This window comes from Vigna unguiculata, chromosome 6 (genome assembly GCF_037176805.1).
Source record: "Vigna unguiculata cultivar grain cowpea cultivar isolate G323 ecotype 2 chromosome 6, ASM3717680v1, whole genome shotgun sequence".
Taxonomy (NCBI): Eukaryota; Viridiplantae; Streptophyta; class Magnoliopsida; order Fabales; family Fabaceae; genus Vigna; species Vigna unguiculata.
This window is the reverse complement of record NC_140797.1, coordinates 5,295,921-5,440,099: the sequence shown is the minus strand read 5'-3', so window position 1 is coordinate 5,440,099 and position 144,179 is coordinate 5,295,921. Positions and strand designations below refer to the sequence as shown.

General features: G+C 42.1%; 1 protein-coding gene, 1 non-coding gene and 1 pseudogene across 2 annotated transcripts; 1 reads left to right on the top strand and 2 right to left on the bottom strand.

The window, feature by feature from the left end:
* Positions 1-5,571: 5,571 nt before the first annotated feature.
* Positions 5,572-9,765, bottom strand: LOC146885429 (uncharacterized; annotated as a pseudogene).
* On the top strand, positions 9,065-9,171 carry LOC114171340 (small nucleolar RNA R71). The gene has a single exon (XR_003601440.1). It is a non-coding gene; the product is annotated as a small nucleolar RNA R71 (small nucleolar RNA).
* Positions 9,766-65,834: 56,069 nt separating the features above from the next.
* Positions 65,835-134,131, bottom strand: LOC114188771 (ATP synthase subunit a-like). The gene is made up of 2 exons (XM_085674349.1): positions 133,865-134,131; positions 65,835-67,014 (listed from the first exon to the last, which is right to left on the bottom strand). Exons 1-2 carry the CDS (start codon positions 133,962-133,964, stop codon positions 65,867-65,869), a joined length of 1,248 nt encoding a protein of 415 aa, XP_085530475.1. The 5' UTR covers positions 133,965-134,131; the 3' UTR covers positions 65,835-65,866.
* Positions 134,132-144,179: the final 10,048 nt, after the last annotated feature.

Here is a 144,179-nt window from a genome sequence, read left to right as displayed (position 1 = left end):
AATTCTCAAATCAACTCAATTAGCAAATAATAGAAACAATCCACCCATATTAACATGATTTTTATTTTTCTAGAATTATGATCATCCCAATTACTGAATCAAATCCAAAATCCAATGTCAATATGTTTTATTAAAAGCAGGAAAATATTTTTGGTGGATTTCTTATGAGACATATTGTTTAAAAGTTTCACTTAGTAAAAATTTAATACTTTCACAATTTTCTCAAAAAGAAATCACAATTTTTTTTCTTTTTAAATGAAAACAAAAACAAAAAATTGAAAAACAGAAAAAAAATTCTACCTACAGTTTGTTTCCCCCACACTTATTTCAAAAAAAATGTCGTTGATTGACTTATTTTGGGGAGGAAACAAAAAAATTTGTGACTTTTGGCTCAATCTGGCCATATGTCAAAATTTATTTTCTTTAATTTTACAAAGTACAAATCAGCTTGTACCATTTTTTTAATTTTTACATTTTTATTTTTAAAAACAAAAACACATATTTTTGAAATTTTTTTAATATTTTTAAAATTAAAAACAGAAATAAAAAACAAACATGCATGCAAATTAACTTTTTTATCAACAATGTTTTCAAAAGAATATGAGTCTAACCTCTTTTCCTTTTGTAGCAACCTTCTTCTTTTTCTGCAGCCATGTCAACAAAGATAACCACTGAAAACTTATTTGCATCATTCACATCAACAAACTTGATGTGTGGAGTGTGTGGCTTCAACTCAACTTGAGCATCATCAGGTGCATTCGGATGGTTAACCAGTTCATCAATAATCCTTGTAATCTCATCTTCTGAGCAAAAATTTTCACCTGGTGTTGTTGACTCTACTGCTTCATCATTAACCAAGTCAGTTGCAATAGTAGATGCTTTAGATGCATCTTCGAATACTGTTGGCTCTTCAACTGCACTTGGTTCCTCTATTGTATTATCCTCACAACTTTGCTCTTGAAAATGATCATTTGTACTCATATCCTCATCAATGGGTACAACTTTATACTCACATTGAGCAGCATCAACATATCCATCAGTAGATGTGTTTGTGTGAGAATCTTTAATTTCTTCATCAGCAACATCTTTAGCAAAATTGATATGTCCATCAGTAGACATATTACTATGAGCATCATTATATCTATCAGTAGATATATCAGTGTGATGTGATTCCGCTATCAATTTTTCAGATTGATTCTGCAAGCTTTGTGTGGCGGCATTCATCATCTCTTTCTGATCTGTCTGATTCATCTTCATCATTTCAGTCATCATATTCATCATATCTTCCAAAGTGACCTTTCTCACTGCATCATTCATTAGCTGACTCAAATCTTCAAACATTTGTTCAGCTCTGATGGCCAACTTCAGAAGCACATCTTTGATTTCATGACGAAGTGCATTAAAATCTGGATTTTCAGGAAATCTTTGATGGGGTTGAGGGGTGGTATTAACAATTACAAGTAATTCTATGAAGTTGTTCTTACTTGCATCCCTCAACATATCAGACAATATTTGCTTATTTTCATACCACTCTTGCTCAATATCTCTGCATCGTTGATCAACTCGCAACCTTTCATCCATGGACTCTAATTTCTCTATAACTTCACCCATTAGTATCATAACTTCTTTGTAGGATGGTCCATTCGTTGCTTCAAATTGCTGTGGTGGTACATATTGTTGCTGAAAACTATTTGGAACATATAATTGCTGAGGTGGACACTCAGAATATGGTTGTTGCTCATGTCCCAAAAAAGATGATCTAGGATATAGATCATTAAATTGTCGTAAAGTTAACCCACTTGTATCAGGTGCAGAAATAGGTGTGACAATTTGTTGCTGATAATCATATGAATCACGTGGTTGCTGTGGATAGTAATCATAATTCACTTGAAAATCACACTGTTGATTATTTTCATATGAAAAACTATTTTGCATTTTTGAAAGAGGTTTTCTGAAAAGAAATACGTTGAAAGCTTGTTGAGTAGACTTCCAGGAAAGAGAGATGCGTCTCAATGGACAACTTAAGTACCTTGTCTTTCCTTAGCCAAAGTTTTTCCCAACTAGTTTCACAAATTTCCCAACAAAATTCCTCAAACAAAAGCTATGCTTAAAAAAAATAACTAAATAAAATAAAATAAAATAACTAAAGAAAATAAAAAAAAAAATGTTAGAACAAAAATTGAGAAAAGAAAATGTTAGTGATAAACAAAAAATAAAAATAAAAATAAAAATAAATAAAATCAAAAGAATAAAAATAAAAATAAAAAAAAATAAAATCAAAAGAATAAAATAAAAATAAGAACTAAAATGATAAAAATTCTAATCGTGTTCCTCGGCAACGGCGCCAAATTTGATAACGCCGTCGTTGACGCGATCAAACTAATACTACTTATCTATAACAACTTCAGTATTGTTAAGAAAGTAGTCAACAAAATAGTAAGGGTAAAGTAACCCAAAGTCGTCTCCCAACGAACACGGAATTGATTTTTAACAAGTTAGTTCTTATAAAACTATACAAGAGTTAGTCAAATAAAATTAAAAAATATAAGGGATTAAGATAAAAAAAGATAGAAATAAAATTTAAAAGATAAAAAGAAATAAAAACAATAGTAAAGAAAATAGATTGATTCCATTGCTTTTTCAAAATAGATTCATCCTCGGTTATCTAAAGATTATTGCTCAATTAATTATTGTTATAGATTTACAAATTAATCAATGTAAAGTCTTAATTAATTTGTTGGTGTTCTCACTTTTAACCAAAGTACAGTCTCAATTAAAAGTGAGAACTTTTAGATTATCCACTGTAAATTCAACCAAAGTACAGTCTCAATCAAATTTACTATGCCTAATCATGTCTATTCTTTTATCTACTCACCAAATAAAAAGCTTCATTAATCAAAGTAAAGTCTCAATTAATTGTAGTTAGAGTAAATACCTTTAACCAAAGTAAAGTCTCAATTATTGGTAAAAACTCATTTAATCATATGAAAGTTTCTAAATAAAATCAAAGTAAAGTCTCAATTAAATTTAAAAACCCTTGAACTCATATGATCAACATGCATATAGATTTAAAATCATTACTTGTTACGTGATTCAAAGATAAAAGACATAGATGAATTAAAACCTCAACAATAATAAAAAGAACAAAGAAATTATTTCATTCTAACCTCAAAATCCATAATGAAATTACAATGGAATCAACCCAAGAAGTTTAGCAATCCATGGAATACAAAAGAAGAATAGAGAGAAGAAAAGAGAGAGAAAGGAAACGAAATTAGGCACCCCTAAGGGTTCCAAAACTCCGAAGTCCCGAGCTTATTTTTTTTCTGCTTTTCCCTTGGTCTCTTTATATAGGAATTGGACTGGGCTTTTCTGTTGCTAAAATCTCTCAAATATCTTTTAAAATAAAGATAAAGATAAATATTTAAAAATATTTGGAGAGATATAGACTGTTTGACAAATATAATTGGTTGATAATATCAATATCTAATATAATTAAATTAATTAATTAATTAAAGATATATGATAAATTATCACCAATTAGTATTTGTATTAATTTTCCAAATCAACCCTTTGCAATCTCCTTAAATTATCTTCTAAATAATCCAATATCTTCAAGATATATTTGTTTGTTGTGTAACTAAAAAGATTCAAGAAGATCTTGTCATATTTAAACAGATTTGGTAGTTATTATCTTTTAATATTCTATGATATAATTAAATAAGATAATTATTTAAATATATCAAATAAAATATCTAAAGATATATTTTCCCAAATTATCTTCTATCATAAAGATAAAGAAAACCGCAAGGTCCAATTTTTTTGTTCCTTTCTTCTTGGTTTAGCCAAACTTCTTCACTTTTCCAAGTTTTTCTTGTCGTCTTCATGCAATGCTTGGCCTGAATTTTTGTGCTTTTGATAATTTCTTATTCTTTGATTTATCTTTAAGGTGTCATGAAGCTTTAATCAATTTATTTCCACACCTCTAAATGAGCTTAAAACTTAACTTCAACTGCATCAACAAACGTTAAAATATCCAAAAATAACTTATGCAGCTAAAAATCACTTTTTAAGACATTTTTATCACACAAGCTCAAACAACCTAATTATCAGAATTATCAATTAAATCAATCTTTAAGCACACAAATTCAATTAAATACCCAGAATTAAACATTAAATGAGGGCAAAAATATGCACTCATCACCCATTCACTTTGAAGCTCTTATCTGTGGACTGGCTTTTGATTTCAACTGCACCATAAGGATAAACATTAGTGACAACAAAAGGACCAATCCACTTTGATCTCAACTTACCCCCATGAGTCCAAGTCTGGAGTTATACAGTAAAACTTGCTGACCAACAACAAACTCCTTTCTAGCAATGGAGCTATCATGGAATCTCTTAGTCTTCTCCTTGTAGAACATAGAGTTCTGATATGCCTCCAAACGGATCTCATCCAACTCGTTCAACTGCAGCTTCCTTTCCTCCCCAGCTTGATCAAGAGAGAAGTTGCATGACTTGACAGCCCAGTAGGCTCGATGCTCTATCTCCACTGGAAGGTGGCATGGCTTACCAAAGACAACCCGATAAGGAGACATCCCTATAGGTGCCTTGTAAGCAGTCCTGTGAGCCCATAGAGTGTCCTCAAGTCTATTGCTCCAATCCTTCCTGTTGGGCTGCACAATCTTCTCCAAGATCCTCTTGATTTCTCTGTTTGAGATCTCAGCTTGCCCATTAGTTTGGGGGTGATATGGTGTAGAAAGTTTGTGCACAACCCCATACTTTTGAAGCAAAACCCCCAAGGATCTGTTGCAAAAAATGGGTGCCTTGGTCACTAACAATAGCTCGAGGAACTCCAAACCTGCAAAATATGTGAGACCTAACAAAATCCACAACAACTCGAGCATCATTAGTTCTAGTGGCTTTGGCTTCCACCCATTTTGAAACATAATCAACAGCAAGCAAGATGTAAGTGAAACCAAAAGAGACAGGGAAAGGGCCCATGAAATCTATACCCCAGACGTCAAACACCTCACAAAATAGCATGGGTTGTTGAGGCATCTGTTGTCTCCAAGAAATGGCTCCTCCTGCTCGTTAGCATTCCTCACATGTGCTACAAATCCTCCACGCATCTTTGAAGATGGTGGGCCAATAAAATCCGCAATCTAGCACCTTACGAGCTGTCCTTTGTGTGCCAAGGTGACCACCAGGTGCAGATGAATGACAAAATTTGAGGACCGAGTCAATCTCATGGTCCGGAATGCATCTCCTGGTAACCTGATCACTGCACATTTTCCACAGATAGGGGTCATCCCAAATGTAATACCTAGCATCGCTCTTGAGTTTATCACATTGAGCTCTGGATGCTAGGGGAGGAAAAACAGAAGCAGCAAGATAATTAAAAATGTTAGCAAACCAAGGTGAGGAAGAAGTAGAGAGTGTCAACAAACTTTCATCGGGAAAGTCATCCCGGATCGGTGAAGCATCATCGGTAGACCTCTCAATCCTGCTTAGGTGGTCTGCAACCAGGTTTTGTGCTCTGCTCCTATCACGGATCTCCAAATCAAATTCTTAGAGCCAGAGCATCCATCTTATCAGCCGAGGTTTTGATTCTGCCTTCTTCAACAGGTACTTAAGAGCTGCATGGTCAGTAAACACAACAACAGGAGAACGAAGCAGATAAGAGCGAAACTTTTTAAGTGCAAAAACTACTGCAAGGAGCTCTTTTTCTGTTGTGGTGTAATTTGATTGGGCAACATCTAATCTCCTGGAGGCGTAGTAGATTACCCTCGGCTGCTTATCAATCCTTTGAGCTAGAACAACCCCTAATGCATAGTTGGATGCATCACACATAAGCTCAAATGGGGCTGTCCAGTCGGGCGCCTGAATGATTGGAGTTGTGGTCAGGGCCTTCTTGAGGCAATCAAAAGCCTCTTTGCATCCTTCATCAAAGATGAAGTCAACATCCTTTTGCAATAGGTTGGACAGTGGGAGGGCCTTCTTATTGAAGTCTTGAATGAAGCGCCTGTAAAACCCTGCATGGCCAAGAAAAGAACGAACCTCTCGCACAGAAGAGGGGTAAGGCAATTGTGAAATAATTGAGATCTTGGCAGGGTCAACTTCAATGCCCTTTTTTGAAATTATGTGCCCCAATACTATGCCTTGTTCTACCATGAAATGACATTTCTCAAAATTGAGAACAAGGTTAGATTGGATGCACCTGTTTAAAACTCTGTCCAAACTATCCAAACATGCATCAAATGAGGACCCATATACAGTAAAGTCGTCCATAAACACCTCTATGCATTTTTCAAGAAAATCACTAAAAATGCTTAGCATGCACCGCTGGAATGTGCCAGGGGCATTGCATAGGCCAAACGGCATCCTCCTATAGGCAAAAGTGCCAAAGGGGCAGGTGAATGTGGTTTTCTCTTGGTCCTCAGGTGCAATGTGAATTTGAAAATAACCAGAAAACCCATCAAGAAAGCCATAGTGGGACTTACCTGCCAAGCGCTCAAGCATCTGATCAATAAAAGGCAGGGGGAAATGGTCTTTTCTGGTTTCTTGGTTTAGCCTTCTGTAGTCAATGCAAACCCTCCAACTGTTTTGCACTCTTGTTGGAATTAGCTCCTCTTTTTCATTCTTGACTACAGTGAGGCCAGTCTTCTTTGGAACAACATGGATGGGGCTAACCCATTGACTGTCAGAAATGGGGTAGATGATCCCAGCTTGTAGAAGCTTGGTCACCTCCTTCTTTACAACATCCGAGATGACAGGGTTGAGTCGCCTCTGTGGCTGTCTCACTGGCTTTGCTCCATCTTCCAACAATATCCTATGCATGCATGTTGATGGGCTAATACCAGGGATGTCAGCCAATGTCCATCCAATTGCCTTCTTATGCTTCTTAAGAACTTGCAACAACCTCTGCTCTTGTTCAGCAGTGAGAGAGGTGGAAATGATGACAGGCAGTTTGTTCTCCTCCTCTAAGTAGACATACTTGAGGTTGTTTGGCAGTGGTTTCAACTCTAGAGTACTGGATGCTGGCTGAATATCAGGAACCAGAGGGGAGGGAGAAATGGGTTCCATAGCCTATACCTGAGCATAACAATCAAATGCATATGTACTTCCTGCAACATGGTTAGTGCAACCTGATTGTATAACATCAAAGTGAATAGGTACAACATCCAGAGAGTCAAACTCTGTACATTCAACATTATCCACATCATATTGAGCATCATCAGAATCAGAATCAGAATTAGAATCAAGAACATCAATGCATGCAAATTCAGATAACTCAGACACGGATGAATGTTTTAATGTATGCAAAGAGTGGAAATCAGAAATCAATCTATCAACAGCATCATCAATAATATCCACGTGAAAAACAGAATGATCCTCAGAAGGATGTTTCATGGCATCCAGAATGTTGAATCGCACAACAATATCATCAAACTCCATGGACAAAGTACCTGCATGGACATCAATTTTGGTTCGTGCAGTTTTCAAAAATGGTCTGCCTAAAATGATTGGTGCAGAACCATGTGAAAATCCCTCTTCCATGTCAAGAATGTAAAAATCAGCTGGGAAAATCAATTCACCAACACGAACCAAAACATCATCAACCAAACCTGCGGGGTGGGCAACACTTCTATTTGCCAACTGAATCACCACACCCGTAGGTTGCAGGGGTCCAAGAGAAAGAGATTTAAAAATAGACAAAGGCATTACATTTATTGAAGCACCAAGATCAAGCATTGCATTTTCAAATTTATTGTTACCTATGATGCAAGGTACACAAAATGTACCTGGGTCCTTGCACTTCTCAGGAATCTGAGGAACAGATTTACCTATCAATGCTGACACGTTTCTGCCCATGCTGATCTTTTCGTTTCCTTTTAGCCTCCTTTTGTGCGTGCATAGCTCCTTCAAGAACTTTGCATATCTGGGAATCTATTTTATGGCATCCAACAGAGGTATGTTCACCTCCACCTTCCTGAAAGTTTCTAAGATCTCCCTGTCAACCTCTTCCATCTTTTTGCTTGGAATGGCTCTTGGAGGGAAAGGAAGAGGTATGGAAGGTGTAGAAGTCGCACCAGATGTGGAAGGATCAGCTGCATGAGCATCACGCTTTCTCTGAAGTGTGGCAGGGTCGGCTTCCTTTGGAGGTGTAGGCTCGGAAGTGGGAACTTCAATGTTCTTCCCAGATCTCAAAGTAATGGCACTCACATTCCTAGGATTTTCCACTGTCTGTGATGGAAGCTTGTCAGAATTCTGAGCCTGTGCCTGGTTTAGCTGAGTGGCCATCTGCCCCATTTGATTTGTCAAACTCTCGATTGAGGCCCTAGTCTCCTGCTGAAATTGCATATTTTGAAGGGTCATCATCCTGACTAACTCCTCCAATGAAGTAGAAGAAGAAGGTGCAGGTGCTGCAGCAGGAGCTGGTGTGGGTACAGGTGGAACAGGAGCAGCTTGTGGTGCAGGTGCAACTCTTTGTTGTGAAGGTGGTTGCACATTTTGAAATTGTTGGGGCTGCTGGTTACCCTGGTTTCCCTATCTCAAGTTAGGGTGATTCCTCCATCCTGGATTATATCTGTTGGTTGACAAATCATGGTGGTTTTGTTGTTGCTGTTGGGGCCTATTGTTGTTGAAAATATTTGCTGCATAGGCCTGAGGGGTATCCACTGGTGTAGAAGAAGAAGCCTGTTGTTGTTGCAATGCTGGGCAAGAGTCTGTAAAATGATCAACAGATGTACAAAGGCCACAAACTCTTGCAGCTGGAGCTCTCTGATTGGAAGCAAGTTGATTGACCAGTGTGGTAAGAGCATCAATCTTACTTTCCAACTTCTTTTTGTACTCGGCTGCTCCTACATCATGAACACCTCTAACAACTATGGCATCACTCCTTGTGCCAAATTGTTGAGAATTTGAAGCCATGTTCTCTATTAATTGTCTGGCTGCAGCTAGGGTTATGTTACCAAGGGCACCACCACTTGCGGCATCAATCATATTTCGATCCATGTGGTGTAAGACTTCATAAAAATACTACAGGAGGAGATGTTCAGAAATCTGATGGTGTGGACAGCTTGAACAGAGATTCTTGAACCTCTCCCAGTACTCATAAAGGGTCTCCCCAGATTGCTGCTTGATGCCAGAAATCTCCTTCCTTATGGCTGTTGTCCTTGAAGCAGGAAAGAACTTGGCAAGGAACAATCTCTTGAGGTCATCCCAGCTTGTGATGGACCTGGGTGCTAGGTAGTACAGCCAGTCTTTCGCATTACCCTCCAAAGAATGAGGGAAAGCCTTCAAGTATACATGGTCCTCTTGTACATCTGCAGGCTTCATGGTGGAACAGACGACATGAAACTGCTTCAAGTGTTTGCATGGGTCCTCACCTGCAAGACCATGAAACTTTGGCAACAAGTGTATTAAACCAGTTTTCAGCACATATGGAACCTCCTCCTCAGGGTATTGTATGCATAAACTATCATAAGTGAACTCTGGTGCAGTGAGCTCACTCATGGTTCTCTCATGAGGTGGAGGAGGTTGAGCCATGTTATCAGTATGAAAATGCTCAGAATATACAGTATGCTCAGAATGCAAAGAATGAGGAGTGTCAGGAATGTGATGAGAATCAGAAGAATCAGGAAATGTCACTGAATATTCAGCATGCAAAGATGGATTCCTAGGATGCCTACTTCCTATGTGGAATGTCCTATCAATCTCAGGGTCAAATGGTTGTAATTCACTTGGGTTTCCCCTAGTCATGCACCAAAAAGCACTAATTGTAGTGATATTGGCATAACAAAGGGCATAACTACAAGTATACTCAAACGACCTTCAAATGACTTTAAAATTGGTAGGATATTCCTTTCAGTGGTCAAACAGAAGCACAAAAAAAATCAGATAAAAACTCAAAGCACAAGTATTTTTTTCAATTTTTCAAAAGTAAAAAAAATGAAGAAAAATCACAAAAAACATTGCTGAAATGTAGAAAATGGCATTTTCTGGAGAATTTGAGTTTGCAAACCGGCGAAGCGGGTTGCAATAAGGTGGGAAATCAAATTCTACCCCAAATCCATATAAAATAATAGTGATTCTGATAACCAGAGCAAAAGTTATGGTCCTCTGAAGTTTCACTAAAAATCAGTCCAAAATTTTTTTGAATCTCTTAACTCAGACCATACCAACTGCTCTAGCTATTTTTCCTATCAAGTTCAACGTCTTAGAAGTGGGGGAAAAAAATTTCAAGTCAAAACAAGCTCCGTAGCTACCAAAACAAAAATCCAGAAGTTAAATGCCAGATTCGGACACTATTCAAACACTATTCACTACTACAAATTACACTATTCATGCGCGCCGCGACACTGTTCACTACACTACACAGAAACACACAGGAATGGAAACAGGCACTGAACTTAACACAACATTAACATCACAATGAACATATACCAACTCAACCACACTTGAACTACACACACACACCAAAACACAAAACACAAACACACTGGAAATTTTACTTTGAACGAAACGATTGGTCCCCGGCAACGACGCCAAATTTGATAGAGGTCGTACCCCACCAAATTAAAACATATTAAATGCAGTACATGAAAGTGAACCAAGTCGTCTCCCAACGACCAATATTTTCATTCAAAGCGAATTTTCCAGATGAACACAACAATAAAACACAGGGGGGGGGGGGTTTGGCAGATTCACACAAGTTTGCTAAATTCTAATCAAAACTGAATTAAACACACAATTCAAAACATACTGGTCCCTTGATTCCACTGAAAATCAACCAATCACAGGTTACTAAATCAAGTCTCTTATCCAATTTACTCTCATGAAATCCGAATTAATCAACTATGCGAAAATTAACACAGCTTCATTATGCCATTAAGCATAGCACACATCCTTCTTTCAATTTCACACACTCACACACAGATTAAGCAACTGTGGCCAAAACCCGAACTCACTAAGCATGACAAGGATTCTGAAATTGTGGAAAACATAAACTCATGATTAAGCATCACAAATTCCATTTCATTCAAAGCTACGAAATTGAATAGGATGAAGAGAAATTAGGAATTGGAGTGCACTGCAAAACATCAACCTCATGGTTTCAAATCAGTTTCTTCAAGGAACCAATACGAAAAACTTAGCTAGACATGGAAAATGAACAATCACCCACTTCGAATCTGAAACAGAAATTGCAATTCAACCGTTCAAATGACTTCAAGTTGATATTGAAAGCTTAAAATGGTGCAGCAAACGAAATGGGCAAGGGATAAGAGAAGAACAACAAAAACAGCCACCAAAAACGAAAATGCTTCAATATAAAGTTACCCAAACGGTAGAAAACGTTAATACAACTTCAATGTGCTGTCCAAGACTCATAAAACGTGAAAAACCAATGGAAAACGTGAAAAATTCGTGTGTGCCACCATGGGTCACCTTCCAAAGCTTTAAAACAACAAAAATGGAGGTTTTAGAGAGTGGAGAAGAAGATGGAGCAGCTGCCTCCTTCTCATGCAGACCTAATTCGTGGTCATATCACCCATGCCACTCAGAATTACAAAACTGCCATTATGAGTCGCAGAATTACAAAAATGCCACTCTGGGCCTCAAATGTTGACCCATTGACTTTGCTGACGTGGAAATGACATGGAAATGATGTGGCAATGATGTGGAAAGTTTCTTCAACTAAATATTAATGTCCAAGCTCCAAAATTGCTTCACCCAAATACCTAAAAATAATTAAAAACAAAAATTAGGCTAAATAATGTGAAATTAGTCCAAATTCGGAACAGTGGCCCAATAAAGCCCAACAGATGAAAAACACTCTAATGATGAACAATTAAGCACTAATCAACTGTCTAATAGGTGCACAAAGGCTAGTGGAATAGAAGAAAATAATGACTCATCAGTGGTCAACTTAGAGGGCGCCCGCCTCCTCCCTCTTCAGACGTGTCTTCGACAACCTGGCGGTTGTTTGGTCTCCGCTTTTTGAGACGGGAGTGCTTGGTCGCTGGGGTTTCCTTTTCCTCAACCAATTCGGTTGAGTCAGCCCTGAGATTGGTTGGTCTAATATTTATGAGCTGGCTGGACCAAGATGGATGGAAGGTAAGATAGATTGGAGTTCAAGTGGCACAGGACCTTCGACCATGGGGCGTATTCTACCCTTACCGACCGAATTCATTCTATTGAAGTGTAACGTAAAACTTCTCATGTTGCATTTCTTTGGTTTGGAAGTTCCAGAATGTTGTCTGTGGATTTCTAACAAAGGAAAGCCCCCCCTTTTATGCCATTTAATTAAAGTTCCGTGCTGCTCACCACTCCCCGAGGCCAAGGACGGGGTCAAACCGTCATTCCAGGATTTACAGTCCGATACATTTCCATTATGTTACCCAACCAAACCCGCCACCTCATCTGCCAAAGTCAAACGGTTGTTCTTCCTTCCCCGCTCCCTCTTTTTCTACATATGCGGGCGGAACACCCTATATGACCGGCGGCGGGTTACTAGAGAAGAGGGGACAACTTCTTTCTCCCTTGCCGCCTTGCTCCATTTTACTTTTCTGATTGAAAGTCGCAAGCCACTCCATTACTGGTACAGAGGCTAGAAGGTTGCTTCCTCCATATGTTCAGGCAAAGAACATCTAGAAGCTAGCTTTTGTCTTGTAAGCAACCATGCTTAAGTCAGAATAATAGAATAGAATTTAGCTTACCAAAGCAAAGTGGTCTTACTAAAAAAAGTAAATAAGCAACCAGTTCCGTTCCAAGTGACATGGCTTTTAACTATTCCTTATTCCTTTCCAGAGAAGGTAGCTCATCCAGCCAAGCGGATCCATTGTTTATGTGGCAGTGCGATGCAGCTGAAAGGAAGCCCTTAGCTATAGGTTGGGGAAAACTCCAAAAAAAAAGGGCCTTCTTCTTCCTTATATTAAATCTTAGTTTTAGAAAGGGGCACCCCTACCCCCTAAATGACAAGCAAGCGCGCAACGGCTGAAAAGCCGTTGTTGCTTGCTGCTTTTTTTGCAGGCTCGAAAATATCTCTTTCGCCTCCCCTCCCTATCTCCATTATGGTTGATTCGCTTCTTTCTTCTTCGCGCAAGCACTTGGTTCGCCCCTTTTGTATTGCATTTTTTTGTGATCCTCCGCTTCAGTTTGCGTTTTTCGGATAGCCGGGATCCGACGTTGATTTCCTATTTATTTAAATGTCAGCTCCATGTTTTGGGCAGCCCATCTGGTTAGTTCAGCTATCACTGCTGGAAGCCCCTGCGGTTGTTCGGCTGCGTACTCCTCGTTCGCGTATCTCACACTCCCCATCTTTTTTTTTCATATTTCATTTTTCTTTCTACCCATAGCATAGGTCGGCTTCGTGCAGATAGATGTTTGCCGGGGGGATTGGTGCTCCTGAGGTATGCCCTTCCGGTGGGTTATTATATTGATTATTATTTGTCTATTCCATCCAGTGCCCGCACTGCGTCATAAAATCTTCGTCTTCGATCTCTCTTCGCAACGCAAGAAGTCGAACAGTTTCTCTCGGCATCTGTCTTTTAAGTCATTGATCTCATATCTATAAGCAGGGGGGTCTGCGTTCACTATTAAGCCTACGCCCGTCCATTCCTTTCAAGCTTGATCCCGCCCTTAGACTCGTTACGCTGTTCGCCCACTTAAAGACTCGTTGGCTCTGCGCTCTATTCGGTCAGAACCCGGTTTGAGAACCTTCTCTCATAGATTCCTTTCACCAAGTCATCGCCAGCAATCAGCTCTTATCCCTTGGTGTGGTGTGGTGTCAAAGGGCGAGTTCCTTTCTTGTCTTGCCCAAAAAGTGGCTTTATTCTCATTGGAGAAAGACTCTCCCGTGGCAAGGTTTTACACATAGGGCCAACTGCTTTATCTCGCTTGCCGTTAATCCGTCTAGCGCCTTTCTTTCGGTTGGGGTCCGTCCCGGGGCTTAGACCGCTTGGGTTCTATTTTTCTCGAAGGCAGTCAACGTGTCAGCCATTCCTCTCCCATAATCCTTTGCTCTTTTTCCTTCTCTCTTCCAATTATCTCACTCTCATTTTTTTGACAGGGGCGGATAAAACCACTCTATCAATAACAAGAATACAGTAGCAATTCAGTTTCAAATGGTTTGAGCTTGGAAGCTACCTACTACCTATCGATAGGCTAAAACAGACTGCTATTGGTTGCTTTGCCTATCTATTCTATTATGGCCGACTTGGAGACATAGGAGGAAGACCGTCATTTCTATCCGGGTACGATCATAGCTTCATTCATTCGTTGAACCTTGGGGATAACCATTAGAATTGAGGTCAATCACCACACCACCTCTATCATATGACATTACATGACACGAGAGTGCATGGTCAACACACACCTACCTAAAGCGCCTACGTTCTGCTTGCAGCCCATACAAGCACAACCTAACTTGCACGAGATATTCAACAACCGAAACTACTGGTAGTCCCGAGGGGACGACATCCTCAAAAAAGAGTTAGCAGTACTGAACAAGCGAGTCATCGGTCGGGGGAAAGAAAAGGACCGCCTTTCTTTAAAAAAAAAGGACATTGCTCTAATCCTTGATGATTTAGAAATTGAGAGACGGTTGCGACAAGTAAGATAGTGGGCCACCTGGGAACTAGAATATAAAAATAGTTCCTTTTGGCTAATATAATAATAGTGGATGAAATAACAAAACTCTAACTGGGCAGACCCTTAATCACTTCTACTGGACTATGCATAGGACTACCCACGGAGCGGTGAAAAGAAAGAATGTATTCCTATTGATTCTAAGGGAGAACGAAGGACGGAGTGGAGGATGGAGGCGGATCGGTTGGAACGCGGGCTAGCCGGCCAGGAGGTTTGATTCCTCCCCGATTCCTATTTACTCGATCCATTGTTCCCTTGTTCGTGCTTAAGGTTCATAGTCCTTTAGCTCTTATTACAATTGGTTGACAGTGGCTTATGAAAGTGGTACCCCTTTCTTTACTTTAAACAGTTGTTTACACAGGTCGAATGATACAAGCAGGAAGCAAACAACAGGAAGAACCAGAGCGGGTGTAGCTGCTCGGGAAGGAACGGGAGCTGAAGCAACAGGAATTGGTCAACGACTAGGAAGACTTGGAAAAAGGTGGCTAACACTAATATGCCTATCAACTACTATGGTGGTCATCATCGCTATGGCATGCACTGTGGCATGTTCTATGGTGCCTAGCCTATGTTGCTGGCCAACTACAGATCGATAGTGAGATTATGATGCTATGCAGTTACAGATGCTCGTAATAGAGATTCTGATCTTCGTTATCGGGAGTAAGATCCAGAATTTACTTCAAGTAGGGATCCTAGTGCTAGTGGTGATCAGGGTTCTGTCTTTCGTGATCGTTAGGAAGAGCCAGATGCTAGTGATCTATATTTTTATGTTTGGGATTGAAAGATTCTGATGTTCGTAAGCGAGACCCAGATCCTCTAGTAGCACCAGCAACAACAAATAAGCTACCACCTGATGCAGTCTTTCAATCTTTTTGGGTTGCATGCCCAAGGCAATGTTTTTTGTAATTGAGATGGATTGATCTTCGCTATCGTGCCTCTTCCATCCCTTCGGTCCTCGCTCTAACTTAGAACTTATAGCATATAGGCTACCTACGGTTTCCCAGTAAGAACATTAAGAATAGTCCAGGATGCGGGATAAGCGCTGTTAAAGACTGAATTGTGTAAGTAAGAGAATCTTTATTAACAGCACAACTCATCTTCCGCACCAGTAGTCAGTCTTCTCTATAAGCAATTCTCAATGCCTATAGTATCCATCTTTGAATCAGTCTACCGTGCGTGGCTAGCTTATTGTTAATCAATAATCCCAGTGTAGGTTTTTTCGTTCCATAAACTACACTCGTTATATGTTTCAGCAATCCCTCTTTCTGAAGCATTGAGTAAGGCAAAAAAAAAGTAAGCCATTGAACTTTAGAGTTCCCTGTGTTAAGAGAAGAACTTGCTTTATTAACTGCAACTATCAAACCCCGGGATTTCAGATGAAAGAATGAGTTAAGAAGAGAGATCCCATTGTTTCTAGATACCCGTGAAAGTGACTCCTTTACTTTACTTGGGGCATGCCCTTAATAAATAAACTTCTTATGGCAAATGCCAAAGCCAAGCTTACTTAATTGAATCTTTTAGTTTGAAAGCACAGTGGAATCTGGATCTGCGAGATATGGATATGAAAGAGGATATGCTCGAACCGGACCGCATCTCTAGTTGCACATAGATAATCTACTGGTGGACCCCCTTTCCTTTCTTTGATTCAAAACTCGGTCGAATACGTCGTTCACCTTTGTGGTGGATCGACGAGAGTGCGCCTAGCCAGGAGTGTGATTGGTGTCACCTTCCGTGCGCTAGCTATGCCTTTGCCGGATGTTTATTCGCCCACTCCTTCACAGAGCGATGACTAAGAGTCGGGAATTCTCATTTAGTAGAGCCTGAAAGCCACGCTTGGCTTGATTCCTACCACGGACGGGGATACGTTTCATCCATATCGCCGACCTCACATGGACGGAGATGGTTATGCTTATCATATCACGGCTTCCTAAGATGCTAACACAGGGGCAACTATTGCTACGGGAGCTTATTAGTGGAGCAAGAAGAGTGGAGTAATGTCCACGTGGAAATTTATTTTTTTTCATTTGAATTAAACATCAAGAGCTTCCTCGTTTCGTACTCAACTCAATCAGTAGATCAATGATTCGAATGTGCATCCCTATCCAGTCAATAAAGAAAGATTAGGTTCGCGCTTCAGCCTTTATTTGATTTGATTCGAAAGAAAAACGAAGAAATCTCGTTGTCGCGGGCAGGCTTATATACCATCTATATACTCGAGAGACGAGTTGACAGGAAGAGAGTAATAAAACATGGTTAGGTCATCTGGATCGTTTCATCGAGCAACAAATGGGTGGGCGACCCTTCTTGCTTGGCCGTCAAAGAGAGGATAGGAATTGGCTTAACTATCGGAGTTGCTAGCAGATCGAAATCGGAGGGAATCAGTGCCAATCAGTCACTTATACAGTCAGCCTTGGAATCAGATCAGTCATTCCAGCAAACGTAGGCTTTAAAGCCGGAGTGCGTCAGGTTGCTTCTTCGAGTCGATCCATATCAAATAGCTTGATTGGTCGAATGACCACGAGGGGCTAAAGCCATTCACCGCCTTTTCCAAAGGATTCTCGCGTCCCCTTTCCTTCCTAAAATCTGCCTCCAGCAAGATATCGATATATGATGAAGACTCCAGTCGTCAGTGAAATCGAACCTAGGTTTCTGGGAGTTGGGCATAAGGAAAAAGATGTCGTCTAGCTACGGATCATAGTGACCGCTATTAAAGAGCATCACGTGCGAGCTAAAAAGATCGTTTGCCCAAATGCCAAAAGCAAATGAACCAATTCACTTGAGTGAAAAGGAGGGCTTTTCCTTCTTTCATCTCAAGCTCCCGCATCACATGATTTAGTCTTATCATCGGCAACAGCCAAGCCATTTTGTTTAAGGGCTGGGCAAAGCTCTGAAATACTCGAGATTGTCTCCTTCTAATCGAGGCAAGGATTTCTTAAATGAAAGGAAGCTTTTTTCAGGCTCTTGGCAGTTAACGAAATGTCATCTAAGAGCAGATGCCCTCCTCCTCACCGACTCTTCCACTCTAAGCTTATTACTAGGCCAAATTTCATAGTTATCCGAGATAAAAGAAGTAGGTCTCGCTTTCTGTGCGGCATGAACCCACTTATTGGAAGACAATACCTATAGGGGGCTGGTAATTGAAATCCGAATAAGCTGGTCAAGTAGAAGGAACTCCCAGAGTGTGAAGCCCCTTGGAGTAGGGGTAGGGGGATGAGACTTGGTCTGGGGCAATTGCACTGTTCTCTCCCTCCGCACATGACTAATCGAGAACGAACTTCGCAATTAGAATGACTCAACCTTCTCAGGCACTGCGGAATGGTCCCAGAAAGGAGTCGAAGATTCCAGTCCTATCGAAGGCTAAGTCACGGGAATCTTCGACAGTAGGGTCAGAATCAACCTAGTTCTCATAGTAGGGAGTAGCGACTGCTTAGTCTGGTAAGCTTGTGCTGCAATTCCTTAATTGACTTGCTCTTAGACTTTGTTCCAGACTGGTAGGCAGCTTGTGTGCGGGGTGAAAGGATGAGAACCTGCTGGCATCGATACCGCCTTTCTTTAGGGACTGACTTCTTCGTTAGATGTCATCACTCTATGGGCTAGCCCGCTTGAGCGAGTTCCTCACGATTGCTCCTTGTGATGCAGGGGACTCCCTATCAAGCCCTCTTGATCAATTTGAGATAATCCCATTGATAAAGGAGAATCTTTCTCTTTTTGCATTCGTTTTCTTAGTAATTTTAACCTTGCTGTTCTACATATACAAGAGGGGGTTCATCAAGCAACATTTCAAATACGTGGAATTGGTAATTGAGTTCAATAGTGATAAGGGTCATAATATATATTGTTCCAAGTTTTGCGTGTCCCATAAAGGAAGAGTTATGGAATTTTACCAAAAGGAAAAAGAAGGAAGTCCTAAAGGGGAATCTTATATTGAGAAGGAAGGATATAAAAAGGATAAGGGAATCCTTAATGGGTTTGTTGAAATGGAGAAAAGGCAAGAACGATAAAGGCGATGGCGCACGTTTACCTACAAGGCGTATTGGTTATAACATTTGAATTTCTCTTACATTCCATGTTTCCGAAACGGATCCTATCAAATATTTTACATTTTCTATGATCATCTCTATTTTAGGTATTCGGGGAATCCTCCTTAATAGACGAAATATTCCTATTATGTCAATGCCAATTGAATCAATGTTATTAGCTGTGAATTTGAACTTTTTGGTATTTTCCATTTCTTCGGATGATATGATGGGTCAATCATTTGCTTCATTGGTTTCAACGGTGGCAGCTGCGGAATCCGCTATTGGGTTAGCCATTTTCGTTATAACTTTCCGAGTCCGAGGGACTATTGCTGTAGAATTTATTAATAACATTCAAGGTTAAACATGACTCCTAGAGAATTACCAAAATACGAAGTTCTCTTTTCTCCTTTCGTTCTCTTCTTTCTTTTTGATTTTTACTTGGTTGGCAGGGTCAGGGCCTTTCTCGCTGGGCGAGCGCATCCGATTGATTATAAAGTCCTTTCCTAAACCACTTCCCGTTCAGTTACTAAAAGATAGATAGAACCTTTCTAACTAAATGAGATTGAGTTCCACGAATATGCCTAGAAAGATGCTATTTGCTACTATTCCATCTATTTGTGCATTAAGTTCGAAGAAGATCTCAATCTATAATGAAGAAATGATAGTAGCTCGTTGTTTTATAGGCTTTATCATATATTCAGTTGGAAGAGTTTAGGTAATACTTTCAAAGTTACTCTCGACGGGAGAATCCAGGTTATTCAGGAAGAATCGCAGCAATTCCCCAATCCTAACGAAGTAGTTCCTCCAGAATCTAATGAACAACAACGATTACTTAGGATCAGTTTGCGAATTTGTGGCACCGTAGTAGAATCATTACCAATGGCACGCTGTGTGCCTAAGTGTGAAAAGACAGTGCAAGCTTTGTTATGTCGAAACCTAAATGTTAAGTCAGCAACACTTCCAAATGCCACTTCTTCCCGTCGCATCCGTCTTCAGGACGATCTAGGCACAAAGTTTCACTTATTAGTTAGGAGGAGATTTTGCCCCCAGTGTATCTCGAAAGCAGAAAAAATAGAACTCATTTGAGAGAGCTTGGTGGTCTTAAGAATGGTTCGGGTGGGGGGTTCTATTAAGAATAAATAAGACGAATAGAATCTAATTCATGTTCATGCTAACAGAAGAGCGGATCCAATACACAAACAACTTCTTTCTCAAAAAGTACTTGCTGTACTTCTTTCTCATGAAGCTGCTTTGCAAGAAAGGAGTTAGTTCCCTCCAGGGGTGGGGTTCTGAGAGCCCATGCTTCCTACGCTCCAGCCCTTATCCCTTAACTCCTTAGCACAAGCACTAAGTAAGCCCGTGAAGGCCTTCAATATCGCACCTACTAGGACTGAAATTTCGTTTTCGAAGAGGACTACTTCTTTCTTTTCTGTACGCTAAGGTCGTTCGGGCGGAAAACCGAATTGCGTACTGGGTTAAGCTTAGTCCTTTGGACCTTTCAATCAATCTCGCAACTTTTTTAGATTAGCTAGGGCCGCCTGCACGCTTTAAGGGTTGTTGAAGGTAATGCACTAAGAAATACTCCTGTCGTTGCTACGCTAAAGGTAATATTTTCTTTGAAAGCCGCTCAAGCAATTTATTTAAAAAAAGAAGAGCAAGACAAGAAAGATAAGGCTTGAAAGCTGCGAATAAAGTCGAGCTGCTCTAATCAAGCTGTGAAATCGGTGTGGTGAGGTATTGGAAGTGTTCAGCGAATTTAGATAAAGACACTAAAAAAGAGCACCGTGCTATACTGGCGGAGCTTCAGCAAAACTAGGTAGGTAGCTTTCGCTAATGAGAGATGGATTTAGGGATTCGATTAGGTTTCCTAATTCATGGAATTCGTTTTCTCTTTATTAGTTTATTTTAAAGCATCATTCTCCCTTGACTCGATCTTTCATTGAATTATCGATAGAACGTTGATCAATATTCAGGAAGAGATCGAGGATCACAGCAGGATCCTATATGATCTTTGTCAACACAGGACTCGAAGCCCCCTGCTCAAACTAAAGGGTAATCCTTCGGAATTGAAAATTCCTATCTTTCGGATTTCTTATATGAATTTTAGTGGAGGGGAGAAGACTCATTTTGAATTCTATTATCTATATAGGGGGGAGCCATTGTGAAGCCTAGAGAGGCGGAAGCGGCAAATCGCTTCTACCGAGTTCCACAACAGTAGCTTAGCTTAGTAGCTTAACTCTTTCTACTGGCGTGGCGCTGCTGGATGCTTCTGATCAATAGAACAGGAAGAGGGGTAAGCTAAAAAGAAAGACCACCAAAAGTAATGACCACCAAGATACGCATAGTGATTCGATCTTTTGATCACCCATTTTTGGAAAACCATTTTGGGGGGCTTCAGCCTTACACACAGAAGATTGGATTGCCTGAATCACGAGTCTTATATACTGTGTTACGATCACCTCATATTGATAAAAAGTCCAGAGAACAATTTGAAATGGAAATAAAGAAAAAATTTCTGATCATAAAAACAGAAAAGCATGAATTGCGCAAGAAGTTCTTTTGGTTAAAACGTCGTGCGACTCGGAGGACATAAGACTTCTTGGTCAAGCCAAAATGCCAGCAGAATGCTCCTACCCCACCATGTCTGGCCCTTTACCTTACCTTAAGAAAGAAGAAATGGGGGTATGAAGCGTGGGAAAGAATGAAGTGTCTGATACAACAGGTAACCTTAAGGAGTGGCCATGGGGTCGACCTGTAAACAAGGTAAACCTAATGGGAACCAAAAACGGGAGGGTACCACATTGATTGACATTGGGCAGAAGATGATCCAAAAAGCGAAGGCTCACCCAGCTGAGATCGGCAGTGAGGGATGCTTACCTTCTTCTTAGAGAAAGGGGCAACCTATCTTACTAATAATAAAGGGGGTGGCATCGACTGCGGTTTTACACCCAGTTGGTGTAAGGGATGAATCACCCTTTGCGGTCGGATTGCCAGAAATGGTGTCGACTGTCCATGTGGCGATCAATCAGTAGCGAGATAGAGATCCGGAGAGATCTGGGTCTTCTATCTCAACATTTGGTTGTTTAACCTCACTCCACGACACATGGAGTCCTATTTGTTTGGTTTGGTTAACTAGGTGCCCCCCCACGACTGATGCGACATTTAGTCGTTTAGGCGAGTTTTGGTGTTTATTAAGATAAACCAGTTTGTCAAATGAATCCGGTTGGATTCGCAAATGTCTTATACTTGAGTATTGACATTGGAGGGCGGTGATCTGGAAGCCATCCCAGTGGAGGTTAGTCCAATGACTGACTTCTACATCAGGTACCCCGGATAAGGAAAGACATGAAAATGAATTTTTCCAGGTATTTGTTTGACAAACTGTTATCTCTTAAGACCATCAAATGGCACAATATTTTGGAAAAATCTTATTAGTATTCTAGATACTAATAATAGCTACCTACGATCTGACCAAGGAACTCTGTATAGGAGCATACCTCGTAGCCAGGTAATTCAGTTAAACCGACGATCTGGCCCTCTGTTTACTGCTTTCTATCTAAAACAAGCAGCTACTTGCTGTAAGCAAGCGTATGCAGGGGTCAGTCAGTTGCACAGTTTATTACCTGTGGCCAGTGTCTCTGACGACCCTAAGATTATACCTTCCTTCCATCGCAAAATGATTATGAAGAAGGATCAGAAGGCCGACTTATGGGTTCATATATATCTGTCTTTAGTCTTTGTCGGGCTATTCGCCTGGCGAAACGGATTGACAGATCGATATTGAAATCGATAGTCACCCCTTCCACCGGTCTGCAAAGATAGTCTCAATTAACAAATGAGATTGTCGCTTTATCTAAAGACCTGATCCTGAGGTACTGTCCTAGTTTTCTCTCAACTCCCTTGTGTCAAGGGGTTCGTTGGGAGCCAACTTGGAAAGCGAGACCTTAGTGGAGGCCGTAAAGGTGAAAAGACGCGTGGAGGAATATTCTACCCTACCATCTGCGTCATGAAATCGTTTGGTTTGTACATCAATAGCCATTGTGACTATGATGTAGGGTTTCCTCTATGGTCCCCCTTTATCCGATACCCTTATGACCAAAAGAATTAAGAGATATCTCCATGGTCTACAGAGACCGCTGAGAGTACCATCCACTCTCTTTCGGGTCTAGATACTTCGGTGAGTCTATTGACTCAGGCTCCCCTGGTAGACTATCGCAATCTACCGAGGTTGGCGCTGGTAAGAGACAAATATTCGCCATAGGTCACTTTGTGAATAAAAGGGTATTGAAGCCTCTTCATGATTTCCTCATGGACACGCTTCGGTCTATCCCAATGGATGGAACTTTTCATCAGCTCCGACCGTTCGTTGGATAGATGAAAAGGTTTCAGTAAGGTTTATTCTTTTGACATGAAGTTTGCCACCGATAGGTGGCCCCTCAGTCGGAAGACTAACCACCTTATTAGAACTTTCTTTGGTGGTAAGTCTTTTGGAGATTGTTTAGATGCAATCTTCAGCAGATCTATGAAGTACCCTTTCTTCGCTCAGTTCGAAGTGTCGTATTCTTTAGAGTAGGACAACCTCTTGGCTTTCTGTCTTCTTGGCCTCTCTTCACTTTAACACATCACTTAGTGATGTTTTATTGTGCAGATAAGGTGTACCCAGGACAGCGCTTTACTAGGTATGCCATTCTTGGAGATGATGTTTGTATCGCCGACGAGAATGTGACCTCTCTTTATCGCCAGATAGTAAATGATCTAGGTCTCGCAATAAGAAAGGGGGTGAGATAGGCGACAGGTAGCTTGCTTCCAAGCCGGTCCAGCCGCGAGGAAGAGATCTTTGCCGGTGCTGACTTGGATCTCGGGTGACGGAAGAAGGCGCCCAGAAGTGATGAGCAGTCGCGGTCGAAGCTTGGCTCTAGGCGATAGGCTAGCAGTAAGCTTGGCTACAACAAAGTGCTTACCAAGCGCGAAGGATTCGTTCCTCTCCCAACAAGAGGATGCGCGCCTTCACTTAAAAGAGCTAACGCGCTTGACTTTACCAAGGCTTTCTCAAGGGCTCGTTAGCGGGTCGAGCTCAAACCTTAGCCACTTGAGTCGTATGCAGGGGAACCCGCACGTGCGGTTCTTAGGGGGAAGAGCTAGTAGGAACCATCCTATCCCAATAGCGAATATTTGGAGCTCAATATGAAATCCTATTTTCTTGCAAGACCCGTTCTTTATAATGTTTTAATAACGACTCACGCTTTTTTAATGATCTTTTTTATGGTTATGCCGGCAATGATATGTGGATCTGGTAATTGGTCTGTTCCGATTCTGATAGGTGCACCTGACATGGCATTTCCACGATTAAATAATATTTCATTCTGGTTGTTGCCGCCAAGTCTCTTGCTCCTATTAAGCTCAGCCTTAGTAGAAGTGGGTAGCAACACTGGTGGACAGTCTATCCGCCCTTAGGTGGTATTACCAGCCATTCTGGAGGAGCAGTTGACTCAGCAATTTCTAGTCTTCATCTATCTGGTGTTTCATCCATTTTAGGTTCCATCAATTTTATAACAACTATCTCCAACATGCGTGGACCTGAAATGACTATGCATAGATCACCCCTATTTGTGTGGTCCGTTCTAGTAACAACATTCCCACTTTTATTATCACTTCCGGTACTGGCAGGGGCAATAACAACGTTATTAACCGATCGAAACTTTAATACAACCTTTTCTGATCCCGCAGGAGGGGGAGACCCCATCTTATACCAACATCTCTTTCGGTTCTTCGGTCATCCAGAGGTGTATATTCCCATTCTGCCTGGATCCGGTATCATAAGTCATATCGTTTCGACTTTTTCGGGAAAACCGGTCTTTGGGTATCTAGGCATGGTTTATGCCATGATCAGTATAGGTGTTCTTGGATTTCTTGTTTGGGCTCATCATATGTTTATTGTGGGCTTAGACGTTGATACCCGTGCCTACTTCACCGCAGCTACCATGATCATAACTATCCCCACTGGAATTAAAATCTTTAGTTGGATCGCTACCATGTGGGGGAGTTCGATACAATACAAAACACCCATGTTATTTGGTCTAAGGTTCATCTTTTTGTTCACCATAGGAGGACTCACTGGAATAGTCCTGGCAAATTCTGGGCTAGACATTGCTCTACATGATACTTATTATGTGGTTGCACATTTCCATTATGTACTTTCTATGGGAGCCGTTTTTGCTTTATTTGTAGGATTTCACTATTGGGTGGGTAAAATCTTTGGCTGGACATACCCTGAAACTTTAGGTCAAATCCATTTTTGGATCACTTTTTTCGGAGTTAATCTGACCCTCTTTCCCATGCATTTCTTAGGGCTTTCGGGTATGCCACGTCGCATTCCAGATTATCCAGATGCTTACGCTGGATGGAATGCCCTTAGCAGTTTTGGCTCTTATATATCCGTAGTTGGGATTTGTCGTTTCTTCGTGGTCGTAACAATCACTTCAACCAGTGGAAATAACATAACAAGGGCGAACATTCCTTGGCATGTGGAACAAAATTCAACCACACTGGAATGGCTGGTACAAAGTCCTCCAACTCTTCATACTTTTGGAGAACTTCCAGCTATCAAGGAGACGAAAAGCTATGTGAAGTAAAAGAAGAAAAGGTTGCCAACTGCTACTAAGAACCTAACAGAACTTTTCAAAATGTGGGTTCCAACAGAGTTGAGGACCAACTTCGACTTTCAGAGTTAGGAAAGCAAGCTCAGCTCAGAATGGCTACTTACCAACAGAGGATAGCGAGGTACTACAAGGCCAAAGTTCAATTTGGAAATTGGCCGGAGCTGCTCCTACTGACTATGACTGGACAGCAGTGGACTCTTTCTCAAAGTCTGACCCTGCCACCTATATTTGATTGGATGAAGCAACCATCACTGAAGCAATGGATTTAGTAGCCAGCTCAACTCCATTTAACAGGTTAGTAGCGAAAGGTAAGGCGAGTGGACGAGAAGAAGGAGCAAGCCCTCTTAAGTGAAGGGAAGAGAATCAAGGCTATTTTACTTTACTAGACTAGCTACCGAGCTGACTCAACTCAAGGAAGCCGGAAAGAAAGGGCTTCAAGACAGCTTCGGCAACATAAACTCGAGTTGAGGAATACGGAAGAGAAGCAGATTCAACTCAGTCTTAGCCTAAGAGCAGTTCAGAGAAGAGAATCAAAGGTCAACGGCCAATGGAGGATTTATCCCCCCCCCCGGATTCATCTTAAACCGACCGAGATGACATCCAGCACGAAAGCAAGAAAAGGAAGTGGTCTCCGTGCAGCTTCAAGTCACGCCACTTTCACATAGAATCATGGTCACATCTGTAGTATATATAGTTTCTAGAAGCGGAATGCCAATCGACACTGGTAGTCATCGGGATTGAGTTCAGCTGCTTTTTACGATACTGACGAATGAGTAAACGGAAGAATTAATCAAATGAGCTGTAGTCTGGACTCTCATTGGTCAAACAGGCGCAACGGGCCAAGAGAGAATAAAAGGACACCAAAAGAGAAGCGCAACAAAAAGAGCTGTATGATAAGAGTCCTTATCCTACCCACCCCATTTTTTTAGTTTATGGGAGTAGCAAGAACAGCTCAATTTAAAAGGTGAGCCGCATACCAAAGAGCTCGATAAGCTATTCTTTTTTTCAGTCCGGTTGACTCGATAGGAAGAAAAGAGCATCAAGGTTTTTCGAAGGCTTCAAGCCCTGTTTCAGCGGAGAGCATGGATTCCCCTGGCACCTCTCTTCCACAGGCACGTTTCAAGAAGGTGCCTACACTCTAGTGTACAAAGTGGCATAAAATGATTCTTTTCGGGTTCGGTCAGGAGGGACAAAAGAGAGATGCTTTCTATCAGTCAAAAGCAGATACCGCCCCCCTCATGCTCCCACGGTCCGCTTATCGAGGAATAGAAAGGGAGGACCGGGGGCCAGAGCAAGTTGGGTTGGGGTATAGAGCCGTAAGCGCGGTGGGGGTGACAGAGGACGTGCTCGTACGGTTCAAAGAAGGGTATGATCAACGAGTTGATTGTTGGGAACTTTCACTCCTCTATATTCGAAATATGCCTTTCTAGGAGCATTACGATCTGCAGCGCAAATGGTCTCTTATGAAGTCTCTATTGGTCTTATTCTTATTGTGCGTCTTGTGGTGGGCGCGTTTGGATCCGCGAAGGCAATCGCTCGGATGTTCCCCTAATCCAACCCGGGAACGAACCGGAGGGAATCGCGGCATGGGGAATGTCCGTGTCTCGTCGTAGGGCTCATTTCTCGTTTTTGGTCATAGGGCGGGCGAATTTATCTGATCAAGGGCCCGGGCACAAGGGTCCTAGTACTATCCAGGTGCAAAGAACCCCGGAGGTGACTGCAATGAGCAGAAATCTCACTCACCGGCCTAAACGACGAGCAAACACTCGAACGTGAGAGCAAGGGATCACCTAACGAATGGACGAGCTCCAAGGAGGGAGGAGGAAGGCAAGAACCATGCTTTCAGAGAAGTGGCGATCCGAATCTTATCTGAACTGCGATAATAACTGACTAAGCCATGCGATAAGGGTCATTCTCCAAACGTGACGGGGTCAAGCCTTTCGATTTTGGAGTAGGTTGGGTGATAGATCGGCCATAGGAGTACTCCGGGATATAAACCAGGGCAACCAATGTCGAGCATACGACGATGCCGCCCGTTTTCATTTGTGGAAGTCCCCAGCAGAGGAAAGGGTTGTAGGTGATGGCGCGTTCTGCTTCTTATCTACAGAGGGGCGCTGAAATCGTTCCTATTGGGTCGTGCGTGGCAGCTGGTATAGATGAAGAAAGGCGGGCCGCTTGAACGGGCGGGACCTATTCTCTTAATAGGTGGCAAAGCTGAATAGGAAAGGGGCCGAGCTTACTGATGAGTGCCTTTTTAGCCTTTCTAAAACTAAAAAAAAGGGCTTTCTCATGTGAAGTTAACATGGCTAGCTACATACAAGTATAGCCAAATCAAGATGAGACGTGACGGACGATAAGAGGCCGCAGCAGGACTATCATAGGAAAGCTCGCCCACGCTAGCTAACATATAAAGAGATTCCCGGATCGGATAGCAAAAGTCTCTATGAGAGTCTCCTGACCAGGCCAGGCCGAATCGGGCCACCACTTGGGATAGGAATGGCTCAGCCCATATGCATCATTTGATGAAAGCACTCCAGTCGCTTCCTCGAAGTGGCTTGTCAACCACGCTTTCCCTCCCTCAAAACAATGCTCCTTACCAACCTTAATGGCCGCCTTCCTTGGGTTGGGGCAAGACAGCAATGAGTAGTTCGATCTAGGACCCCACCCCCTCGAGAGCAGGATGCCGGCCGAGATGGAGCTGGGAGCTAACCTAGACTTTCCTGGGGCTTGCCTTGCCCCAACATATAAATCAAATGCGGGCGTCGAAAAGGAACCAGCCCAGCCTCTTCCAGAAAGCTTTGCTTGGTAGGCGCTGCCTATTCACTTCACTCGGACAATGCTCTAAACACGAAAGTGTGACGCCCCCTTCTCCCATGCTGAGTCACAAGTAGTGCCTCGGAAAGCGCGGACGAGCCACATGCAGGGAAACTTGCACGTGTGGTTCTGGCCGGGGACCCCGGTATACTGTACTAATATGTGTAGGTCCCCGTAATTCGAGTGAGATTGTCATGGCCCAAAAGCAGATATGGTCCGGTATTCCCTTGTTCCATGTATTGGTTATGTTCTTCATTTCTCGTCTAGCAGAAACTAATCGAGCTCCGTTTGATCTCCCAGAAGCGGAAGCTGAATTAGTTGCAAGCAATAATGTAGAATATGCACGGGATGCGATCCTTAATAGTCCACTGTTGGCAGAAGCCAATGTCCCGGGGTCCCGGGGACTCATTCTGACTGAAACAAGGGGTGGGTCTTTACCAACTTAAAAATTGAAGATTTTAGTAAGCCAAAAAACGTGAGCGCCCCTACGCGAGCCTTATTGATTGAAAACTCAAGTAAACTTTTTTTCTATCTATATGTATTCTATTAATGCGCTCAAGCATGCGAAGAAAGCAACAAGCGATAAAAGCCCTTTCTATGTTATTAGTAAAGAGCTTTTCTTGCTTGTTTAGTAAAGTCACACATTTCATTTTGATAGGAGTAGGCGCTTGCTGGGGCAGGGCACTCTTCATTCTTCATTCGAAAATAATGAATGTCAAGTCGGGGGTTTCTGCCTTGCTATCAAAAAGGGAGTTGGGTAAAGCAAACTCCTTCCTTGGACGAGCACGGGGCTTAGTCAAGTAGAACCGGGTTCCGCTACTTGATGCTCCGATCGAAAACAAATCAGTGGGGCCATGCCGGTATGACTGAATATGCGTTAAAAAGGTCAATCCCTCCCCTACGACACCAACAAAAAAAAACCGGGCCGACCTTATAACAGCCCGTCCGCTTCATAGAACAATATCGTGGCAACGTAGACCTCAGTGGTCATATTGGATCTTTGGGAACCATCACAAGTGCGGTCGGCTTATATTTAAACGAGAATGCCATGTCGTCCAGCGGAGCCTAGAAGAAGGTGACTCACGCAGACAGCTGACTCATAGAAAGGAATAGCCAAACCAACCCACCCAGCTGGCTGGTCAATCTCAGAGATCTTATCGGCCGGCAAACCGTAGACGGACGACCAAGGTCCCGACCTTATCAGCACCGGAGGTGTACTAATCAATGAACCCCCGAAACCTACTTTCTTTTCTTACAAAAGAAACCAAGCCTAACCGGTCATGACATGTTGTTGATATTGATTGAGTTTGAGGGACTTTCGCTGACTAAATCCATCCATAAACCTAGACCCCGACGACTCTCGTAACCAAAGAGTCAAGACAACAGCCAAAGGTGACCTTTGGATTCTTAAGTAGGTAGGGGGCAAAGAGGAGCACGTAGGAATGCCGACCACTACATAAGCCACTGGTGGCTGAGAGAAAGCGAGCAGCACCTTGTATAGGTTGGGCGGAGCTTGAAGAAGCGAGCCCCTATAAGAGAAAGCCATTGCGCGCTAGCCTAGCTAGCTAGCATTTTTCAGCTGGCTGTTATGTTAGTTATAGCGCGCCTTCCCTCCTTCTCTCACTTCGGAAAGATTTCACAGTCTTTTCTTTGGATGACCTGGTCAAGAGAGTACGATACATCGGTGTAAAAGATGGAGTGGGATCTGTGAGGTTAGTTATAGTAAGGCCTGGCCGGAAAGTGTTCTTGCCTCTATCATTGAAGGAAAGGTTGGTCAACAATTTGGAGAGTTTGCTTCTACACAGGAAACGAAGACTTTCGAAAACAAAGATTAAACCGGGAAGAAAAAAGGGGAAAAAGTAAATAAAGTGCACATATGGCACGATAAGGAAATCCGATTTCGGTAAGACTCGATCTGAATCGTAGTTCAGATTCAAGTCGGTTCAGTGAGGGCGACCGCGAAAGTCATCGAAAGGGTCAGTCTTTTCCTTCAGTTTGTCCTATATATGTTGAATAAAAAAGCTTGGGAGGATGTTGCAGATGTCCGGGATGGACACGACTTCTTCTAACGCTAGAAGACCACTAGAAGACACTCGGGACCAGAGCATGTCGTGAAAGAAGCACACTGGGCATGCTGTGCTTCGACCGTGTCTCCGGGGCACAGTTGAATGTAGATATCATGAACGCGAGGTGCAGGATACCAGGCCGAGAAACCCGGGCAACCATCCCCTATGTGTCGATCGCTAGCGCATCCAGGGCCCCAGCGCCCAGCGGAGCTGGAGAGGCCTAGCCTGATCTGAGAAGTGCTAATTCGGTTCGGATAGACTTCATTCAAGAACGCCGCCGCCCCTGAAATCAATAAGAAAACAAGTGCTAAGTTTCAGATCAGTGAATAAACCGAAACGAAAGAATAAAGAGACCATTATTGCTCGGCGCCTGAAGCGCACTATGCTCCGCTTCAACAAATGAGAGTTTTCGGTGGAACCGGTGAACCATGCGAGCTGGTTAGATGCATGGGACAGAGGGCTCATAGTACCTGCTAGCGCAGCTATGCAGTGGAAGGGAAGGAGCCTAAATCGACCCCCTTCTTTTTAATTTGAAAAAGAAAAAAGCAGTACAAAGAGATTAGACTCTCGGATGAGACTAAGCAGCCACCGACCGTTCCGACGCGCCCCTTACCTATTTTTTTTATTAATACCGAAAACCTATCTAAAATGGAGCCTAGTTTAGGCTGTCAAACAAATGAGAAAATGGAAAATTTTTAATATAACCACTAGTAGGGATATGGATGGAGTCTCGCTCAGTAAAGAGAGTTGTAGATTCATAGAAAAGGAGAGGAGTCTTGACTTTCTATGATGTTATTAGTCAAGAAGCGCTAACGCTGCAATCTTTCTAAAGCAAGAAGCGATAAACTTGACTTTGAGAAAGAAGGTGCTTGTTGCCGCTTTCTTTTTTTAGTAAGTAAACTTGTTTTGTTTTATAAGGCGAAAGGTTGCTATTTGAATAATGATTATAGCGTTAGCGCTTTCATTTTCAATCAGTTTAGGCTTGACTTATTCGAACCAAACGATAGCGGCTTAAAGCTAAGCCTATCGCGAGCAGTGTCGCTGCTTGATTGGCGGGGAGAAGCATCTCAAAGTATGGGGCAAAGGATCAAGCGCTTTGACTTTGTCTCCCGGGATTCACAACAGGTTGGGTTTGAGAGTCGTGTGATGAGTGACTATCCAGCACGGTTCGGAGAGCACTTTAAGTCTGCGTAGGTGAATGGAAGCCCCTCTTGAAAGCAAGAAAGAAGCAGCTATTCCCACGGCGGAGTCACCATTGACTCTATTTATTATTATGGTAAATTAGTGTATCAAGATGTCAATCTGAGATCTTATTTCGGTTCGATACGTCCACCTGCGAGACTAACCTTTGGCTTTCGTCTCGGTAGGTGTATTCTTATACATTTTCCCAAAAGAACATTCATTCATTTCTTTCTTCCCCGTCGACCACGACGACTGAAACGACGCAAAAAATCCAGACCCGGAAAGAAGAAGGGCCGACGGTGGGCATTTGGGAAAGTCGGGCCGATCGGGTGTCTTCATTCCAGCGACAATACAGAAGAAGAACGAAACGAAGTGAGAGGCCGGAGGGCAGGGTAAAGAGTCGAGTCGATCAGGTTCGACGACCGGGAGAAGCAAAACGAAATTCGGATTTGGCCGAAAAAGAAGCAACGCTATGGATACCATGACCGATCACCATCGATAAAGAAGAATCTTTCTAAATCACTTCGGGTCAGCGAGGCCTTCAAGCATCCAAAATACGCCGGGGTTGTCAATGGCATAGCGTTCCTGATAGAAAATGACGACTCCTTCAAAAAAAGTAAGTTCTGTAAGTTATTTTTACCCAATAAGTCCCGCTCCGACGGCCTGACGAGTCATCTATTTAAAAGGACCCTCCCTGCAGTGCGCCCCTCCTTGAATTATTCGGTAATGCAATACTTATTGAATAGAAAGAACCAAATGCATTTCGACCCCGTCGTAGTTCTCAATCATTTTGTGGCACCGGGCGTGGCTGAACCATCAACGATGGGGGGAGCGAAACAGGGAAGAGGCTTAGATAAGAGATAAAGTGTTTGGCCGAAGCCAAAAAGAGGTTGACCCACTTCATTCGCTTGGCGAATGATCTTCGCTTCGCGGGAACAACAAAAACAACCATCTCGCTCTTTCCTTTCTTCGGTGCTACCTTTTTCTTTCCAAGGGATAGAGTGGGTTTTTATAAGAACCTTTCTTTTGAGGATGCCCGGGAACCACTCCTAGGTAAATTAAGGATCAAATGTTGGAACCTCATGGGTAAGGATAAGGTAATGGAATTGATAGAGAAATTAATAGACCTAGGTAGGATAGGAGAATGGATAAAGGGAATAAAGATGATGATAGAGATCATACTGAGAAATAGAAGAATTCCGTACGGGTACAACTCTTATTTGAACGAAGTGAAAAAAATGCGATCTTTGTTGTCTAATAGAACAAACACGAATACCTTAATTGAGTTGGTCAAGATCAAATCTGTTTATCAAAGTGCTTCTCCGATTGCTCAAGACATTTCTTTTCAACTGAGAAAGAAAACAAGATCATTTTGTTCCATTTTTAGTAGAATAGTTAAGGATATTCCATTAGTAATGAAAAAAGGGGTTGAGGGGATCCGTATATGTTGTTCAGGTCGATCAGAAGGCGCAGAAATAGCTAGAACTGAATGCGGAAAGTATGGAAAAACATCTCATAATGTATTTAACCAGAAAATCGATTATGCTTCTACGGAAGTATCTACTCGTTACGGAATCTCAGGTGTCAAAGTGTGGATTTCATATAGTAAAAAAAAAAAAGGGACGTGCTATATCCGAAACGTACGAAATTTAGTAAATATCGTAAAGGCAGATGTAGTAGGGGTTGCAAACCAGACGAAACAAAACTTGGTTTTGGAAGATATAGCACTCAAAGTTGTAGAGCTGGGCGTCTTTCATATCGAGCCATTGAAACAGCGTGTCGGGGCTATAATCGGACACTTCCATCGTGCTATGAGCGGACAATCTCGAAAAAATGGTAAGATATGGGTAAGAGTTTTTGCAGATATCCCTATTACCGGGAAACCTACAAAAGTAAGAATGGGAAGAGGAAAAGGAAATCCTACGGGTTGGATTGCTCGTGTGTCCACGGGACAAGTCCTATTTGAAATGGATGGTGTGAGTTTGTCAAATGCTCGACAAGCCGCTACATTAGCAGCGCATAAACCATGTTCGTCAACCAAGTTTGTTCAGTGGTCGTAACGTAATTGGTTAGTGGGGAAAAACTAGGCCGGGATTCAAAAGATTTAGGCGAAGGGTTTGTTCTTGAACGAGGAAAGTGGAAAGACACTAAGGGAGAGGGATATACTCCTTTTTTTTGAATTGCCGAAATTTTATGACTGTTCCATGCGTACGACCCAGATACGTTACGGTTTTTTTTAAGGTACTCTTTCCTGTGATTGTATTGGATATTAATCTTTATGATCACAAGGTGGTGCTTGGGCAGGTCTTCTCTGATTACGTTCGGACGTGACAGGGAAGCCAGGAGGGAGGTCCAGAGACATAGCCGACCTATGCATTCCCCATCCAGCACTTAACCGACGAAAGAGAGGGGAACGCAACCCCCGCCGCCATATGAGTTGGAGACTATTATAGTTTGACTCTTGTGGTAAATTCCATATGTCTTTTTTTGTTTTGGCGATAATAACTTATGGGAGGGTGAATCCCAGGTTCCACCACAAGAAAGAAGGACAATGGGTAGTTCCCTACAAGGAAGTGCTGTCCAAAAGGGACTACTCTACATTGGCCGGGATTGGACACTAGTCCTTCAAGTCTTCAAAGATCAGATTCAATCGATTATTCGCATTCAACTTGAACAATTCTTGTGACAACAGAAGGAATTCCTTCGTTCCCTTTCTCAAAGGCATAGGAAGATATCGATTTCGAACAAAAAAAAAGGCAATCTCGAGTACAAGCCAAGGAGAAAGACTGTCAGGCATACCATCGATAGAGTCAGGAAAGGACAGGAAGAAGGCGCGCTAATCAAATCCTCTCTTTCAACTCTATCCGTTCTTGGTCCCAGCTAACCAAGCTCATTCCCAGCTCCCTATGAGCTTAGAGTCGCTAACGCTAAGAGGAAGAAGAGCAAATTCCATCATTCCCATAGTAACAAGGGAAACCGAACCGTTAAGCCGAGTCCTTTTCTTCCCCACTGCTTCGACTTCATTCATACACTTGTCAGCTCTGTTAGCGAAGGCAAGGTGTGAAACGTTGTCTCCACTGCTCGTGAAACGGAGGAGACTCGGTCAATATAAGGAATCTTTCTCGAGCTCAGGTACGGGCGACTCAGTCACATGTGCTCGACTGAATATGCAGCTACGGAACTGCTAAATCCCTTGTGAGACTCCAGTTCCGGTCAATCGTGCTTGTCAGCCTTCATAACCACTACTTTGGCGACCTGACTGAACGAATGCAGTGACGCGACTTGTGTTTCGAGGGGTTTTCTGCAGTGGAACCTGTCAAGTTCAGTCTATGAATCCACAGTGGGACGTTCTCAATCCAAAGTGGACTTTTGGGGCAAAGAAGAGGGATAGACTATAATTGGGTAGCGAATCCCATACTAAGCGAAACCAAGCCCCGGGTGGTAGCCTAATCGAAGAAGTTTAGCTTGTGCCCAAGCCCACCTTTTTCTAAAATCTCAACGTGGGATAGAGGGGTTTAGAACCCTCGCGTTAGGCTTTCGAGTTCCCTATTTGAGAAAGCTCCTTTACCTGGGCTCTCGACGCTTATAGGCTTGTGGTATAGTTCGTACTCGTATCAAGCTGTGGTCTCCGTCTCTTTCGATTATTAGTAGGTAGGGGCATTAAGTGAGATAGAAACCTATTCCCTTTATGACTTAAAACAAGCTGACCTCCACATTTGGATTCCTATTAAGGGCAAAAGTGAGACTTCTCTATTCCTACTAAAGGAAAGAGAAGAGTGACTTAGCTACCAGAGCAGAAGGCCAGAAGGAATCCTTTACTTACCTCTAGGAAAGATCTCTTTACTTACGACTCTTGAACTTTAAGGCGGGCGGAAAGGAGATATTCACTGACTTAGAGCCTGTTGGAGCCTTCGGAACCTTTACGTCTATAGGGGCTCCACAGGAGGGAAGAGATAAAATGAAGACTATTCGCCGAGAGGGAATTCAAGCAACTTATTGACCCAAGGGGGGGAATAGAATGTTTTAAGGGCTAAATAGAGTATAAGGGGAAAGGAAGAGATTGAACCCCCTATCTATAAAGATTAGAAGTTGGATTCCAAACCTTGCTTTTCTCTAGAATTGAGAATCTCTCCTAAATGTTCCTCTCCTCTGATTACAAGCAAGATTTTCTAAGAATTGGAGGATCTATAGAGCTCGAATTCAAGGCTTGCTATGAGGCCTGCATGCAAGTCTTTAATAGATATTTAATAGACTAAAAAATATATATCTTGAGAATCTCCTTACAGCGAGCGTTGTTTTCTCTTTCGACCCTTAGGATTTTACAATATAAAGTCTTATTAGAAGAATTCAGTTTCATAGAGCTGAATAGGCAGTTGGAAGTCAACAACAAACATCTGTTTTCTTCGCGATCGAATCTACGATCCTCGACCGTCTTTCCCTTCTGACTATGCGAATGAACCTCAGTGCTTTCAATTGTTTGGATTTTTTCCCGAAAGGAACAACAGAGGAAAAGGTTGCACAACCAACGAAATTGACTTAAATACATTATTTCTTGGGGAGAAAGACATTTTGATTGCCTCTCAATGTAATTCCTCTTCGGGGGATATTTATTTCTTTGAGAAGAATGCAATTTCAATAGAAGAATTGCACCAGATTCAAAATCAACATTAGAGAACCAGATCTTATTGATGAGTACGTATTTTTGCCCTCATTTAATGTTTAATTCTGGGTATTTAATTGAATTTATGTGCCTAAAGAGTGATTTAATTGATAATTTTGATAATTAGGTTGTTTGAGCTTGTGTGATAAAAATGTCTTAAAAAGTGATTTTTAGCTGCATAAATTATTTTTGGATATTTTAACGTTTGTTGATGCAGCTGAAGTTAAGTTTTAAGCTCATTTAGAGGTGTGGAAATAAATTGATTAAAGCTTCATGACACCTTAAAGATAAATCAAAGAATAAGAAATTATCAAAAGCACAAAAATTCAGGCCAAGCATTACATGAAGACGGCAAGAAAAGCTTGAAAAAGTGAAGAAGTTTGGCTAAACCAAGAAGAGAGGAAAGAAAAATTGGACCTTGCGGTTTTCTTTATCTTTATGATAGAAGATAATTTGGGAAAATATATCTTTAGATATTTTATTTGATATTTTTAAATAATTATCTTATTTAATTATATCATAAAATATTAAAAGATAATAACTACCAAATCATTTTAAATATGACAAGATCTTCTTGAATCTTTTTAGTTCCACAACAAACAAATATATCTTGAAGATATTGGATTATTTAGAAGATAATTTAAGGAGATTGCAAAGGGTTGATTTGGAAAATTAATACAAATATTAATTGGTGATAATTTATCATATATCTTTAAGTAATTAATTAATTTAATTATATTAGATATTGATATTATCAACCAATTATATTTGTCAAATAGTCTATATCTCTCCAAGTATTTTTAAATATTTACATTTATCTTTATTTCAAAAGATATTTGAGAGATTTTAGCAACAGAAAAGCCCAGTCCAATTCCTATATAAAGAGACCAAGGGAGAAGTAGAAAACAAGCTCGGGACTTCGGAGTTTTGGAACCCTTAGGGGTGCCTAATTTCGTTTCCTTTCTCTCTCTTTTCTTCTCTCTATTCTTCTTTTTATTTTGTATTCCATGGATTGCTAAACTTCTTGGGTTGATTCCATTATAATTTCATTATGGATTTTGAGGTTAGAATGAATTAATTTCTTTGTTCTTTTTATTATTGTTGAGGTTTTAATTCATCTATGTCTTTTATCTTTGAATCTCGTAAAAAGTAATGATTTTAAATCTATATGCATGTTGATCATATGAGTTCAAGGGTTTTTAAATTTAATTGAGACTTTACTTTGATTTTATTTAGAAACTTTCATGTGATTAAATGAGTTTTTACCAATAATTGAGACTTTACTTTGGTTAAAGGTATTTACTCTAATGAAAATTAATCGAGACTTTACTTTGATTAATTAAGCTTTTTATTTGGTGAGGAGATAAAAGAATAGACATGATTAGGCATAGTAAAATTTGATTGAGACTGTACTTTGATTGAATTTACTATGGATAATCTAAGAGTTCTCACTTTTAATTGAGACTGTACTTTGGTTAAAAGTGAGAACGCCAACAAATTAATTGAGACTTTACATTGATTAATTTGCAAATCTACAACAATAATTAATTGAGCAATAATCTTTAGATAACCGATGATGAATCTATTTTGAAAAAGCAATGGAATCAATCTATTTTCTTTTCTATTGTTTTTATTTCTTTTTATCTTTTAAATTTTATTTCTATCTTTGTTTATCTAAATCCCCTATATTTTTTATTTTGTTTGACTAACCGCTTTGTATAGTTTTGTAAGAACTAATTTGTTAAAAATCAATTCTGTGTTCGTTGGGAGACGACTTTGGGTTACTTTACCCTTACTATTTTGTTGACTACTTTCTTAACAATACTGAAGTTGTTATAGATAAGTAGTATTAATTTGAACGCGTTGTTTTCTCTTTCGACCCTTAGGATTTTACAGTATAAAGTCTTATTAGAAGAATTCAGTTTCATAGAGCTGAATAGGCAGCTAGAAGTCAACAACAAACATCTGTTTTCTTCGTGGTCGAATCTACGATCCTCGACCGTCTTTCCCTTCTGACTATGCGAATGAACCTCAGTGCTTTCAATTGTTTGATTTTTTTCCCGAAAGGAACAACAGAGGAAAAGGCTGCACAACCAACGAAATTGACTTAAATACATTATTTCTTGGGGGACTATGCCTTCGGGAGAAAGACATTCTGATTGCCTCTCAATGTAATTCCTCTTCGGGGGATATTTATTTCTTTGAGAAGAATGCAATTTCAATAGAAGAATTGCACCAGATTCAAAATCAACATTAGAGAACCAGATCTTATGGATTATCCCCCCTTTCTCTAATAGAATAATAAGGTAAGCTCGTTGAATCCTCAGAACTAAAAAAAATAGTTTGAACTCTCTTTGTCTTCTTCTTTGTCCCCATTTCCAACTTCCTCTCCTTCATGTGTCCCCCCCTTTAAGGCTGATCAATTTCCATCCCCTTTCCTCCTCCTCATCAGAAATTACTCTTATTGGTGTTGTAAGGCGACGCGATCCCGGTGTCTTGTCACTTTAACCCCCCCGTTCTCCTCTCTCGTTCTTCATGGCTTCAAAATAAATAGAATCTCTATATTAATAAATGGAAGAGAAAGCATATCAAGCCCGATGTTGGGGTGGAAGGCTTCTATTATTGACTTCACTCGTTGTTGTCTCGGGATCTTGAGTCCTTTCCTCTCCTTGATTTGTATTAGTAGGGCGTTCTTCATCCAAAGGCTCTTCATATCATGAAGTTGTCCAAGTCAAACTCTTCTTCTTGCGGGAGAAGGTTCTGGTAAGCTCGTAAGGTGCTGGCGTAAGTAGTAACTCCTAGCGTTGCTAAAGCTTTCTAAGGCCTATTATCGTTATTCAAACGGTATCACAGAGAATCTTTCTGTTCTTCTGGCAAGGGTTTGAAAAGGGGTTTGATAGCTAGGAAAGTAAAGTCAGGGAGGAAGGCGCTGTACTATTGGGCAAGTAGCGGTTGTAGTCTCGGCTTTATTGTAGCTTTGGGGATTTTTTAATGCTACTTTAAGATTTAAAAAAAGGCTTCAAGCTCAAGTGCAAGCTAAGTAAACTTGTTCGGCTTTACTGCAAGTCTAAAGAAAGGGAATGGGCAAAGTCCACTCGCTATTAGCTCGCAACAATCTCTTCACTCGCATAGTAAACTGCGCTCGCCCTAGTAAAATCCAGATCTTGTTCCTTTGCGAGCGGAAGTCAGAACGAATACAAAAACTCCTTTCTTTTACGCCTTATTAGTTATGAAAGCGGATCGCTTTGTTTCTAATGAAAAGGAAAGAGAAGGCGGCTGTAGAGATAGAGTCTTTACGGGCCGGTAGGGCAAGTGAAACATTCTATCTTTGTCAGGCTTAAGGTAAAGGGCATGAGAGAAAGATATTGTTTCCGGGCATATCGATGGGAATAAGAGCAGGCAGTAAGTGAGGCAATTCCTTCCGATAGTGGATGCTGGTGAATCAGAGTCAAAAATTGATCTTTTCGGAAGCGAAGTCGTAACTTATACCGTGAGAAAGGTATGAAGTAACTCGACTTATAAGGATGGGAGCGAACGCCCTTATGGATAAATAGATAGAACCGTTCTTTCTTTGTGGTTACGGTAAGCAAGTCTATTAGTACACAACACTCGTTTATAAAAGGCGAATAACTGCCTTTACTGATGAGCGTGAGAGCGATGCGCTTTGTTTTTTGGTTTTTCACTTCTAAGAGCTTTTAAGTCGGAATTAAAAGCTAGTGCGTTAAGCAAGCTTGTTTGTTGTAAGGCTATCGGATTAGAGAATTCCCTATTTCTTTCTCGCCCTACTTCTAAGGATAAATAGTTTAGGGAAAGCAAGTGTTGTGATGAGATCTGTCTTTCGGCTTGGTCGAGGACACCATTACCTTGTTGCTCGCATCGTGATCGATGTAGATTCTTCCTGTCCAGAACCCCGACCAGTCTTAACTGAAAAGCTTTCAGACCCCTGTGTGAGCTAGTTATACTAGCAACTTGTTGTGTCATGTCCGTTCTCGTTACACATATGATATGGTACCTATTTATCCTGAGATCTCTTTTGCTACTTGTGCAATCACCTCTCACGAGGTTAAAGCGGAGCCAAAATCTGTTCCACTAACCTGGCCAATCTCTCGGGTGAAATGTCTGGGGTGACATGTGCATTCCGAAATATTTCGATCATTTGTTCTCGGTAGTGCTCTGAAGTTAAAAGAAGACCTTCCGCCTACCTCGAAAGGATGCTTTTCTTGAGCTTGTTTTTGTCCCCAAGGTAAAATGGGTTCAAAAAGAGCTGCTGATTCTGCTTCACCTTGCTTGGGGTTGGATCCTCAATGCGGACTGGAATTTATCTACTTCAATAGTTCGCTAACCACTCGAAGCAGTTTTGCAGTTAAGGATATCAGCTAGTTGGTTGTTTGGCTCCTCGATCCGGACTGGAATATATGGCTCTTCGATTAGGACTTTCAGTAGCTTTTGGGGACCAAAGAGCAGGGGTAAAGCCCAATGGGCTCATTGCTAGTGAATGGAGGAAGGCTAGTTTGAGTTTGGTTGGTGGAGATGGATCCCGGGGAACTAAGGTGCCATTAATCCCATCCCTGGAACTCCATCTGAGTGGTTCCCCTCAATAAGGACGAAAAGTAGCATAAGCGGATGAAAGAGTGGACCTTTCAATTACATCGAACCTTGTTGGCCGATAACTCGATGGTATCCACTCATGGATGGTAGTTGACTGATTGGAGTCAGTTTCAGCCTTTCTAGTAGTTGGAGTTTGTGGAACAAGTTGTAGAGATCCCATCGTTTCAAGTACTTGTGGAGAATCCACACCAGTAAGAAATAGCTTTAGTTGTTGTTGGAAGTGACCTAGACATATTTCTATTAAGAGGTCCTTGCCTTTTTCTTCCGCTAGGTCAGTTGGGAAGTCCTTAATAAGGTAGGGGAAGTCGAGTCCCTTATCTTCGACAAGCCTCGATCTGCGCTTTCGCTTTCAAGAAAGAATCGCTGAAGACATATTCTTTTTTTCGGTTGAGTAAGGGCTACTTAACTCCTCTCCCTCTGGTCGAGCTGCTCCGCTCCTCTTCTTTAGCTTCTTCTGTAATACCTATAGTTAATAGCTCTAGCGGCTGCTTTTTGAGATACTAATTATATTGGGTGGGTTCATCTACGACCAACGTCAAGCAGAAGTAGTTCGGAACGTCTCTTTCTGTGCTGTTATGATTCCATGATCTTCTCTGAGGTAGACCTGCTTATCTACTCCAAAAGTTCGCCTTCAACTCACCTTGGATACTCCTCCAACCCTTGGTCAAACGCTTGAAGATAGTCCTATCCACACGAGCTATTGTCCTTTGATGCTGGATGCGCTGGTGTAGATTTATTTTATGTAATTTTAATATAATAGTAATATAATAATATAAGTAGTGCTAAAGTCGATGCGCTAAATGAGAGTTCGAGGTGGGATGAGTAAATTAGCTCGAATTGATTAGTGCATCTGCTTCTATTTTTGTAGTGAATCATAGCGACTCGTCCCGTATCAATAAGGTCTGAGGAAGGCTATGAGCCAGGATTTAAGCGCTTTGACCACTGCTCATGGTCCGAGGGAAGTGGAATGGCTTTGTACGCGCCTGCTTTTGAGAGCCTTTCTGCTGGTTCCCTGAGGAGGCCCCTTTTTTCTTCGTTAGCATTTTCAAAAGGCTCAAAATGGTCAAAGGCTGGGAGTATTGATGGGAATACCGGGGGTTCGTCATTAGTAGTGGGGAAGCCGTCCAATTCACCATGTAGACAGATTTGTAGGTACGGCACATAGTCTGGGGTACGGATTTACTTACTATTCGAAGTGGATGACTACCTAGATTAAAATGAGGATTCAATCTTTTGTGATAGTTATCATGGGTTGAATTGAAAAGGGTCTCTTTCTTTTAAGATTCTGGTATGTCCACGCGAGCACATTTTTCGACTATTCTCTTGGCTTGTTCAAGAAGTTATCTCCTCCAACCTGCGCCTATCGCAAGGACCTACGGTGCTTCCTCGGTGCCGAGAATTGTCTGTATTCTTTCTTGCTTTTTTTTACAGGCTCATCGCCTGCCTCTTTGGTGTGAGCCGAAGTGAAAACTAACTCCCCTTCGACTAGTTCCTTAAAATGCTTCGGGACTTTCGCTTCATTTTCTTTTTTTTTTGTGCCTCGTCTCTCCCCTTCCTTTACCTTTAGGCATTACTACCCTGCTGTGCTCGTAATCAGCTGAAACCATACTTTTCAACAAACTAGGCGCTTTGCCTTCGTCGCCCATTTGCGTAGGCAGCCTCTGGTCCTGACTTCGATCTACCGCCTCTTCCTTAGTCTTTGATTGATCAGGCCTCTCTGTCTTATCCTATAACGGGCGAAGAAAGAAGTCCATTCCGGTCCAACTAGGTGGGCCGTGTAAAAGTATATCGTAAGTCTAAATGAACTTATCTACCTGCTCGAGCATTCGGATACTTGATCTGCACAATAAAAAAAAAGGACTACCTTTTTTGTGTTTATCATAGGAAGACCATCTTCTGCTATCCTCACCTCTTAGATACTGCTTGCCTTAATGCGCGATTTGTCTTACACCTATCACGGCTTATCGCTACCATGAATACCCAACCATGCTGACTTGCTTTTTCTTGCTTACCTCCCATTAGCCATTAGCTAGAAGTAATCTCCGTCCTGCAGCTTTACCCCCATGCAAGAGTGCATCTGGTTCATTTTCTTTTGGTCGGGAGTGAAGTGCCAACTTACTATGTTGAGCCTTGCCTCTAGCCTTTAAGAGAATGAGTAGGTAGAAAAGGGATGACTAGAGGCTCAAATCAAGCACCAAAGAATGCCCCAAAAAGAGCCGACTAGCAGGTCTTTGCCATTAAGACAAGCAATAGCATTCATAGAGGATTATGATTGGGGGAGAAGGACGGAGGTCAATTCATTCTTTCGAGTCCTTTTTAGCGATTCCATTCTTTCAAATATACTAGTTAAGTCTTTATCACTAACTCAATAAGCACTATAAAGGGAAAGTCTGCTTGGCTAACCTCACTTATTCTGCTTCGGATTAGGTCCCTATCTGTACAAAAAGTGTGCACACTTAAATCAAAGAAGGCTTGGGAATTCGCAAGAGGATCGTAGGGATGAATGACTGTGGAATGAATATGATATCGAAAGATTTAAGTACGCTAAGTGAAGTGGTCAATCTAGGCTTTACTCTTTGTGTTCTCACTCAATCATTAATAAAAAAGATGGAGATTTCTCTGGTATACAATCGAAAAGCAAAGTGCTTGAACTTCACCAAAGTAGGTGAAAAGCAAGTCAACCCTCTCCTCCTTCGCGAAGTGTCTAAATTACTTTTCCTATCTCTTTTCTATAGGGATTGACTGATGGAAGGGAGAGTAAATTAACAACCTATCTACGGGAAAGCCTGTTTTCATGGCACAGAGAATCTCTTCCTTTCTCTGAAAAACTTGTATTACTCTGCAAGTTCAATCAGATCCGGCATAAATGTGTTCCAGAGTCTTTAGGTGTGGTATCATATGTATCCCGCTCGTTTAGTTTTTAGTTAAAGCATTAAGTATCGTCAATTCCATACCACCTTCGCTCGAGAGTGACGATGTTTAGTGTTAAGTAATTAGTAAGTAAGCGGTTCTACTTGATCTCATGAACTATAAAAAGTTTAGCCCAGTCTAGTCCAATCTCATATCCGGAGTTCCTAGCCTTTGAGAACTAGGTTTTTCTCTTTCATTGGTTCTGGAACCTTCGACTTGTGGTTCCACTCTTACTCTTGCAAAAGTTGGAGAATCCACTGCTAGGGGAATGCGCGGGGAAAGAGCGAAACCACTTTACCGACTGAAAGGTACATAGTTGCTTGACCGATAGCGAGAGGAACAGACTGACTAGCTCGGAGATAAACATATTGGAATCGTCCAAATCATCTGCCTTGAGAAATGAAAGAGAGGTCCTAATACATTTATTAAGAAATAAGGGAGCGTAGACCCTTTCTTTTCTTCTAGAAAGGGAGTTCTGCAACGAAGAAAGGAGAGGATTTTATAACTACGCTATTCAAGAGCAGGGAAGGACTAGCTTCCAGTAAAAGGTGCCGGATAGGTAGGGAACATTCCTTTCTTGCATTGGGGGGAGAGGCCTATCTGCAGTTGTCGACTCTTCACTTCACAGCGTATCATATTACTAAAAAGCACTCAAATACGTTGTATGTAAGGGCGAGAGGGTATCAAGGAGACAACCATTGTTTACTAGCAAACATTGAAAGCAGATACCTGAATGACTCTTTGAATTGAACGACGTAATAAAGGAACTAGCGGCCATCAGAACTGAACGAGATGAGGATCAAATAAAATCGACCTAACTGTGATAAGCAAGGTGGTTCATTTGACCATAAATGCTGAAAGAGAACAAATCAAAGTTCGCCCAATGGAAGCGAGTGACTCAAGGTATGCCATCGCTCTTATCTCTTGACCTGAGACTAGATTGGGGGGAGTTCAGTGAGCGAGGAGAAGACTCGGTAGCTGTTAAAAGAATCAATTCAATCAGCTCCAGAGCTAGGAGAGGCCTTAATCTTAGCTGCTACCCTACTTATCCCAGCTCTAAAGGCCGCTACTTACTCGATAGCTCACAAGTTGAGTCGAGTGTGATTCTTCTTGTTCCGCTGTGAATGGTATCGTTATCGTATAAAATGGTTATCCCAGCTTCCGTACCTTCTTCTTAGGATTCAGCTTTCACTAGACTCACTACTCTAAGTGAAGGAACTTGAGAGGAAGGGATGAATCCGATCTTGGAAGGCTTGAGGGAATAAGCGATGCCATCGATTTAGCTGTTGGAGTACGGGCATTAGTAGCATAACTAGAGCGAAGGCCATGGCATTAGATTAGGGGAATGTTCTTTTAACGAATCCTAAGAAGAAGCTGCAATTGGAATGCTTTCAATGGCCAGAAGGAGTGAAAGCCCCTATTATATGATTTAAGGTTAGGAGTTTCATTGTTAGCAAGATCCCCAGCTATAGAATTTGTTGTCGTCAACGTACTTCTTTCTGTTTCTCCCAAGATGGGAATAATAGCGTTATCTAATAAAGGAAGAGCCTACTTTCGTACTCAAGGGTTGAGACTGTCCTTCTTATGAATAGGTAGTCTCAGTACGCTAAGGAAGCTTGGTCTGCTTAGGGCGTAAAGCATAAGACTTTGCTCTAGCTCAAGCCTCCCCCGATAGGGATAGGTACGAAGTTGCTGTACCGATAGGTGCTGCTGGAGAAGGAAAGAAAGAGAAAGATTACCGGTTGATCAAGTAACTTCCTACCTCTACTTATAGAAAAGAAAAGCACAGACAGACAAGAAGATGTTGATCTCTTTTATTACGCTATTTCAATTCAAGTGTCCAGTTGTTGCGCTTAGAATCGATTCTTTCTTCTTCATTCAATAGGGATGAAATTATCTCTTAAACTTCCTGGTGACCGGCTTAGGCTTTGATTGAAGTTCCCAGCGTAAATAGAAAGGACGAGATCCCACCACCCATTTCTGGGCGAGTTTTCCATCAAGCATTCAGGTACCACAATTGTCCTATTGATAAACAAGACAGCAGCGATACCGATCGTGCCGACAGTAAGTACTCCACTACTCATTGGCGCCTTTTAGTTTAGATAGATAGGCCAAAAGTCTGATGTCTAACGGTACATTGAGGTGTGTCATCCGGGGTAACCCCAGGAAAGACAAGACCTCTCCATGCTCGAGGTACGTGTAGTCGCTCGAGCGAAGTGAGAGGATTGAAGACGCTCGCCCGATAGGGTCTTTAGACTTAGAGCGATAGCGATAGGGGGAGAACTTCATGCCTTTCCTTCCTCGGCCTTAGGTATGAGTCACTCAGGCAAGGCCCATTTCAAATGAATTGGCAAGTAGCTATTAATAGATAGCCCTATTCTCAGGGTTTACATTTTTTAGAGGATATAGAGTGGAAGTCTTTCTCTATCCTATGTTATTCCCTGCGGTTGGAGTTGTAGTTGGAGAGTAGGTAATACGTTACAAATGAATCTCTATCCCTTTCTTCTGCCTTAGATTTCGAAGGCCTTGCTTCTGTCTGTAATTCCTTTAGTAGGTCGATACGCGCCAAGAGGTAGGGTTCAGACGTCCATACGATCGAATGTAGTTCCTGTTAGTGAAAAAAGGGGGCTTGAAAGCGGAGTGGTTATAGGTATTTGATGGTGGTTTCTTCCTTATCCTTTCTAGCCAGTGACATTCCTTCTACAACAAGCGATCTAGTTCCAGTCTATTCATTTCCAGTTGGAGTAGCTTCTCGCTTCTCGTGGCCCTTTCCTTTTCATGTGTAGCCTAGTCTCTGTGCGTGGATATCTTTTACTATGAAAAGAGCGCATTCGAGGCATGAATCCTCTTCAACTTCAAGGGCAAATATCCCGATAAGGTATTGAGAAGGGATTGCCTTCTCTTACTGAACCACGGAATAGCGCGGGAAGTGCAACTTTGCGTATAAGTATGTGGATGTTATCGGGCAGTCGGGTAGGGAGGATCTTACGTTGATACAAGCAACCGGCCGACAACGCCCCGCGCAAGGCGTTGGGCAACTTAGGGTTTACTTCAACATCTCGATCAGTTCTATACCAGGACTGACAATACACACCATTGAGATCACCTAGGATTTGAACCTGAGTACTTCCCTGATGAGAGTAGATTCCATCACTTCTCCCCAAAAAAGAAATAAGTATATTGAAGTATATATAAGGCACCCAATCGAACGTATTCTCGGGAGACCGCTTTAGAAAGGCTTTTGACAGGCTGCTAAAATAAATGCCTTTTTCGATGATTATGGAGTTGGAGATTCCTGTTCAATCGTTACCTCGTTTCATAGCCTATATCTCCACTTTCACTGGTTTTCCTCTGCGCATAAAGCTGTTGGTCTTGGTGTGGCTAGCTTGTTTGGTGTATATGGCTAGTAAGTTTCTTATCTCGCCCACTGGTTTGTAACGACAGCGAAAGCTTAAGCTCTTTTATAGGGCATTGGGATTGCCCTTTCGCAAAAATACCACTTAGAAAGAGCAGATGTTGCGCTCTGATATTACGTCCCATGCGAATCTATTAGATGAGAGCGAAAACCAAAAAGAACAACATTCAATATCAATCAATTTCAAGTCGTAAATATATATCAATATAACTACCGGATGGAGGTCCTTTTTTTTGGCAGCAACTATTCCGTACTGACTAACAATGTCAAAAAATACTAATACACAGCAGCCAGCTCATCAACGTAATTGAAAGAAAGGATTTCGGTTGAAAGTCTTATTTGTTCTGCTAAACAAACGAGCCTAAACGGGTTTCCGTCGGCGGAGGACAGCTAGGCAAGCTCTAGCAGGGGAGAAACAAGGGCGTGGTGTGGATGGGATGGAACCGAGACGCATTCGAGACAGGGTAAAACGAGGCCTGACAGGCCATTACCCAGATAGATTCAAGATTCTTACTAGTGGGATGAATGATTGGTTTGCTATGAGACCCATCGACCTTGGGAGTGAATAGAAAGAAAGGATTGTCGGCTAGATTCAAGGTATGCCAGTTGATTGATTCTACTCCACTTTTCAGATTGGCTGAGTGTTACATATATCATTGGTGTCTCTTTTTTTCTATTATTATATATATAAGATAAAGTCACTATAATGAGTGGTCTGCCCTTGTAACTAACAATAAAATAAGAGAAGAAAGTTGTTAATGTAGGTCGAATCAACGCGGCGATAAATGCTATCCGACTTTCATGATCGAATCAATTCCACTTTTCACTTTGTCGAGATTGGTTTGGTCTTCAGTGTCAAAAAGTGAATGTTCAAGTACAAGATCGAAAAGAATGCATTGCATGAACATTGAGATGCCCAAGAGAAAAAGAAGGAGGGAAAGCGTCGTTTAGTTAGGAACGAAGATAGTTGACCGGTATAGAGAGGGTTTTAGCGGGTAGAGGACCGATAGGGCAGAGAAGTCGTCTGGTTATCAAAATTATGTATAGAAAGAAGATTCGTCTTGCTGAGTGCGGTAAATGCTTTTGACTTTTCCTCAAGTTGTTCTCTATCCGCTAGCACGCAGACAATAATAGGACAAATCAATATATGGCAAAGTGTGCAGCGAAGGTCAAGATACAATAGTGAGAACATTTTTCATAGTGCGTAGGTGGGCTCATTCTGAATTTCTGAATACCTTTCCTTTGTGCCGCCTTTTTTCCCATCCCATTCTTGACTTCTGTTGGTCAACAACCAACCACAACAAACAATCAAAACATTAGTCCTACTCCATCAGCTACAGGCTTTTCGGAGTGTCTGGAGGGAATTTGGATTTCTCATCACTATGTTTCCACTCCATTTTCATTACGAAGATGTATCACGTCAGGATCCGTTGCTCAAACTGAATCACGCCAACGTTATGGAAGTTCCTAGATCGTGTGAAATAAGAGTAGTGCCAAAGGCACCCTATGATTTCATAATCAAAAATGGAAAATTGGCTATGGAGATTCCACGCGGTCAGAAATTCAACAGACACAAAGGGGTTTGACAGGAAAGTCGTTTCGATCCAATCCATTCTTGGGGTCAAATAAAGAAAAAGGATATGTCAGTGACCTAGCACGACAAAGCACTCTCCGAGGGCATGGAATGTCTAATTTTTTGGTCAGAATCTCGACAGTAATGTCTCTGTTAGATTCTCTGGTCGAAATATGGGAAAACTCCATTCAATTCTCGATGGAAATGGAGTTTTGCGAATTCTCCCCAGAACTGGAAGATCATTTCGAGATCTTTGAACATATTCGAGGGTTCAATGTGACTATTGTAACTTCGGCCAACACACAAGATGAGACTTTACCACTGTGGAGCGGCTTTTTGCAAAAAGATGAGGGAGAAACTAAGCTAAGTCAGAGATGTCGGAGAAGCGAAATATACGAGATAAGAAACGCAGATTGCTCGCGGCTAAATATGAATTGAGAAGAAAGCTTTATAAAGCCTTTTGTAAAGATTCTGATCTTCCTAATGATATGCAGGACAAACTTTGTTATAAGTTGTCCAAGTTGCCAAGAAATAGTTCCTTTGCACGAGTAAGAAACCGATGTATTTCCACGGGTCGCCCTCGTTCCGTATATGAGTTCTTTCGAATTTCTCGTATCGTTTTTCGAGTTTTCTTTTTTTCTATCTTGCTTTGTATGTTAAAAAATGGAATGTATTCGTTGGTATCTGATTTTGATTTAGATACCATCCTTGCTGGGTTAATTCCCTTCGCCTCTTGTATGGACATGGACGACGTGGGCGCCAGCTCACAGTCGTCCGTTAACCCTGCGGAGCCCCCCGCCCCTGACCTTTCCCATACTTTACTGGATGACAACACTCGTCGCGCCGAACTAGATGAGCGCGCGGGGTTTCATTTTGTGGGGTTGTCAGAAGAGAAGAAAGACAAAGTGCTTTTGGCACAAGTCCAAATAGAAAGGGCCATTGAGAAAGCTCTGCTCTCCGACGGGTATTCCCGGGATGAGCTTTCTCAAAAGAGCAAACGGGATGAGATTAGGGGCTTTTTGTTCTACCGTAATGGGAAACTTCTTTCTATTAAGAAATACGAGTCTTATGTGGAAGAAGTCAAATTTGGGACCCACTGCAACCAGCCATATCAAGATCTTATCCATGCCATCTCTTCTTCCTATCTTTTTTTCAATAAAGTCAAAAAAATAAAGAGGTGGGAATGTTAGAAGACTAGATAGGGATTAGGGCGTTAAGCTTAATAAAAAGTAGCTTATACGAATAAGACCCTCCGCGTCTGGTACTACACCTACAGCAAGCACATTCACTCGCTAGCACTTAGTCCTCATCTCCAAGAAAATGAAAGAATTGGAGGCGATAGTGTAGAGTCAATTAAACGGAGGCTTTTGGCTGGATCGAATTTGTCTCGTTATGTCGTATATATTGGTTTAGTCTGCCCTACTAAAGCTCTCCAGTCTGTGTAGTCCATTTCAATGCTTCTTACGAAGCAAGTAACTCTTCCCGCATCAGGGACTTCTTTCTCTTTCGTGGTTGGTTGGGGGTAAAGGGAAGTGGGTTGTGGGTCCCTGGTCGCTTTACTAGCCGTTTTTCGATGCGCGAGGAATTGTCTGAAAGTGAAAGACATCATTGGTAGGCGGCCAAGCGAAGATTCCAGTGGGGCATAGGTAGGCGCAGTGAAGAGAGATCAAATCTTCTCAACTCATATTTCCCACGTAGTTTGTCGGTCAAACCAACGATTCTCTTCTCAAAGTAATAGAGAGACATTTTTCTAGTTAGACTTCTATCAATGCAATGAAAGAACCATCCCTTCCTATTTATTTGTCCAGTCAGAAATAGAATAAGACCCAAAAGAGCCCTTCTTTACCACTTGAGGGGGTGGGGGTGAAGGGGGGGTTTACACACAACCGAGGCAAAGTGGTTTATGATTGAATCTCAGAGGCATTCTTATCATTTGGTAGATCCAAGTCCATGGCCTATTTCGGGTTCACTCGGAGCTTTGGCAACCACCGTAGCAGGTATGATGTACATGCACTCATTTCAAGGGGGTGCAACACTTCTCAATTTGGGCCTAATATTTATCCTATATACCATGTTTGTATGGTGGCGCGATGTTCTACGTGAATCCACGTTGGAAGGACATCATACCAAAGTCGTACAATTAGGACCTCGATATGGTTCTATTCCGTTCATCGTATCGGAGGTTATGTTCCTTTTTGCTTTTTTTCGGGCTTCTTCTCATTCTTCTTTGGCACCTATGGTAGATATCGGAGGTATTTGGCCCCCTTTAGGGATTTGGGTTTTAGATCCTTGGGAAATCCCTTTTCTTAATACCCCTATTCTCCTTTTATCCGGAGCAGTCGTAACTTGGGCTCATGATGCTATACTCGCGGGGAAGGAAAAACGAGCAGTTTACGCTTTAATAGCTACCGTTTCACTGGCTCTAGTATTCACTGGTTTTCAAGGAATGGAATATTATCAAGCACCCTTCACTATTTCGGATAGTATTTATAGTTCTACCTTTTTCTTAGCAACTGGCTTTCATGGTTTTCATGTGATTATAGGTACTCTTTTCTTGATCATATGTGGTATTCACCAATATCTTGGTCATCTGACCAAGGAGCATCACGTTGGCTTTGAAGCAGCTGCGTGGTACTGGCATTTTGTAGACATGGTTCGGTTATTCCTATTTGTCTCTATCTATTGGTGGGGAGGTATATGAAGGAACGAAACAGTGGATTGAGGAATGAAAGCTCGAAGACAAAGAGAACCGGGCTTTTCAAAAGAATTATTGCTGCTTTCCCACTCCCTTTGATTTTAATATAAAAAAAAGTCTCTTACACTTTCCTACCAAATCTCTCTTTATTCTGGCACATAAATGAAGGGATCGAAGAGATTATGGCAGAAAGAATAAGAATATGTTCACCAAGAAATTCCCCGAAATTGGATCTTGGTCTATTTGAGATTGTTCTTTTTAATCGTAATCAAAGATGTTTTCTTGTCTCTCATTTCTTTTCTGAACAAATCAAAGAACCTAATGGATCGAACTCATTGGATTGGTATCTGGATTTGATGAGGGTTGAAATGGAAATTGGTTAAAAAAAAGAATATCGGACTAGTTAAGGTTGCCATTAGTCGGGAATGAGCGAGAAGAGAAGGCTTCAAGCCCTAGAAGTCAAAGCTAATCCGCTTTTTAAATAGAGAGAACAAGTTACAGGTAAGCTCATGATGCTATACTCGCGGGGAAGGAAAAACGAGCAGTTTACGCTTTAATAGCTACCGTTTCACTGGCTCTAGTATTCACTGGTTTTCAAGGAATGGAATATTATCAAGCACCCTTCACTATTTCGGATAGTATTTATAGTTCTACCTTTTTCTTAGCAACTGGCTTTCATGGTTTTCATGTGATTATAGGTACTCTTTTCTTGATCATATGTGGTATTCACCAATATCTTGGTCATCTGACCAAGGAGCATCACGTTGGCTTTGAAGCAGCTGCGTGGTACTGGCATTTTGTAGACATGGTTCGGTTATTCCTATTTGTCTCTATCTATTGGTGGGGAGGTATATGAAGGAACGAAACAGTGGATTGAGGAATGAAAGCTCGAAGACAAAGAGAACCGGGCTTTTCAAAAGAATTATTGCTGCTTTCCCACTCCCTTTGATTTTAATATAAAAAAAAGTCTCTTACACTTTCCTACCAAATCTCTCTTTATTCTGGCACATAAATGAAGGGATCGAAGAGATTATGGCAGAAAGAATAAGAATATGTTCACCAAGAAATTCCCCGAAATTGGATCTTGGTCTATTTGAGATTGTTCTTTTTAATCGTAATCAAAGATGTTTTCTTGTCTCTCATTTCTTTTCTGAACAAATCAAAGAACCTAATGGATCGAACTCATTGGATTGGTATCTGGATTTGATGAGGGTTGAAATGGAAATTGGTTAAAAAAAAGAATATCGGACTAGTTAAGGTTGCCATTAGTCGGGAATGAGCGAGAAGAGAAGGCTTCAAGCCCTAGAAGTCAAAGCTAATCCGCTTTTTAAATAGAGAGAACAAGTTACAGGTAAGCTCATGAATGCCTTTTTTTTATAGGGAATACCTCTTTCTGTCAAGTGAGTGAAGTTAGCTGAGGGGAATGCTCTAAGTAACCAGTCCTATCAGTCGACAGGGGGAAACCCCTCTTTCTTATTGTTAGGCTGACTTAAAAGAGGGTTAAAGACTAACAAAGACAGGAAAGGCGGAAAAAGCGGAATGTGAGATTCCTAATTAAAATGAAAGGGATGACCAGATATATATGCTCACAAAGTGCTTTGCCTGTAATCGATGGCAGAAAGACTAACTCTTCCCCCTCTCTTAGCCCAATCCGTTAGACAAGGGTGCGGTTTTGCGGTCACTCGTTCCTCTCTTTTGCCACAAATGGCACCTACATCTTGTGGGCAGGTTCTCATCTTTTGGGCCTGCTTGCTCTCACCCAATAAGGCACGATACGCGGAACCAAGATCGATATAAGATATTGGACGGTCTTGGGGGCCCGCGTAGCCCATGCCGGCCTTGCTTGAAAGTCCCACTTATCTTTCATCCACCTTTTTTTCCTGACTTTTAGCGGTAGTCAGTTGTCCTTGTAACTATCGCTCATGACTGGATCTTTATCCATACCGAATAAAAATGGATTTCTGATCCGATCCAATCGAGAACTTATCCCAATCAACGAGGATGACGCTTCTCGGCAATATGCCACCGATGACTACCACTACAGGAGCAAGTATGAGTGAAAGAACGAGTTTAATACTTTCTTAGCTTAGAGAGGGAGGCAACTGAAGCTGTCGGGTTTAGGTCTGATATTTGCTTGCCTGAATCTATCAACAGGGCTTTCATGGGGAGGTTTTTCTTAAAGTTTTCAAGTGATAGTGGAATTACCAACAAAATACCAGACTCTCTGGACTTGCTTTCTCCAACCAAGATAGGGTTTTGTCCATTCCGCTAGGACAGGTTTAAATGCGCTGGATTGATGCACCGGTAGAGGGGAGGACAAAATGCCTTGCCGTCGGGGGTTCTTCCATCATATCAATAAAGCTCAGTCTCCCAACAGCAACAACCAATCCGAGCGGAATGGCGCCTATACTCGGTCAATGGAGTCCACTGCTGGGACTGGCATTGGATTCGGCTGCCAGTTGTTTTGCTATTGGTGGCACATGGTCCCTGAATCTGATCCAGTTTTGGATCTCTCTAACGAGACTGGAACGGGCGAAGCCATTGGATTGATTGGGCGAGTTAGCCCAACAGGAATGTGGTCGTCTAGATCGTACCTGCGGAAAGATTAGGTGGACCCCTATACATTCATTGATTAAACCGAAACCAATCGAAGCCATGTGATCGATCGAGCTACCCGCATTTTTGTTTTGGTTTATCAAGCAGGGGCTTAGCCACTTGTTTATATTTATGGCAGCATTGGGAAAGAGACAAAACGACGAATGGCTAAAAAGCCCTCTTTATGTATGTGGAAAGTCTATACTTAACACACCGACTCAATTGGAAGCTGAATCCTCACAAGCTTCGAAACCCCTTTTACTACACCACACCTGCTACCCACTTTCTTTGTTATTGGTTCAAAAAAGCCTAAACATTCCTTTTCTTATTCTTACTCTGCTTCATCCTATGGCTACTCTTTAATATGTTCTAAAACTGCCAACCCTTGTTGTTACTTATTCATCGGCGGAGGATAGAGCTTTTCTTTTTCTACTTTCCTATGATATGGATTTGGTTGATTCTCCTGTGGTATCGACTGCCTTTGTTCGGCTAAGACTTCCGAGTCTGCGGATTCTCTAGTAGCTGCTCTAGCGTTTGCTTCGTCGGGTGCTGAATCGGATGCTTTATCTACGCGGTTTGAAACTCTTTGGAAAAGAAAATGCTTTGCCCAGGAATTCTAGGTTGAAAGCCCTCTCTGACCAAAACCAGGAACGAAAGTCTTGATCCTAGGCTTTGGAATCAATCAAAAGAGCCCGAGCCGAGTAAGGATACAACGCATCAGTATAAGCTGCTACAGCATAAGGCAGGGCAAAGGTACTTTCCAGACCTGAATCTACAAAAGATAGAACCTAAATAAGAAGCCAGGGAGGCCTTATGGTAGAAAAAAGGTATGTAGGGGTTATGGGTCTATTATAACCAGAAGGGGGGAGAACGGATTTTTGGACGTGTCTGTCCCACAGTCTGGTGAAATGTACGACCTCCTACAGAACGCCCAAAAGAGTGTAAGCGAGGGATTAAAAACCTAGTTGATCACTTAGAAATTCAAGTAGAAAATCTTATTCTATTTTTATTCCCAACATGCAGAAGTACAAAACCAATTCACATAGAAACTAGAGTGAGTTGGATGGAACCTGATGATCTTCGAGGCCGAAGGGAGCTAGAGTGGAAGCTGGCGCGGGAACAGTAGGAGCTCCAGCTCGCTGAATAAGCCACCACAATATAGGAAAAATAATAAGCAACAGGAGAAGGATGTGTCTCAAGTGCGGAGACCTGTTTCGAAGGTGAACCAGCAGAGTAAGATGCAACCGGGCATGAAGCAGCAAGTGTTGTAGATCTGGTAGAACTTCTTCTCGGATATGTTTGGTTAAGTGAGGTGGCCCAACAAGCCGAACCACATTGGTCGAGTACAAAGCAACCAAATATCCGGACTTCGGAGTCGAAATCTGAATTCATAATAGGTTTTTGTTCGCTCCGCAGGCACGAACTAGTCGAGATGTATGTGGTGCCCTTTCTTTCATTCACATTGGTGAGGTTGCTTGATTGTAGGGGCCGGGAAAGGGTCTGCCACCACTGGATTTTTTTGTAACCGATGTAGCTTCGTCGTCTGTCTCGGGATCGGTAGTGTTCCCCTCATTCCTTAGGCTTATCTTCAAGTATGTTGATCTTTCTTTTATTTAAGATACAATCTGTAAGTAAGTTACCAAAACTTTTTGTGTTGTAGACGGCAAAGAGTCAATAGAAATAGAATAGGAATCCCTAGAGAAGAGAGTTCCCGAAAGGAGAAGGGGAATTGACCACTTCTGGAATTCACAACTACAAAAATCACATCCTATTTTAGCGGCAACCAAAGCTACTTACTTTGGAACCTTTCTTAAGCTCAGAGCAGAGTAGCTGGAAGTAAAGTAGAAGAATGAGTCTAGCGACCAGGAAGCATAGATAGCAAAGGCGGAGATGGTACTTTAACAGTAAAAGGAGGATCATATTGAACATGCAATTTGAAATCACGTACTTACCCCGGGGTTGCCCCGAATCCACTAATCAAATAGGTAATGTTGGCGAATCTTCTGATTATCGAGTTTCAATTTGACAAGTACCAACAGGCCGAAAAAGACGAAAAAAAGGCCTTGCATACTCGAGAAGTCAATAGAAACCACTCTGACTTATGATATTATTTACTTTCTAAGGTAAAAAAAGCTAAAAGTAGGCTCGCTATTGCGAGCTATACGGGCTGTTTGCCTTTATACGGCTTCGTTCACTATCGCTCCTATGAAGTGGTGGGCCTTCTAGAAGCTTCGCCAGAAGCAAGCAAGATGAGGTCGCTCTCCTTCGCTCGTGTAGTACTCGCCCCTATAAAATAAAAAAAGGCTTAAGCAAAAATAGAAAACGAAGGTACTACTATACGCCGTTTTTGAGAGTTTATGTAGTACCCTAAAAATAATGCATGCCCTTGAAAGCATGGCCGCTAATTTGATTACCTTAATCTTAATGTTATACAAGAAAAGGTCCACAAATAGAATATATAGAAAAAGGAAACAGAGAGGGATCATGTGTTTTTTTGGGGTACTCGCCCCTTATCAAAAATAAGTAACAAGGCCCAATAGGAAAGCAGGTGAAATAACAGATAAAATGCCCATTCAGTCAGTTCAGCTTTCATAGAGTAAAAAGCCAGGTCAGAACTTTTCCTAAGTGTAAGTGCATGAGCCTCCGCCATGTCCACCGAAGAAAGAGTCATTTTCTTTTCTTTATCGCTGAGCATCTTTCGAGTCTCATGTTGACTTTTCTCTTTCATGTGATACTTCGCCTTAAGAACTAGGGCTGAGCCCATACAACTATTATTGTTTTAACACTACTGGGAGATTGGTATGAAACCGAAAGCCTAACCTGGACTACTAATGGCTTCTTCTCTTGATATAGGAAGCCCAGGTTCAAATCTTTATGTTACACGTAGCAACTCTTCTTGTTCAATCCTTTAATCGGAACGACGAGAGAGTGACTAAGCCGAAAAGGTAGAGCGGGAACTGGGTTCATCGATGACCTCAAAACCAGTAGCAACCCTAGCTTAGCCTCTTTCTGAGCGTTGTGCTCTATCTCCTCTCTTCCCTACAGCACCCTTGCTTGAGTGCTATGCGCGCGATTGCTTCCTTATATAGCTAGCTTCTTTGTTTTCTTTTAGAAGTATCTCCTTACTAGACTAGCTTCTTTGAGAGAGAAGGTTCCCCCCTTTCTTACTACAGGGAATGGGATAATGAGGAAACGAGAATCAAAAGGTTTGGTGAATAAGAAGGCAGAGGCAAGCGCAGAAGGGAAGCAAGAAGAAGTAAATATGAAAGAACCCTTCCAGTTAGATAAGCTGCTATAGGAGCTTGCTAGGGAAAAGTCTCTCCTGGTTATGTTGCATAACTAATATCCAATTTCACGGAATCCCTTAGTTCAAGGGCAAGCAATGACAGGAAGCTAGGTCTTTCATGAGGTGATCGTAACAGATTAGTGATGAATCCAATCACGGAGCTTGAAGCCTAGATAGAAAGAAAGAAGACTTGAATGGAAAAGGGCAAGTCGTTAAACCAAAGTTCCTTCCTATGTCTCCCTCAACGATGGTTTGTGCGGTCTTCAAAGCGGTAGGATGAAATCCTATACCTGATAGCAATCTGCCCCGATACAATAGTGACTTGATCTAATAAAGGGAGCTTTAGTTGAATCATTTCCAACCTAACCCTCTATTTCCTCGGATGAGGTCTCGCTTATTTTCTAAGATTTCCTGCTTCGAGTGAGTTCCACCCAATGGTATCCCACCAATCTCTTCTATCTTCACCCAATCCAGAAGGACTTGAACCCAATAGAGCATAATGGCTAATTCCATCAATCGAAATGAGGAAAGTCCTGTTCTTTTACATGGTATGAACTAGAACATAGTTTGAAAGCCAATCTCGAGATCAACCTTCAACAATCCAATCTATATGCTGAGGTATCCCCGCAAGCAGTACAACTATCCTCCCCTCCTACCAATCTTCCTAGTGAGGATCAATTCACTGGCTTGGCTTACTCTATTCCGCACTGAGGAAGCTGTGAAAGATTGAGTTGATTGATTAGCCTGAACAGGAAATCATATCTTATCTTAGTGATCAAAGTCGTTATGCTTGATGAGGATTTATCCCCTTATCTGACTGGTGGTTCTAACCTGATATCTATCATTGAGTCGGGATCAGAGTTCACCCGCTTGCCCTAAGGCTGAATGCCCGAGTAAGGCAAGCAACAGGAGTGCAGAGAAAAGGAGACCTGGTGAAACTCTCTTCCATGTCTCTTTCTCTTCTAAAATATATGGTAAGAGCATGGGAAGTGGTCACACCTGCCAGCTGACCTTCATTGTAGACTCTTTTTTATTGGGGAGGAATGAAATGTTACCAATCTAAGAGGGCCTTGTTGGAAGAAAGGGATAAGGTTTGCATTGTCGCTAGCGAATTCCGTCCAATAATGGAAGTAAAGAGGTGATAACGCTAGCTTCAAGACTGCAACATCTGGTCATAGCCAAGCCATTGTCACTTAGCGCATCCGAAACTCTCATCCATAGAGATGGCTTCTCTCGGCTATCTAAATTTGACTGAAAAGAGAAGATCTGAGGAACCTGTCTTTCTGGTCCGGAAGGGCCTGGTCTTTGATCACTCTTCCATTTCCTGGGCTTCTCTCGGCTATCAAAGTGAGTTGGCATTCTTAAAAGCCGGAGAAAGCAAGTGAGGTTCCAACTCCGCCGGAGACTTGCTTGATCAGATTGAGCCTTGCCCAGAAAGTGGAAAGATGCTTTATTCCAACAAGAAAGGGAAGGGCAGAGGGGATAACTTACTCGATCAGCATAAGCAATCCATCCCACCGTAGTCACAACACAAGGTAAACATAGGGATAGAACTTTGGCATTCCTGCTTCCACATCACATCTTTATCAATTCAATTACCGAGTTGCTTTCACTCCTCTTCCCCAAAAACTGGAACTTGCTCTTAAGTTAAGCTATAGTACTTTCTTACCTATTCTGAATTAGTAGTAGAAAGTTATACTCTTTCTGAAAGAATTGATAAGATAAGTTACTGGCTACATAGACTAGATTGACTGCCACTAACTGGCTTCCTTAGGAAAGAATGATAGAATACCAGAGGTAGTCAAAACTAGACCATGCCTCTATGATGCCAAGAATTCGACTTAGGGGCTTGGGGAGGCTTAAGATGAATGAGGCCGAAGAAGGTTCAACTAACCCTTAGATTCGGGAATAGGAAACTAGCAGTAAGGGTATTACGCTTCAAGAGAAGTGGAACTCACTCGAATAGAGAGAGTCTAGGCTCACTCACAGGTCAAGGACTAGTATAGCAAAGAGGCTTTCAATTCCCGCAAAGCAAGTGGGAAAGAAAACTAATTTCCGTGAGCATTAAACTCATGTATGGTCTTTACCGCTTGGGAACCTCAAAGATGCTCTATGGCTCGCTGGAGTTAAATCAAGTGATCATATTCAGCCTACTTCGGTTGATGAAAGTACTAACTTCCCTTGAGACTGAGATTTTTGTTTTTAGTTCAATTGTCATATATTCTTACCCTGAATGGAAAGGCATTCTGTATCTTTATGAAGTGAACTAAATCGATTAGGTCATACTACTGGTCGGGTACTTAAACTTAAGAATCGACTCTGTCGTTTCTAGCTTGCAGTAAAGTTGCCTACTCGCAAACCCTGCCCTTAGGACTAGGTTGGAAACTCCCAAGAGGATGGAATGAAACTGGCTTGAAAACAGGCTTGCTCACTCGCTTTCAAGACGGAAGAATGAAAGGTTTTACCTTGCTTGCTGCTTGCTTACTAGAAAAAGCGGTAATCTGACTTTATATTCATTCTCAATCTTGAATTCCTAGTTAGAACTAAGAAACCAATGCTTTCCTCCTTTTCGCCCGAAAGCCCTCTTTCAGCCTGAAACCCATGTAGGATGGGATAGTCACACTCAAGCAGTGATTAGTGATTAGAGGAATATATAACTATGCAACAGCGGATATGCCTACTTTCGGATTCACTGTAACAAGTCGTTTTTCCACTTGCTTTGAAAATCGTCCTCTTAGTTGTAAACTAGTCTGAGAAGGGTCAACGTAGATAACATTAGGCTGAGCGCAGCCATTAGAAAGACCTCGAGATTCACCGAAGAAAGACCGGAACCTTTTACAAAACTCAATGAGTAGAACGCTTCGGAACGGGATAGAAGAAGGGTGGAGATTCTCGAACCGAACTAGGAAACGGATCCAATGACTTCAAAAGAATGAAACGAGGAGCCATATGAAGTGAAAATCTCATGTACGGTTCTATAGAGTGGCAGTAAGGGTTACTTATCTGTCAACTTTTCCACTATTACACCCAAAAAACCAAACTCTGCCTTACGTAAAGTTGCCAGAGTACGCTTAACCTCTGGATTTGAAATGACTGCTTATATACCCGGTATTGGCCATAATTTACAAGAACATTTTGTAGTCTTAATAAGAGGGATAAGGGTCCTTTCTTTTGTTGTTGCACTAAATTGCTTATCAAAGCGAAGAATCGCTCGATCAAGTAACAAATCAAGCTAGCGAGTGGAAGTGGAATAGTCATGCGAGTCTATTTTGCTTATGAGTCTCTTTTCCTGGCCTCACTAGGTATGAAAAAACAACCACCGCACCGGATGTGAACCTTTTTCTAAAGCGGAATTAGGCTCATCCGACGAAATATTTTTTTTTCCATTGACATAGGTCGATTCCTCTTTATTTATGGTACAACCGAGCTCCTTGTAGGTCTTCCAACTCGAGCAATCAGAAGCAAACGCATCGCCCGCTACGGGCATTCTCTTGAAGCTTAAAAACGAAGTGTTTCATCGGCCCGGCTCAAAAGTTGTTGGTGACTGGGTTCCCTGCGAGGCTTTTACAGTTTTTCTTCTGTCACTCCCAACCTGTTCTTCTTCGACCGCGAGTGAACCATAGCCTTTTACCAGAGATAGCCTTTGAGATAACCAGGTCTTTTTCTTTATTGCCAGGAGCTGTAAACAACATCTTATTTTTGTTTACAGAGCTTAGTCCTTATTCTCTTCCTCTATCTAAGTGAAGAATCACTTCTTCAATCGATGATTCTTCTTCGCCGAGTTCAGACTCGCCAAGAGTTGTTCGAATCCCAGGAGAGTTTTCAAGTGGTCAAGCAAGTCTGAAAGTCATCGGGTAAGGTTTTATAGTTCCAGGTTAAACGTACTAAATCTTATTAGCTTATTGCCATCGGAGTGAAATCTTGTCCAGAAGTTGTGAGAGAAGGATTAGTTCGTGTCTGTGTCAAGGGGACGGGTGACTCGACTTCCATAGGTCAGAGCTGTCTAACCTCTGTTGTGTTGTTATAACCTAGTCTGACTCGTTCTTACCTCCCTGCCTGTTCTCCTTTCTTTCTTTTATGAGAATACTTGCCACCTCTGCTCTCGTTCGGGCCTCGAGAATCCCTTGCTTTTGGCTACGGTCTTTATTTACCTTTTATTTTGGCGCTCTCCTCTCAAAACTACTCATTTACAAAGACTACTGGAAGGGCACAGCACGACAACAATACCACGACAGATATACTTACCGACAAGAGAGAGCGAGACTGACCCACCTGAGAGAGAGAAGGCAAGAGTGACTCCTCCCTATCACTTAAAGGCGGCCGGAAGAAAGTTTTTCTTTCCCACGGCCTTATTTACCAAGCTCGGGACTATAGGAGCATTTTTGGAATTTGAGGTATCGCTTGTGATAAGGACATGTTCATATATATAGTAATGTCCTTTTATTGCGCCCTATTTGAGACTGAGACTCAGGCATGTTTGGAACCCTGTCCTATCACCTTTATCAAATCCCTAGCTCTCTTTCTTAGTGCAACTGTCCTATTCCTACCATGGGAATCTCTTTCCTGTGTCATATCTATAGTTTCGGATATCAAACCGGACAGTATCGTATATGAAGAAAGAGATTGTTGACGTTAGTAGACTAATCTATTCATTGGTAGGGCATTTCTTCCTATGACCACCTTTCCTACCAAAACCCCCGGTTTTTTTTCTACACTAGTTCGGGATTTTTTTAGGATTCATACATGCATTGATCCAGTCGAAGAACCTGCTCTAGAGCTACTACTCCTACTGTCACATGAAGAAGAAAAGTACAAACACACTATCTCCCACTACCTCCTCTCATTCTAGGCCAAGTAGCCCTTTATGCGATAATACCTTTTTTCAAAAATGAAAAGGCAAGGCCGGTGAAAGCAATCAAGCCAAAGCAACATTCGTTCATCTACCGCTCCTGCCCCTAGGAAAGAAAATCCAATTACCAGTATAAGTTCCAGGTCCTATAACTATCCCCTTCCTTCTTCTTATAACGCGAGTGACCCATATCTATAGCCAACAAGGGCTTTCCTCACAACTTCACAAGTAAGTTCCCTCTTTTCTAGAGCAGCTAGCACACCAATTCCAACAATCCCGTATATTGCTCATTCTCCCGTCCTTCTTACTGCTACGTGGGAAGAGCCTTCAATTCATTTCGATAAGAGCCAAAGGAGTCTTCCTCTCTAGTAGCCCTTCCGACAACAGATTCAATTGCAGCAGTTACTCTAACAGTAGCAATCGCCCATGGTTATGCCCTACTATATTCATTATGACCCAAGGCTCACTCCCTGCCCTAAGCTAAGCCCTACGGTTCCTTCGCTTCCCGCCGTTAAGAGTTCTGGCTTCTAGGGCAATAAGATTGAAGGACAGTAGTTAGCAATCCCGGTATTCAAAAGGAAGAAGTAAGAATTTACATTTCCTCCTCGGCAAGTAGAGTTACCTCAGCCAGCCAGCTAACTTCCTAATCATTTCGTAGTCGGTGATTTTGAAAAAGATAAGAGCGGAGCAGATCTAATTCCTCTAAGGTTTTTTTATTCGCTTACGCGCCTTTTTACTGGTTCATCTGGTGCATATTCTTTAGTTGGGTGGGAGCTTTCCCCCATCTTGGCTAGACAAGTTTATAGGCCGATCTTCTTACTTCTCTTCGCATCTCGAAAGACATAAAAGATTTGTTATTAGCTTATTCAAGCAGTCGAGGGCCCTTAATCTTTTTTGCCTACTTGCCTTTTTCCTTACAGCCTATATATATAGACTGAGGGCATTCTCGCATCTACTTATTGCAAACAGCCTTTTTTTTGTCCTAACTGCGCATTTGAAGCTTCTTCTATCAAAGAGCTTGGGCATCTTTCGATGAGTAGGTCCGGAAAGAGACTGAAGGCATCCCTATGTGGTTAACATTTCCCTGAGATGCCCAGCCTTTATAGACAAGTAATCCATCCCGCCATTCCTTATTGCGCATTTTCAGTGTGAATAAGAAGAAGAGCAATCTCTAGTTTCGAATCTAGTCTCGGCATCAATCCCAAAGGCCTCTAGTCCCAGAAAAAAGACTTCAAAGAAGTAGCTCAATGAATGTGTTTACGTCCTCTCTTCTTAGTCTACGATTATCCCTGCTTTTCCTCAGATGTGGATATAAAAACCTGGTCGAAAGTAGAAATGTGTGATTGGCTTCGTCCCGGTAATTCCTTCCCCTAAAGAAATAGCAGTAGACCGTAATGTATTCAATAGTTGCCGAAGGGGCCAGGCCTTCCTCATAGCGCCCGCCATTGCCATTGATTTTAGCACACCGGAAACCCTCACAGTAAGAGTGGATAGGCTTACACTAGTTAATTTAAGCTTTTGTAGATGATGGATGACCAAATCAGCGAAAAGTGTGGCCCATTCATCGCTCGCCAAGGCCCTATCCAACCTTGCCAGTCTAGTCCCCCTTCTCCAAGTAGAATTTGTGCCTAGTACCTCGAGCTCCACCTTCATCTGCACGAAGTTTTGAAAAGAAGAAGAGGAAGGCCTAGTATCTCGGGCTCCACCTTTCCTGTCCTCATAAGTTATAGTAGCATTCCCATCTCCAGCTAGGAGCCATGGAAGGGACATGTTCATCATGATGGCTGAAAGGTCTTGCCAGAATAATTTCCTTTCAGTGGGCTTTGGGCTCCCATAGATGGCTGAGAAGAAGGACAATATCAATCAACTAATCCATAACAAAGGACAGGAATGAATGAAGCTGCACCTTGGCAGTTCCAGACCAATAGAGACATATTCATGAGAGAGAGGGGGATTAGTGCTCCATCTTGGAGCTTTCTTCATTCTTTTTCTGTCTGTTATGACCCTTTCCTCGCTAAGTTCATCTAGATATTTTCATTAATGGCTTTGATTCTATCAGGGTAAAGGACTGAAATTGGACATTCTTCACTTTGAGGCCCATTTCTTTGTAGTTTCACCCCTAGAGACGAAAGCCCTTTATCCGGAGGCTTTGGGGGCATCTTCTCTTTCCGCGTGGATAAATTAGATAGCACGTGGATCTGAGCTGGCTGATCCTCTTTTGCTTGTGCATCACTCTTCTTCACGGGTTCCTCAATGGCTTTGATTTTCAAGCAAGCCTAGCCGATTGAACTACAATGGTCGAATGCTTCTCTTGATCGAGTGAGGGAGAGGTACCGTACTTTCTCCTTACCAGTCGAGATACTGCCTAGCCTTGTACGCATTGGAGGGGCCATATAGATGCCAAACCTTCTTCGTGATAGACGCGACTGTCCTGGGTTGGCTGGACGAGGCCTTGGGAGAGCTGGATTGGCGGTTTGATCTGGGTGGAGCAGCTTTTTTGCCTTTTGTCATCTTTTACTTTTGGCTCCCTATCCCTAGGCGAGGCTTTTTTTTGAAGTCCCAGGAATAACAGAGCTAATCTGTCGCCTCTTGAGTCTCCTTCTTGTCCCTCTCCTAGAGTCTGAAGTGAGTTCTCCGAGGAGGCTAGGACGTCAAACCTAGACCCCATAATTTCACTAGGTGGCTGACTCTCATTGATCAGCTTTTTTCTAGCCCTGTCAGATCTCCATGCTCACCTTCGGACCTGCATCCAAGGGCCCTACCTCTCTCCCCCGGCGATATTCCCGGCAGCTTGAGGTTGGGTAGTCTCCTGCGGCAACTCGCCTTTCTTCTAAGGGCAGTTGTCCTTAAGGTGTCCATATCTCACACAGTGGTAGCAGATAGTAGGGAGCCATTCATATTCAACCCTCAAGGCATGATCATCGACTTTGATTTTGGAAACTAGCGGTTTAGAGAGATCAATAACGAACACTAGACGAGCAAATCGGCCTCTATCTCCAGTTTCCGTCTTCTAATCAATATCCATCCTAATAACCTCGCCAAGAACCTGTGCGATTGCCCTCAAGACGCTCAACTGATAATAACGCTAGGGCAGACCCATAAGTCTGACCCACACAAAGACTTTATGGATCCTTAAATTGAGCAGCAAGAAGGAAGGTTGCCAGGGTTGCACCCTTAAATAGTGACCAAAGATTCACCAGGGTCCTCCAAGCAGAGCATTCTAATAGTCTTGGGCATTCTGGAACTTTACAATGAAAGAGTCACCTTCAAGATCGGCTAGTTGAAGAGGTACAGTCCGCTTCCAAAGGTTCATTATTTTGTTATGAAGCCTTCGATAACCCATGGATCTTACAAGCTGCTTTACAACAACAGCAAGTCTCATGCTTTGATTGAGCAAGTCGTCTATGCGAGAGGAGAACTGGATAGAGGGCATTACTTCCTCTTGCACCATATCCTTCTTATCCCTTCCTTCTTCGCTGATCATTTCAGAGCCATTATCCACTTCTTCCTCAAAAATTTCAACAACAGGAGGGGGATCTTCTTCCTCAGTTCTTATCTTCACCTTCTTCGTCGATCCATTGTTCTCAGGATGTGGCGGAGGTTCTTCTTTCTCACAAAGCTCAACGGCGACAGTGCACTCCATTTTCAGAGATAGACCTGTCTTGAAACGGCTTTTACAATCCTACACTTGCCTTATCTTACCCTTGACTCTCTCTCTCGATAGAGACTGAAAACTTGACCAATAAGAGTGAATCGTTGCTGTAGTCGATTGCTCCGGAATTGGACACCTTCCTCCAACAGCCCATAATTCCAGATCATGATGGCGGAGACAAAAGAAGTTTGGGGCGCAGTTCGCTCCTCGCTTTTGTTCAATTATAAATAACTATCCAGTTTGATGGAGATTTGTAGCATCATTCAAGTAAATACAGATTGAGATCGTAGAAACATGAGCTTGTGATATAGCTACACCTAATTCCGGACCGGTTAATGCAAGAACTATAAATAAAGGACCAAGATCTCCTATGAAATAGAAAAGATCATTCATACATAGCATAGTCCAAGCGAACCCACTTAAAATCTTTACTGAACTATGACCGGCCATCATATTAGCAAATAAACGTATTCCTGAGCTTAATGCGCGAAAACAATGAGGGATAAGCTCAAGGAGTACTAAAAAAGGTGCTAACAGCAGTGGGACCCCTACGGGTAATGAGAAGCTTAAAAAATGAAGCCTATTTCTTTGAAATCCCACTATAGTAATGCCAATAAAAATAGAAAATGAGAGACCCAAAGTAATGAGAAAATGACTTGTAACTATGAAGCTATAAGGTATCATACCCTGGGGAATACAAAATAACGAAAAAGTAAAAGTGACCAAGATGTAAGGGAAAAACTTTTGTTTCACATTTCCGGCTATTTGTTCGTTTACTAGGTTTGGCACGAAATCATAAATAAGCTCTACCAAGGATTGCCAAGCATTGGGTACTGACTTTCCTCCTCCATTTTTAGTAACAAAATGAAACAGCAGTAAGACCAAACTGAGAGTGAGCAGCATAAACAATGAGGGATTTGTGAATGAGAAATACAAGTCACCTATCTTCATATCCATCAATGGGATTATCTCAAATTGATCAAGAGGGATTGATAGGGAGTCCCCTGCATCACAAGGAGCAATTGTGAGGAATAGCCATTTGAATTGAATAGTGAAATACCATTTGAATTGAATAGCGAAATACCATATAACAATAACAAAAAAAGCAAGGGTTACGATTTTTACCCGCTCGATCCATCGAAATTTATTAACTTCTTTTCCTTTTCCCCCGGGTCTGTTGGGGTAAGAGGTTCCGGGCCTTTTCGGCTTCGGCTGCTGTGATCCCGTACCTCCTTGACCTCCATTATCTTTTTCATCTTTGTCTTCTTTTTCTTTTCCCTCAACTTCTTTCCCTTTTCCTTCTTCTTTTCCTTTTCCCCCGGGTCTAGGAGTGTCCATCCTTTGCAGTTTCGGCGGCTGTAATACCGTACCTCCTTGACCTCCATAACCTCCATGACCTCCTTGATCTCCTTGACCTCCATCACCTCCTTGACCTAAATTCTCATTTGGACAGATCCCCCTACGCCATGGGACCCCCCAAAAACCAAAGCTTTTTTTTTGTTCCTCCATAGAATATAACAATCTTTGTGATCCGCTTTACTTACTTTCGTTAGGAAAGACTTGTCAGAAATGTGTATGTGCTTGGTTGTTGACCAAGAAAGACATGGGAAAAAGACCAAAGCTATCAGAAAGACTAAGAAAGAGAAACCCAAGAAAACTTCATTCTACTTGCATGTATTAAGCATATAGCCTAACTAGCATGATTGGTCCCTGCAGTGGTAGAACCAACCTGGTGAACCAAGCGTACTACTTCCCAACGTGGACCTTTCTTCTCTTATGATATTTCGAAAAAAAAAAGCGCCCCTAAATGCTAAAATTTACGAGATTCAAAAAACAGGGATCGGGGAGAGGGGAAATGAATTTGATAGCTATATCTATTGATCGAGAAAGCTTGGCTTGGGCGGACAACCGCGTAAGATATGACTAGAAGATCTTCCATTTCTTCCTTGTTACGAACGAGGTACCGAATTGAGTTGATAGTGATAGATCGTAGTGCTACTAGCCCTGCTGGGAAAAACCAGAGGGAAAAAGCCCGAAGGGAAGTGGCCCAGCGAAATCGCGCTCTATCGATACGCTGTAAGATGAAGGAAGAAACTTAGTGAAGTTCAGGCATTTCTTGGGCCAAGTATACCATTGAAAGAAATCCTTGGTTGGACTATCACTATATATAATAAAGTTATAGCTTTTCCATCCTCTAGGTAGGGATCAGATTGATTTAGCTGTAATGATACCCCGATTGTCCAAGTCCAAAACGATCGGATTTGTGCTAATGCGGATTTGATAGCGCCATTTTCTTTCGATTTAGGCCATGCCTTTAGGCTGTCGAGTGAGGATTGGCCAAGGCTCGAATTGACTCAAAAGTTGGCTCAAAAGAAGCATCAAAAGCTGCACCGGCATAAGCTGAGGCAGAGCCTACCTTCGTTCGAGCCCGGCGTTCGCTGGTACTTTACTTACTGGTGCAATCGAGATTAGTTCAGCCTGTGCAAACACGGATCTCTACTTCTTTATTATACTAGTCTATATAGTCTCCGTCTATTTATTATTGGATGTGGGATTCCTCTCAAGCAATTGGTGATCCGGGCTATTTCTCTAAAGTAGATTGATTTGGCACAGGACAGGTATATTTGAACCAAGGGAAAATGAGATTTAAAAAATAACTTATTAAGAGTTGAAAGACTCGTGCTTTTTTTGTCAAGGACAAGGGAATCACTCGTCTTATTCATCAGGCCTGAAAGAAAAAATAGGGCTTAAAAGGGTGGTTTGTCTCTCGGAATTGGCTCTTCCACCCTTTCGTTTCTGAAAAAAGGGCGTTTTTCCTGTTAGCGTTGGATTCCGAAGAAAGGGAATCCCCTAGACCTAGAATAGAAGGAGCGTAGTAGCTCGACAGTAACAGACAGTCAGGGAGCGGAGCCAGAATAGAAGCACTGGCTTACGGGGAACTCACGCTTGTCGAACACTTTAGTTTAGTTCTATTTTATCGTGCCAGATCCTTATAGGACTTCTAAAGGGAACCCTTGACTTATTAGGATGATAGGGCCACTCCCGATACCACCCCTTCTTTCCCGCTACTGCCTTTCCTGTCTCAGCCAACCTGAGAGCCTCTAAAGTCAACCTGTCCAGCAGCTATTAGTCCATTCCATTCCGAACCCTTTCGAGTCGGCCTTAGTGGATGGGGTCTTTCATTCACTGTTGATTCAGTTCTATCGATATCGCAACGTGCGGAGACGCTCTTCCCAATAAATAGGGATGTTGGGGCACCCCCTGCTTGCCAAAGTCTTAGAGTTACGTCTTTGGGAGAGAGTTACTAGTGGAATACTAGTAACTTCACTCCCTTCCCTTGGTTGGAACTGCTATATCGCGGACAGGAACAGCAGATTCTGGCTCGGTCTAATATGCTATTCCCCTCTTTCCTTTCAAGGTACCAGACCCGTCTTAGCCTACCCTAACATCTGATTAAAAGATCTCCCTGGCCGGGCCTATTTGCTAAAAAAAAAAGGATTTTGTTCCCCTTCTTCCGATCTCTTATTTCTCGGCTTTTTGGCTATAGCTCTCCAGTTTGGAAGAAAGGTTTGATTGCTAGAAATGAAGTTATATAATATAAATAGTAAACAAGGACCGGCCAAAGCCTTCGAAATGAAATAGAATTTAGAGTTCGAGTTCATGGACAGGACTGTAACAGTTACTAGTAACCTCTTCGCTTCGCTCGAGCAGCTCCGCACGTTGCGCTAACGAAAGAAGTAAGAGAAGCACCTTCCTTATCGTTTAAGGGTCTCAAGCCCAGCCCTCTCCTTATTTTATTGATGATAGGGCGAGTGACACTTAATTAGGGGCCAGAAAGAAAACGGAATAGCCAAGGCGCAGCACCTTATCCTCCCATCTATCTTTAAAGCAGTGGGTCCTTGTTTGGGTCTTCCTTATCTAGTCTGTCTATCAATTATTGATTTCAAGAAAGCAATTGAATTTCGTATACAAAGAAAGAGCATCTTCTCTAATCTCTGACGCTATCTATTCAACGACAGTCTCCATTCTAGGATTGAAGAACTGAAGGACCAAAGAGAGAGTGTAGAGCTCTTTTGTCTATTCTTTTGATTCGTCTTCTGCCCTTTCTTCGTCTACTGCTGCAACGGATGATTCCGTTTCTGCAGCTGTCTAATCTAATATCTAATATGGAATTTGCTGAAAAATCAGTCTGACTAGGATTTATTTGTTGACCTATGAGTCTAGAAAGACTAGAATCAAATAGATTGTTGTTGCCAGTCAGTCATAGCTGATTCATGGTAAAAGACAATTTTATAATAACTAGGATTAGCAGATATCAATCTAAATAGCTTTACGAATTCGACGGAGATAAGACTCCTAACATAGAGATAGGGATGTTGATTCCTAAAAAACGTGTTTGAAAAGGGTTCGTGGTCTCGCGCTAGTGCCTTGGGTGAGTACGGGAATCTGTGAACTCATCAAAATGATGGGTCCCGAATACGCTTCTGGCAACACCTCTTACAAAGAGGATTCGCTAGATGACTCTACCCACCCCTTTTTATCTTATCCATCTGGCCCTTCCGATGCTTGTTCGGTGTCAATACTCTACTATTCGGCGGGTAACTGAACTCATCGAGAAGAAAGATTAGGGATCGTTCGCCCCGCGCCCCTTCTTCCTTTGTCCGATGGGTCGCTTCACTCATATCCGATGGGTCAGTTTACACGGATCCGTCTTTCGATGATAAGGCAAGGCTTTTTGTTGTACCAAACAAAGCAATTTGGTCTGGTCTGGGTGTAATGCTCTTTCTTTTTCTGTTTTAGCCCAAAATAAAAGGGTCCAATAGCTGCAGAAGCAAGAGCAAGCCGGCCGATCCATCATATCCCGTTTGGTCAGTTAGCACAAACAAGAGGAGTCTCTGGGGTAGGGAGTGCCCCATAATAGGTTTTAGGAAAAGAAATCTCCTCTCTTCTCTACAAGCGAAGCGACCCATCTCGGATAGGAGCGGTGGAAAGCTCGAGAAAGTACAACATTAAGATTATAACTTTTGTCCTTCTACTTCCTTGGGAAACGTGGACATGACATTTTACCTAGGATTGGTGGGGGTATGTATACGTGGTCGAACTCGTCCAGGACCAAGAGCTCTGAACCAATGCTAACGGCGGACGAACTCACAACAGCGGCAGAAGAGCTAGTCATAGCTCAGATACCAAGTCAAAGCGAAGTTCGAAGTCACAATATAAAGAGTTGAACGACAGGAAGAAGAGCAAAAAATCGCTTTTGAACTAGGGTATCTCCATCTCAGGTTTCATCTCACCGCTTTGTTTCATCTCATTCGTACAGCCTCTATCGATACCGAACTTCCCCGGTACGGTACAAAGAAAGGCTAAGAGTACAGTAGGGAATCTCCCGAGATGGAATGATGATATTATTTTTATCGTTCGCCCGAGCAGACGAAGGTTTAGCGATCATTCTTATATGACGCAATTCGACTTTTGAAAGATGGGATCACTCTATCTATCTCTTTTCTTTCCGCTTCTTCTGCCAGCCTTGCCAGCCCCTTTCTTTATATCATATCGATCTGTCTTCATCGGTTTTCAGCTCTACCGAAGAGCGCTGCCCGCTCGCCGTGATGGGACCAAAGAAAGGTACTTTCTTGTTCTTTCTTCCCCTTTCCTCTGCTAACAACATCTTCTCTTATGAAATTCTTTTCGATCTCGATAAGAAAATAAGTACACGAAACCCGATCAATCCACGAACTTTTCTGCCCTCTGTTTTTGGCTTAAACGGGGTACTTTCGTTACCGAACAAGATGTACCAGGGCCAAGGGGACCGATAGAGAATGTGTTCCATGATCTCATTGAAGACCTCTGGAACTGCTATTGCTATCCCCGGCCTCTAAGTGCTATCCAGGAAGATCTTTGAAAGGTGTCGACCCGACCGGGAGAGGGAGAGGGCCCTACATCTAATCTAATAGGGGCCCCCGACCAAAGAAGGAGGGGCACGATGAAGTGCAAAGGAACAAAGAGAGGAGTTCCCATCCTCCCTCAGGCTATCCTATCTGTCGAGAACTAGTCCAGGGCTTGAAAGTGCACACTATATTAAAACCATAATCAGTACCATACATAATCCGAATGTACCATAGCGTTATTTACAAATGATATTAAAATTTAACATGGAAAGTATTTACATCAAAAACAAAACAGTAGAGTTTCTTTCAAAATCCCAAGTGGCCCATGCTCTCCGTCTCTAAGCAGCTCCTGGCTCACCTGTCACATCATCTGTTCCCGGATAACAAATTATCCGATCATCGCCATACACACATAGATAGGGTGAGCTATGCACAATAAAACATAAACAGATATATATATATATATATATATATATATATGAAATAAATATGCTTTCCCACTCAAAACAATATAAGTACAAACTCATAATTTCCAAATCACCCAACCATGACCTCATAGTCCTTCATGAGTCATATGCATGAACTAGGTCTTGGGACTTCCCTGTGCTCCCACGAAACTGACTCATTCGTGGTCCAACCCTATGAGCCTATCCCGCTCATAGTCCTGCCCTATAGATTCCTCGCCTGTAGTAAAACATCCAAGTCTCATACTTGGACGTTGGCACGCACGCAATCACCATACTATGGACTCCTCGCCCAATAGTAGCCGACGGGAACATCACAGTTCCTTGCCCATCGTGCGCCCGACACATGCAATCATCATACTAAGGACTCCTCGCCCATTAGTAGCCGACGGGAACTCAACCAGTTCCATGCCCATCATGTGTCCAACCACCGAGCACATCCAGACCCCTAATGAACTTAGTCCTTCAAGCCCATACACCACAACACATGCATATACAAACTAATCATGGTATAATCAGCCAAACACACTCACAAGCACATCGAAGCATTAAATTGCATAAACTCGCTTAAGCTAGGGACCTCTCGCCCAAGCTAAGCCCTCAGCCTCGCTTAGGCTAATTAACCTCGCCTGAGCAAGCTTAGAACAGTAACGACATCATGTTATCTCGCTTAGGCGAGATCTTCTCGCCTGGGCGAGTCACACCTTCGCTCAAAACAAAACACATACCTCGCCTAGACGAGGAACCACTTAAACAACGCCATTGCTCATCGCAACCTCGCTCATGCGAATGTCTCTCACCTGAGCGATACTGAGTCGCTCAAAACACCAATATTTCTCGCCTGGGCGAGATATCGCGCTCAAAAGCGCCCAAATTTCCTCGCGATCTCGCTTAGGCGAACTGTCCCTCGCCTGAGCGAGACTACGTCGCTCAACATCAAATCAAGGTCGCCTGGGTGAGCAGCGCGACCCAAACCAGTCATGAGGTTCTGCAACTCTCGCCTAGACGAGATAGGCTCGCTTGGGCGAGACTTGCAGAGTTCCCTCACTGTCACACACGCATTTTACCCCAAAACAATGTCAATCATACACGAAATTACACCTCCAGACAACCAATTGATACCAATGCAATTTCAAGAGCAAGTATCACTCAAAACCATGCCTTTCACACATTTTTAACACCTCCATTCAATTACACGATCATCAATAACACGAACTCTTAAAACCCTCATCCCACAATACATTATCCAACATAATCATACCCCCAAACTAAAATACTCAATTTCCTAATCATAGCACATAGAGTACGAAATTTCATCATTCAGAATTCATTTGAGAAGGCAATATTCCAACATTCCAAGCACACATACCAATTAATTTACATGCACAAAGACAGCTCCCCTAACCCGGATTATTGGATGAAAGATTAAGATGAGGACTCCTTGATTCGTACACTCCTTGTACCCTCACCACTCTTCTCACACTCTCCAATTCGTGCCTCTCACAAAAGTCAATTTCCAGCAATGCCAAAACCTTTCCCCTTTACCTAATTTTGGCTTTTATAGGTGCCTTTAAGGTGGGTATTAAAAATAAAAAGAGTTTGGGCTTAGAGTGGGTTTTAATTCCTCTTAATATCAATTATTTGATAGTTTTTCCAACCCTCTTGGCTACCCCCATTCTGCTAGGTTCTCTACCCTTCCACATTCACTCCCATCCAAGTTTAATAAAAATAAAGGTTAAGTTTTGTCTACCAAGGTTTGAACCAGTGACCTTCCACTCATAAAGCCAAAGCACAACCACTATGCCAATTCACATTTGGTGATATACACAATTCAACATAAGTTTACAATGCCAATCACATCATCATACATATCTTAAAAATCAATAATAAAACAACAACAACACATAATTGGCATACATAGGACTCGAACCCAAGTCCTCTCACACAATCAAAGTACTCTCAACCAATTGAGCTAGTACTTTTCCACATCGCATTAAACGACAATGAATGCCATAAAGGCGCTTTCTACCCGCATTTATTAATTAATTAAATATTTAATTAATTAATTTTCACGGGTCTTACACTTTACTTTCAATAATGCATAAGACATAAAAACATGTTGATTGTGAGATACACATTGGGCTCGGCCCAATTTTTGCTATGCTTGGCCGAGAGCATCACTTGGTGCAAGGAGGGAGAGCTCATGGATTCATCACACCTTCATCTAAGGGCTAGGAGACTTGGCTTTCTTTTCAAGCTAGGATCTCATGTCCAAGATCAAGCCTTCTTCTCCAAGCTAGCATTAAAGGCTAACATGCTTTCTCCTTCTCATCCAAGGGCCGAGATTCCTCATGTGTAATGGCTTGAGTATAAAAGCCATAAATTTTTAGCATTGTATTCACTCTTAAAATTTTATGCAATAGATGCTAATTTGAGTTGAGATCTTGTTGCATATTGACCTGCCCTTCCAGAATAACGGCCAAATTCAAGTGTTACTTGCAGGCATGCTTGGCCCTGCCTCAGGTTCCTTTAAGATTCCAGCTCTACTATGTGTGGAAACCATCCTTGTGAGTTCTCGGATTGCTATGGTAAGATACTAACTCGTGCCCCACAGTGAGCGCCAATTATTTCTGCGGAAACAATAACAGAGTATCAGGGAGCACAAATCATATCTTCCCCCAATCGTTGAATTCTCGGACTGGTTGCTCCTTGGTTTGGATATGTCCTCGTTTAGTGTTGGCGGATTGGACCCTTAGGGGGTCACCTGCGAAAAGGACTTTGACGATCAAGTCAGCAAAGACTCTCAAAAGTCAAATCAGAGATTAGTGAATTAATGAATTTGGTAGTCTTGGGACGTTACGAATTATATTCGTATTTGGGAACTCCACCTGGTGTTACAGTGTATGATCCGTAGCATGGTTTCTCGCACGTGCTCTATCGGTTGTAGCTAATAGGTATGGCAGCAAGGCATCTTGAGGTAATCACTAGAAGAGGTAGAACACAAGTAACATGGTTGTGGCCATGTGGTATGGAATCAAAGAAGGGAATTCCTTTGGTGTGATTGCGTGATATATATATATATATATATGTGTGTGTGTGTGTGTGTGTGTGTGTGTGTTATATATGTTTACATAAATATATGTTTATTTTGTTAGCTCACCCTATCTGCTTGTGTTTGGCGATGATCGTGTACGCGGTACACGTAAGTAGAGGATGTTGCAGGTGGATCTGGTGAAGCTTAGAGACGGAGCAAGGCTTGTAACATCTCGTCAGGATATTTCTGGTTTAAAAAATAAAATAATGAAATTACTAAATACTCGTCATTTAATATAACAACATTCCCAAAAACACGGGAAAATTAAAACTATTAAATCTATGAATAGTCCAAAATTCCATAAATTATAAAACTCAAAATAATACAAAATATTCATAGTGTTTAAAACTTTATTTCAAAACCATAAAGTAATGAAAACTCCCAAGCTATCCCCGCTCCGTAGCTAAGCCTTACTAGAACCACCTACAACAACATCATCTGCTCACGTGTACCGCGTACATGATCATCGCCAACCACAAGCAGATAGGGTGAGCTTAACAAAATAAACATATAAATGTACATACATATATGAAACACACTTATATATATATATATATATATATATATATATATATATATATATATATATATATATATATATATATATATATATATATATATATATATATATATATCATACAATCACACCATAGGAATTTCTCTCATTTGATTCCATATCACATCGCCACAACCATGTTATTCGTGTTCTAAATCTTCTAGTGACTACTTCAAGGTGTCTTGTTGCCATACCTATCGGCCACAACCAATAGAGCACGTGCGGGAAACCATGCTACGGATCATACACTGTAACGCCAGGTGAAGTTCCATATACGAACATAATTTGTAATGTCCCAAGACTAGCAAACTCGTCAGCTAGTTACTGAGGAGGGCAATCTATCTGGACCCATCCATACACAACTAGCACACCCACACCAGCAACACTCACTAACCCGAGCTCAACTCAAAGGTTCCTCATGTTCGTCCGCCATCCCGAGCTCAACTCGAGAGATTCCATTTCGAGCTCAACTCGAGGAATGCCACGTACTTAACCCTTATCCCGAGCTCAACTCAAGTGATACGTTCCAAGCTCAACTCAAGGAACACCAGCAACCCAACCTTGGAAGCAACACTAAACTTCGTAGATCACGCACTCCAAAGCAAGCAACCCCAATCGTATCATGGTATCGCCTGGCGCAACACTCTAGGTGCCAGGCGCATGAGGCCTCCAGACCGCCTGGCGGGGGACACGTACCGCCAGGCGCCTCGCGCATCCAATGCCACTGCCCCTGCAGTTGTCATCGGGCAAAACATGCCTTTCCGCCAGGCGCCTCACGTTCCAGTTCTCTTCTATTTGGTGACTTCCGCCTAGCGGGTCACATACTGCCGCCAAGCGCCACACCAGTACTCGCGCAATACTTGTTTTGGTTTGGCATCAAGTGAGGTATTCCATTCCCTTACTGCATGTTTACTCCACCATCCAGTCCTTATATCTTGGCTCAATAGAAGCACTTACGATACGCTATCATCTCCATAATAACCAAACACAGAATCTTACACTCAAAATCATCTCTCTAAACTCCTTAGTAACACACAACCTTGAGTTATTTCCATACTTTGTGCCATTGATCCAAGCCAAACATCACAGTTAATTTAGAACACTACAGGTACCACTCAGTTTAACTTATAAGCTGGTTTATCTTGAATCATAGGCTTATCCTATGTCTAACAAAATTCAAGCATATCCATTTATCTCTTATATAATCACTTATGAACTCTTTGCTCTCATAGTACCAGTTTCTTACAATATTTTTCCCTATATCGTCTAACTAATTTCTCCCAAATTACCATGCCTCATTTCTTAGTGTCCAAAAGTACTTGTATGTCACCAATTCACCTTAGTAACCCTCACCACAAGTTTCAACTTAGGGTAATCCCTATAATAATTCTAGTTTTAAAAACTCATACTTCATATGATCCTCAAGAGCTGTCCCATCACACAGAACCAAAAAACCACCAAACTCACCACCACTGATACGGCGCCTGGCGGAGAACTGAGTGTCACCAGGCGGTCCCTATGATTCTAGGAACCCAGAACTCTTCACAACACCTGAGAACCTTATCCCATGCGCAAAATTTTGATTTTACTCAATTTCACAGTTCTATAGCATACGATTCCCATTTCCAATTGCACTCATTCACTTTTTCCAGTGCAACAACACTACCAATTTTCCTTAGGATATCAAAACCCTAATTCCCAACCTTAAAACATCCCCCCACTGTTCCATTCAATCATGCCCTCGAATAAGTGAAATTAAACACAATGTGACATCAAAAACATCCTTTGACAATTACAGTTAGCTTTCCCACCGATCAGAGTCATCTCAGCACCCATAAAACATCAAAATCGAGCTACATGGCTCGCGTCGCTTGGCGATTCAATCGCCACTGCCAGGCACATCATAAAAACCAAGGAAATGGGTGAAGCAGCTATGCGTCGCCCGGCGGTCAGGAGCTTACCGCCAAGCGGTTCCTCTCCAAGAACCCAGAAAAAGGCTATCATGCATGTGCCACTTGGCGGCTATGAATAGCCCACCGAGCGGTTTCTAGAAATTTTCCAGAAATACAAAAATTTTCATACAACAGAGGTTCATGGTACTAAACACATACATTTATCATACAATTCGTGCTTTAGCACAAATTTAACGCGTATAACTCCCCTAACCTGATTTCCTTAGCTTAACTTCGACGCTTGAAAGCTCTCCCTTGATCACCAATGGTCTCCTTTGTCTTTCTCTCCTCACTCACTCTTTGCTTCACTCAATTCTCACAGTACACGCTCAATTTTTGTCTTTGTTCTCCAACCTCAATGGAAGCCTTGCAAAACCTTTCTTTTAACCTAAATTTGGCCTTTTAAGGGTGCCTTCAAGCTAGGTAATGACCAAAAAACTAAAATTGCCTTAATGGATGTTTTTCACCTTCATGCCAAAGGAAATTTTGGAAAAAAGAGAGTTTAATTTAGGTTCACCAAGGTTTGAACCCCTAACCAAGCCAAAGTCATCCCAATGCACAACCACTCAACCAGTTCATGTTTCGTGATGATTAATACAATTATATGATTATATTATCATTCACATGATTCAAGCATATTATTAAAATAATATTAAATCAATAACACAGAAATGGCATACATAAGACTTGAACTCAAGTCCTCTTACACAATCAAGTACTCTCAACCACTTAAGCAAGTACTTTTACACGTCATATCAATCAATATGTAATGTCATAAAGGCTCCCACTACCGCATTTATTAATTAATTTTTTATTTAATTAATTAATTTTCACGTATCTTACAAAGCTAGTTGGGAGATTTTATAGAGTTGTTTTATTATGGATTTTTATATATTGTAATCTTTGGTTATCAACATGGATTTGGTTTATAAATGAATTTATAATGTATTTGAGATACTCTTTAATTGAAATAAAGTTTTAAATTTCCCGCGTTTTTGGGAAATGATACTTCATTGAATGCAGTTTAATTATATTTCCTTATTTTATTTATTTAAACCCGTAATATCCTACCGGGATGTTACAGCTAGGCAAAACACGCATCCAGACCCTGCCTCTACAGGTATCGCTTGGCAGGACTGCCTTCACCACCAAGTGCCACACATCCCTGTTACCCTCTAGAATCACCGCTATCGCCTGGCGGCTCCCATACTACCACCAGACACCACACCAGTACTTGCGAGTATTGGTTCTGGTTTGGATTCAGGCACCATTTGTTCACATCCTTACTCATATAGTCACTCAACAAATCCAATTATCATATCATTGCTCAGTTAGAGTGCCTAATACATTACCACCAACATAATTACTACATCAAGAATTTCTCAATCAAAATCATATCATTAAGATCCTTAACCACACATAACCTTAAGTTAATTTCGTGTTGTATAACAATGATATAAACCCAACATCACAATTAATTAAGAACACTATTGGTACCACTCAAGTCATAATATAATCTGATTTATCTTAGAACTTTAGCATATCCCATTGCTCAACAAATTCAAGCTTATCCACTTAATCTCTTATATATATATGAACTCTTACCTCTCACATCACGAGTCCATTACAATCATTTACCTATATGATCTAACTAATATCCTATAGTTACCATTCCTCATTACTTAAAGTCCTCCAATTACTAATATATCACAATTAAACCTTAGTAACATTTATCATAAGTTTTCAACTTAGGCCAATCCTTATAATACCCCAAACTCCGAAAATTATATTTCAAAAGACCCTGATTCGTTTCCCAACCACCATTATCCACCAAAATGCACAAAACCACTCTGCTCTGGTATAGCACCTAGCGGTAGCCATGGTGCCGCCCGGCGACGCACATGGATTTTGAGAATTCTCTAGAGTTTTTTGCGCCTTGCATCCCAAAGCTCGCCTTCATTCTCCTTTGGCCATTTCGTCAATATTGTACGTTTAACAAAACTTAAACGATAACATCACATACAACAATTCACTCTCAATTCAATTCCCTTTGCAATTGATTCCTAACCAAAAGTCCCCAATTCTTGAACCCTAAACCATGTTCATGCAATTTCATCCAACTTGATTCCCCAATCACATGTTATTTCAACAATGTATGACGTCAAGTCATTCACAAACAATTAGAACTTTCCTTTTCCCCGATCAGAATCACTCTAGAAACCCAAAACATCAAAAATCGAGTCAAATTGACTCACATCTCTTGCCGGGTGTTAATCACCGCCAGGCAATTCAAACAAAACCCAGAAAATTGGGTGGCAAACATATGTCGCCTGGCGGTCAGGGATATGCCGCTAGGCGGTTCCCCCTTCAAGAACCCAGAATTCACTCCAAAATCATGAGTCTCCTGGCGACTATGAATAGCCAGCCAGGCGGTTTCTGGAAATTTTCCAAAAACTCAAAATTCATAAAATGAACATGTTATATACGTCCAAACGCACATGCTTTTCATACAGATTAAATGATACAACTTAAAAGAACGGGTTCAGCTCCCCTAACTTGGATTCCTTTCTTAAAACACAATGCTAGAACTTCCCTTTTTGATCACCAGTGGTCTCCTTAGTGCCACCTCAATTCAGCTCTTCTATTTCACTCTCTAACCACATTTTTCCTTGAATTTGTGCACCTTAAGTGCTTTCCAAAATCTAGCCTCAAAACCCTTCTACTCACTCACAATTTGTCTTTTAATGGTGTTTTAATTAGCAATGATGAAAGGAAAACGAAATTGACATTAAACTTGGTGTTTAAATGCTATTGAAGGTTCATTATTGGTTGTTTTTCTAGCCCCTCTTGGCTGTTAGGGTTTCCTTGCCCTTTCACATTCATGCCAAAGAAAATTTTGGCTACAAAAAAGTTTAATTTGGTTCTTACCAAGGTTCAAACCTATAACATCCTGTCAGGATATTACAGATTTTAAATAATAAATAAATAAATATTACACCAGCCTCATTTATTAATGCATCATTTCCCAAAACGCGGGAAAATTTAAAACTTTTATTACTTCCAATAATAATTCGAAATCCATATTGTATAAAATTGGAAATAATATAAAAGCATCTCATAAGAGTTTACAAATTATTTCAAAACCATAAAAATATAAAACTCCCAAGCTATCCCCGCTCAGTCGCTAAGCTTCACCAGAACCACCTGCAACAACATCATCTGCTCACGTGTATCGCGTACACGATCATCGTCAACCACAAGCAGATAGGGTGAGCTTAACAGAATAAACATATAAATATACATACATATATAAACACACTTATATTTATATTTTGTACAATCACACCAAAGAAATTCCCTCATTTAATTCCATATCGCATGGCCACAACCATGTTATTCGTGTTCTACATTTTCTAGTGACTACTTCAAGGTGTCTTGTTGCCATACCTATCGGTCACAACCGATAGAGCACGTTCGGAAAACCATGTTACGGATCACATACTGTAACGCCAAGTGGAGTTCCCAAATATGAACATAGTCGTAATGTCCCAAGACTACCAAACTCGTCAGCTACTGTAAGACCCGTAGAATTTAATTAATTAAATAAATAATTAATTAATAAATGCGGGAGGGGAAATAATTACGACATTAAATTATGATTGGTATGACGTGGAAAAGTTGTAGCTCATGTGGTTGAGAGCACTTTGATGGTGTGAGAGGACTTGGGTTCGAGTCCTATGTATGCTAACTTTTGTGTTATTGTTTTATTATTTAAATCTATGAAAAACATGTTCTGGTATGTTATGATGATTGAATTGTGATTTCTAGCATGAACTATGAATTGGTTAAATGGTTTGATATTGATTTGGTGATTGCATGGTTATGGGTTCAAGCCTTGGAGAACTACATTAAATTTTATATTTTTTGGCATTTTTGGCTTTGACTTGAATATGGAAAGGTGGAAAGGAAACCTAAGTGAGTGGTCAGCCAAAGGAGGCTGGAAAGGCAGCCGTAGGGGGGAGTTGAATGGCACATTATGTCCGATTCAATGTCATCTTCGTTTTGGGATTAATCACTTAGTTTTAGGCACACTTTAAAAGGGAAAATTACGTTAAGAGCTAAGGTTTGACAAGTTGGGAAGCATACCAGAGAGAGCACGAAAATCTGAGAGCTTGTGAGGTTGAGAGGGATTCTTGAGGACTGAATTGTGCGAAGGCTAAGGGAACCATTGGCGTAAGGAAGAATTCTAATCATCAAGCTTAAGCGAAGGAAAACTAGGTTAGGGGAGTTTCACGTTAAGTTGTGTAATTAGTATAATTGCCTGATGTTTAATTATGCTGTGCATGAATATTTTGCCGTTTACGTCTTTTTTCTGGGTTTCTGGGTTTTTTCTAGAAACCGCCTGGCGGGAGATGAAGAACCGCCAGGCGGCTCATCTCTGTTAAGCCAATTTCTGGTCTAGGGGTAAGAACCGCCTGGCGGCAAGGTTTTGGCCGCCAGGCGCTGCAATGCTAAACAGTGTTCTGGGTTCTATCTGATGCACGGCCTGGCGGAGGTGAATAACCGCTAGGCGGCGTGAGTCCATTCGAGTCGTTTTTGGTATTTTAGGGTCGCTGGGGTGATTCTAATCGGATGACAATACCATTCCAGTTGTTGTAAGTGAATTGGGGTAATGTTTGTTGAAACTGTGCGTGATCGAAACGGAAGTTTATATGAAAACTGCATGAATGCGAATTAGGGTTGTGAAGAGGGTAATCTATCTGAACCCATCCGTACTGGCCACAACCAGCACACTCACACCGGCAACACTCGCCAACCCGAGCTCAACTCAAGGGTTCCTCGTGTTCATCCGTCATCCCGAGCTCAACTCGAGATATGCCATTTTGAGCTCAACTCGAGGAATTGCTACGTGCTTAACCCCTATCCCGAATTTAACTCAAGGGATACGTTTCGAGCTCAACTCAAGGAACATCAGCAAGCCAACCTTTAAAGTATACTAAAAACCTTGTAGATCACGCATGCAGAACCAGCAACCAAAGGCTACTACAGCAAAATCGCCTAGCAAGGGACACGTACCGCCAGGCGTTGCCGCTTCCAGACCGCCTAACGGGTGACGCGTACCGCCAGGCACGTAGCGACTCTGAAAACACCCCCGCTGCAGACCTCGTCTGGCGGGTCTACCCCCACCTTCGTCGCCAGTCCCCAATTGCACCAGACGTCCCTGTTTCGTAGCTATCACCTGGCGGTTCAGACCCTACCGCCAGGCGCTATACAAGTAACATGCATCTGACTGGTTTTGCACACTTTTAGCCAAGACCCAACCCTTTATTCCTGTAACACCATGCATCCAGATTGTTGAATCCCCTTATGCCTCTATCTAAGTCATTATATTTACACCCTTATGCATTACCTAATATCAAGCACAACTTACAAAGTATGTTATTCTTCAATTTTCTTTAAGAATTCAGTTCTTACTAGATTGAATACATAATCATTGGATCTCAACCAATTGAACTGTCATTTCTTTGCCTATAACCAGAGGCTATTGTCCCTGCTCATCACATCATTTCTACATTAAGGTATCCCCTTTTTAAATTTTAATATTGGTAATCCTTACCACGTTCAACCTTAATTTAGTGATAAGTTTCCTTAAGTATTAATAACACAATATCTCACACCATTGAATTTAATACCAAGAGAATCTAGCCCTTTAATTTTCCAATTCAATTTACTTCTTAGACATCTCCTATGGCTTCTCCCCTTTAACCTCACAGTCATATGTCCCTTTCCATTACCACGAGTTTCAGCTTAGTCCAAATCTCTATAGTATTTTTGATCCCACAATCATCATCACTCATGACCCAACTTAATTCCCTAACCACACTTTGTACCCAAAGTCATCAACATGCTCCCTGGTATGGTGCCTAGCGGCACCCTAAGTGCCGCCAGGCGATTCCGGTAGCTTCCAGGAACCCCAGATCCCTCCAAGCCTGCGACCCTAACTCATGCACCCAACTCTGGTTTCACTCAATTTCACAACTCCATAGCCTACGATTCCCTTTCCAAACGCGTGTATTCACTCGTTCCAGTGCAATTAAACTACCAATCTTTCCTCAAGATAACAGAACCCCAATTTCCAACCCTGAAACATCTTCCCATTGTTCCATTCAATCATGTCCTCAAATACATGAATTCAGAAGTTGTTTGACATCACAACACCCTTTAGGTATTACAGTTAGCTTTCCCCTCCGATCAAAATTAACCCAGAACCCATAAAATGCCAAAATCGAACCAAATTGGTTCGCACCACCTAGCGGGTGTTCATCACCGCCAGGCAATTCATTAAAACCCAAAAACTGAGTTCGCAGGCTTATGTCGCCTGGCAGTACAGGGCTTCATCGCCAGGTGGTTCATCAAAGGAACCTAGAAAACACATGAAATGGCAAGTGTCGCTTGGCGACAATGTATAGCCCGCCAGGCGGTTTCTGGAAAATTCCAGAAACTACAAAATTAATCAATGTAGCAGGGTTCATGCATAATTACAGTAATTTATCATACAATTCAAGCTTAAACCTCAAATCAAACGCATAAAACTCCCCTAACCTAGATCCTTTTTGCTTAAAGATGAAAATTTGGAGAGTTCCCTTGATCACCAATGGCCTCCCTTTGATTCTCTTCCAATTTAGTTTTCCCCTCCTCACTCAATCCTCACAAAACTCTCAATTTTCGCACTCCTCTCACTATGCAGCAATGTCAAATGCAGAAACCCTTCTTCTCTCCCTCAATTTTCCTTTTAATGGTGTCTTAATGATGGATTAAAATCCCAAAACGAAAATTGTCTTATTGATGGTGTTAATTACCATTCAAGCACACTTAAGAGACTGTTTTCCAGCCCCCTTGGCTGCTAGGGTTTCATCTACCATTTCATATCCATGCGAAAACTAAGTTTAGCAAAAATAAAGTTTTAATTTAGGTTATCCAAGGCTTGAATCCACCACCATGCCAATGCCAAATCAATGCACAACCATTCAATCAATTCATGTTTCATATTAATTAATATAATTAAATGATTATATTATCCCACCACATGATCAACATATATTTAATAAAATAATAATAAATAAATAACACATAATTTATTAACCAAGTACTGAACCCATAACCATGCTGATGTCAAATCAAAGTACAACTATTCAACCAATTCATGTTTCATGATAATTCTTATAATTCTAAGATTATATTATCACTTAACATAATCAAGCATATTATCAAAATGATAATAAATTAATTAACACATGAATGGCATACATAGGATTTGAACTCAAGTCCTCTCACATAATCAAGTACTCTCAATCATTTGAGCTAATACTCTTCCACATCATATCAATCAATAATTAATGTCATAAAGGCTTCCACTACCCGCATTTATTAATTAATTATTTATTTAATTAATTAAATTTAGCGGATCTTACATTCTTAGTCTAGAAGTACCATATCTTAGTGTCATACAAACACTAATATATCTTGCTAATTATACTCGACCTGATATTGCATTTGCTGTAAATTTTTTAAGCGAGACATAGTTCTACAACTACGAGAAGAAAATGTATTGGAGTATAACATATACTTTGTTACCTTAAGGGTACTACGAATATGAGTTTATTTTATCCAAATGATTCAGAATTCAGAACTTAATGAGCGCATCCGATTGATTATAAAGTCCTTTCCTAAACCACTTCCCGTTCAGTTACTAAAAGATAGATAGAACCTTTCTAACTAAATGAGATTGAGTTCCACGAATATGCCTAGAAAGATGCTATTTGCTACTATTCCATCTATTTGTGCATTAAGTTCGAAGAAGATCTCAATCTATAATGAAGAAATGATAGTAGCTCGTTGTTTTATAGGCTTTATCATATATTCAGTTGGAAGAGTTTAGGTAATACTTTCAAAGTTACTCTCGACGGGAGAATCCAGGTTATTCAGGAAGAATCGCAGCAATTCCCCAATCCTAACGAAGTAGTTCCTCCAGAATCTAATGAACAACAACGATTACTTAGGATCAGTTTGCGAATTTGTGGCACCGTAGTAGAATCATTACCAATGGCACGCTGTGTGCCTAAGTGTGAAAAGACAGTGCAAGCTTTGTTATGTCGAAACCTAAATGTTAAGTCAGCAACACTTCCAAATGCCACTTCTTCCCGTCGCATCCGTCTTCAGGACGATCTAGGCACAAAGTTTCACTTATTAGTTAGGAGGAGATTTTGCCCCCAGTGTATCTCGAAAGCAGAAAAAATAGAACTCATTTGAGAGAGCTTGGTGGTCTTAAGAATGGTTCGGGTGGGGGGTTCTATTAAGAATAAATAAGACGAATAGAATCTAATTCATGTTCATGCTAACAGAAGAGCGGATCCAATACACAAACAACTTCTTTCTCAAAAAGTACTTGCTGTACTTCTTTCTCATGAAGCTGCTTTGCAAGAAAGGAGTTAGTTCCCTCCAGGGGTGGGGTTCTGAGAGCCCATGCTTCCTACGCTCCAGCCCTTATCCCTTAACTCCTTAGCACAAGCACTAAGTAAGCCCGTGAAGGCCTTCAATATCGCACCTACTAGGACTGAAATTTCGTTTTCGAAGAGGACTACTTCTTTCTTTTCTGTACGCTAAGGTCGTTCGGGCGGAAAACCGAATTGCGTACTGGGTTAAGCTTAGTCCTTTGGACCTTTCAATCAATCTCGCAACTTTTTTAGATTAGCTAGGGCCGCCTGCACGCTTTAAGGGTTGTTGAAGGTAATGCACTAAGAAATACTCCTGTCGTTGCTACGCTAAAGGTAATATTTTCTTTGAAAGCCGCTCAAGCAATTTATTTAAAAAAAGAAGAGCAAGACAAGAAAGATAAGGCTTGAAAGCTGCGAATAAAGTCGAGCTGCTCTAATCAAGCTGTGAAATCGGTGTGGTGAGGTATTGGAAGTGTTCAGCGAATTTAGATAAAGACACTAAAAAAGAGCACCGTGCTATACTGGCGGAGCTTCAGCAAAACTAGGTAGGTAGCTTTCGCTAATGAGAGATGGATTTAGGGATTCGATTAGGTTTCCTAATTCATGGAATTCGTTTTCTCTTTATTAGTTTATTTTAAAGCATCATTCTCCCTTGACTCGATCTTTCATTGAATTATCGATAGAACGTTGATCAATATTCAGGAAGAGATCGAGGATCACAGCAGGATCCTATATGATCTTTGTCAACACAGGACTCGAAGCCCCCTGCTCAAACTAAAGGGTAATCCTTCGGAATTGAAAATTCCTATCTTTCGGATTTCTTATATGAATTTTAGTGGAGGGGAGAAGACTCATTTTGAATTCTATTATCTATATAGGGGGAGCCATTGTGAAGCCTAGAGAGGCGGAAGCGGCAAATCGCTTCTACCGAGTTCCACAACAGTAGCTTAGCTTAGTAGCTTAACTCTTTCTACTGGCGTGGCGCTGCTGGATGCTTCTGATCAATAGAACAGGAAGAGGGGTAAGCTAAAAAGAAAGACCACCAAAAGTAATGACCACCAAGATACGCATAGTGATTCGATCTTTTGATCACCCATTTTTGGAAAACCATTTTGGGGGGCTTCAGCCTTACACACAGAAGATTGGATTGCCTGAATCACGAGTCTTATATACTGTGTTACGATCACCTCATATTGATAAAAAGTCCAGAGAACAATTTGAAATGGAAATAAAGAAAAAATTTCTGATCATAAAAACAGAAAAGCATGAATTGCGCAAGAAGTTCTTTTGGTTAAAACGTCGTGCGACTCGGAGGACATAAGACTTCTTGGTCAAGCCAAAATGCCAGCAGAATGCTCCTACCCCACCATGTCTGGCCCTTTACCTTACCTTAAGAAAGAAGAAATGGGGGTATGAAGCGTGGGAAAGAATGAAGTGTCTGATACAACAGGTAACCTTAAGGAGTGGCCATGGGGTCGACCTGTAAACAAGGTAAACCTAATGGGAACCAAAAACGGGAGGGTACCACATTGATTGACATTGGGCAGAAGATGATCCAAAAAGCGAAGGCTCACCCAGCTGAGATCGGCAGTGAGGGATGCTTACCTTCTTCTTAGAGAAAGGGGCAACCTATCTTACTAATAATAAAGGGGGTGGCATCGACTGCGGTTTTACACCCAGTTGGTGTAAGGGATGAATCACCCTTTGCGGTCGGATTGCCAGAAATGGTGTCGACTGTCCATGTGGCGATCAATCAGTAGCGAGATAGAGATCCGGAGAGATCTGGGTCTTCTATCTCAACATTTGGTTGTTTAACCTCACTCCACGACACATGGAGTCCTATTTGTTTGGTTTGGTTAACTAGGTGCCCCCCCACGACTGATGCGACATTTAGTCGTTTAGGCGAGTTTTGGTGTTTATTAAGATAAACCAGTTTGTCAAATGAATCCGGTTGGATTCGCAAATGTCTTATACTTGAGTATTGACATTGGAGGGCGGTGATCTGGAAGCCATCCCAGTGGAGGTTAGTCCAATGACTGACTTCTACATCAGGTACCCCGGATAAGGAAAGACATGAAAATGAATTTTTCCAGGTATTTGTTTGACAAACTGTTATCTCTTAAGACCATCAAATGGCACAATATTTTGGAAAAATCTTATTAGTATTCTAGATACTAATAATAGCTACCTACGATCTGACCAAGGAACTCTGTATAGGAGCATACCTCGTAGCCAGGTAATTCAGTTAAACCGACGATCTGGCCCTCTGTTTACTGCTTTCTATCTAAAACAAGCAGCTACTTGCTGTAAGCAAGCGTATGCAGGGGTCAGTCAGTTGCACAGTTTATTACCTGTGGCCAGTGTCTCTGACGACCCTAAGATTATACCTTCCTTCCATCGCAAAATGATTATGAAGAAGGATCAGAAGGCCGACTTATGGGTTCATATATATCTGTCTTTAGTCTTTGTCGGGCTATTCGCCTGGCGAAACGGATTGACAGATCGATATTGAAATCGATAGTCACCCCTTCCACCGGTCTGCAAAGATAGTCTCAATTAACAAATGAGATTGTCGCTTTATCTAAAGACCTGATCCTGAGGTACTGTCCTAGTTTTCTCTCAACTCCCTTGTGTCAAGGGGTTCGTTGGGAGCCAACTTGGAAAGCGAGACCTTAGTGGAGGCCGTAAAGGTGAAAAGACGCGTGGAGGAATATTCTACCCTACCATCTGCGTCATGAAATCGTTTGGTTTGTACATCAATAGCCATTGTGACTATGATGTAGGGTTTCCTCTATGGTCCCCCTTTATCCGATACCCTTATGACCAAAAGAATTAAGAGATATCTCCATGGTCTACAGAGACCGCTGAGAGTACCATCCACTCTCTTTCGGGTCTAGATACTTCGGTGAGTCTATTGACTCAGGCTCCCCTGGTAGACTATCGCAATCTACCGAGGTTGGCGCTGGTAAGAGACAAATATTCGCCATAGGTCACTTTGTGAATAAAAGGGTATTGAAGCCTCTTCATGATTTCCTCATGGACACGCTTCGGTCTATCCCAATGGATGGAACTTTTCATCAGCTCCGACCGTTCGTTGGATAGATGAAAAGGTTTCAGTAAGGTTTATTCTTTTGACATGAAGTTTGCCACCGATAGGTGGCCCCTCAGTCGGAAGACTAACCACCTTATTAGAACTTTCTTTGGTGGTAAGTCTTTTGGAGATTGTTTAGATGCAATCTTCAGCAGATCTATGAAGTACCCTTTCTTCGCTCAGTTCGAAGTGTCGTATTCTTTAGAGTAGGACAACCTCTTGGCTTTCTGTCTTCTTGGCCTCTCTTCACTTTAACACATCACTTAGTGATGTTTTATTGTGCAGATAAGGTGTACCCAGGACAGCGCTTTACTAGGTATGCCATTCTTGGAGATGATGTTTGTATCGCCGACGAGAATGTGACCTCTCTTTATCGCCAGATAGTAAATGATCTAGGTCTCGCAATAAGAAAGGGGGTGAGATAGGCGACAGGTAGCTTGCTTCCAAGCCGGTCCAGCCGCGAGGAAGAGATCTTTGCCGGTGCTGACTTGGATCTCGGGTGACGGAAGAAGGCGCCCAGAAGTGATGAGCAGTCGCGGTCGAAGCTTGGCTCTAGGCGATAGGCTAGCAGTAAGCTTGGCTACAACAAAGTGCTTACCAAGCGCGAAGGATTCGTTCCTCTCCCAACAAGAGGATGCGCGCCTTCACTTAAAAGAGCTAACGCGCTTGACTTTACCAAGGCTTTCTCAAGGGCTCGTTAGCGGGTCGAGCTCAAACCTTAGCCACTTGAGTCGTATGCAGGGGAACCCGCACGTGCGGTTCTTAGGGGGAAGAGCTAGTAGGAACCATCCTATCCCAATAGCGAATATTTGGAGCTCAATATGAAATCCTATTTTCTTGCAAGACCCGTTCTTTATAATGTTTTAATAACGACTCACGCTTTTTTAATGATCTTTTTTATGGTTATGCCGGCAATGATATGTGGATCTGGTAATTGGTCTGTTCCGATTCTGATAGGTGCACCTGACATGGCATTTCCACGATTAAATAATATTTCATTCTGGTTGTTGCCGCCAAGTCTCTTGCTCCTATTAAGCTCAGCCTTAGTAGAAGTGGGTAGCAACACTGGTGGACAGTCTATCCGCCCTTAGGTGGTATTACCAGCCATTCTGGAGGAGCAGTTGACTCAGCAATTTCTAGTCTTCATCTATCTGGTGTTTCATCCATTTTAGGTTCCATCAATTTTATAACAACTATCTCCAACATGCGTGGACCTGAAATGACTATGCATAGATCACCCCTATTTGTGTGGTCCGTTCTAGTAACAACATTCCCACTTTTATTATCACTTCCGGTACTGGCAGGGGCAATAACAACGTTATTAACCGATCGAAACTTTAATACAACCTTTTCTGATCCCGCAGGAGGGGGAGACCCCATCTTATACCAACATCTCTTTCGGTTCTTCGGTCATCCAGAGGTGTATATTCCCATTCTGCCTGGATCCGGTATCATAAGTCATATCGTTTCGACTTTTTCGGGAAAACCGGTCTTTGGGTATCTAGGCATGGTTTATGCCATGATCAGTATAGGTGTTCTTGGATTTCTTGTTTGGGCTCATCATATGTTTATTGTGGGCTTAGACGTTGATACCCGTGCCTACTTCACCGCAGCTACCATGATCATAACTATCCCCACTGGAATTAAAATCTTTAGTTGGATCGCTACCATGTGGGGGAGTTCGATACAATACAAAACACCCATGTTATTTGGTCTAAGGTTCATCTTTTTGTTCACCATAGGAGGACTCACTGGAATAGTCCTGGCAAATTCTGGGCTAGACATTGCTCTACATGATACTTATTATGTGGTTGCACATTTCCATTATGTACTTTCTATGGGAGCCGTTTTTGCTTTATTTGTAGGATTTCACTATTGGGTGGGTAAAATCTTTGGCTGGACATACCCTGAAACTTTAGGTCAAATCCATTTTTGGATCACTTTTTTCGGAGTTAATCTGACCCTCTTTCCCATGCATTTCTTAGGGCTTTCGGGTATGCCACGTCGCATTCCAGATTATCCAGATGCTTACGCTGGATGGAATGCCCTTAGCAGTTTTGGCTCTTATATATCCGTAGTTGGGATTTGTCGTTTCTTCGTGGTCGTAACAATCACTTCAACCAGTGGAAATAACATAACAAGGGCGAACATTCCTTGGCATGTGGAACAAAATTCAACCACACTGGAATGGCTGGTACAAAGTCCTCCAACTCTTCATACTTTTGGAGAACTTCCAGCTATCAAGGAGACGAAAAGCTATGTGAAGTAAAAGAAGAAAAGGTTGCCAACTGCTACTAAGAACCTAACAGAACTTTTCAAAATGTGGGTTCCAACAGAGTTGAGGACCAACTTCGACTTTCAGAGTTAGGAAAGCAAGCTCAGCTCAGAATGGCTACTTACCAACAGAGGATAGCGAGGTACTACAAGGCCAAAGTTCAATTTGGAAATTGGCCGGAGCTGCTCCTACTGACTATGACTGGACAGCAGTGGACTCTTTCTCAAAGTCTGACCCTGCCACCTATATTTGATTGGATGAAGCAACCATCACTGAAGCAATGGATTTAGTAGCCAGCTCAACTCCATTTAACAGGTTAGTAGCGAAAGGTAAGGCGAGTGGACGAGAAGAAGGAGCAAGCCCTCTTAAGTGAAGGGAAGAGAATCAAGGCTATTTTACTTTACTAGACTAGCTACCGAGCTGACTCAACTCAAGGAAGCCGGAAAGAAAGGGCTTCAAGACAGCTTCGGCAACATAAACTCGAGTTGAGGAATACGGAAGAGAAGCAGATTCAACTCAGTCTTAGCCTAAGAGCAGTTCAGAGAAGAGAATCAAAGGTCAACGGCCAATGGAGGATTTATCCCCCCCCCCGGATTCATCTTAAACCGACCGAGATGACATCCAGCACGAAAGCAAGAAAAGGAAGTGGTCTCCGTGCAGCTTCAAGTCACGCCACTTTCACATAGAATCATGGTCACATCTGTAGTATATATAGTTTCTAGAAGCGGAATGCCAATCGACACTGGTAGTCATCGAGATTGAGTTCAGCTGCTTTTTACGATACTGACGAATGAGTAAACGGAAGAATTAATCAAATGAGCTGTAGTCTGGACTCTCATTGGTCAAACAGGCGCAACGGGCCAAGAGAGAATAAAAGGACACCAAAAGAGAAGCGCAACAAAAAGAGCTGTATGATAAGAGTCCTTATCCTACCCACCCCATTTTTTTAGTTTATGGGAGTAGCAAGAACAGCTCAATTTAAAAGGTGAGCCGCATACCAAAGAGCTCGATAAGCTATTCTTTTTTTCAGTCCGGTTGACTCGATAGGAAGAAAAGAGCATCAAGGTTTTTCGAAGGCTTCAAGCCCTGTTTCAGCGGAGAGCATGGATTCCCCTGGCACCTCTCTTCCACAGGCACGTTTCAAGAAGGTGCCTACACTCTAGTGTACAAAGTGGCATAAAATGATTCTTTTCGGGTTCGGTCAGGAGGGACAAAAGAGAGATGCTTTCTATCAGTCAAAAGCAGATACCGCCCCCCTCATGCTCCCACGGTCCGCTTATCGAGGAATAGAAAGGGAGGACCGGGGGCCAGAGCAAGTTGGGTTGGGGTATAGAGCCGTAAGCGCGGTGGGGGTGACAGAGGACGTGCTCGTACGGTTCAAAGAAGGGTATGATCAACGAGTTGATTGTTGGGAACTTTCACTCCTCTATATTCGAAATATGCCTTTCTAGGAGCATTACGATCTGCAGCGCAAATGGTCTCTTATGAAGTCTCTATTGGTCTTATTCTTATTGTGCGTCTTGTGGTGGGCGCGTTTGGATCCGCGAAGGCAATCGCTCGGATGTTCCCCTAATCCAACCCGGGAACGAACCGGAGGGAATCGCGGCATGGGGAATGTCCGTGTCTCGTCGTAGGGCTCATTTCTCGTTTTTGGTCATAGGGCGGGCGAATTTATCTGATCAAGGGCCCGGGCACAAGGGTCCTAGTACTATCCAGGTGCAAAGAACCCCGGAGGTGACTGCAATGAGCAGAAATCTCACTCACCGGCCTAAACGACGAGCAAACACTCGAACGTGAGAGCAAGGGATCACCTAACGAATGGACGAGCTCCAAGGAGGGAGGAGGAAGGCAAGAACCATGCTTTCAGAGAAGTGGCGATCCGAATCTTATCTGAACTGCGATAATAACTGACTAAGCCATGCGATAAGGGTCATTCTCCAAACGTGACGGGGTCAAGCCTTTCGATTTTGGAGTAGGTTGGGTGATAGATCGGCCATAGGAGTACTCCGGGATATAAACCAGGGCAACCAATGTCGAGCATACGACGATGCCGCCCGTTTTCATTTGTGGAAGTCCCCAGCAGAGGAAAGGGTTGTAGGTGATGGCGCGTTCTGCTTCTTATCTACAGAGGGGCGCTGAAATCGTTCCTATTGGGTCGTGCGTGGCAGCTGGTATAGATGAAGAAAGGCGGGCCGCTTGAACGGGCGGGACCTATTCTCTTAATAGGTGGCAAAGCTGAATAGGAAAGGGGCCGAGCTTACTGATGAGTGCCTTTTTAGCCTTTCTAAAACTAAAAAAAAGGGCTTTCTCATGTGAAGTTAACATGGCTAGCTACATACAAGTATAGCCAAATCAAGATGAGACGTGACGGACGATAAGAGGCCGCAGCAGGACTATCATAGGAAAGCTCGCCCACGCTAGCTAACATATAAAGAGATTCCCGGATCGGATAGCAAAAGTCTCTATGAGAGTCTCCTGACCAGGCCAGGCCGAATCGGGCCACCACTTGGGATAGGAATGGCTCAGCCCATATGCATCATTTGATGAAAGCACTCCAGTCGCTTCCTCGAAGTGGCTTGTCAACCACGCTTTCCCTCCCTCAAAACAATGCTCCTTACCAACCTTAATGGCCGCCTTCCTTGGGTTGGGGCAAGACAGCAATGAGTAGTTCGATCTAGGACCCCACCCCCTCGAGAGCAGGATGCCGGCCGAGATGGAGCTGGGAGCTAACCTAGACTTTCCTGGGGCTTGCCTTGCCCCAACATATAAATCAAATGCGGGCGTCGAAAAGGAACCAGCCCAGCCTCTTCCAGAAAGCTTTGCTTGGTAGGCGCTGCCTATTCACTTCACTCGGACAATGCTCTAAACACGAAAGTGTGACGCCCCCTTCTCCCATGCTGAGTCACAAGTAGTGCCTCGGAAAGCGCGGACGAGCCACATGCAGGGAAACTTGCACGTGTGGTTCTGGCCGGGGACCCCGGTATACTGTACTAATATGTGTAGGTCCCCGTAATTCGAGTGAGATTGTCATGGCCCAAAAGCAGATATGGTCCGGTATTCCCTTGTTCCATGTATTGGTTATGTTCTTCATTTCTCGTCTAGCAGAAACTAATCGAGCTCCGTTTGATCTCCCAGAAGCGGAAGCTGAATTAGTTGCAAGCAATAATGTAGAATATGCACGGGATGCGATCCTTAATAGTCCACTGTTGGCAGAAGCCAATGTCCCGGGGTCCCGGGGACTCATTCTGACTGAAACAAGGGGTGGGTCTTTACCAACTTAAAAATTGAAGATTTTAGTAAGCCAAAAAACGTGAGCGCCCCTACGCGAGCCTTATTGATTGAAAACTCAAGTAAACTTTTTTTCTATCTATATGTATTCTATTAATGCGCTCAAGCATGCGAAGAAAGCAACAAGCGATAAAAGCCCTTTCTATGTTATTAGTAAAGAGCTTTTCTTGCTTGTTTAGTAAAGTCACACATTTCATTTTGATAGGAGTAGGCGCTTGCTGGGGCAGGGCACTCTTCATTCTTCATTCGAAAATAATGAATGTCAAGTCGGGGGTTTCTGCCTTGCTATCAAAAAGGGAGTTGGGTAAAGCAAACTCCTTCCTTGGACGAGCACGGGGCTTAGTCAAGTAGAACCGGGTTCCGCTACTTGATGCTCCGATCGAAAACAAATCAGTGGGGCCATGCCGGTATGACTGAATATGCGTTAAAAAGGTCAATCCCTCCCCTACGACACCAACAAAAAAAAACCGGGCCGACCTTATAACAGCCCGTCCGCTTCATAGAACAATATCGTGGCAACGTAGACCTCAGTGGTCATATTGGATCTTTGGGAACCATCACAAGTGCGGTCGGCTTATATTTAAACGAGAATGCCATGTCGTCCAGCGGAGCCTAGAAGAAGGTGACTCACGCAGACAGCTGACTCATAGAAAGGAATAGCCAAACCAACCCACCCAGCTGGCTGGTCAATCTCAGAGATCTTATCGGCCGGCAAACCGTAGACGGACGACCAAGGTCCCGACCTTATCAGCACCGGAGGTGTACTAATCAATGAACCCCCGAAACCTACTTTCTTTTCTTACAAAAGAAACCAAGCCTAACCGGTCATGACATGTTGTTGATATTGATTGAGTTTGAGGGACTTTCGCTGACTAAATCCATCCATAAACCTAGACCCCGACGACTCTCGTAACCAAAGAGTCAAGACAACAGCCAAAGGTGACCTTTGGATTCTTAAGTAGGTAGGGGGCAAAGAGGAGCACGTAGGAATGCCGACCACTACATAAGCCACTGGTGGCTGAGAGAAAGCGAGCAGCACCTTGTATAGGTTGGGCGGAGCTTGAAGAAGCGAGCCCCTATAAGAGAAAGCCATTGCGCGCTAGCCTAGCTAGCTAGCATTTTTCAGCTGGCTGTTATGTTAGTTATAGCGCGCCTTCCCTCCTTCTCTCACTTCGGAAAGATTTCACAGTCTTTTCTTTGGATGACCTGGTCAAGAGAGTACGATACATCGGTGTAAAAGATGGAGTGGGATCTGTGAGGTTAGTTATAGTAAGGCCTGGCCGGAAAGTGTTCTTGCCTCTATCATTGAAGGAAAGGTTGGTCAACAATTTGGAGAGTTTGCTTCTACACAGGAAACGAAGACTTTCGAAAACAAAGATTAAACCGGGAAGAAAAAAGGGGAAAAAGTAAATAAAGTGCACATATGGCACGATAAGGAAATCCGATTTCGGTAAGACTCGATCTGAATCGTAGTTCAGATTCAAGTCGGTTCAGTGAGGGCGACCGCGAAAGTCATCGAAAGGGTCAGTCTTTTCCTTCAGTTTGTCCTATATATGTTGAATAAAAAAGCTTGGGAGGATGTTGCAGATGTCCGGGATGGACACGACTTCTTCTAACGCTAGAAGACCACTAGAAGACACTCGGGACCAGAGCATGTCGTGAAAGAAGCACACTGGGCATGCTGTGCTTCGACCGTGTCTCCGGGGCACAGTTGAATGTAGATATCATGAACGCGAGGTGCAGGATACCAGGCCGAGAAACCCGGGCAACCATCCCCTATGTGTCGATCGCTAGCGCATCCAGGGCCCCAGCGCCCAGCGGAGCTGGAGAGGCCTAGCCTGATCTGAGAAGTGCTAATTCGGTTCGGATAGACTTCATTCAAGAACGCCGCCGCCCCTGAAATCAATAAGAAAACAAGTGCTAAGTTTCAGATCAGTGAATAAACCGAAACGAAAGAATAAAGAGACCATTATTGCTCGGCGCCTGAAGCGCACTATGCTCCGCTTCAACAAATGAGAGTTTTCGGTGGAACCGGTGAACCATGCGAGCTGGTTAGATGCATGGGACAGAGGGCTCATAGTACCTGCTAGCGCAGCTATGCAGTGGAAGGGAAGGAGCCTAAATCGACCCCCTTCTTTTTAATTTGAAAAAGAAAAAAGCAGTACAAAGAGATTAGACTCTCGGATGAGACTAAGCAGCCACCGACCGTTCCGACGCGCCCCTTACCTATTTTTTTTATTAATACCGAAAACCTATCTAAAATGGAGCCTAGTTTAGGCTGTCAAACAAATGAGAAAATGGAAAATTTTTAATATAACCACTAGTAGGGATATGGATGGAGTCTCGCTCAGTAAAGAGAGTTGTAGATTCATAGAAAAGGAGAGGAGTCTTGACTTTCTATGATGTTATTAGTCAAGAAGCGCTAACGCTGCAATCTTTCTAAAGCAAGAAGCGATAAACTTGACTTTGAGAAAGAAGGTGCTTGTTGCCGCTTTCTTTTTTTAGTAAGTAAACTTGTTTTGTTTTATAAGGCGAAAGGTTGCTATTTGAATAATGATTATAGCGTTAGCGCTTTCATTTTCAATCAGTTTAGGCTTGACTTATTCGAACCAAACGATAGCGGCTTAAAGCTAAGCCTATCGCGAGCAGTGTCGCTGCTTGATTGGCGGGGAGAAGCATCTCAAAGTATGGGGCAAAGGATCAAGCGCTTTGACTTTGTCTCCCGGGATTCACAACAGGTTGGGTTTGAGAGTCGTGTGATGAGTGACTATCCAGCACGGTTCGGAGAGCACTTTAAGTCTGCGTAGGTGAATGGAAGCCCCTCTTGAAAGCAAGAAAGAAGCAGCTATTCCCACGGCGGAGTCACCATTGACTCTATTTATTATTATGGTAAATTAGTGTATCAAGATGTCAATCTGAGATCTTATTTCGGTTCGATACGTCCACCTGCGAGACTAACCTTTGGCTTTCGTCTCGGTAGGTGTATTCTTATACATTTTCCCAAAAGAACATTCATTCATTTCTTTCTTCCCCGTCGACCACGACGACTGAAACGACGCAAAAAATCCAGACCCGGAAAGAAGAAGGGCCGGCGGTGGGCATTTGGGAAAGTCGGGCCGATCGGGTGTCTTCATTCCAGCGACAATACAGAAGAAGAACGAAACGAAGTGAGAGGCCGGAGGGCAGGGTAAAGAGTCGAGTCGATCAGGTTCGACGACCGGGAGAAGCAAAACGAAATTCGGATTTGGCCGAAAAAGAAGCAACGCTATGGATACCATGACCGATCACCATCGATAAAGAAGAATCTTTCTAAATCACTTCGGGTCAGCGAGGCCTTCAAGCATCCAAAATACGCCGGGGTTGTCAATGGCATAGCGTTCCTGATAGAAAATGACGACTCCTTCAAAAAAAGTAAGTTCTGTAAGTTATTTTTACCCAATAAGTCCCGCTCCGACGGCCTGACGAGTCATCTATTTAAAAGGACCCTCCCTGCAGTGCGCCCCTCCTTGAATTATTCGGTAATGCAATACTTATTGAATAGAAAGAACCAAATGCATTTCGACCCCGTCGTAGTTCTCAATCATTTTGTGGCACCGGGCGTGGCTGAACCATCAACGATGGGGGGAGCGAAACAGGGAAGAGGCTTAGATAAGAGATAAAGTGTTTGGCCGAAGCCAAAAAGAGGTTGACCCACTTCATTCGCTTGGCGAATGATCTTCGCTTCGCGGGAACAACAAAAACAACCATCTCGCTCTTTCCTTTCTTCGGTGCTACCTTTTTCTTTCCAAGGGATAGAGTGGGTTTTTATAAGAACCTTTCTTTTGAGGATGCCCGGGAACCACTCCTAGGTAAATTAAGGATCAAATGTTGGAACCTCATGGGTAAGGATAAGGTAATGGAATTGATAGAGAAATTAATAGACCTAGGTAGGATAGGAGAATGGATAAAGGGAATAAAGATGATGATAGAGATCATACTGAGAAATAGAAGAATTCCGTACGGGTACAACTCTTATTTGAACGAAGTGAAAAAAATGCGATCTTTGTTGTCTAATAGAACAAACACGAATACCTTAATTGAGTTGGTCAAGATCAAATCTGTTTATCAAAGTGCTTCTCCGATTGCTCAAGACATTTCTTTTCAACTGAGAAAGAAAACAAGATCATTTTGTTCCATTTTTAGTAGAATAGTTAAGGATATTCCATTAGTAATGAAAAAAGGGGTTGAGGGGATCCGTATATGTTGTTCAGGTCGATCAGAAGGCGCAGAAATAGCTAGAACTGAATGCGGAAAGTATGGAAAAACATCTCATAATGTATTTAACCAGAAAATCGATTATGCTTCTACGGAAGTATCTACTCGTTACGGAATCTCAGGTGTCAAAGTGTGGATTTCATATAGTAAAAAAAAAAAAGGGACGTGCTATATCCGAAACGTACGAAATTTAGTAAATATCGTAAAGGCAGATGTAGTAGGGGTTGCAAACCAGACGAAACAAAACTTGGTTTTGGAAGATATAGCACTCAAAGTTGTAGAGCTGGGCGTCTTTCATATCGAGCCATTGAAACAGCGTGTCGGGGCTATAATCGGACACTTCCATCGTGCTATGAGCGGACAATCTCGAAAAAATGGTAAGATATGGGTAAGAGTTTTTGCAGATATCCCTATTACCGGGAAACCTACAAAAGTAAGAATGGGAAGAGGAAAAGGAAATCCTACGGGTTGGATTGCTCGTGTGTCCACGGGACAAGTCCTATTTGAAATGGATGGTGTGAGTTTGTCAAATGCTCGACAAGCCGCTACATTAGCAGCGCATAAACCATGTTCGTCAACCAAGTTTGTTCAGTGGTCGTAACGTAATTGGTTAGTGGGGAAAAACTAGGCCGGGATTCAAAAGATTTAGGCGAAGGGTTTGTTCTTGAACGAGGAAAGTGGAAAGACACTAAGGGAGAGGGATATACTCCTTTTTTTTGAATTGCCGAAATTTTATGACTGTTCCATGCGTACGACCCAGATACGTTACGGTTTTTTTTAAGGTACTCTTTCCTGTGATTGTATTGGATATTAATCTTTATGATCACAAGGTGGTGCTTGGGCAGGTCTTCTCTGATTACGTTCGGACGTGACAGGGAAGCCAGGAGGGAGGTCCAGAGACATAGCCGACCTATGCATTCCCCATCCAGCACTTAACCGACGAAAGAGAGGGGAACGCAACCCCCGCCGCCATATGAGTTGGAGACTATTATAGTTTGACTCTTGTGGTAAATTCCATATGTCTTTTTTTGTTTTGGCGATAATAACTTATGGGAGGGTGAATCCCAGGTTCCACCACAAGAAAGAAGGACAATGGGTAGTTCCCTACAAGGAAGTGCTGTCCAAAAGGGACTACTCTACATTGGCCGGGATTGGACACTAGTCCTTCAAGTCTTCAAAGATCAGATTCAATCGATTATTCGCATTCAACTTGAACAATTCTTGTGACAACAGAAGGAATTCCTTCGTTCCCTTTCTCAAAGGCATAGGAAGATATCGATTTCGAACAAAAAAAAAGGCAATCTCGAGTACAAGCCAAGGAGAAAGACTGTCAGGCATACCATCGATAGAGTCAGGAAAGGACAGGAAGAAGGCGCGCTAATCAAATCCTCTCTTTCAACTCTATCCGTTCTTGGTCCCAGCTAACCAAGCTCATTCCCAGCTCCCTATGAGCTTAGAGTCGCTAACGCTAAGAGGAAGAAGAGCAAATTCCATCATTCCCATAGTAACAAGGGAAACCGAACCGTTAAGCCGAGTCCTTTTCTTCCCCACTGCTTCGACTTCATTCATACACTTGTCAGCTCTGTTAGCGAAGGCAAGGTGTGAAACGTTGTCTCCACTGCTCGTGAAACGGAGGAGACTCGGTCAATATAAGGAATCTTTCTCGAGCTCAGGTACGGGCGACTCAGTCACATGTGCTCGACTGAATATGCAGCTACGGAACTGCTAAATCCCTTGTGAGACTCCAGTTCCGGTCAATCGTGCTTGTCAGCCTTCATAACCACTACTTTGACGACCTGACTGAACGAATGCAGTGACGCGACTTGTGTTTCGAGGGGTTTTCTGCAGTGGAACCTGTCAAGTTCAGTCTATGAATCCACAGTGGGACGTTCTCAATCCAAAGTGGACTTTTGGGGCAAAGAAGAGGGATAGACTATAATTGGGTAGCGAATCCCATACTAAGCGAAACCAAGCCCCGGGTGGTAGCCTAATCGAAGAAGTTTAGCTTGTGCCCAAGCCCACCTTTTTCTAAAATCTCAACGTGGGATAGAGGGGTTTAGAACCCTCGCGTTAGGCTTTCGAGTTCCCTATTTGAGAAAGCTCCTTTACCTGGGCTCTCGACGCTTATAGGCTTGTGGTATAGTTCGTACTCGTATCAAGCTGTGGTCTCCGTCTCTTTCGATTATTAGTAGGTAGGGGCATTAAGTGAGATAGAAACCTATTCCCTTTATGACTTAAAACAAGCTGACCTCCACATTTGGATTCCTATTAAGGGCAAAAGTGAGACTTCTCTATTCCTACTAAAGGAAAGAGAAGAGTGACTTAGCTACCAGAGCAGAAGGCCAGAAGGAATCCTTTACTTACCTCTAGGAAAGATCTCTTTACTTACGACTCTTGAACTTTAAGGCGGGCGGAAAGGAGATATTCACTGACTTAGAGCCTGTTGGAGCCTTCGGAACCTTTACGTCTATAGGGGCTCCACAGGAGGGAAGAGATAAAATGAAGACTATTCGCCGAGAGGGAATTCAAGCAACTTATTGACCCAAGGGGGGGAATAGAATGTTTTAAGGGCTAAATAGAGTATAAGGGGAAAGGAAGAGATTGAACCCCCTATCTATAAAGATTAGAAGTTGGATTCCAAACCTTGCTTTTCTCTAGAATTGAGAATCTCTCCTAAATGTTCCTCTCCTCTGATTACAAGCAAGATTTTCTAAGAATTGGAGGATCTATAGAGCTCGAATTCAAGGCTTGCTATGAGGCCTGCATGCAAGTCTTTAATAGATATTTAATAGACTAAAAAATATATATCTTGAGAATCTCCTTACAGCGAGCGTTGTTTTCTCTTTCGACCCTTAGGATTTTACAATATAAAGTCTTATTAGAAGAATTCAGTTTCATAGAGCTGAATAGGCAGTTGGAAGTCAACAACAAACATCTGTTTTCTTCGCGATCGAATCTACGATCCTCGACCGTCTTTCCCTTCTGACTATGCGAATGAACCTCAGTGCTTTCAATTGTTTGGATTTTTTCCCGAAAGGAACAACAGAGGAAAAGGTTGCACAACCAACGAAATTGACTTAAATACATTATTTCTTGGGGAGAAAGACATTTTGATTGCCTCTCAATGTAATTCCTCTTCGGGGGATATTTATTTCTTTGAGAAGAATGCAATTTCAATAGAAGAATTGCACCAGATTCAAAATCAACATTAGAGAACCAGATCTTATTGATGAGTACGTATTTTTGCCCTCATTTAATGTTTAATTCTGGGTATTTAATTGAATTTATGTGCCTAAAGAGTGATTTAATTGATAATTTTGATAATTAGGTTGTTTGAGCTTGTGTGATAAAAATGTCTTAAAAAGTGATTTTTAGCTGCATAAATTATTTTTGGATATTTTAACGTTTGTTGATGCAGCTGAAGTTAAGTTTTAAGCTCATTTAGAGGTGTGGAAATAAATTGATTAAAGCTTCATGACACCTTAAAGATAAATCAAAGAATAAGAAATTATCAAAAGCACAAAAATTCAGGCCAAGCATTACATGAAGACGGCAAGAAAAGCTTGAAAAAGTGAAGAAGTTTGGCTAAACCAAGAAGAGAGGAAAGAAAAATTGGACCTTGCGGTTTTCTTTATCTTTATGATAGAAGATAATTTGGGAAAATATATCTTTAGATATTTTATTTGATATTTTTAAATAATTATCTTATTTAATTATATCATAAAATATTAAAAGATAATAACTACCAAATCATTTTAAATATGACAAGATCTTCTTGAATCTTTTTAGTTCCACAACAAACAAATATATCTTGAAGATATTGGATTATTTAGAAGATAATTTAAGGAGATTGCAAAGGGTTGATTTGGAAAATTAATACAAATATTAATTGGTGATAATTTATCATATATCTTTAAGTAATTAATTAATTTAATTATATTAGATATTGATATTATCAACCAATTATATTTGTCAAATAGTCTATATCTCTCCAAGTATTTTTAAATATTTACATTTATCTTTATTTCAAAAGATATTTGAGAGATTTTAGCAACAGAAAAGCCCAGTCCAATTCCTATATAAAGAGACCAAGGGAGAAGTAGAAAACAAGCTCGGGACTTCGGAGTTTTGGAACCCTTAGGGGTGCCTAATTTCGTTTCCTTTCTCTCTCTTTTCTTCTCTCTATTCTTCTTTTTATTTTGTATTCCATGGATTGCTAAACTTCTTGGGTTGATTCCATTATAATTTCATTATGGATTTTGAGGTTAGAATGAATTAATTTCTTTGTTCTTTTTATTATTGTTGAGGTTTTAATTCATCTATGTCTTTTATCTTTGAATCTCGTAAAAAGTAATGATTTTAAATCTATATGCATGTTGATCATATGAGTTCAAGGGTTTTTAAATTTAATTGAGACTTTACTTTGATTTTATTTAGAAACTTTCATGTGATTAAATGAGTTTTTACCAATAATTGAGACTTTACTTTGGTTAAAGGTATTTACTCTAATGAAAATTAATCGAGACTTTACTTTGATTAATTAAGCTTTTTATTTGGTGAGGAGATAAAAGAATAGACATGATTAGGCATAGTAAAATTTGATTGAGACTGTACTTTGATTGAATTTACTATGGATAATCTAAAAGTTCTCACTTTTAATTGAGACTGTACTTTGGTTAAAAGTGAGAACGCCAACAAATTAATTGAGACTTTACATTGATTAATTTGCAAATCTACAACAATAATTAATTGAGCAATAATCTTTAGATAACCGATGATGAATCTATTTTGAAAAAGCAATGGAATCAATCTATTTTCTTTTCTATTGTTTTTATTTCTTTTTATCTTTTAAATTTTATTTCTATCTTTGTTTATCTAAATCCCCTATATTTTTTATTTTGTTTGACTAACCGCTTTGTATAGTTTTGTAAGAACTAATTTGTTAAAAATCAATTCTGTGTTCGTTGGGAGACGACTTTGGGTTACTTTACCCTTACTATTTTGTTGACTACTTTCTTAACAATACTGAAGTTGTTATAGATAAGTAGTATTAATTTGAACGCGTTGTTTTCTCTTTCGACCCTTAGGATTTTACAGTATAAAGTCTTATTAGAAGAATTCAGTTTCATAGAGCTGAATAGGCAGCTAGAAGTCAACAACAAACATCTGTTTTCTTCGTGGTCGAATCTACGATCCTCGACCGTCTTTCCCTTCTGACTATGCGAATGAACCTCAGTGCTTTCAATTGTTTGATTTTTTTCCCGAAAGGAACAACAGAGGAAAAGGCTGCACAACCAACGAAATTGACTTAAATACATTATTTCTTGGGGGACTATGCCTTCGGGAGAAAGACATTCTGATTGCCTCTCAATGTAATTCCTCTTCGGGGGATATTTATTTCTTTGAGAAGAATGCAATTTCAATAGAAGAATTGCACCAGATTCAAAATCAACATTAGAGAACCAGATCTTATGGATTATCCCCCCTTTCTCTAATAGAATAATAAGGTAAGCTCGTTGAATCCTCAGAACTAAAAAAAATAGTTTGAACTCTCTTTGTCTTCTTCTTTGTCCCCATTTCCAACTTCCTCTCCTTCATGTGTCCCCCCCTTTAAGGCTGATCAATTTCCATCCCCTTTCCTCCTCCTCATCAGAAATTACTCTTATTGGTGTTGTAAGGCGACGCGATCCCGGTGTCTTGTCACTTTAACCCCCCCGTTCTCCTCTCTCGTTCTTCATGGCTTCAAAATAAATAGAATCTCTATATTAATAAATGGAAGAGAAAGCATATCAAGCCCGATGTTGGGGTGGAAGGCTTCTATTATTGACTTCACTCGTTGTTGTCTCGGGATCTTGAGTCCTTTCCTCTCCTTGATTTGTATTAGTAGGGCGTTCTTCATCCAAAGGCTCTTCATATCATGAAGTTGTCCAAGTCAAACTCTTCTTCTTGCGGGAGAAGGTTCTGGTAAGCTCGTAAGGTGCTGGCGTAAGTAGTAACTCCTAGCGTTGCTAAAGCTTTCTAAGGCCTATTATCGTTATTCAAACGGTATCACAGAGAATCTTTCTGTTCTTCTGGCAAGGGTTTGAAAAGGGGTTTGATAGCTAGGAAAGTAAAGTCAGGGAGGAAGGCGCTGTACTATTGGGCAAGTAGCGGTTGTAGTCTCGGCTTTATTGTAGCTTTGGGGATTTTTTAATGCTACTTTAAGATTTAAAAAAAGGCTTCAAGCTCAAGTGCAAGCTAAGTAAACTTGTTCGGCTTTACTGCAAGTCTAAAGAAAGGGAATGGGCAAAGTCCACTCGCTATTAGCTCGCAACAATCTCTTCACTCGCATAGTAAACTGCGCTCGCCCTAGTAAAATCCAGATCTTGTTCCTTTGCGAGCGGAAGTCAGAACGAATACAAAAACTCCTTTCTTTTACGCCTTATTAGTTATGAAAGCGGATCGCTTTGTTTCTAATGAAAAGGAAAGAGAAGGCGGCTGTAGAGATAGAGTCTTTACGGGCCGGTAGGGCAAGTGAAACATTCTATCTTTGTCAGGCTTAAGGTAAAGGGCATGAGAGAAAGATATTGTTTCCGGGCATATCGATGGGAATAAGAGCAGGCAGTAAGTGAGGCAATTCCTTCCGATAGTGGATGCTGGTGAATCAGAGTCAAAAATTGATCTTTTCGGAAGCGAAGTCGTAACTTATACCGTGAGAAAGGTATGAAGTAACTCGACTTATAAGGATGGGAGCGAACGCCCTTATGGATAAATAGATAGAACCGTTCTTTCTTTGTGGTTACGGTAAGCAAGTCTATTAGTACACAACACTCGTTTATAAAAGGCGAATAACTGCCTTTACTGATGAGCGTGAGAGCGATGCGCTTTGTTTTTTGGTTTTTCACTTCTAAGAGCTTTTAAGTCGGAATTAAAAGCTAGTGCGTTAAGCAAGCTTGTTTGTTGTAAGGCTATCGGATTAGAGAATTCCCTATTTCTTTCTCGCCCTACTTCTAAGGATAAATAGTTTAGGGAAAGCAAGTGTTGTGATGAGATCTGTCTTTCGGCTTGGTCGAGGACACCATTACCTTGTTGCTCGCATCGTGATCGATGTAGATTCTTCCTGTCCAGAACCCCGACCAGTCTTAACTGAAAAGCTTTCAGACCCCTGTGTGAGCTAGTTATACTAGCAACTTGTTGTGTCATGTCCGTTCTCGTTACACATATGATATGGTACCTATTTATCCTGAGATCTCTTTTGCTACTTGTGCAATCACCTCTCACGAGGTTAAAGCGGAGCCAAAATCTGTTCCACTAACCTGGCCAATCTCTCGGGTGAAATGTCTGGGGTGACATGTGCATTCCGAAATATTTCGATCATTTGTTCTCGGTAGTGCTCTGAAGTTAAAAGAAGACCTTCCGCCTACCTCGAAAGGATGCTTTTCTTGAGCTTGTTTTTGTCCCCAAGGTAAAATGGGTTCAAAAAGAGCTGCTGATTCTGCTTCACCTTGCTTGGGGTTGGATCCTCAATGCGGACTGGAATTTATCTACTTCAATAGTTCGCTAACCACTCGAAGCAGTTTTGCAGTTAAGGATATCAGCTAGTTGGTTGTTTGGCTCCTCGATCCGGACTGGAATATATGGCTCTTCGATTAGGACTTTCAGTAGCTTTTGGGGACCAAAGAGCAGGGGTAAAGCCCAATGGGCTCATTGCTAGTGAATGGAGGAAGGCTAGTTTGAGTTTGGTTGGTGGAGATGGATCCCGGGGAACTAAGGTGCCATTAATCCCATCCCTGGAACTCCATCTGAGTGGTTCCCCTCAATAAGGACGAAAAGTAGCATAAGCGGATGAAAGAGTGGACCTTTCAATTACATCGAACCTTGTTGGCCGATAACTCGATGGTATCCACTCATGGATGGTAGTTGACTGATTGGAGTCAGTTTCAGCCTTTCTAGTAGTTGGAGTTTGTGGAACAAGTTGTAGAGATCCCATCGTTTCAAGTACTTGTGGAGAATCCACACCAGTAAGAAATAGCTTTAGTTGTTGTTGGAAGTGACCTAGACATATTTCTATTAAGAGGTCCTTGCCTTTTTCTTCCGCTAGGTCAGTTGGGAAGTCCTTAATAAGGTAGGGGAAGTCGAGTCCCTTATCTTCGACAAGCCTCGATCTGCGCTTTCGCTTTCAAGAAAGAATCGCTGAAGACATATTCTTTTTTTCGGTTGAGTAAGGGCTACTTAACTCCTCTCCCTCTGGTCGAGCTGCTCCGCTCCTCTTCTTTAGCTTCTTCTGTAATACCTATAGTTAATAGCTCTAGCGGCTGCTTTTTGAGATACTAATTATATTGGGTGGGTTCATCTACGACCAACGTCAAGCAGAAGTAGTTCGGAACGTCTCTTTCTGTGCTGTTATGATTCCATGATCTTCTCTGAGGTAGACCTGCTTATCTACTCCAAAAGTTCGCCTTCAACTCACCTTGGATACTCCTCCAACCCTTGGTCAAACGCTTGAAGATAGTCCTATCCACACGAGCTATTGTCCTTTGATGCTGGATGCGCTGGTGTAGATTTATTTTATGTAATTTTAATATAATAGTAATATAATAATATAAGTAGTGCTAAAGTCGATGCGCTAAATGAGAGTTCGAGGTGGGATGAGTAAATTAGCTCGAATTGATTAGTGCATCTGCTTCTATTTTTGTAGTGAATCATAGCGACTCGTCCCGTATCAATAAGGTCTGAGGAAGGCTATGAGCCAGGATTTAAGCGCTTTGACCACTGCTCATGGTCCGAGGGAAGTGGAATGGCTTTGTACGCGCCTGCTTTTGAGAGCCTTTCTGCTGGTTCCCTGAGGAGGCCCCTTTTTTCTTCGTTAGCATTTTCAAAAGGCTCAAAATGGTCAAAGGCTGGGAGTATTGATGGGAATACCGGGGGTTCGTCATTAGTAGTGGGGAAGCCGTCCAATTCACCATGTAGACAGATTTGTAGGTACGGCACATAGTCTGGGGTACGGATTTACTTACTATTCGAAGTGGATGACTACCTAGATTAAAATGAGGATTCAATCTTTTGTGATAGTTATCATGGGTTGAATTGAAAAGGGTCTCTTTCTTTTAAGATTCTGGTATGTCCACGCGAGCACATTTTTCGACTATTCTCTTGGCTTGTTCAAGAAGTTATCTCCTCCAACCTGCGCCTATCGCAAGGACCTACGGTGCTTCCTCGGTGCCGAGAATTGTCTGTATTCTTTCTTGCTTTTTTTTACAGGCTCATCGCCTGCCTCTTTGGTGTGAGCCGAAGTGAAAACTAACTCCCCTTCGACTAGTTCCTTAAAATGCTTCGGGACTTTCGCTTCATTTTCTTTTTTTTTTGTGCCTCGTCTCTCCCCTTCCTTTACCTTTAGGCATTACTACCCTGCTGTGCTCGTAATCAGCTGAAACCATACTTTTCAACAAACTAGGCGCTTTGCCTTCGTCGCCCATTTGCGTAGGCAGCCTCTGGTCCTGACTTCGATCTACCGCCTCTTCCTTAGTCTTTGATTGATCAGGCCTCTCTGTCTTATCCTATAACGGGCGAAGAAAGAAGTCCATTCCGGTCCAACTAGGTGGGCCGTGTAAAAGTATATCGTAAGTCTAAATGAACTTATCTACCTGCTCGAGCATTCGGATACTTGATCTGCACAATCAAAAAAAAGGACTACCTTTTTTGTGTTTATCATAGGAAGACCATCTTCTGCTATCCTCACCTCTTAGATACTGCTTGCCTTAATGCGCGATTTGTCTTACACCTATCACGGCTTATCGCTACCATGAATACCCAACCATGCTGACTTGCTTTTTCTTGCTTACCTCCCATTAGCCATTAGCTAGAAGTAATCTCCGTCCTGCAGCTTTACCCCCATGCAAGAGTGCATCTGGTTCATTTTCTTTTGGTCGGGAGTGAAGTGCCAACTTACTATGTTGAGCCTTGCCTCTAGCCTTTAAGAGAATGAGTAGGTAGAAAAGGGATGACTAGAGGCTCAAATCAAGCACCAAAGAATGCCCCAAAAAGAGCCGACTAGCAGGTCTTTGCCATTAAGACAAGCAATAGCATTCATAGAGGATTATGATTGGGGGAGAAGGACGGAGGTCAATTCATTCTTTCGAGTCCTTTTTAGCGATTCCATTCTTTCAAATATACTAGTTAAGTCTTTATCACTAACTCAATAAGCACTATAAAGGGAAAGTCTGCTTGGCTAACCTCACTTATTCTGCTTCGGATTAGGTCCCTATCTGTACAAAAAGTGTGCACACTTAAATCAAAGAAGGCTTGGGAATTCGCAAGAGGATCGTAGGGATGAATGACTGTGGAATGAATATGATATCGAAAGATTTAAGTACGCTAAGTGAAGTGGTCAATCTAGGCTTTACTCTTTGTGTTCTCACTCAATCATTAATAAAAAAGATGGAGATTTCTCTGGTATACAATCGAAAAGCAAAGTGCTTGAACTTCACCAAAGTAGGTGAAAAGCAAGTCAACCCTCTCCTCCTTCGCGAAGTGTCTAAATTACTTTTCCTATCTCTTTTCTATAGGGATTGACTGATGGAAGGGAGAGTAAATTAACAACCTATCTACGGGAAAGCCTGTTTTCATGGCACAGAGAATCTCTTCCTTTCTCTGAAAAACTTGTATTACTCTGCAAGTTCAATCAGATCCGGCATAAATGTGTTCCAGAGTCTTTAGGTGTGGTATCATATGTATCCCGCTCGTTTAGTTTTTAGTTAAAGCATTAAGTATCGTCAATTCCATACCACCTTCGCTCGAGAGTGACGATGTTTAGTGTTAAGTAATTAGTAAGTAAGCGGTTCTACTTGATCTCATGAACTATAAAAAGTTTAGCCCAGTCTAGTCCAATCTCATATCCGGAGTTCCTAGCCTTTGAGAACTAGGTTTTTCTCTTTCATTGGTTCTGGAACCTTCGACTTGTGGTTCCACTCTTACTCTTGCAAAAGTTGGAGAATCCACTGCTAGGGGAATGCGCGGGGAAAGAGCGAAGCCACTTTACCGACTGAAAGGTACATAGTTGCTTGACCGATAGCGAGAGGAACAGACTGACTAGCTCGGAGATAAACATATTGGAATCGTCCAAATCATCTGCCTTGAGAAATGAAAGAGAGGTCCTAATACATTTATTAAGAAATAAGGGAGCGTAGACCCTTTCTTTTCTTCTAGAAAGGGAGTTCTGCAACGAAGAAAGGAGAGGATTTTATAACTACGCTATTCAAGAGCAGGGAAGGACTAGCTTCCAGTAAAAGGTGCCGGATAGGTAGGGAACATTCCTTTCTTGCATTGGGGGGAGAGGCCTATCTGCAGTTGTCGACTCTTCACTTCACAGCGTATCATATTACTAAAAAGCACTCAAATACGTTGTATGTAAGGGCGAGAGGGTATCAAGGAGACAACCATTGTTTACTAGCAAACATTGAAAGCAGATACCTGAATGACTCTTTGAATTGAACGACGTAATAAAGGAACTAGCGGCCATCAGAACTGAACGAGATGAGGATCAAATAAAATCGACCTAACTGTGATAAGCAAGGTGGTTCATTTGACCATAAATGCTGAAAGAGAACAAATCAAAGTTCGCCCAATGGAAGCGAGTGACTCAAGGTATGCCATCGCTCTTATCTCTTGACCTGAGACTAGATTGGGGGGAGTTCAGTGAGCGAGGAGAAGACTCGGTAGCTGTTAAAAGAATCAATTCAATCAGCTCCAGAGCTAGGAGAGGCCTTAATCTTAGCTGCTACCCTACTTATCCCAGCTCTAAAGGCCGCTACTTACTCGATAGCTCACAAGTTGAGTCGAGTGTGATTCTTCTTGTTCCGCTGTGAATGGTATCGTTATCGTATAAAATGGTTATCCCAGCTTCCGTACCTTCTTCTTAGGATTCAGCTTTCACTAGACTCACTACTCTAAGTGAAGGAACTTGAGAGGAAGGGATGAATCCGATCTTGGAAGGCTTGAGGGAATAAGCGATGCCATCGATTTAGCTGTTGGAGTACGGGCATTAGTAGCATAACTAGAGCGAAGGCCATGGCATTAGATTAGGGGAATGTTCTTTTAACGAATCCTAAGAAGAAGCTGCAATTGGAATGCTTTCAATGGCCAGAAGGAGTGAAAGCCCCTATTATATGATTTAAGGTTAGGAGTTTCATTGTTAGCAAGATCCCCAGCTATAGAATTTGTTGTCGTCAACGTACTTCTTTCTGTTTCTCCCAAGATGGGAATAATAGCGTTATCTAATAAAGGAAGAGCCTACTTTCGTACTCAAGGGTTGAGACTGTCCTTCTTATGAATAGGTAGTCTCAGTACGCTAAGGAAGCTTGGTCTGCTTAGGGCGTAAAGCATAAGACTTTGCTCTAGCTCAAGCCTCCCCCGATAGGGATAGGTACGAAGTTGCTGTACCGATAGGTGCTGCTGGAGAAGGAAAGAAAGAGAAAGATTACCGGTTGATCAAGTAACTTCCTACCTCTACTTATAGAAAAGAAAAGCACAGACAGACAAGAAGATGTTGATCTCTTTTATTACGCTATTTCAATTCAAGTGTCCAGTTGTTGCGCTTAGAATCGATTCTTTCTTCTTCATTCAATAGGGATGAAATTATCTCTTAAACTTCCTGGTGACCGGCTTAGGCTTTGATTGAAGTTCCCAGCGTAAATAGAAAGGACGAGATCCCACCACCCATTTCTGGGCGAGTTTTCCATCAAGCATTCAGGTACCACAATTGTCCTATTGATAAACAAGACAGCAGCGATACCGATCGTGCCGACAGTAAGTACTCCACTACTCATTGGCGCCTTTTAGTTTAGATAGATAGGCCAAAAGTCTGATGTCTAACGGTACATTGAGGTGTGTCATCCGGGGTAACCCCAGGAAAGACAAGACCTCTCCATGCTCGAGGTACGTGTAGTCGCTCGAGCGAAGTGAGAGGATTGAAGACGCTCGCCCGATAGGGTCTTTAGACTTAGAGCGATAGCGATAGGGGGAGAACTTCATGCCTTTCCTTCCTCGGCCTTAGGTATGAGTCACTCAGGCAAGGCCCATTTCAAATGAATTGGCAAGTAGCTATTAATAGATAGCCCTATTCTCAGGGTTTACATTTTTTAGAGGATATAGAGTGGAAGTCTTTCTCTATCCTATGTTATTCCCTGCGGTTGGAGTTGTAGTTGGAGAGTAGGTAATACGTTACAAATGAATCTCTATCCCTTTCTTCTGCCTTAGATTTCGAAGGCCTTGCTTCTGTCTGTAATTCCTTTAGTAGGTCGATACGCGCCAAGAGGTAGGGTTCAGACGTCCATACGATCGAATGTAGTTCCTGTTAGTGAAAAAAGGGGGCTTGAAAGCGGAGTGGTTATAGGTATTTGATGGTGGTTTCTTCCTTATCCTTTCTAGCCAGTGACATTCCTTCTACAACAAGCGATCTAGTTCCAGTCTATTCATTTCCAGTTGGAGTAGCTTCTCGCTTCTCGTGGCCCTTTCCTTTTCATGTGTAGCCTAGTCTCTGTGCGTGGATATCTTTTACTATGAAAAGAGCGCATTCGAGGCATGAATCCTCTTCAACTTCAAGGGCAAATATCCCGATAAGGTATTGAGAAGGGATTGCCTTCTCTTACTGAACCACGGAATAGCGCGGGAAGTGCAACTTTGCGTATAAGTATGTGGATGTTATCGGGCAGTCGGGTAGGGAGGATCTTACGTTGATACAAGCAACCGGCCGACAACGCCCCGCGCAAGGCGTTGGGCAACTTAGGGTTTACTTCAACATCTCGATCAGTTCTATACCAGGACTGACAATACACACCATTGAGATCACCTAGGATTTGAACCTGAGTACTTCCCTGATGAGAGTAGATTCCATCACTTCTCCCCAAAAAAGAAATAAGTATATTGAAGTATATATAAGGCACCCAATCGAACGTATTCTCGGGAGACCGCTTTAGAAAGGCTTTTGACAGGCTGCTAAAATAAATGCCTTTTTCGATGATTATGGAGTTGGAGATTCCTGTTCAATCGTTACCTCGTTTCATAGCCTATATCTCCACTTTCACTGGTTTTCCTCTGCGCATAAAGCTGTTGGTCTTGGTGTGGCTAGCTTGTTTGGTGTATATGGCTAGTAAGTTTCTTATCTCGCCCACTGGTTTGTAACGACAGCGAAAGCTTAAGCTCTTTTATAGGGCATTGGGATTGCCCTTTCGCAAAAATACCACTTAGAAAGAGCAGATGTTGCGCTCTGATATTACGTCCCATGCGAATCTATTAGATGAGAGCGAAAACCAAAAAGAACAACATTCAATATCAATCAATTTCAAGTCGTAAATATATATCAATATAACTACCGGATGGAGGTCCTTTTTTTTGGCAGCAACTATTCCGTACTGACTAACAATGTCAAAAAATACTAATACACAGCAGCCAGCTCATCAACGTAATTGAAAGAAAGGATTTCGGTTGAAAGTCTTATTTGTTCTGCTAAACAAACGAGCCTAAACGGGTTTCCGTCGGCGGAGGACAGCTAGGCAAGCTCTAGCAGGGGAGAAACAAGGGCGTGGTGTGGATGGGATGGAACCGAGACGCATTCGAGACAGGGTAAAACGAGGCCTGACAGGCCATTACCCAGATAGATTCAAGATTCTTACTAGTGGGATGAATGATTGGTTTGCTATGAGACCCATCGACCTTGGGAGTGAATAGAAAGAAAGGATTGTCGGCTAGATTCAAGGTATGCCAGTTGATTGATTCTACTCCACTTTTCAGATTGGCTGAGTGTTACATATATCATTGGTGTCTCTTTTTTTCTATTATTATATATATAAGATAAAGTCACTATAATGAGTGGTCTGCCCTTGTAACTAACAATAAAATAAGAGAAGAAAGTTGTTAATGTAGGTCGAATCAACGCGGCGATAAATGCTATCCGACTTTCATGATCGAATCAATTCCACTTTTCACTTTGTCGAGATTGGTTTGGTCTTCAGTGTCAAAAAGTGAATGTTCAAGTACAAGATCGAAAAGAATGCATTGCATGAACATTGAGATGCCCAAGAGAAAAAGAAGGAGGGAAAGCGTCGTTTAGTTAGGAACGAAGATAGTTGACCGGTATAGAGAGGGTTTTAGCGGGTAGAGGACCGATAGGGCAGAGAAGTCGTCTGGTTATCAAAATTATGTATAGAAAGAAGATTCGTCTTGCTGAGTGCGGTAAATGCTTTTGACTTTTCCTCAAGTTGTTCTCTATCCGCTAGCACGCAGACAATAATAGGACAAATCAATATATGGCAAAGTGTGCAGCGAAGGTCAAGATACAATAGTGAGAACATTTTTCATAGTGCGTAGGTGGGCTCATTCTGAATTTCTGAATACCTTTCCTTTGTGCCGCCTTTTTTCCCATCCCATTCTTGACTTCTGTTGGTCAACAACCAACCACAACAAACAATCAAAACATTAGTCCTACTCCATCAGCTACAGGCTTTTCGGAGTGTCTGGAGGGAATTTGGATTTCTCATCACTATGTTTCCACTCCATTTTCATTACGAAGATGTATCACGTCAGGATCCGTTGCTCAAACTGAATCACGCCAACGTTATGGAAGTTCCTAGATCGTGTGAAATAAGAGTAGTGCCAAAGGCACCCTATGATTTCATAATCAAAAATGGAAAATTGGCTATGGAGATTCCACGCGGTCAGAAATTCAACAGACACAAAGGGGTTTGACAGGAAAGTCGTTTCGATCCAATCCATTCTTGGGGTCAAATAAAGAAAAAGGATATGTCAGTGACCTAGCACGACAAAGCACTCTCCGAGGGCATGGAATGTCTAATTTTTTGGTCAGAATCTCGACAGTAATGTCTCTGTTAGATTCTCTGGTCGAAATATGGGAAAACTCCATTCAATTCTCGATGGAAATGGAGTTTTGCGAATTCTCCCCAGAACTGGAAGATCATTTCGAGATCTTTGAACATATTCGAGGGTTCAATGTGACTATTGTAACTTCGGCCAACACACAAGATGAGACTTTACCACTGTGGAGCGGCTTTTTGCAAAAAGATGAGGGAGAAACTAAGCTAAGTCAGAGATGTCGGAGAAGCGAAATATACGAGATAAGAAACGCAGATTGCTCGCGGCTAAATATGAATTGAGAAGAAAGCTTTATAAAGCCTTTTGTAAAGATTCTGATCTTCCTAATGATATGCAGGACAAACTTTGTTATAAGTTGTCCAAGTTGCCAAGAAATAGTTCCTTTGCACGAGTAAGAAACCGATGTATTTCCACGGGTCGCCCTCGTTCCGTATATGAGTTCTTTCGAATTTCTCGTATCGTTTTTCGAGTTTTCTTTTTTTCTATCTTGCTTTGTATGTTAAAAAATGGAATGTATTCGTTGGTATCTGATTTTGATTTAGATACCATCCTTGCTGGGTTAATTCCCTTCGCCTCTTGTATGGACATGGACGACGTGGGCGCCAGCTCACAGTCGTCCGTTAACCCTGCGGAGCCCCCCGCCCCTGACCTTTCCCATACTTTACTGGATGACAACACTCGTCGCGCCGAACTAGATGAGCGCGCGGGGTTTCATTTTGTGGGGTTGTCAGAAGAGAAGAAAGACAAAGTGCTTTTGGCACAAGTCCAAATAGAAAGGGCCATTGAGAAAGCTCTGCTCTCCGACGGGTATTCCCGGGATGAGCTTTCTCAAAAGAGCAAACGGGATGAGATTAGGGGCTTTTTGTTCTACCGTAATGGGAAACTTCTTTCTATTAAGAAATACGAGTCTTATGTGGAAGAAGTCAAATTTGGGACCCACTGCAACCAGCCATATCAAGATCTTATCCATGCCATCTCTTCTTCCTATCTTTTTTTCAATAAAGTCAAAAAAATAAAGAGGTGGGAATGTTAGAAGACTAGATAGGGATTAGGGCGTTAAGCTTAATAAAAAGTAGCTTATACGAATAAGACCCTCCGCGTCTGGTACTACACCTACAGCAAGCACATTCACTCGCTAGCACTTAGTCCTCATCTCCAAGAAAATGAAAGAATTGGAGGCGATAGTGTAGAGTCAATTAAACGGAGGCTTTTGGCTGGATCGAATTTGTCTCGTTATGTCGTATATATTGGTTTAGTCTGCCCTACTAAAGCTCTCCAGTCTGTGTAGTCCATTTCAATGCTTCTTACGAAGCAAGTAACTCTTCCCGCATCAGGGACTTCTTTCTCTTTCGTGGTTGGTTGGGGGTAAAGGGAAGTGGGTTGTGGGTCCCTGGTCGCTTTACTAGCCGTTTTTCGATGCGCGAGGAATTGTCTGAAAGTGAAAGACATCATTGGTAGGCGGCCAAGCGAAGATTCCAGTGGGGCATAGGTAGGCGCAGTGAAGAGAGATCAAATCTTCTCAACTCATATTTCCCACGTAGTTTGTCGGTCAAACCAACGATTCTCTTCTCAAAGTAATAGAGAGACATTTTTCTAGTTAGACTTCTATCAATGCAATGAAAGAACCATCCCTTCCTATTTATTTGTCCAGTCAGAAATAGAATAAGACCCAAAAGAGCCCTTCTTTACCACTTGAGGGGGTGGGGGTGAAGGGGGGGTTTACACACAACCGAGGCAAAGTGGTTTATGATTGAATCTCAGAGGCATTCTTATCATTTGGTAGATCCAAGTCCATGGCCTATTTCGGGTTCACTCGGAGCTTTGGCAACCACCGTAGCAGGTATGATGTACATGCACTCATTTCAAGGGGGTGCAACACTTCTCAATTTGGGCCTAATATTTATCCTATATACCATGTTTGTATGGTGGCGCGATGTTCTACGTGAATCCACGTTGGAAGGACATCATACCAAAGTCGTACAATTAGGACCTCGATATGGTTCTATTCCGTTCATCGTATCGGAGGTTATGTTCCTTTTTGCTTTTTTTCGGGCTTCTTCTCATTCTTCTTTGGCACCTATGGTAGATATCGGAGGTATTTGGCCCCCTTTAGGGATTTGGGTTTTAGATCCTTGGGAAATCCCTTTTCTTAATACCCCTATTCTCCTTTTATCCGGAGCAGTCGTAACTTGGGCTCATGATGCTATACTCGCGGGGAAGGAAAAACGAGCAGTTTACGCTTTAATAGCTACCGTTTCACTGGCTCTAGTATTCACTGGTTTTCAAGGAATGGAATATTATCAAGCACCCTTCACTATTTCGGATAGTATTTATAGTTCTACCTTTTTCTTAGCAACTGGCTTTCATGGTTTTCATGTGATTATAGGTACTCTTTTCTTGATCATATGTGGTATTCACCAATATCTTGGTCATCTGACCAAGGAGCATCACGTTGGCTTTGAAGCAGCTGCGTGGTACTGGCATTTTGTAGACATGGTTCGGTTATTCCTATTTGTCTCTATCTATTGGTGGGGAGGTATATGAAGGAACGAAACAGTGGATTGAGGAATGAAAGCTCGAAGACAAAGAGAACCGGGCTTTTCAAAAGAATTATTGCTGCTTTCCCACTCCCTTTGATTTTAATATAAAAAAAAGTCTCTTACACTTTCCTACCAAATCTCTCTTTATTCTGGCACATAAATGAAGGGATCGAAGAGATTATGGCAGAAAGAATAAGAATATGTTCACCAAGAAATTCCCCGAAATTGGATCTTGGTCTATTTGAGATTGTTCTTTTTAATCGTAATCAAAGATGTTTTCTTGTCTCTCATTTCTTTTCTGAACAAATCAAAGAACCTAATGGATCGAACTCATTGGATTGGTATCTGGATTTGATGAGGGTTGAAATGGAAATTGGTTAAAAAAAAGAATATCGGACTAGTTAAGGTTGCCATTAGTCGGGAATGAGCGAGAAGAGAAGGCTTCAAGCCCTAGAAGTCAAAGCTAATCCGCTTTTTAAATAGAGAGAACAAGTTACAGGTAAGCTCATGATGCTATACTCGCGGGGAAGGAAAAACGAGCAGTTTACGCTTTAATAGCTACCGTTTCACTGGCTCTAGTATTCACTGGTTTTCAAGGAATGGAATATTATCAAGCACCCTTCACTATTTCGGATAGTATTTATAGTTCTACCTTTTTCTTAGCAACTGGCTTTCATGGTTTTCATGTGATTATAGGTACTCTTTTCTTGATCATATGTGGTATTCACCAATATCTTGGTCATCTGACCAAGGAGCATCACGTTGGCTTTGAAGCAGCTGCGTGGTACTGGCATTTTGTAGACATGGTTCGGTTATTCCTATTTGTCTCTATCTATTGGTGGGGAGGTATATGAAGGAACGAAACAGTGGATTGAGGAATGAAAGCTCGAAGACAAAGAGAACCGGGCTTTTCAAAAGAATTATTGCTGCTTTCCCACTCCCTTTGATTTTAATATAAAAAAAAGTCTCTTACACTTTCCTACCAAATCTCTCTTTATTCTGGCACATAAATGAAGGGATCGAAGAGATTATGGCAGAAAGAATAAGAATATGTTCACCAAGAAATTCCCCGAAATTGGATCTTGGTCTATTTGAGATTGTTCTTTTTAATCGTAATCAAAGATGTTTTCTTGTCTCTCATTTCTTTTCTGAACAAATCAAAGAACCTAATGGATCGAACTCATTGGATTGGTATCTGGATTTGATGAGGGTTGAAATGGAAATTGGTTAAAAAAAAGAATATCGGACTAGTTAAGGTTGCCATTAGTCGGGAATGAGCGAGAAGAGAAGGCTTCAAGCCCTAGAAGTCAAAGCTAATCCGCTTTTTAAATAGAGAGAACAAGTTACAGGTAAGCTCATGATGCTATACTCGCGGGGAAGGAAAAACGAGCAGTTTACGCTTTAATAGCTACCGTTTCACTGGCTCTAGTATTCACTGGTTTTCAAGGAATGGAATATTATCAAGCACCCTTCACTATTTCGGATAGTATTTATAGTTCTACCTTTTTCTTAGCAACTGGCTTTCATGGTTTTCATGTGATTATAGGTACTCTTTTCTTGATCATATGTGGTATTCACCAATATCTTGGTCATCTGACCAAGGAGCATCACGTTGGCTTTGAAGCAGCTGCGTGGTACTGGCATTTTGTAGACATGGTTCGGTTATTCCTATTTGTCTCTATCTATTGGTGGGGAGGTATATGAAGGAACGAAACAGTGGATTGAGGAATGAAAGCTCGAAGACAAAGAGAACCGGGCTTTTCAAAAGAATTATTGCTGCTTTCCCACTCCCTTTGATTTTAATATAAAAAAAAGTCTCTTACACTTTCCTACCAAATCTCTCTTTATTCTGGCACATAAATGAAGGGATCGAAGAGATTATGGCAGAAAGAATAAGAATATGTTCACCAAGAAATTCCCCGAAATTGGATCTTGGTCTATTTGAGATTGTTCTTTTTAATCGTAATCAAAGATGTTTTCTTGTCTCTCATTTCTTTTCTGAACAAATCAAAGAACCTAATGGATCGAACTCATTGGATTGGTATCTGGATTTGATGAGGGTTGAAATGGAAATTGGTTAAAAAAAAGAATATCGGACTAGTTAAGGTTGCCATTAGTCGGGAATGAGCGAGAAGAGAAGGCTTCAAGCCCTAGAAGTCAAAGCTAATCCGCTTTTTAAATAGAGAGAACAAGTTACAGGTAAGCTCATGAATGCCTTTTTTTTATAGGGAATACCTCTTTCTGTCAAGTGAGTGAAGTTAGCTGAGGGGAATGCTCTAAGTAACCAGTCCTATCAGTCGACAGGGGGAAACCCCTCTTTCTTATTGTTAGGCTGACTTAAAAGAGGGTTAAAGACTAACAAAGACAGGAAAGGCGGAAAAAGCGGAATGTGAGATTCCTAATTAAAATGAAAGGGATGACCAGATATATATGCTCACAAAGTGCTTTGCCTGTAATCGATGGCAGAAAGACTAACTCTTCCCCCTCTCTTAGCCCAATCCGTTAGACAAGGGTGCGGTTTTGCGGTCACTCGTTCCTCTCTTTTGCCACAAATGGCACCTACATCTTGTGGGCAGGTTCTCATCTTTTGGGCCTGCTTGCTCTCACCCAATAAGGCACGATACGCGGAACCAAGATCGATATAAGATATTGGACGGTCTTGGGGGCCCGCGTAGCCCATGCCGGCCTTGCTTGAAAGTCCCACTTATCTTTCATCCACCTTTTTTTCCTGACTTTTAGCGGTAGTCAGTTGTCCTTGTAACTATCGCTCATGACTGGATCTTTATCCATACCGAATAAAAATGGATTTCTGATCCGATCCAATCGAGAACTTATCCCAATCAACGAGGATGACGCTTCTCGGCAATATGCCACCGATGACTACCACTACAGGAGCAAGTATGAGTGAAAGAACGAGTTTAATACTTTCTTAGCTTAGAGAGGGAGGCAACTGAAGCTGTCGGGTTTAGGTCTGATATTTGCTTGCCTGAATCTATCAACAGGGCTTTCATGGGGAGGTTTTTCTTAAAGTTTTCAAGTGATAGTGGAATTACCAACAAAATACCAGACTCTCTGGACTTGCTTTCTCCAACCAAGATAGGGTTTTGTCCATTCCGCTAGGACAGGTTTAAATGCGCTGGATTGATGCACCGGTAGAGGGGAGGACAAAATGCCTTGCCGTCGGGGGTTCTTCCATCATATCAATAAAGCTCAGTCTCCCAACAGCAACAACCAATCCGAGCGGAATGGCGCCTATACTCGGTCAATGGAGTCCACTGCTGGGACTGGCATTGGATTCGGCTGCCAGTTGTTTTGCTATTGGTGGCACATGGTCCCTGAATCTGATCCAGTTTTGGATCTCTCTAACGAGACTGGAACGGGCGAAGCCATTGGATTGATTGGGCGAGTTAGCCCAACAGGAATGTGGTCGTCTAGATCGTACCTGCGGAAAGATTAGGTGGACCCCTATACATTCATTGATTAAACCGAAACCAATCGAAGCCATGTGATCGATCGAGCTACCCGCATTTTTGTTTTGGTTTATCAAGCAGGGGCTTAGCCACTTGTTTATATTTATGGCAGCATTGGGAAAGAGACAAAACGACGAATGGCTAAAAAGCCCTCTTTATGTATGTGGAAAGTCTATACTTAACACACCGACTCAATTGGAAGCTGAATCCTCACAAGCTTCGAAACCCCTTTTACTACACCACACCTGCTACCCACTTTCTTTGTTATTGGTTCAAAAAAGCCTAAACATTCCTTTTCTTATTCTTACTCTGCTTCATCCTATGGCTACTCTTTAATATGTTCTAAAACTGCCAACCCTTGTTGTTACTTATTCATCGGCGGAGGATAGAGCTTTTCTTTTTCTACTTTCCTATGATATGGATTTGGTTGATTCTCCTGTGGTATCGACTGCCTTTGTTCGGCTAAGACTTCCGAGTCTGCGGATTCTCTAGTAGCTGCTCTAGCGTTTGCTTCGTCGGGTGCTGAATCGGATGCTTTATCTACGCGGTTTGAAACTCTTTGGAAAAGAAAATGCTTTGCCCAGGAATTCTAGGTTGAAAGCCCTCTCTGACCAAAACCAGGAACGAAAGTCTTGATCCTAGGCTTTGGAATCAATCAAAAGAGCCCGAGCCGAGTAAGGATACAACGCATCAGTATAAGCTGCTACAGCATAAGGCAGGGCAAAGGTACTTTCCAGACCTGAATCTACAAAAGATAGAACCTAAATAAGAAGCCAGGGAGGCCTTATGGTAGAAAAAAGGTATGTAGGGGTTATGGGTCTATTATAACCAGAAGGGGGGAGAACGGATTTTTGGACGTGTCTGTCCCACAGTCTGGTGAAATGTACGACCTCCTACAGAACGCCCAAAAGAGTGTAAGCGAGGGATTAAAAACCTAGTTGATCACTTAGAAATTCAAGTAGAAAATCTTATTCTATTTTTATTCCCAACATGCAGAAGTACAAAACCAATTCACATAGAAACTAGAGTGAGTTGGATGGAACCTGATGATCTTCGAGGCCGAAGGGAGCTAGAGTGGAAGCTGGCGCGGGAACAGTAGGAGCTCCAGCTCGCTGAATAAGCCACCACAATATAGGAAAAATAATAAGCAACAGGAGAAGGATGTGTCTCAAGTGCGGAGACCTGTTTCGAAGGTGAACCAGCAGAGTAAGATGCAACCGGGCATGAAGCAGCAAGTGTTGTAGATCTGGTAGAACTTCTTCTCGGATATGTTTGGTTAAGTGAGGTGGCCCAACAAGCCGAACCACATTGGTCGAGTACAAAGCAACCAAATATCCGGACTTCGGAGTCGAAATCTGAATTCATAATAGGTTTTTGTTCGCTCCGCAGGCACGAACTAGTCGAGATGTATGTGGTGCCCTTTCTTTCATTCACATTGGTGAGGTTGCTTGATTGTAGGGGCCGGGAAAGGGTCTGCCACCACTGGATTTTTTTGTAACCGATGTAGCTTCGTCGTCTGTCTCGGGATCGGTAGTGTTCCCCTCATTCCTTAGGCTTATCTTCAAGTATGTTGATCTTTCTTTTATTTAAGATACAATCTGTAAGTAAGTTACCAAAACTTTTTGTGTTGTAGACGGCAAAGAGTCAATAGAAATAGAATAGGAATCCCTAGAGAAGAGAGTTCCCGAAAGGAGAAGGGGAATTGACCACTTCTGGAATTCACAACTACAAAAATCACATCCTATTTTAGCGGCAACCAAAGCTACTTACTTTGGAACCTTTCTTAAGCTCAGAGCAGAGTAGCTGGAAGTAAAGTAGAAGAATGAGTCTAGCGACCAGGAAGCATAGATAGCAAAGGCGGAGATGGTACTTTAACAGTAAAAGGAGGATCATATTGAACATGCAATTTGAAATCACGTACTTACCCCGGGGTTGCCCCGAATCCACTAATCAAATAGGTAATGTTGGCGAATCTTCTGATTATCGAGTTTCAATTTGACAAGTACCAACAGGCCGAAAAAGACGAAAAAAAGGCCTTGCATACTCGAGAAGTCAATAGAAACCACTCTGACTTATGATATTATTTACTTTCTAAGGTAAAAAAAGCTAAAAGTAGGCTCGCTATTGCGAGCTATACGGGCTGTTTGCCTTTATACGGCTTCGTTCACTATCGCTCCTATGAAGTGGTGGGCCTTCTAGAAGCTTCGCCAGAAGCAAGCAAGATGAGGTCGCTCTCCTTCGCTCGTGTAGTACTCGCCCCTATAAAATAAAAAAAGGCTTAAGCAAAAATAGAAAACGAAGGTACTACTATACGCCGTTTTTGAGAGTTTATGTAGTACCCTAAAAATAATGCATGCCCTTGAAAGCATGGCCGCTAATTTGATTACCTTAATCTTAATGTTATACAAGAAAAGGTCCACAAATAGAATATATAGAAAAAGGAAACAGAGAGGGATCATGTGTTTTTTTGGGGTACTCGCCCCTTATCAAAAATAAGTAACAAGGCCCAATAGGAAAGCAGGTGAAATAACAGATAAAATGCCCATTCAGTCAGTTCAGCTTTCATAGAGTAAAAAGCCAGGTCAGAACTTTTCCTAAGTGTAAGTGCATGAGCCTCCGCCATGTCCACCGAAGAAAGAGTCATTTTCTTTTCTTTATCGCTGAGCATCTTTCGAGTCTCATGTTGACTTTTCTCTTTCATGTGATACTTCGCCTTAAGAACTAGGGCTGAGCCCATACAACTATTATTGTTTTAACACTACTGGGAGATTGGTATGAAACCGAAAGCCTAACCTGGACTACTAATGGCTTCTTCTCTTGATATAGGAAGCCCAGGTTCAAATCTTTATGTTACACGTAGCAACTCTTCTTGTTCAATCCTTTAATCGGAACGACGAGAGAGTGACTAAGCCGAAAAGGTAGAGCGGGAACTGGGTTCATCGATGACCTCAAAACCAGTAGCAACCCTAGCTTAGCCTCTTTCTGAGCGTTGTGCTCTATCTCCTCTCTTCCCTACAGCACCCTTGCTTGAGTGCTATGCGCGCGATTGCTTCCTTATATAGCTAGCTTCTTTGTTTTCTTTTAGAAGTATCTCCTTACTAGACTAGCTTCTTTGAGAGAGAAGGTTCCCCCCTTTCTTACTACAGGGAATGGGATAATGAGGAAACGAGAATCAAAAGGTTTGGTGAATAAGAAGGCAGAGGCAAGCGCAGAAGGGAAGCAAGAAGAAGTAAATATGAAAGAACCCTTCCAGTTAGATAAGCTGCTATAGGAGCTTGCTAGGGAAAAGTCTCTCCTGGTTATGTTGCATAACTAATATCCAATTTCACGGAATCCCTTAGTTCAAGGGCAAGCAATGACAGGAAGCTAGGTCTTTCATGAGGTGATCGTAACAGATTAGTGATGAATCCAATCACGGAGCTTGAAGCCTAGATAGAAAGAAAGAAGACTTGAATGGAAAAGGGCAAGTCGTTAAACCAAAGTTCCTTCCTATGTCTCCCTCAACGATGGTTTGTGCGGTCTTCAAAGCGGTAGGATGAAATCCTATACCTGATAGCAATCTGCCCCGATACAATAGTGACTTGATCTAATAAAGGGAGCTTTAGTTGAATCATTTCCAACCTAACCCTCTATTTCCTCGGATGAGGTCTCGCTTATTTTCTAAGATTTCCTGCTTCGAGTGAGTTCCACCCAATGGTATCCCACCAATCTCTTCTATCTTCACCCAATCCAGAAGGACTTGAACCCAATAGAGCATAATGGCTAATTCCATCAATCGAAATGAGGAAAGTCCTGTTCTTTTACATGGTATGAACTAGAACATAGTTTGAAAGCCAATCTCGAGATCAACCTTCAACAATCCAATCTATATGCTGAGGTATCCCCGCAAGCAGTACAACTATCCTCCCCTCCTACCAATCTTCCTAGTGAGGATCAATTCACTGGCTTGGCTTACTCTATTCCGCACTGAGGAAGCTGTGAAAGATTGAGTTGATTGATTAGCCTGAACAGGAAATCATATCTTATCTTAGTGATCAAAGTCGTTATGCTTGATGAGGATTTATCCCCTTATCTGACTGGTGGTTCTAACCTGATATCTATCATTGAGTCGGGATCAGAGTTCACCCGCTTGCCCTAAGGCTGAATGCCCGAGTAAGGCAAGCAACAGGAGTGCAGAGAAAAGGAGACCTGGTGAAACTCTCTTCCATGTCTCTTTCTCTTCTAAAATATATGGTAAGAGCATGGGAAGTGGTCACACCTGCCAGCTGACCTTCATTGTAGACTCTTTTTTATTGGGGAGGAATGAAATGTTACCAATCTAAGAGGGCCTTGTTGGAAGAAAGGGATAAGGTTTGCATTGTCGCTAGCGAATTCCGTCCAATAATGGAAGTAAAGAGGTGATAACGCTAGCTTCAAGACTGCAACATCTGGTCATAGCCAAGCCATTGTCACTTAGCGCATCCGAAACTCTCATCCATAGAGATGGCTTCTCTCGGCTATCTAAATTTGACTGAAAAGAGAAGATCTGAGGAACCTGTCTTTCTGGTCCGGAAGGGCCTGGTCTTTGATCACTCTTCCATTTCCTGGGCTTCTCTCGGCTATCAAAGTGAGTTGGCATTCTTAAAAGCCGGAGAAAGCAAGTGAGGTTCCAACTCCGCCGGAGACTTGCTTGATCAGATTGAGCCTTGCCCAGAAAGTGGAAAGATGCTTTATTCCAACAAGAAAGGGAAGGGCAGAGGGGATAACTTACTCGATCAGCATAAGCAATCCATCCCACCGTAGTCACAACACAAGGTAAACATAGGGATAGAACTTTGGCATTCCTGCTTCCACATCACATCTTTATCAATTCAATTACCGAGTTGCTTTCACTCCTCTTCCCCAAAAACTGGAACTTGCTCTTAAGTTAAGCTATAGTACTTTCTTACCTATTCTGAATTAGTAGTAGAAAGTTATACTCTTTCTGAAAGAATTGATAAGATAAGTTACTGGCTACATAGACTAGATTGACTGCCACTAACTGGCTTCCTTAGGAAAGAATGATAGAATACCAGAGGTAGTCAAAACTAGACCATGCCTCTATGATGCCAAGAATTCGACTTAGGGGCTTGGGGAGGCTTAAGATGAATGAGGCCGAAGAAGGTTCAACTAACCCTTAGATTCGGGAATAGGAAACTAGCAGTAAGGGTATTACGCTTCAAGAGAAGTGGAACTCACTCGAATAGAGAGAGTCTAGGCTCACTCACAGGTCAAGGACTAGTATAGCAAAGAGGCTTTCAATTCCCGCAAAGCAAGTGGGAAAGAAAACTAATTTCCGTGAGCATTAAACTCATGTATGGTCTTTACCGCTTGGGAACCTCAAAGATGCTCTATGGCTCGCTGGAGTTAAATCAAGTGATCATATTCAGCCTACTTCGGTTGATGAAAGTACTAACTTCCCTTGAGACTGAGATTTTTGTTTTTAGTTCAATTGTCATATATTCTTACCCTGAATGGAAAGGCATTCTGTATCTTTATGAAGTGAACTAAATCGATTAGGTCATACTACTGGTCGGGTACTTAAACTTAAGAATCGACTCTGTCGTTTCTAGCTTGCAGTAAAGTTGCCTACTCGCAAACCCTGCCCTTAGGACTAGGTTGGAAACTCCCAAGAGGATGGAATGAAACTGGCTTGAAAACAGGCTTGCTCACTCGCTTTCAAGACGGAAGAATGAAAGGTTTTACCTTGCTTGCTGCTTGCTTACTAGAAAAAGCGGTAATCTGACTTTATATTCATTCTCAATCTTGAATTCCTAGTTAGAACTAAGAAACCAATGCTTTCCTCCTTTTCGCCCGAAAGCCCTCTTTCAGCCTGAAACCCATGTAGGATGGGATAGTCACACTCAAGCAGTGATTAGTGATTAGAGGAATATATAACTATGCAACAGCGGATATGCCTACTTTCGGATTCACTGTAACAAGTCGTTTTTCCACTTGCTTTGAAAATCGTCCTCTTAGTTGTAAACTAGTCTGAGAAGGGTCAACGTAGATAACATTAGGCTGAGCGCAGCCATTAGAAAGACCTCGAGATTCACCGAAGAAAGACCGGAACCTTTTACAAAACTCAATGAGTAGAACGCTTCGGAACGGGATAGAAGAAGGGTGGAGATTCTCGAACCGAACTAGGAAACGGATCCAATGACTTCAAAAGAATGAAACGAGGAGCCATATGAAGTGAAAATCTCATGTACGGTTCTATAGAGTGGCAGTAAGGGTTACTTATCTGTCAACTTTTCCACTATTACACCCAAAAAACCAAACTCTGCCTTACGTAAAGTTGCCAGAGTACGCTTAACCTCTGGATTTGAAATGACTGCTTATATACCCGGTATTGGCCATAATTTACAAGAACATTTTGTAGTCTTAATAAGAGGGATAAGGGTCCTTTCTTTTGTTGTTGCACTAAATTGCTTATCAAAGCGAAGAATCGCTCGATCAAGTAACAAATCAAGCTAGCGAGTGGAAGTGGAATAGTCATGCGAGTCTATTTTGCTTATGAGTCTCTTTTCCTGGCCTCACTAGGTATGAAAAAACAACCACCGCACCGGATGTGAACCTTTTTCTAAAGCGGAATTAGGCTCATCCGACGAAATATTTTTTTTTCCATTGACATAGGTCGATTCCTCTTTATTTATGGTACAACCGAGCTCCTTGTAGGTCTTCCAACTCGAGCAATCAGAAGCAAACGCATCGCCCGCTACGGGCATTCTCTTGAAGCTTAAAAACGAAGTGTTTCATCGGCCCGGCTCAAAAGTTGTTGGTGACTGGGTTCCCTGCGAGGCTTTTACAGTTTTTCTTCTGTCACTCCCAACCTGTTCTTCTTCGACCGCGAGTGAACCATAGCCTTTTACCAGAGATAGCCTTTGAGATAACCAGGTCTTTTTCTTTATTGCCAGGAGCTGTAAACAACATCTTATTTTTGTTTACAGAGCTTAGTCCTTATTCTCTTCCTCTATCTAAGTGAAGAATCACTTCTTCAATCGATGATTCTTCTTCGCCGAGTTCAGACTCGCCAAGAGTTGTTCGAATCCCAGGAGAGTTTTCAAGTGGTCAAGCAAGTCTGAAAGTCATCGGGTAAGGTTTTATAGTTCCAGGTTAAACGTACTAAATCTTATTAGCTTATTGCCATCGGAGTGAAATCTTGTCCAGAAGTTGTGAGAGAAGGATTAGTTCGTGTCTGTGTCAAGGGGACGGGTGACTCGACTTCCATAGGTCAGAGCTGTCTAACCTCTGTTGTGTTGTTATAACCTAGTCTGACTCGTTCTTACCTCCCTGCCTGTTCTCCTTTCTTTCTTTTATGAGAATACTTGCCACCTCTGCTCTCGTTCGGGCCTCGAGAATCCCTTGCTTTTGGCTACGGTCTTTATTTACCTTTTATTTTGGCGCTCTCCTCTCAAAACTACTCATTTACAAAGACTACTGGAAGGGCACAGCACGACAACAATACCACGACAGATATACTTACCGACAAGAGAGAGCGAGACTGACCCACCTGAGAGAGAGAAGGCAAGAGTGACTCCTCCCTATCACTTAAAGGCGGCCGGAAGAAAGTTTTTCTTTCCCACGGCCTTATTTACCAAGCTCGGGACTATAGGAGCATTTTTGGAATTTGAGGTATCGCTTGTGATAAGGACATGTTCATATATATAGTAATGTCCTTTTATTGCGCCCTATTTGAGACTGAGACTCAGGCATGTTTGGAACCCTGTCCTATCACCTTTATCAAATCCCTAGCTCTCTTTCTTAGTGCAACTGTCCTATTCCTACCATGGGAATCTCTTTCCTGTGTCATATCTATAGTTTCGGATATCAAACCGGACAGTATCGTATATGAAGAAAGAGATTGTTGACGTTAGTAGACTAATCTATTCATTGGTAGGGCATTTCTTCCTATGACCACCTTTCCTACCAAAACCCCCGGTTTTTTTTCTACACTAGTTCGGGATTTTTTTAGGATTCATACATGCATTGATCCAGTCGAAGAACCTGCTCTAGAGCTACTACTCCTACTGTCACATGAAGAAGAAAAGTACAAACACACTATCTCCCACTACCTCCTCTCATTCTAGGCCAAGTAGCCCTTTATGCGATAATACCTTTTTTCAAAAATGAAAAGGCAAGGCCGGTGAAAGCAATCAAGCCAAAGCAACATTCGTTCATCTACCGCTCCTGCCCCTAGGAAAGAAAATCCAATTACCAGTATAAGTTCCAGGTCCTATAACTATCCCCTTCCTTCTTCTTATAACGCGAGTGACCCATATCTATAGCCAACAAGGGCTTTCCTCACAACTTCACAAGTAAGTTCCCTCTTTTCTAGAGCAGCTAGCACACCAATTCCAACAATCCCGTATATTGCTCATTCTCCCGTCCTTCTTACTGCTACGTGGGAAGAGCCTTCAATTCATTTCGATAAGAGCCAAAGGAGTCTTCCTCTCTAGTAGCCCTTCCGACAACAGATTCAATTGCAGCAGTTACTCTAACAGTAGCAATCGCCCATGGTTATGCCCTACTATATTCATTATGACCCAAGGCTCACTCCCTGCCCTAAGCTAAGCCCTACGGTTCCTTCGCTTCCCGCCGTTAAGAGTTCTGGCTTCTAGGGCAATAAGATTGAAGGACAGTAGTTAGCAATCCCGGTATTCAAAAGGAAGAAGTAAGAATTTACATTTCCTCCTCGGCAAGTAGAGTTACCTCAGCCAGCCAGCTAACTTCCTAATCATTTCGTAGTCGGTGATTTTGAAAAAGATAAGAGCGGAGCAGATCTAATTCCTCTAAGGTTTTTTTATTCGCTTACGCGCCTTTTTACTGGTTCATCTGGTGCATATTCTTTAGTTGGGTGGGAGCTTTCCCCCATCTTGGCTAGACAAGTTTATAGGCCGATCTTCTTACTTCTCTTCGCATCTCGAAAGACATAAAAGATTTGTTATTAGCTTATTCAAGCAGTCGAGGGCCCTTAATCTTTTTTGCCTACTTGCCTTTTTCCTTACAGCCTATATATATAGACTGAGGGCATTCTCGCATCTACTTATTGCAAACAGCCTTTTTTTTGTCCTAACTGCGCATTTGAAGCTTCTTCTATCAAAGAGCTTGGGCATCTTTCGATGAGTAGGTCCGGAAAGAGACTGAAGGCATCCCTATGTGGTTAACATTTCCCTGAGATGCCCAGCCTTTATAGACAAGTAATCCATCCCGCCATTCCTTATTGCGCATTTTCAGTGTGAATAAGAAGAAGAGCAATCTCTAGTTTCGAATCTAGTCTCGGCATCAATCCCAAAGGCCTCTAGTCCCAGAAAAAAGACTTCAAAGAAGTAGCTCAATGAATGTGTTTACGTCCTCTCTTCTTAGTCTACGATTATCCCTGCTTTTCCTCAGATGTGGATATAAAAACCTGGTCGAAAGTAGAAATGTGTGATTGGCTTCGTCCCGGTAATTCCTTCCCCTAAAGAAATAGCAGTAGACCGTAATGTATTCAATAGTTGCCGAAGGGGCCAGGCCTTCCTCATAGCGCCCGCCATTGCCATTGATTTTAGCACACCGGAAACCCTCACAGTAAGAGTGGATAGGCTTACACTAGTTAATTTAAGCTTTTGTAGATGATGGATGACCAAATCAGCGAAAAGTGTGGCCCATTCATCGCTCGCCAAGGCCCTATCCAACCTTGCCAGTCTAGTCCCCCTTCTCCAAGTAGAATTTGTGCCTAGTACCTCGAGCTCCACCTTCATCTGCACGAAGTTTTGAAAAGAAGAAGAGGAAGGCCTAGTATCTCGGGCTCCACCTTTCCTGTCCTCATAAGTTATAGTAGCATTCCCATCTCCAGCTAGGAGCCATGGAAGGGACATGTTCATCATGATGGCTGAAAGGTCTTGCCAGAATAATTTCCTTTCAGTGGGCTTTGGGCTCCCATAGATGGCTGAGAAGAAGGACAATATCAATCAACTAATCCATAACAAAGGACAGGAATGAATGAAGCTGCACCTTGGCAGTTCCAGACCAATAGAGACATATTCATGAGAGAGAGGGGGATTAGTGCTCCATCTTGGAGCTTTCTTCATTCTTTTTCTGTCTGTTATGACCCTTTCCTCGCTAAGTTCATCTAGATATTTTCATTAATGGCTTTGATTCTATCAGGGTAAAGGACTGAAATTGGACATTCTTCACTTTGAGGCCCATTTCTTTGTAGTTTCACCCCTAGAGACGAAAGCCCTTTATCCGGAGGCTTTGGGGGCATCTTCTCTTTCCGCGTGGATAAATTAGATAGCACGTGGATCTGAGCTGGCTGATCCTCTTTTGCTTGTGCATCACTCTTCTTCACGGGTTCCTCAATGGCTTTGATTTTCAAGCAAGCCTAGCCGATTGAACTACAATGGTCGAATGCTTCTCTTGATCGAGTGAGGGAGAGGTACCGTACTTTCTCCTTACCAGTCGAGATACTGCCTAGCCTTGTACGCATTGGAGGGGCCATATAGATGCCAAACCTTCTTCGTGATAGACGCGACTGTCCTGGGTTGGCTGGACGAGGCCTTGGGAGAGCTGGATTGGCGGTTTGATCTGGGTGGAGCAGCTTTTTTGCCTTTTGTCATCTTTTACTTTTGGCTCCCTATCCCTAGGCGAGGCTTTTTTTTGAAGTCCCAGGAATAACAGAGCTAATCTGTCGCCTCTTGAGTCTCCTTCTTGTCCCTCTCCTAGAGTCTGAAGTGAGTTCTCCGAGGAGGCTAGGACGTCAAACCTAGACCCCATAATTTCACTAGGTGGCTGACTCTCATTGATCAGCTTTTTTCTAGCCCTGTCAGATCTCCATGCTCACCTTCGGACCTGCATCCAAGGGCCCTACCTCTCTCCCCCGGCGATATTCCCGGCAGCTTGAGGTTGGGTAGTCTCCTGCGGCAACTCGCCTTTCTTCTAAGGGCAGTTGTCCTTAAGGTGTCCATATCTCACACAGTGGTAGCAGATAGTAGGGAGCCATTCATATTCAACCCTCAAGGCATGATCATCGACTTTGATTTTGGAAACTAGCGGTTTAGAGAGATCAATAACGAACACTAGACGAGCAAATCGGCCTCTATCTCCAGTTTCCGTCTTCTAATCAATATCCATCCTAATAACCTCGCCAAGAACCTGTGCGATTGCCCTCAAGACGCTCAACTGATAATAACGCTAGGGCAGACCCATAAGTCTGACCCACACAAAGACTTTATGGATCCTTAAATTGAGCAGCAAGAAGGAAGGTTGCCAGGGTTGCACCCTTAAATAGTGACCAAAGATTCACCAGGGTCCTCCAAGCAGAGCATTCTAATAGTCTTGGGCATTCTGGAACTTTACAATGAAAGAGTCACCTTCAAGATCGGCTAGTTGAAGAGGTACAGTCCGCTTCCAAAGGTTCATTATTTTGTTATGAAGCCTTCGATAACCCATGGATCTTACAAGCTGCTTTACAACAACAGCAAGTCTCATGCTTTGATTGAGCAAGTCGTCTATGCGAGAGGAGAACTGGATAGAGGGCATTACTTCCTCTTGCACCATATCCTTCTTATCCCTTCCTTCTTCGCTGATCATTTCAGAGCCATTATCCACTTCTTCCTCAAAAATTTCAACAACAGGAGGGGGATCTTCTTCCTCAGTTCTTATCTTCACCTTCTTCGTCGATCCATTGTTCTCAGGATGTGGCGGAGGTTCTTCTTTCTCACAAAGCTCAACGGCGACAGTGCACTCCATTTTCAGAGATAGACCTGTCTTGAAACGGCTTTTACAATCCTACACTTGCCTTATCTTACCCTTGACTCTCTCTCTCGATAGAGACTGAAAACTTGACCAATAAGAGTGAATCGTTGCTGTAGTCGATTGCTCCGGAATTGGACACCTTCCTCCAACAGCCCATAATTCCAGATCATGATGGCGGAGACAAAAGAAGTTTGGGGCGCAGTTCGCTCCTCGCTTTTGTTCAATTATAAATAACTATCCAGTTTGATGGAGATTTGTAGCATCATTCAAGTAAATACAGATTGAGATCGTAGAAACATGAGCTTGTGATATAGCTACACCTAATTCCGGACCGGTTAATGCAAGAACTATAAATAAAGGACCAAGATCTCCTATGAAATAGAAAAGATCATTCATACATAGCATAGTCCAAGCGAACCCACTTAAAATCTTTACTGAACTATGACCGGCCATCATATTAGCAAATAAACGTATTCCTGAGCTTAATGCGCGAAAACAATGAGGGATAAGCTCAAGGAGTACTAAAAAAGGTGCTAACAGCAGTGGGACCCCTACGGGTAATGAGAAGCTTAAAAAATGAAGCCTATTTCTTTGAAATCCCACTATAGTAATGCCAATAAAAATAGAAAATGAGAGACCCAAAGTAATGAGAAAATGACTTGTAACTATGAAGCTATAAGGTATCATACCCTGGGGAATACAAAATAACGAAAAAGTAAAAGTGACCAAGATGTAAGGGAAAAACTTTTGTTTCACATTTCCGGCTATTTGTTCGTTTACTAGGTTTGGCACGAAATCATAAATAAGCTCTACCAAGGATTGCCAAGCATTGGGTACTGACTTTCCTCCTCCATTTTTAGTAACAAAATGAAACAGCAGTAAGACCAAACTGAGAGTGAGCAGCATAAACAATGAGGGATTTGTGAATGAGAAATACAAGTCACCTATCTTCATATCCATCAATGGGATTATCTCAAATTGATCAAGAGGGATTGATAGGGAGTCCCCTGCATCACAAGGAGCAATTGTGAGGAATAGCCATTTGAATTGAATAGTGAAATACCATTTGAATTGAATAGCGAAATACCATATAACAATAACAAAAAAAGCAAGGGTTACGATTTTTACCCGCTCGATCCATCGAAATTTATTAACTTCTTTTCCTTTTCCCCCGGGTCTGTTGGGGTAAGAGGTTCCGGGCCTTTTCGGCTTCGGCTGCTGTGATCCCGTACCTCCTTGACCTCCATTATCTTTTTCATCTTTGTCTTCTTTTTCTTTTCCCTCAACTTCTTTCCCTTTTCCTTCTTCTTTTCCTTTTCCCCCGGGTCTAGGAGTGTCCATCCTTTGCAGTTTCGGCGGCTGTAATACCGTACCTCCTTGACCTCCATAACCTCCATGACCTCCTTGATCTCCTTGACCTCCATCACCTCCTTGACCTAAATTCTCATTTGGACAGATCCCCCTACGCCATGGGACCCCCCAAAAACCAAAGCTTTTTTTTTGTTCCTCCATAGAATATAACAATCTTTGTGATCCGCTTTACTTACTTTCGTTAGGAAAGACTTGTCAGAAATGTGTATGTGCTTGGTTGTTGACCAAGAAAGACATGGGAAAAAGACCAAAGCTATCAGAAAGACTAAGAAAGAGAAACCCAAGAAAACTTCATTCTACTTGCATGTATTAAGCATATAGCCTAACTAGCATGATTGGTCCCTGCAGTGGTAGAACCAACCTGGTGAACCAAGCGTACTACTTCCCAACGTGGACCTTTCTTCTCTTATGATATTTCGAAAAAAAAAAGCGCCCCTAAATGCTAAAATTTACGAGATTCAAAAAACAGGGATCGGGGAGAGGGGAAATGAATTTGATAGCTATATCTATTGATCGAGAAAGCTTGGCTTGGGCGGACAACCGCGTAAGATATGACTAGAAGATCTTCCATTTCTTCCTTGTTACGAACGAGGTACCGAATTGAGTTGATAGTGATAGATCGTAGTGCTACTAGCCCTGCTGGGAAAAACCAGAGGGAAAAAGCCCGAAGGGAAGTGGCCCAGCGAAATCGCGCTCTATCGATACGCTGTAAGATGAAGGAAGAAACTTAGTGAAGTTCAGGCATTTCTTGGGCCAAGTATACCATTGAAAGAAATCCTTGGTTGGACTATCACTATATATAATAAAGTTATAGCTTTTCCATCCTCTAGGTAGGGATCAGATTGATTTAGCTGTAATGATACCCCGATTGTCCAAGTCCAAAACGATCGGATTTGTGCTAATGCGGATTTGATAGCGCCATTTTCTTTCGATTTAGGCCATGCCTTTAGGCTGTCGAGTGAGGATTGGCCAAGGCTCGAATTGACTCAAAAGTTGGCTCAAAAGAAGCATCAAAAGCTGCACCGGCATAAGCTGAGGCAGAGCCTACCTTCGTTCGAGCCCGGCGTTCGCTGGTACTTTACTTACTGGTGCAATCGAGATTAGTTCAGCCTGTGCAAACACGGATCTCTACTTCTTTATTATACTAGTCTATATAGTCTCCGTCTATTTATTATTGGATGTGGGATTCCTCTCAAGCAATTGGTGATCCGGGCTATTTCTCTAAAGTAGATTGATTTGGCACAGGACAGGTATATTTGAACCAAGGGAAAATGAGATTTAAAAAATAACTTATTAAGAGTTGAAAGACTCGTGCTTTTTTTGTCAAGGACAAGGGAATCACTCGTCTTATTCATCAGGCCTGAAAGAAAAAATAGGGCTTAAAAGGGTGGTTTGTCTCTCGGAATTGGCTCTTCCACCCTTTCGTTTCTGAAAAAAGGGCGTTTTTCCTGTTAGCGTTGGATTCCGAAGAAAGGGAATCCCCTAGACCTAGAATAGAAGGAGCGTAGTAGCTCGACAGTAACAGACAGTCAGGGAGCGGAGCCAGAATAGAAGCACTGGCTTACGGGGAACTCACGCTTGTCGAACACTTTAGTTTAGTTCTATTTTATCGTGCCAGATCCTTATAGGACTTCTAAAGGGAACCCTTGACTTATTAGGATGATAGGGCCACTCCCGATACCACCCCTTCTTTCCCGCTACTGCCTTTCCTGTCTCAGCCAACCTGAGAGCCTCTAAAGTCAACCTGTCCAGCAGCTATTAGTCCATTCCATTCCGAACCCTTTCGAGTCGGCCTTAGTGGATGGGGTCTTTCATTCACTGTTGATTCAGTTCTATCGATATCGCAACGTGCGGAGACGCTCTTCCCAATAAATAGGGATGTTGGGGCACCCCCTGCTTGCCAAAGTCTTAGAGTTACGTCTTTGGGAGAGAGTTACTAGTGGAATACTAGTAACTTCACTCCCTTCCCTTGGTTGGAACTGCTATATCGCGGACAGGAACAGCAGATTCTGGCTCGGTCTAATATGCTATTCCCCTCTTTCCTTTCAAGGTACCAGACCCGTCTTAGCCTACCCTAACATCTGATTAAAAGATCTCCCTGGCCGGGCCTATTTGCTAAAAAAAAAAGGATTTTGTTCCCCTTCTTCCGATCTCTTATTTCTCGGCTTTTTGGCTATAGCTCTCCAGTTTGGAAGAAAGGTTTGATTGCTAGAAATGAAGTTATATAATATAAATAGTAAACAAGGACCGGCCAAAGCCTTCGAAATGAAATAGAATTTAGAGTTCGAGTTCATGGACAGGACTGTAACAGTTACTAGTAACCTCTTCGCTTCGCTCGAGCAGCTCCGCACGTTGCGCTAACGAAAGAAGTAAGAGAAGCACCTTCCTTATCGTTTAAGGGTCTCAAGCCCAGCCCTCTCCTTATTTTATTGATGATAGGGCGAGTGACACTTAATTAGGGGCCAGAAAGAAAACGGAATAGCCAAGGCGCAGCACCTTATCCTCCCATCTATCTTTAAAGCAGTGGGTCCTTGTTTGGGTCTTCCTTATCTAGTCTGTCTATCAATTATTGATTTCAAGAAAGCAATTGAATTTCGTATACAAAGAAAGAGCATCTTCTCTAATCTCTGACGCTATCTATTCAACGACAGTCTCCATTCTAGGATTGAAGAACTGAAGGACCAAAGAGAGAGTGTAGAGCTCTTTTGTCTATTCTTTTGATTCGTCTTCTGCCCTTTCTTCGTCTACTGCTGCAACGGATGATTCCGTTTCTGCAGCTGTCTAATCTAATATCTAATATGGAATTTGCTGAAAAATCAGTCTGACTAGGATTTATTTGTTGACCTATGAGTCTAGAAAGACTAGAATCAAATAGATTGTTGTTGCCAGTCAGTCATAGCTGATTCATGGTAAAAGACAATTTTATAATAACTAGGATTAGCAGATATCAATCTAAATAGCTTTACGAATTCGACGGAGATAAGACTCCTAACATAGAGATAGGGATGTTGATTCCTAAAAAACGTGTTTGAAAAGGGTTCGTGGTCTCGCGCTAGTGCCTTGGGTGAGTACGGGAATCTGTGAACTCATCAAAATGATGGGTCCCGAATACGCTTCTGGCAACACCTCTTACAAAGAGGATTCGCTAGATGACTCTACCCACCCCTTTTTATCTTATCCATCTGGCCCTTCCGATGCTTGTTCGGTGTCAATACTCTACTATTCGGCGGGTAACTGAACTCATCGAGAAGAAAGATTAGGGATCGTTCGCCCCGCGCCCCTTCTTCCTTTGTCCGATGGGTCGCTTCACTCATATCCGATGGGTCAGTTTACACGGATCCGTCTTTCGATGATAAGGCAAGGCTTTTTGTTGTACCAAACAAAGCAATTTGGTCTGGTCTGGGTGTAATGCTCTTTCTTTTTCTGTTTTAGCCCAAAATAAAAGGGTCCAATAGCTGCAGAAGCAAGAGCAAGCCGGCCGATCCATCATATCCCGTTTGGTCAGTTAGCACAAACAAGAGGAGTCTCTGGGGTAGGGAGTGCCCCATAATAGGTTTTAGGAAAAGAAATCTCCTCTCTTCTCTACAAGCGAAGCGACCCATCTCGGATAGGAGCGGTGGAAAGCTCGAGAAAGTACAACATTAAGATTATAACTTTTGTCCTTCTACTTCCTTGGGAAACGTGGACATGACATTTTACCTAGGATTGGTGGGGGTATGTATACGTGGTCGAACTCGTCCAGGACCAAGAGCTCTGAACCAATGCTAACGGCGGACGAACTCACAACAGCGGCAGAAGAGCTAGTCATAGCTCAGATACCAAGTCAAAGCGAAGTTCGAAGTCACAATATAAAGAGTTGAACGACAGGAAGAAGAGCAAAAAATCGCTTTTGAACTAGGGTATCTCCATCTCAGGTTTCATCTCACCGCTTTGTTTCATCTCATTCGTACAGCCTCTATCGATACCGAGCTTCCCCGGTACGGTACAAAGAAAGGCTAAGAGTACAGTAGGGAATCTCCCGAGATGGAATGATGATATTATTTTTATCGTTCGCCCGAGCAGACGAAGGTTTAGCGATCATTCTTATATGACGCAATTCGACTTTTGAAAGATGGGATCACTCTATCTATCTCTTTTCTTTCCGCTTCTTCTGCCAGCCTTGCCAGCCCCTTTCTTTATATCATATCGATCTGTCTTCATCGGTTTTCAGCTCTACCGAAGAGCGCTGCCCGCTCGCCGTGATGGGACCAAAGAAAGGTACTTTCTTGTTCTTTCTTCCCCTTTCCTCTGCTAACAACATCTTCTCTTATGAAATTCTTTTCGATCTCGATAAGAAAATAAGTACACGAAACCCGATCAATCCACGAACTTTTCTGCCCTCTGTTTTTGGCTTAAACGGGGTACTTTCGTTACCGAACAAGATGTACCAGGGCCAAGGGGACCGATAGAGAATGTGTTCCATGATCTCATTGAAGACCTCTGGAACTGCTATTGCTATCCCCGGCCTCTAAGTGCTATCCAGGAAGATCTTTGAAAGGTGTCGACCCGACCGGGAGAGGGAGAGGGCCCTACATCTAATCTAATAGGGGCCCCCGACCAAAGAAGGAGGGGCACGATGAAGTGCAAAGGAACAAAGAGAGGAGTTCCCATCCTCCCTCAGGCTATCCTATCTGTCGAGAACTAGTCCAGGGCTTGAAAGTGCACACTATATTAAAACCATAATCAGTACCATACATAATCCGAATGTACCATAGCGTTATTTACAAATGATATTAAAATTTAACATGGAAAGTATTTACATCAAAAACAAAACAGTAGAGTTTCTTTCAAAATCCCAAGTGGCCCATGCTCTCCGTCTCTAAGCAGCTCCTGGCTCACCTGTCACATCATCTGTTCCCGGATAACAAATTATCCGATCATCGCCATACACACATAGATAGGGTGAGCTATGCACAATAAAACATAAACAGATATATATATATATATATATATATATATATGAAATAAATATGCTTTCCCACTCAAAACAATATAAGTACAAACTCATAATTTCCAAATCACCCAACCATGACCTCATAGTCCTTCATGAGTCATATGCATGAACTAGGTCTTGGGACTTCCCTGTGCTCCCACGAAACTGACTCATTCGTGGTCCAACCCTATGAGCCTATCCCGCTCATAGTCCTGCCCTATAGATTCCTCGCCTGTAGTAAAACATCCAAGTCTCATACTTGGACGTTGGCACGCACGCAATCACCATACTATGGACTCCTCGCCCAATAGTAGCCGACGGGAACATCACAGTTCCTTGCCCATCGTGCGCCCGACACATGCAATCATCATACTAAGGACTCCTCGCCCATTAGTAGCCGACGGGAACTCAACCAGTTCCATGCCCATCATGTGTCCAACCACCGAGCACATCCAGACCCCTAATGAACTTAGTCCTTCAAGCCCATACACCACAACACATGCATATACAAACTAATCATGGTATAATCAGCCAAACACACTCACAAGCACATCGAAGCATTAAATTGCATAAACTCGCTTAAGCTAGGGACCTCTCGCCCAAGCTAAGCCCTCAGCCTCGCTTAGGCTAATTAACCTCGCCTGAGCAAGCTTAGAACAGTAACGACATCATGTTATCTCGCTTAGGCGAGATCTTCTCGCCTGGGCGAGTCACACCTTCGCTCAAAACAAAACACATACCTCGCCTAGACGAGGAACCACTTAAACAACGCCATTGCTCATCGCAACCTCGCTCATGCGAATGTCTCTCACCTGAGCGATACTGAGTCGCTCAAAACACCAATATTTCTCGCCTGGGCGAGATATCGCGCTCAAAAGCGCCCAAATTTCCTCGCGATCTCGCTTAGGCGAACTGTCCCTCGCCTGAGCGAGACTACGTCGCTCAACATCAAATCAAGGTCGCCTGGGTGAGCAGCGCGACCCAAACCAGTCATGAGGTTCTGCAACTCTCGCCTAGACGAGATAGGCTCGCTTGGGCGAGACTTGCAGAGTTCCCTCACTGTCACACACGCATTTTACCCCAAAACAATGTCAATCATACACGAAATTACACCTCCAGACAACCAATTGATACCAATGCAATTTCAAGAGCAAGTATCACTCAAAACCATGCCTTTCACACATTTTTAACACCTCCATTCAATTACACGATCATCAATAACACGAACTCTTAAAACCCTCATCCCACAATACATTATCCAACATAATCATACCCCCAAACTAAAATACTCAATTTCCTAATCATAGCACATAGAGTACGAAATTTCATCATTCAGAATTCATTTGAGAAGGCAATATTCCAACATTCCAAGCACACATACCAATTAATTTACATGCACAAAGACAGCTCCCCTAACCCGGATTATTGGATGAAAGATTAAGATGAGGACTCCTTGATTCGTACACTCCTTGTACCCTCACCACTCTTCTCACACTCTCCAATTCGTGCCTCTCACAAAAGTCAATTTCCAGCAATGCCAAAACCTTTCCCCTTTACCTAATTTTGGCTTTTATAGGTGCCTTTAAGGTGGGTATTAAAAATAAAAAGAGTTTGGGCTTAGAGTGGGTTTTAATTCCTCTTAATATCAATTATTTGATAGTTTTTCCAACCCTCTTGGCTACCCCCATTCTGCTAGGTTCTCTACCCTTCCACATTCACTCCCATCCAAGTTTAATAAAAATAAAGGTTAAGTTTTGTCTACCAAGGTTTGAACCAGTGACCTTCCACTCATAAAGCCAAAGCACAACCACTATGCCAATTCACATTTGGTGATATACACAATTCAACATAAGTTTACAATGCCAATCACATCATCATACATATCTTAAAAATCAATAATAAAACAACAACAACACATAATTGGCATACATAGGACTCGAACCCAAGTCCTCTCACACAATCAAAGTACTCTCAACCAATTGAGCTAGTACTTTTCCACATCGCATTAAACGACAATGAATGCCATAAAGGCGCTTTCTACCCGCATTTATTAATTAATTAAATATTTAATTAATTAATTTTCACGGGTCTTACACTTTACTTTCAATAATGCATAAGACATAAAAACATGTTGATTGTGAGATACACATTGGGCTCGGCCCAATTTTTGCTATGCTTGGCCGAGAGCATCACTTGGTGCAAGGAGGGAGAGCTCATGGATTCATCACACCTTCATCTAAGGGCTAGGAGACTTGGCTTTCTTTTCAAGCTAGGATCTCATGTCCAAGATCAAGCCTTCTTCTCCAAGCTAGCATTAAAGGCTAACATGCTTTCTCCTTCTCATCCAAGGGCCGAGATTCCTCATGTGTAATGGCTTGAGTATAAAAGCCATAAATTTTTAGCATTGTATTCACTCTTAAAATTTTATGCAATAGATGCTAATTTGAGTTGAGATCTTGTTGCATATTGACCTGCCCTTCCAGAATAACGGCCAAATTCAAGTGTTACTTGCAGGCATGCTTGGCCCTGCCTCAGGTTCCTTTAAGATTCCAGCTCTACTATGTGTGGAAACCATCCTTGTGAGTTCTCGGATTGCTATGGTAAGATACTAACTCGTGCCCCACAGTGAGCGCCAATTATTTCTGCGGAAACAATAACAGAGTATCAGGGAGCACAAATCATATCTTCCCCCAATCGTTGAATTCTCGGACTGGTTGCTCCTTGGTTTGGATATGTCCTCGTTTAGTGTTGGCGGATTGGACCCTTAGGGGGTCACCTGCGAAAAGGACTTTGACGATCAAGTCAGCAAAGACTCTCAAAAGTCAAATCAGAGATTAGTGAATTAATGAATTTGGTAGTCTTGGGACGTTACGAATTATATTCGTATTTGGGAACTCCACCTGGTGTTACAGTGTATGATCCGTAGCATGGTTTCTCGCACGTGCTCTATCGGTTGTAGCTAATAGGTATGGCAGCAAGGCATCTTGAGGTAATCACTAGAAGAGGTAGAACACAAGTAACATGGTTGTGGCCATGTGGTATGGAATCAAAGAAGGGAATTCCTTTGGTGTGATTGCGTGATATATATATATATATATATGTGTGTGTGTGTGTGTGTGTGTGTGTGTGTTATATATGTTTACATAAATATATGTTTATTTTGTTAGCTCACCCTATCTGCTTGTGTTTGGCGATGATCGTGTACGCGGTACACGTAAGTAGAGGATGTTGCAGGTGGATCTGGTGAAGCTTAGAGACGGAGCAAGGCTTGTAACATCTCGTCAGGATATTTCTGGTTTAAAAAATAAAATAATGAAATTACTAAATACTCGTCATTTAATATAACAACATTCCCAAAAACACGGGAAAATTAAAACTATTAAATCTATGAATAGTCCAAAATTCCATAAATTATAAAACTCAAAATAATACAAAATATTCATAGTGTTTAAAACTTTATTTCAAAACCATAAAGTAATGAAAACTCCCAAGCTATCCCCGCTCCGTAGCTAAGCCTTACTAGAACCACCTACAACAACATCATCTGCTCACGTGTACCGCGTACATGATCATCGCCAACCACAAGCAGATAGGGTGAGCTTAACAAAATAAACATATAAATGTACATACATATATGAAACACACTTATATATATATATATATATATATATATATATATATATATATATATATATCATACAATCACACCATAGGAATTTCTCTCATTTGATTCCATATCACATCGCCACAACCATGTTATTCGTGTTCTAAATCTTCTAGTGACTACTTCAAGGTGTCTTGTTGCCATACCTATCGGCCACAACCAATAGAGCACGTGCGGGAAACCATGCTACGGATCATACACTGTAACGCCAGGTGAAGTTCCATATACGAACATAATTTGTAATGTCCCAAGACTAGCAAACTCGTCAGCTAGTTACTGAGGAGGGCAATCTATCTGGACCCATCCATACACAACTAGCACACCCACACCAGCAACACTCACTAACCCGAGCTCAACTCAAAGGTTCCTCATGTTCGTCCGCCATCCCGAGCTCAACTCGAGAGATTCCATTTCGAGCTCAACTCGAGGAATGCCACGTACTTAACCCTTATCCCGAGCTCAACTCAAGTGATACGTTCCAAGCTCAACTCAAGGAACACCAGCAACCCAACCTTGGAAGCAACACTAAACTTCGTAGATCACGCACTCCAAAGCAAGCAACCCCAATCGTATCATGGTATCGCCTGGCGCAACACTCTAGGTGCCAGGCGCATGAGGCCTCCAGACCGCCTGGCGGGGGACACGTACCGCCAGGCGCCTCGCGCATCCAATGCCACTGCCCCTGCAGTTGTCATCGGGCAAAACATGCCTTTCCGCCAGGCGCCTCACGTTCCAGTTCTCTTCTATTTGGTGACTTCCGCCTAGCGGGTCACATACTGCCGCCAAGCGCCACACCAGTACTCGCGCAATACTTGTTTTGGTTTGGCATCAAGTGAGGTATTCCATTCCCTTACTGCATGTTTACTCCACCATCCAGTCCTTATATCTTGGCTCAATAGAAGCACTTACGATACGCTATCATCTCCATAATAACCAAACACAGAATCTTACACTCAAAATCATCTCTCTAAACTCCTTAGTAACACACAACCTTGAGTTATTTCCATACTTTGTGCCATTGATCCAAGCCAAACATCACAGTTAATTTAGAACACTACAGGTACCACTCAGTTTAACTTATAAGCTGGTTTATCTTGAATCATAGGCTTATCCTATGTCTAACAAAATTCAAGCATATCCATTTATCTCTTATATAATCACTTATGAACTCTTTGCTCTCATAGTACCAGTTTCTTACAATATTTTTCCCTATATCGTCTAACTAATTTCTCCCAAATTACCATGCCTCATTTCTTAGTGTCCAAAAGTACTTGTATGTCACCAATTCACCTTAGTAACCCTCACCACAAGTTTCAACTTAGGGTAATCCCTATAATAATTCTAGTTTTAAAAACTCATACTTCATATGATCCTCAAGAGCTGTCCCATCACACAGAACCAAAAAACCACCAAACTCACCACCACTGATACGGCGCCTGGCGGAGAACTGAGTGTCACCAGGCGGTCCCTATGATTCTAGGAACCCAGAACTCTTCACAACACCTGAGAACCTTATCCCATGCGCAAAATTTTGATTTTACTCAATTTC

Bases quoted from the DNA above. Each gene is read 5' to 3' on its own strand.
- LOC114188771 (XM_085674349.1), bottom strand. From the start codon at position 133,964: ATGGACACTCCTAGACCCGGGGGAAAAGGAAAAGAAGAAGGAAAAGGG. The intron at 67,015-133,864 runs GTCAAGGAGGTA...GAGGTTATGGAG, and splicing joins AGATGAAAAAGATAATGGAG to GTCAAGGAGGTACGGTATTA.